The sequence below is a fragment of the Amblyomma maculatum genome, chromosome 3, assembly GCF_055883805.1.
Source record: "Amblyomma maculatum isolate TAMU_Amacu chromosome 3, ASM5588380v1, whole genome shotgun sequence".
Taxonomy (NCBI): domain Eukaryota; kingdom Metazoa; phylum Arthropoda; class Arachnida; order Ixodida; family Ixodidae; genus Amblyomma; species Amblyomma maculatum.
The window spans coordinates 151,841,413-151,985,591 of NC_139346.1; the positions used below are offsets into that span (position 1 = coordinate 151,841,413).

General features: G+C 45.9%; 2 protein-coding genes across 8 annotated transcripts in view; both read right to left on the minus strand.

The window, feature by feature from the left end:
* Nucleotides 1-30,001: 30,001 nt before the first annotated feature.
* Pgd (phosphogluconate dehydrogenase) lies at nucleotides 30,002-96,403 on the minus strand. 2 transcript variants are annotated; one of them, XM_084598215.1, is made up of 12 exons: nucleotides 96,248-96,403; nucleotides 45,405-45,480; nucleotides 44,750-44,894; nucleotides 43,748-43,967; nucleotides 41,242-41,308; nucleotides 40,624-40,758; nucleotides 39,213-39,338; nucleotides 38,787-38,850; nucleotides 38,012-38,139; nucleotides 37,254-37,387; nucleotides 33,550-33,772; nucleotides 30,002-30,277 (listed from the first exon to the last, which is right to left on the minus strand). In XM_084598215.1, the coding sequence occupies exons 1-12, from the start codon at nucleotides 96,265-96,267 to the stop codon at nucleotides 30,158-30,160; spliced, it is 1,458 nt and encodes a 485-aa protein (XP_084454341.1). In that variant the 5' UTR covers nucleotides 96,268-96,403; the 3' UTR covers nucleotides 30,002-30,157. The 2 variants fall into 2 exon arrangements, with proteins under 2 accessions (XP_084454341.1, XP_084454340.1); XM_084598214.1 differs by lacking the exon at nucleotides 96,248-96,403 and adding an exon at nucleotides 64,558-65,147.
* A 1,470-nt stretch (nucleotides 96,404-97,873) lies between these two features.
* The window catches only part of Mi-2 (chromodomain-helicase-DNA-binding protein Mi-2 homolog), a 59,935-nt gene continuing 13,629 nt past the window's right edge, over nucleotides 97,874-144,179 (minus strand). For 2 of the 6 annotated variants that reach the window (XM_084598221.1, XM_084598216.1), the window contains exons 8-31: nucleotides 142,272-142,541; nucleotides 139,567-140,271; nucleotides 138,383-138,583; nucleotides 136,421-136,558; nucleotides 135,745-135,866; nucleotides 134,486-134,603; nucleotides 134,246-134,301; nucleotides 132,694-132,835; nucleotides 130,920-131,051; nucleotides 129,771-129,888; nucleotides 126,605-126,729; nucleotides 125,656-125,890; nucleotides 124,515-124,892; nucleotides 123,462-123,503; nucleotides 122,178-122,278; nucleotides 120,870-120,961; nucleotides 120,073-120,259; nucleotides 119,220-119,402; nucleotides 118,918-119,128; nucleotides 117,542-118,151; nucleotides 115,755-115,849; nucleotides 114,035-114,376; nucleotides 106,867-106,962; nucleotides 97,874-99,457 (exon numbers count right to left, since the gene is read on the minus strand). In XM_084598221.1, coding sequence (XP_084454347.1) covers nucleotides 106,892-106,962; nucleotides 114,035-114,376; nucleotides 115,755-115,849; nucleotides 117,542-118,151; nucleotides 118,918-119,128; nucleotides 119,220-119,402; nucleotides 120,073-120,259; nucleotides 120,870-120,961; nucleotides 122,178-122,278; nucleotides 123,462-123,503; nucleotides 124,515-124,892; nucleotides 125,656-125,890; nucleotides 126,605-126,729; nucleotides 129,771-129,888; nucleotides 130,920-131,051; nucleotides 132,694-132,835; nucleotides 134,246-134,301; nucleotides 134,486-134,603; nucleotides 135,745-135,866; nucleotides 136,421-136,558; nucleotides 138,383-138,583; nucleotides 139,567-140,271; nucleotides 142,272-142,541 — 4,674 coding nt within the window. In that variant the 3' untranslated portion in view covers nucleotides 97,874-99,457; nucleotides 106,867-106,891. Of the gene's footprint in view, nucleotides 99,458-106,866; nucleotides 106,963-114,034; nucleotides 114,377-115,754; nucleotides 115,850-117,541; nucleotides 118,152-118,917; nucleotides 119,129-119,219; nucleotides 119,403-120,072; nucleotides 120,260-120,869; nucleotides 120,962-122,177; nucleotides 122,279-123,461; nucleotides 123,504-124,514; nucleotides 124,893-125,655; nucleotides 125,891-126,604; nucleotides 126,730-129,770; nucleotides 129,889-130,919; nucleotides 131,052-132,689; nucleotides 132,836-134,245; nucleotides 134,302-134,485; nucleotides 134,604-135,744; nucleotides 135,867-136,420; nucleotides 136,559-138,382; nucleotides 138,584-139,566; nucleotides 140,272-142,271; nucleotides 142,542-144,179 lie in introns of all 6 variants that reach the window. The other 4 variants (XM_084598217.1, XM_084598218.1, XM_084598220.1 and 1 more) reach the window with 4 other exon arrangements.

The following is a 144,179-nucleotide window of genomic DNA, read 5'->3' on the forward strand; positions in this document are numbered from 1 at the left end:
CATACAGAGAATGGGAGAGGTTTGGGATCTGTGACAGCTTTTTAGCCATGGGGATGAGTGTGATGTTAAATAAAAAAGGGGAAAGGACTGATCCCTGCGGGGTGCCTCTATTACCGAGGGTAAAAGTGGGGGATTTTAGGGGACCGAACCGAATTTCTGCTGTGCGATCCCGGAGAAAGGCTGAAATGTAAGCATGTGTTCGGTTTCCCACATTCAGAGTGGATAGTGCATCCAATATAGAGGAGTGATAGACATTGTCAAATGCCTTTTGCAAGTCTAGAGCCAGCAATGCTCTTGTGCGTTTGCAGTGTCGGGGATGGAGAATTTCTTCTGATATCTGTAGCATAACATCTTGGGTGCATAGGTGGCTGCGGAAACCCAGCATTGTGTGAGGAAAAAGGTCGCGGGTTTGCATGTGTGTATGTAGCCGATTCAAGACGACGTGTTCAAAAAGTTTACCAAGACATGAAGTTAGCGAAATGGGCCTAAGGTTTGAAAGAGTGAGCGGTTTGCCGGGTTTAGGTATAAAGGTAACCTGAGCGTGCGTCCACTCTGAGGGAAGCGTTCCCTCTTGCCAGTGTTTGTTAAAGAGTTCCGTTATTGCCTGGATGGAGTTTTCATCGAGGTTTCTAAGTGTTTTGTTCGTGACCTGATCGGCTCCTGGAGCAGACGTAGTGCGGAGTTGGAGCATGGCTGCTCTGACTTCATACTTTGTGATGTCTTCGTCTAGCTCATGGTTTTGGGTTCCAAGGTACTGTGGTAAGGGTGTCTTCGGTGTGGTTGTGAGGTATGTATCTTTTAAGGATTGAATAATGTTATCGTTGTCCATGTCTATGCCATGGATAAGACGCGTCACATTTTTCTGCTGTACATTCTTGGTGTGATCGGGTTCAAGAAGGCATCGTAGCAACCGCCACGTGTCCTTAAGTCCTAGGTTTCCAGCAAGGCGGTCGCATACTTGACCCCATTGCTGGTGACTGAGCTGTGCCGCGTGCGTCTCCATTTCCCTTGTGAGAGCGGAGATGCGTAGCTTCAGGGCGCGATTGTGTTTGTTTTTAAGCCATCGCTTCTGTAAGCTCGAGTGAGCTTCCCACATGTGTAGTAATCGGCTGTCAATCACCTCCGAGGTTTGTGTGCACGGCATTTCCGATGTGGCCATGTTCACGTCCTTGTTGAGGTTAGCCAGCCAATTTGTAAGGTGGTCTATCTGCTTCGGGGCCGCGGTACGAAGATCGCGAAAGCGATCCCAGTTGGTGATTTTGAGTTTCCTCTTTACACGGGGGGTTAGGGAGGATAGTGAGAAAGAGGTCTCAATTATATAGTGATCGCTACCAAGAGAGGTTTGCGTGTTTGTCCAGTAGCATTGTGTTATGTTTTTCGTGAGTGTAAGATCGGGGTTGGTGTTGTTCTGTACACTGTTGCCGATGCGCGTGTGCTGTTGTGTATCATTGACAAGGGTTATGCCCTCATTTTGGAGAAGTGTCCAGAGTCGGGCGCCTTTACTGCAAGTCGTTTTGTATCCCCATGTGATATGGCGGGCATTAAAGTCTCCTGCCACTATCAATGGTTGGTTAGCGCTGATCTGAAGGGCTTTTTTCATGGCCGCCATTAGAGGAGCAGTTTTCCCTTTCGGGGGGCTGTAGATATTCAGAATGAATAGACTCGTTCCTTTCCGCTCTTTGGGAAGCAGCTCTATCAAATGGAAGTCGATATCTGCAACGTCCATGTTGTGATCAGTTGCTGTGTAGTTGCGGTGAACCAGCGTCGCCACTCTGTACTGAGGACAGTTTGTTGGTGTATGAGGAGTGTAATTGAGCAGTTTTACAGGGGAGTTTGTTTCCTGCAGTGCGATTACCGCTGGTGTTTCATCGGCCGGAAGGGACTGAATGTAGAGCTGCAGATTACTACGCTTGGAACGAAAGCCTCTGCAGTTCCACTGCCACACCTTAATGTCCTGTCGACGTCCTGCCATTTTGGGGCTGAGATTCGGGTGGGATCATTTGAGATACTGTGGTAGAGAGTAGCTTTTCTAGAGCAGTTTGAATCTGGATCTGTTGCTGCTGCATCTGCTGCTCGAGCATCGCTATCCGCGCGTCTACTCCAGCTGCCCATGCGTTCGTGCTGGTGGTCATAGATTCAAATTTTTCCGCAAGCTTCTCTTCGAGTAAAGCTATGGAGGCGACCAGATCAGGCTTTTGGGAGTCGACCACTGTAGGAATGTCTTGGTGAGGTGCCTTCCGTTTGGCGGGTGTATGAGTTTTAGTTGTAGATTCTGTGTTGTTGCATGTGGGAGGAGGAGGCGGAAGTGGGGTGGAATGACCTGGGAGGGGAGTGGAAGAACTTTCCATTCCATCTGCGGGGGAGAGCCTGTGAATTAGCGTTTGCATTTGCTGAGTGAGCTTTGCAATATGATCATTGAGTTTTTTTATTTGATCATTCTGTTGTTGAATTTGCTTGCCCTGAGTTTCTAGCTTTTCTTTAAGTTGCTTATTTTCTCGGACAAGGGAGGAAGATCGTGGGCCCCAGCTCACCTTATTTTCCGGCGGAGGCTGGTCGGTCAGGGGCGGGAAAGATGGCGAGCGGTTCCTGGCGTTGGTCGAAGCGGCGGACGCGGCGGACCTGGAGCGGACGCGGTTAGTGGAACTCGTCCGGTGCTTGCTTCGGGATTGCCGGGTTGTTTGCTCGGCGTCTGCACCAGCTGTCGAGCGTGTCAGTCTCTTGTTGCCCGGTCTGTTGAATCGCTCCGAGCAATCGCGGGAGCCCGTAAAATGGGGGCCGCCGCATAGAATGCACTGGGGTGGACACGTTGGAGGGTCGGTCGGTACATGGGTCTCCCCACATCGTTGGCATAAGTCCTTTTTGGGTGCCGTGCACACGTCGCTGCGATGTCCCGGACGACGGCAGTTGAAGCAGGCTTCTGCTTTGGCGATGAATGGATGGCAGTGGTAGACCGCTCCATAGAAGCGCAGCTGTTTAGGTACTGATTTGGTATTTATGAAGGTGACCAGAATTGATTTGGTTTGGCCGAGTCGGCGTGCATCGGTGATGAGATAGGAGGGGCTTTGGTTGAACGTTTTTAGCTCTGTAAAAATTTCTTCAGATGTCTGGTCGTAGATAGCATTATAAATGATGCCTCGAATGGCGTTGTCCGGAGGAGCGATATACGTTTTCATTGGGTAGACTTGGTCGATTATCTTTATGGATTCTAGTTGTACATATCTGCGGGCACGGTCTTCGGCTGGCGTGCTGATCGTGAATGAATTGTGCCTGGGGTTGATTCGGATGGCGTCTTGTGTTCGCACTGCGTCTATTGGTAGCTGCAGAGCGCTGGTGACTAGAGACAGCATATAGCCCCCGTTGTGTTTACTTAGGTCGAGGCCTCCACCGGGACGGAACACGATTTTAAGGTCTCGTGTCGGGAGCTTGGGCAACGGTGGCGGACGCTTTAGAACGGTGGAAGACTTGCCTTGCGTAGGCTGCGTTGGTGTGGCTGTGCCGGCCGGGGGCTGATGAGTCGAGCTCGTGGGGGCTTGCTGGGCAGAGAGGACATCGGGGTGAGCCATACGTCGAGCCTCCATGGCTCGGTCCCATCTTGATGCAGTATCAGTAGTCCCATCTTCAGTGCGTACCATGCCGCTGTTGGTGGGCCGTGAAGTCGGGGGAGTGAAGGGTTAGGCCTAGGCCTAATGTGGCGGTGGCCGGCTCCCAGAGCAATCTCAAAGTTTATCCGCAAATTCGGGAAGACGGACCCGAAGAGAGGGTGGACAGGTGCTTAACACCTTCATGCGTCGATTGCGGCTATTCGAAACATGAACAGTCAAGAATTCCGCACTCACGGTCGAAAATTGGAGGAGCTGATGCGAACACCAAGCGTCCGTGTCAAGCTCCAAGCCGTCCGTGTCCCCGAGGCCCCGGGCGAGTTGAAGTCCAATTGCCTGTCTCCACTGCTTAAACCTGAAAATTCACAGTTTGACCTCACATCGTACCGACCTTGCTAGCTGCGCTGGCAAACTGATGGAATGAATGGTGCTTACAAGAAATGAGTGATATCCAGCAGTAATGTGCGAGCTCCGACGTGGACGTTTGTCAGCTGACAGCTTGCTCGACCATATGTCGTCACTTCACTAAAAAAAAAAGCACTTGAAGCGTTTGACCACGGCTTTGTTGCTGGATGTTAGAGGAGCGTACGACAACGTTGCTCACGAGATCATTTTCGACGCGCCGGACTCGGCCGAGCTTGGTGGTCGCGTGTTCTATTGGAGACACCTTTATCTGCCACAAATATCACTCTTCATGAAGGCTGAGGACGTCTTCTCACTTCACTCACCGTAAAGTGCCACAATTAAGGCTACCAGCTTTATTGACTTACTACCACGGTCGGTGCAATTCACAGTCTTCGCGGGCGGCATATGCATCTGGGTATCAGGAGTTACGCGACCACAAGTCCGAGCGAGGCTTCAAAAGGCGCAAGTACTCTTACGTCCCGCCTGCCTCTGTAAGGCATAGAGATATTTATCGAAACTCTCCACCGTTGCCTTTGCCCGAGGGATCACGTCTCATTAATCGTATATATAAATACTTAAGAAGGCATCGTTATACGTACTCAAGAAGGCATCACTACATTGGATTAATCGATAGTTATTTTTCGTGGACCCCGCATCTCGTACACGAAATAGAGACTAGCATCCCCCAACCGTTCTCATTCTCTCCTTTTTCGGAACAAAGTCATGGGGAACGTAAGTGTAGTTTATGAGCCAACCAACGCATTTTTGTGGGATTTCCTTCGGTCGCAGTGCCCCTATACATAGAAACTCGAAAGGAGAGCGAACATGATGTCTACAAAGCATTTGAGCTCAAGCTATATGGATGTATCTAGGGTTGCCAGAATGTGCTTCTACGACCGCAACAGTATTCATCGCTCAGAAATATCCAGTGATTACCTATATAACAGCTGACCCTCTGGAAGCGCATATTCATCCCCTCTCTCAGATTTTCTCTCCCCATCTTGCCAGCTTTCCGAATAGTAGGTCGCGTATACCGTTCGCAAAAACCAGTGATGCAAATCGTGCTCTTCTTTTATCCCCCCCCCCCCCACCCGCCATCATGGCCGTCCTCTCCATTACGGAGTCTACATCGCACTCTTGTGATCATTTCCATATCAGCTCTCTAGAATTTCGATTCCACGCCGTCAGGTTTAAGATGATAATCCTATAGAATATTTACATCAGAAGCACAGACACCGGCTGCACGTCTATACCTACAGCTCAATGATTCCCAACAGTTCTCGCAGCTCCGTGCACATCCCTGCAAAGACCACAGTACCAAGAGTTAATACCTCTCAGAAGGCTTCATCGACGGATGCAAAACTTACCACTAATCGAGCCGTAATTGGCTACATTCATCCTGGAAGTCACCAGCAATGTTCTATTTTCGTAAAATCAAAAGCAGCGCTTACGAAACGCTGTTCGTAGTAGTCTACACGAGAAATTGGTTACGGAAATACATCAGCTAGGTCATTCCGCCATCAGCAAAGGACGCGATATTATGTATCAATGGCTACCTGCATACAGCGACGTCAGAGGCGATCACCGCGCGAATCAGGCCGCGCGAACTGCCGAATACACGGGCGATTGTGTGTCCATCCCCTTCTCGGGAGCCTAAGCGGCGCGTAGGCTCTAACATTGGCTCGGGAGATCACGATTGCCTCGTGAAATTCCGGCCAGTTTCCCAGCCAACGTGTACAGTCCACGGAATCTGACCAAATGTTCCGACTTCACTCGACCTATCACGACGTGAAGGAATTTAGCTGTATCGCCAGTGGGTTTGGCTTTAGAAACCACTACTCGTTTGCTGTCAGCATGGCTGATAACCCTGCGTGCGACGCCCGCGAAAATAAAGAAACTATAACAGATAGCGGGAGAAAGGAAACCGTATCACATTGTGAATGTCCTGAATACTATGCCGAGATCTGATCTCAACTATGTGCACTGGAGATGACCCACGCCTGCTGACGGAGATATAAGATCCTCTGACAGCTGCAGCGACGATCATCTACGGGGAAGGCCTTCCGGGCACTCTTTTGTTTCTTAAGCATCCCGCCTACGCGACAGGCTGTGACTTTCCTGTGCGCTTTTCCGGACTTTGTTTGCCCTCTTACTTTCCTTTACCTTTAGGTCCCTTCATTCCTTTTCTACCAGTGCAAGGCAGATAACTCGTTTCTTTTCCCGGTTAACTTCCCCGCCTTCCCTCCTCCCCATAACCACTGTAGTTGCGGCTTCAGTGTTTGGTGTTCTTCCTCGTTTTATATATAGTTACTGTAATGATACACCTGTTGCCGATTGCATCACTAATGGCCTCGTCGACTTGCTTAATTTCGTCTACGTTCAGTTCGCGCTTAGAATAGAAAGTTCGGCGACTCGGCATAAGTAAATCAGGTATAACTAAACAGAAGCACGCTTCGTCCTGTCTACAAGTGCGCCTTCTGTCTGCGTTGAGAGTGGTAGATCTATACTGAGCACAAAAGGCGCTCACTGGGACGTGTCTGATTTCGCCTTCGTTTAACCATGAGAAGTCCGGCATAGTATTCCCTGACATGGCTCTGGCAGGTGGTAACTGGGAGGTTTATTTTCATATTGTACAGCTGCTCCTGTCTGGGCCTAACAAGGCTGCCAGTACTGAATGAATGAATGAATGAATGAATGAATGAATGAATGAATGAATGAATGAATGAATGAATGAATGAATGAATGAATGAATGAATGAATGAATGAATGAATGAATGAATGAATGCGCAGCCATTCGTCGCTGGGTTGCGGGTGTATCAACAAAATTAGGAAAAGATGCGAAGTCGAGTAGTTCATTTGACGGGTGGTACGATGGGATAGGAATCAAGATTCCAGTTGGATGCCGAATAAGGCACACTACGTCTAGGGCATGAAGGCATGATCGTGCGGCTTCATTAAGACGGGGTTTTATAGTATTGTCACCGGAAGGAAGAGACGAGCCAGCGTGCAGCACCATTTCAGTTCCGAGAATGCGTGTGTCGGCTTCGCCTTTCAAAACGTCGTCGGCTTAATGTGCTACCTGATGACGGCATGTTGCAATCTGTATGTCCGGTGGTCAATTACGACTGGCCACTGACTAGCATGGTCGCTGAGGACTGTATGTATGTAATTATTAGAAGCCCAAGTTAAGGAATTGGTAACTAAGCGAGCCGAAACTACTTGTACGCGAAGTCACGAAAACCTCGTCGCACTAAGTGCACTGTAGTGGCGCTCTCGTATCTGGCTATGCTGTTGAAAGTGACGTTCCTTTGATTGCATCAGAGTGATGATTTGATCCCTTTTGCTAAGTTCTTCTATAACAGACTCAGTAGAGGAAGCAGCATTCTCTTCTTTGCCCATTTGTTCCTGTTGTGAATTTGCGGTTGAAATTCTAAGGCATCAAATTATTGCACAACATTCTCAAAAGTGGCGCTGTAACATCAGTTGTGCATTTTTGAATAAGGCCAGGGTGCAACTATGTTGTCCAATTCATACGCGAGCTAAAAAAACTTCGACTCGTTTTTGTAATAACGACAGATAATTAAATGCCCAGTGCTTGAAAGCAGCAAGCAAGAATGCAAAAATACAAAATAGGAAGTTTGAAAGGACTGCATAATAATAATCAATCAAACAACATTTATTTAACGTGTGCAGGAACAACCATGCGGTCTTAGTACTTCCCCCAAATAAGAATAAAAAAAAATGCACAGAGAAACTTCACATACAGAAACAAAAGACCAAAGAAGACCGAAATAACACAAAAAAAAAAATGGGATTAATTTAGATTGATCGTGTAGACAATGAAAACGATAAGGAACATATCTTACAAAACACATAACAAAGACAATGTAATAATAATAAAGAGTGATAGAGGAACACGCAGAGGAATACGCAGGACACTTGGCAGCGCTTGAACGAAACAAAATTTATTCCTGTGAGCTTACTCTGAAAAGGGGATTATACAGTACAATGCGATTTTTAGCAATAAATTTGTAATATTTTATTTCAATCGGTTCAACATAGTGATTGAGTCACCGATGAATACTTTATTATTAGCAGTTAAAGTGAGAAGGATAACTCAGAAGACCAGGCGCCGTTAAGCCACGGAGGCCTAGGCCCGTCACTATACCGCCGCTTGAACGGCAGGGCTAGAGCAGCTCATCAGTGCCTCCCAGTGTTCCACGACGTTGGCATTGCAGCGTGAGGCTGATATTTGCAGACATGCCCACAGAATGTGGATTTAGCTTGCGGATTCATTGCAAAGCTTGCACGAATTCGAGTAGCGGTCAGGGTAGATGAGGGAGCGCAGAGTGGGGTATCGGTATGTGTTTGTCCGCAGGCAGTACAAGCATGCCCCTAGGCTAGTACACAGTCTTGTGTCCCGCCGGGTACCCAAGCAGACAAATCGCAACTAAACAAAAAATTATCTCGGCCCTATGTCGGATCAACATCGAGAGACACCCTGGCCGACCTTGGCCTCAGGTTAACAAGCGTGGGTCGAGGTTGGGATTAGTTGGATTTAAACCGACCTACCTCAGGCTGCAGACATAGAGTCAAGGCCACAGATCAACTTTGCAGACAATGTCCATCTAAGCAAAGCAAAACGTTGCCTCATTAGTTTCATATATCAGTACGTAAAGTTGCCTAAATGTTGCCAATGTCACTTTGTTTGATCGCCGGGCAATGTACGCACTAAAGTTAGTACGATGTTTCAGTAATGTACGACGTTATTCTGATGTTTAATTGGCAAGAATCGCACAAAACAACGATGCTGCTTAACTTGTGACAGCATTGAGCAAAACACGCATATGCAAAGCGAAAAAAAAATAGGTAGCGCTCGGGGTATTCAGCAAAGCTGAAACTGCAAAGCTGACTTTTTAAGACGACAGATACATCGCAGGAAGCAGATATCTGGCAGTAAACATAAGTAATACAAACATTTCCATCGCGACAAGGTTCGTCATGTCAATCGTACAAGAAATACTGCACCAAAGAAACATTACGAAACAGAAGACACCACCACGCTACGCACATATATCTATCGGCAACTTTCCACATGCACAGCAACTTTCCCCCACATGAGGCCCTGATTTTAGAGCCAGCGACCCTCGCAAGTCGAGAGAAGTTTAATCTTTTTTTTTAACTTGCGACGACAAAAATATAAAATAAAAGAAGTCATGAACATGTGGCTAATATTTATTTAGGTCCGCTCGGCCGCGTTTGTGCATACATTATGCAAATGCGTTCGCTAAGAGCCCACGTGCAAATTCTCAAGAGGGCGCCTTTACGACATCTAGTCACTTACTGCTTTAATACTGCATGCACCAGGTTCACGCAAAACAACAGAATTCAATAGGCCATTAGCAATGCAATATCTTAGCCCTGTCAGATTTCAGTTTGCCTTTTGCACGAGACTTGTGGCTGGTTCAAAGTACTTGGCCAACCTCGTGGGCAGCCAACCACGGCCCTGCCTTGGGCCATGTTTTGCTGCCGAGCACTGGGATGCCGGCTTATTCCCAACCCTTTGCCTATTATTGGCTGAAAATCATTGGCCAACTATTAGCCAAGCCAATACCGGCTTCAATTTCAGTTGGGTTCAAACTTCATCGCTGTCGTCAACTGTTAGCATAACATTATTCCACATTAAAATTACGACAGTACTTCGCCCCGCAGTTATGAAATTTAGCGATGATATTGATAATGATGTCTAATGCATTTGCATTGTACAGAAAATACAGGTGCGTTTGACATATATAACTATAATATGTAAAGCACACACTATCGTTCGTTACAGGAAAACCCATCCACCCGTCAATGAAACTCGGGAGGCAGTCAAGAAAGTCAGAAAATCCAGTTAAAGCACACGCATGGCCCTTCACAGGCGTCGCAACTGACGCAGCGAGTGTCGACGCGCTGCTGCAAATACTGCGGATGGAACACATTCACTGCTGTTCCCGTTGTCGTCGCCTTTCAGGTCAACTCGCATACAATATCCGCGTAGACTCGACTCCTATACCACTGACTACTGACTCCTACTACTGACTCCTACCACTGGCTCCTATACAAAAAGAGCCTACATACAAGAGCAGGAAGGCCGCCCTCCTTCTTGAAATAGGAAATATGTTCAACATAGAGACGCTGACCACAGCGGCGCGCCAATGACCTACTTCTCTTCAGCGGGCGTAGTGCCGAAAACAACATGACCATCTCACTAGAGAGACTTCGGTCCTGTCGCAGTTTTTCCTTCTATTTTTCTCAGGTTTCTTTATCGTTCCCCAGTACTCTGTCGAAGTGCTGAACTCGACATGGTCGGCGTTATACACGGCTCTTCATATTTTTCTCGTTTCCATAACTCATCAACTCAGATATTATTTTCAGTACTAAAGAAAAAGGACTGTTATAAGCCAAATAAGTGTTTTTTACACAGTGGTGGCTCTCACACACAACTGCCGCGTTGCGAAAATGAAGCTTGCAGGAGATATTCGATTTGCACCCTGCTCTGGGTCGCCTTTTTTCTTCTTTGTTCTTGGAGAACAAACTGGGTATCAAGCCTTGCCAATGGATGCGCTGCAAAAAAAAAAAAAGAAAGAAAACGGTTATTGGCGAGGCAAAGGCATGTGTCTTAAGCACAGTAACACTGCTCCAGCAATGGTATAATGCCTCATTGATACTTATTAATGTTACATATATTTTGTCTGCTTAGCGCTGCTGGAGCTGGGAAACAGCCTTCCCGGCTCAATTGTCGAAAAGAAACATAAATACGGTGCGGTGGATCCTGCAACAATAAAGGGGAGGAAAAAAAGAGGGGGAGGGGGAGGGGGGATTCACTTAAGCTCTGCCTTTATGAGTTTGACGCGATGCCTTTGACGGCTCCTGTCTACGACTCAACTATATCGATTTAATTATTTCGGTGAATTTGCAAATTCCTCTAATTTGAATATTTAGCACCTAAAATCAAATAGAGAAAACGGTAAATATTTTGTTGTTTTAAACGTTAGTTCTAAGTTATATCAAAAACTTAGGATTTCAGAAATAAAATAACTAATTGGAAAAATGATTTAACATGATTTTATTTGCTCAGGGCATGCTGTCTCCTCCGGTAAGAATGATATAATTAAGGACATAATGAAGCGAGGTCGGCGTGCTACTGTACAGTCACGCTCGAGTGGCTAGGGCAAAACGGTGTGCCCTATAGCTATGTCGTGCGGTGTTTCACCTGTTGCGATTCCTTATGACTTTATGGTAATGAGTAAGCGTGAGGGAATCATTTAAGGTGCGTATGCGCGAACGAGGATTCGCATTAGGAGCCACCGACGGCCGACATTTAAGATGTCGCAAAGACCCAACGTCAGGGTCCCCTAAAAGACAAAATCATCTTGACTACATTGCTGTAACCACGTGTGACCTTGAATAGAAATCATTCTAACTATGCATAACCAAGATACACCAAGTAAACTCAAAGTAAACAAGGCAACACCTAAGGCATGGCATAGGGGCATAATTCGCCCTTGACCTGACCAAGCTAAATAAGCTGTCATTTTTCTACAAGCTAGCTTCTAGATGTGAGTTTTTATTATGGTAAAGATGTTTGCATTTACGCTTAAGCTCAGAATTACGAAAGTCGTTAACTTCCGGCAGTGATGGTGCCCGCCGCATACTTCAACTCGGAGTCAGAAGCCATGCGGATATGCTCGTATGCGGCTTCGTTTCGGAGGGCTATGTCGGGCGGTACTTCATGTCACGTAGTAGCTTAGTTTTGTATGCTAATTATTATGTGTAAGACAACAGAAGCACAAATGAAGGCGTTAGTAATTAAGCGAGCAGAAGGCTGCGTGTACGCAAAAGAGGATCAGCGATAAAGACGTAGCTTATAAGTGTCTTCCAATTTCGAAGTGCGCTAGCAAAAGGGCTCCCACTCCGCCCATCTTTCCAATAAGTGGTCACTGGGCGTCGCCATATTGTTTCCTGGACTGCTTTTCGCACATGGCGCTTGCCCGGTGAAAGACGCAGCGGAACCGATTTTTCAGCAGTCAAGAGAGGAGGAGTAAACAATGTGCTGATACCCAGTGACCACTTATTGGTGATAGCTTGTAGGTGGCACCGCCAGATGCTGCTTGGTCGGCGGGTTGTATGACGTCACAGGAGCACATGACATTGCCAAATCTGGAGGAGGTGACAGGTCGGGCACCTTTTTTGAGATAGAGATCGAACTCATCGGGATTATTGCAACCCCAAGTCAGGCATGCGCTCGTAGAGGCCACGCGGACGCGTTTGGGCAGCTTGTTTAAAGCGGGGCTTTAGACCAGTCTTGACCCTGCCAACTTGGGCAGCCTATATCATATGATAAGTCAACCTGGTTAAGCTAGGTCAATTCAAGTCGAACCATAAAAAAGTGACGTTAAACTGGACAAAATCAGAAATTACCATGCTAACGCACGATCATTCGTGATTGGCCCCATGCTAAACCATGGGTCATTTTTTTTTTCCTTTAGTATCCTAGTCGCCATTTTAGAAAATGATTACGTAGGAGAAACGCGAAGTGAATACTCCCGAGAAACAAAATCCGGTAATCAATCCAGAATACTAAATAAAAAACGCGATTTGTTCTTTAAGCGGAGCAGGTAGAGTTTAACAAAATACGGTTTTATATTAGTTTTAGTTATATTTGTTAAGTTCTTAGTGATTTACAGTTCCAAAGTCGGAAGGTATGCCTCGTAGGCGTCGTGCACGCCTTCTGTGCAATACACCGACTCAGCTCGCGCGAAGCGCGCACGGCAAAGAACGCCTCAAGCCGATGACCACAAAAAAAAAATAAATAAATAAAAAAAAAAAAGGGAAGGCAGGAAGGCCAAGAAAGTATGTTTTGGATGTGTAAGGAAAGTTCAAGCTCAGAGAAAAGACAAAAAGGCAAATAAAAATCCATCGGAATGCCTTCCCAGATATTGCCCAACATACTTCAACGTAGGGACCTGATTTTTTATCAAAATTATTCCTTTATTCAAATGTGTTTTTTCTGCTGCTAGCCAGTATCGCCCTTGATGCTGAAGCCGGCGTCTGAATTGCTTGCTATAGGCTGTGATGGAACTCACCGAGCCAGCAGTAGTAGAGGGACGAAAAACAGAATTGGAAAATAATTTCTACCAACGTTTTCTTCACACGGCACTCTTTTGACAAAGAGCGTTTTCGAGTGCCCTTCATATATTGACGCTACGCACCTCACCGTCATTGAAGAGTATAGGAGCACGTACACCCTCAGAAACGCTCGGCCGAGCCAATATATCTCCAGTTAGAAGGAATTCGACCTCCATCCTCAGCTCAGCTGCCGCCTATAGTGCGATAAAAACGAGGCCACTCGTCCAGGATAAAAACGTTATAGAAAACTCAAAAGGTTAAAAGTTGAGAAAAGAGCAAGTGCGCGAAAAGTTGAAGTGTCTGTACAATCAGAAAGTGTGGCACGAGCTCACTGGAAGCGATTCGTTTTTTTTTTTCTTTTTTGTCCTTTTTTTTTTGTTTGTTAACGTAAACTGTATTCAACAAAGTTTCAAAAGAGGACTGAAGGAACAGCGGGAATCAATCGCTTTAATTCCCTTTCGCCTCGCGAAATAGAGATAAAGCGGTGAATATCTCCTATACAGGTTTACCCCTAACGTAAGCTTCGCCTGCACGCTATGCCAGATTATTGGCCCTAACATTCATGCTCCGGTTGCATGCCTTACTATCGCGCCTTTAAGCACCCCCATTAAACGCAACAAAGAGTGGATTGCCTGGCAACCAAATACCGACTAGTCCTGGCATACCTATTTTGCACGCTATTTGTCACTTACTTTCCCCGTTCGTATTTACATTAGCTCTTTCATGGGCGCGGGAAAGAACCGGCCCCTTTTTCCCTGGGGATGGGGATTTTTTCCCTGGCTGACCTTTCCGTTTTCTCATTCCACATTCCCCTCTTTCTCTAACGCTCTACACAGACGCTCGAGCAAATAACGTATACGCTCTAATTAGGCACGCGCGTTTCGCAATTCACGGCATTTTTGTAGCATTGATCCCGGCGCGCAAATGTATAGCTATTTTGGGATATCATCACTTACTGCGGATTGGATGGACGGCGTCTTTACGGGGTACTGCAAAAATGGAGTCCATCTAAAACGATGCAGCGTTGCGAAGGCTAGCAGCTAGCAGCCGGCATCGAATAATCAAAATCAGAACGAAGTGCTGCTTCCAGTTAAGTAATCATCCTCTGTGGTTTAATTTACACCGCGACAAGTCAGTCAGCCTAGCCAATGATGAGACGTACCCGACTCGATATAATACGACACAATACAAGATAGTTTGGTTTGGTTTGTGGGGTTCAACGTCTAAAAGTGACTCCGGCTATGAGAGACGCCGTAGAGGAGGACTCCGGAAATTTCAACCACCTGGGGTTTTTTAACGTGCCCTGACATCGCACAGCACACGGACACGGTTCGCCTCCATCTAAACGCAGCCGCCGAGGCCGGGATTCGATCCCGCGCCCTTGAGGCACAGTAGTCGAGCGCCTTAGCCGCAGCGCCACCCCGGCGGGGCACACAATACAAGACACAGCGCAACCAGATAAGATATAATACGATGCCCGAGGCATTGGAAGTCATATTTCGTGCCAAGAGGACTGTGTGCGTTTTAGAGCAGTATGAAAATTTCGTACCAAATGCTTTTCTTTTCTTTTTTTTTTTTGTCACCTTTATTTGCATCCAGCTTAAGAAGGCCGAAGAATCGTGTGCAAGAGGAAGACCCCCCTACGTTTATTTTTTAAACAAAATAAAAAGTACGTTTCCCGCTCACTCTACACAAGACGTAACCGTTGATGTCATGCTGCTGATGTGCGCTGATGTGCCATATATCATATAGCCTCGGCCTGTACATCCGACCACTGATTAGAGTCGGCGTAGAGCGATTCACTGTTATAATTAACAGCACTGCACCTTATTTTAAACCGAGACCGACTGAAATAAAGACCTGCATAGATAGCATTGCTCCAGCGCGCACCTTCTAGTTCATAGCTTTCGCCGCTATAGGGCAAGAACACTACGGGCAGCCTGGCGCTACTGTAAACCTGTTGATAAGAAGGGTCTATTAGTTCTGTCATTTTTCTTCACCTTTATAGTTTAATTATCTGTCCACGCTCTAATGCACAATTCCACCTGTTCTGCGCATGCGCAGCGGGTAACTGCAGTGCCGTCGCACAAAGCGGAATCGCGGTATGTCCTCTGGCAAGAAAAAAACATTATAAAAATAAACACTCCCCGCTAAAATACAAAAAGGAAAACTTTTTGAAGTATAACTCGGACAAAGTTCTTTTTTTTTAAGAATTTAGTTACGGTTTGTTAAAAAAAAAACTTATAATTTAATGATGACAATGGCAGACGAACAGGTCAACCGAGCGCCCTCAACGGCGAGAAAGGTAACGAAAGTTAGCGCACGTGGTCCCATAGGACCCTGTTTTCTGTGCAGGTCTCTACTTCAGTTGGTCTTGTTTTAAACAAACGGTACGTCACCCGAAGGCATCTTTCGCAAGTACACGCAAAATGAGACAGGCGCCCGGTTCCAAAATCCGGCACCATGCCCTCAACCTATACCTGTACTTTCCCCACTGCAATCTTGATTGCTTAAAACGTTTTCCGCTTCGTACGCACTTCGCCATTGGGGGGCGCGTCTCTCTTTCTCTTGTACGCTGTTTATCTCTTTCGTGCTGTTGTCAGCTGTCAGAGCCTGGTCGAAATCGGAATTCTGTTGAGCAAGCAGGGAAATGCACGCGTAACGAATGCGCCGTCGCGAGAAACTGGCGACTCACCGACCGGGCAAAAACGGCACTCGTACGCTCACGCACACACGCGCGCGCGCAGTATTTTGAAACGAAATCCAAAACGCAAAGTACCGTCAGTTTTCAAGCGTCACCTTCAATAAAATGTCTAAGAAACGCAGAGCGGTCTGTTGTATGTTATTGTTAAGTCTTTTACAAAGCCCATCAAAGTAAATGTAATGTTAACCAGAGGTCTTTAGTGCAGCTACTTATATACACTCGTGAGGCCACCAACTATCTATTGTCTGTTTTGAAGTCCAGCACAACAAATCCTGTCTGACTATTCTTGCATTACATATGAAATTGTCATTTTCGACGTGATCGAAACTGTTCCAATATCTGAGACATTCAGGATAGTTTTTCACTAAGAAGCAATTTCCGATTAACGTTCTACCCACACAAGAGTCCGCCCACGTTACCTCCGTTAACAAAACGGCTCCGCACGAAAAAAAAAAATAGTTTCTGAAGAAGTCTGATAGGCTATGGTCACAGCTCCAAATTCGCTTTGCGGTTGGCAATGCCGTTTCCGTATTTAAATCGCAATGTATTTTCGCTTCCGGTGGTAATAAAGGTGGAGCAACAATACGCTTCTAATGCGGCTAAGGGACCGATTGGGAATTCTCTGTGGGGCACCGACTAAGGTATTCTCTGATCTTGCCTTCACTGTTCTTTAAAGTACAGGGTCATCCACTTCTAGCTATAACACTGTCACTGCTTTCAAAACAGCATTGCGTTTGACCTGACTGTGAAATGAAGCTAAGTGGCTTGCCATGCGGGGAGACGCCGATTGGTATGTGCTATTTAAATTAAGGGGTCGAAGTGATGCGAACGTGATGTCCAACCTCCAGGGGTAGACCATGACTTTCTAGTCACGCTTCGGGCCAGCAGCCGACTGTGTCTTGCTACGTCTCCTCTTGTCAGCGGAATCTGTACAATGCAAAGAAATTCGAGAAAACTGAAGGACTTCTCTATGAGATGCATAAGAAGGGGGCCAAAAACCACTGGTAGAAAGGAAAGCACAGGTGATTTTTTTCTTCTTAATCGATGTGAAGAAATAACGTAATCACGGAGATGATTAGAAAGTAGAAGAAATATGAATCGCATTCTGCCAGCGGGATCCAATGTCTGACCTCCGAATTTAGCGTCCAGTGCTCTAGCGGCTGAGCTGCAGACACGGTTGTTTCGTATTCTACTTTTTTTGGGCATTTATTTTGCAGCTAACCTATTCTTCGGGGTGTTCCCTAGCGCCACGCTCGTCCCTAGCGGCGGACGTGGGAATCCTATGGTACCGCATCATGTAGTAACATGACTTAACGTCAAGGCCGGCAGAGTGGAGCCCTCTTTAAGCTAATAGCAAACAAATGCAGGGAAAATAAGGGACTTCGTTATGGGATGCATAAGTAAGCCAACAGCCAGTGACACAATTTTTTAATTGATGAATGTAAAGAAAAATGTAATCATACCCGGTAATTGTTTAGAAAGAAGCAAAAACGACTGCACGCTGCCACTGAGAACCGCATCCCCCACCTCCTTTTCATTTGGCAGCCATTGTCAGCCCAAGATTATAGTAGCCCATCAATATCCGCGAAGAAAAAATTATGGAGCAATCCTTCACAGCACTCACCCGCAGAACATCAAACCGTAGACTGACGGAAAACTATATATATGGACAAAACAGTGATCAGTGCAAAGCACAATGACAGATGTGGTGTTCAAAAGCAGGAATAGAGCTGAGTAGGTGAGGGAACGAAGGGGCATGGACTATATATATCGGGAAGAACTTCGTCCCTTGTGGTAGTAATGGTTTGGTTTCGTTTAGTTCGAAAGGTGTAACGTCCCAAAGCGATTTAGGCTATGAGAGACGCCGTAGTAGAGGTGTCTAGAAATTTCGACCACCTGGGGTTCTTTAACGTGCCCTGACGTCAGACAGCACACGGACGCGACATGGTTTCGCCTCCATCGAAACGCAGCCGTTGACGGTGGCATTCGAAACCGGGTACTGCGGAACATTAGTCGGGGCCATCGCGGTGGGGTTTGTGGTAAAAACGTTCCTTCCAAATAAACACAGCAAACGATATAGCAGATTTCCAGCAATCAAGTTGGTCGAATGTGGTCTAGAACAACTGAGTCCAAACCAAATGGAAGGTATATACGTACTACATGTTGCAGCGGACTTCGTCTAGGCGATCACCTGGTGACGGCAATGATTTGTAATATTGGGAGTAATGATAATGATAACAATATTTTAGCACTGATGATGATTGTGCTGTGATACTGATAGTGTGTAAGAGAGATAAAGAGAGAAAATGGGGGGGGGGGGGGGGATAAATGGATATTCTATAGTACTGCCTGTTTCAATCCGCTCTACTTATTACAAGCTTTGCACAAAGTGCATCGTGTATACGCCTACAAATTAAACAGCTGAATAGGAACCGAACACGGGGCTTGCCCTCCATTTCTTCTCCTCCTTCATCCGGGCGACATCAGTGGATATAACACGGGCGGACGAGAGTAAGTCAACAGCGGGAGTGCGCGGTGACTCAAACATTATAAGATCTCCGTCAAAGCCAATTCGCAGCGGCGGGGGCAGCGACCACTAATCAGATGGACTTTGTCTCTTCATTGTTCTCTCATTTCGTCTTCTCCTTTTTTAGTCATCCCCGTACATTTTTTTTTAATTACTTCCTAACCCAATTCCTCGGCTCCCGTTGTATCAACAAGTGCGTCGCTCTTAGCTGCCGGTCTGTACACGCCTGGCAGTCCCTCTGAGCAAACATTAGGTCGACGTATAGAAAAACCACAATTACCAGCTTTCTGACGGAGTGAATCAACACACGGGCTGTAATGGTGTTCGGCCGTCGTCAGCGGATTCTGCCCGCGTACACACACAAGAACTCATCATAATTTGGGGGTTAGTAGCTAGTCGCAAGGCTGACGGAGACATTCTGCGTAGTGTGATCAGGCAAAGAAACATCCTTTTTTCCATCATGTAAAAACCGCCGAAGATCTATTCTATAGCGTTAGAGAGGGGGTTTAGGGCGAGAAAGAGTATATGAGGAGAGCGTTGGGAAAGAAAAGTAGGTGCAAAAATGAAACAGGGAACGAGGGGGAATATAAAATTTTAACGTTTGTGGGTGAGGTCATTGTGTCCCAAAGTTAAGAATGAAAAAATTCAGCTAGTGCTGCTCTTGCTAAGACTACGGCAAGAAATGAACTGAATATGCTAGGCAGTATTACTGGCACTTCGCTACTCGGAAGCTGTGCATGACATTGTGTGCCCACAACTACCAAAAGTGCTGTCGCAGTGCACCTCGCAGTACAAAATAATAGAGAGGAAGGCGCTATGACTGCTTACAGGAGCCATGGTAGTTTAAAAGGTGATAACTATAAACTGCTCAGCGACGTGTCTTTTTTTTTTTTTTTCTTTCATTTTTATGACGACATCGCTACGCGTGTGTTAATACACCTCACCAAAACCATGCTAACTTCTTTAACATTACCAAATTCACGAACGGTATCTGCATTTGATGCGCAAGGAATTCGACAGACACAATTTTATGAATATGCAATGCCAAAAACCCAATTCAACAAGCTTTCCAATTAGTTTATTGTTTTTTTTTTTCTGACGTTTGATAGTTCGTAAAAGCGGAGCTCTCCTTGGATGTTGACGGCCATCAACTTCGCAATATTCCCCTCAAAATCAAAAGAAAAATTTATTAGTGAATTTCGGGTAATTAATCGTCTAATAATCCAGCTCTATCACATGACATACATGATGTCTGCCTTGCTGCGCAACCCACCTGCACAAAGCGCACAAATGTATATTTCGAGCTTTTAGTGTAAAAGTCTGTGAACGGTTAAAATATCTCCCTTTATCTGCATGTCGCATCTGTTCGAGTACCGCGTCGGAGATGCGCTGAGATGCGCTTTCTAAACTGATAAGTCATGCTAAGAGTCGTAACTGTGCCTATAAGACATATGACCGTGCGTAATATTTGGGCAGATTTTGCAACTTACTGTAAGTTACTCAGTAAAGTGCTGAATACTGAACCATGATATGTGTCATCCCGACTTGTAGTCATGTGCAATGATCATAGTCATGCCTGAAATTGTTTTTACTTAGCAGGGTGTTTAAAAACTGCTTAGTAACATCAGGGCCGCCTCCGCCAGCGGCCCTGATGGTGTACCTACCTTTGTTTTAAAATCATGTGCGAATGAAATTGCTCATTATTTAGTCACCTTGTTCCAAACATCGCTTAACTCGGCATGTTTGCCAAATTACTGGAAAAATGCTAATGTTGTCCCAGTAAATAAAAGCGGTTCGAAAATGTCTGTTGTTAATTACCGACCCATTTCTCTGACTAGCGTGTGTTGTAAAACATTGGAACATATAATTTACAGTGCAGTCATGAAACACCTTGATTCTCATGACTTCTTTACGCCAGTTCAGCATGGCTTTAGAATTGGTTTTTCCTGTACCACCCAGTTACTTGAGTTCAGTAATGATCAGTTTTCCTCTTTTGACCACGGATATCAAATTGATTGTGTATTTCTGGATTTTAAAAAAGCCTTTGATTCTGTACCTCATGTGCTTTTATTCATAAGTTACGTTGTCTTGGTCTGCATCCCAATATCATCGACTGGCTTCACTCATATCTCCAGGACCGCATGCAGCGTGTTGTAATTATTGGTTGTCACTCCGATTCCGTAAACGTCTCCTCAGGTGTGCCCCAGGGGTCTGTCCTTGGACCCCTTCTTTTTCTCATTTTTATTAATGATATTGTTCTTGACCTCACCTGCCAAGTTCGGCTATATGCTGACGACTGTGTGCTTTACCATGTTGTGGAAAGTTCTTCTGACGCATGAAAACTTCAGCGAGACTTAAATTTTATCCATTACTGGTGCTCAAAATGGCAAATGTCTTTGAACATTTCAAAATGCAAACTTGTCTCGTTCACTCGTAAGCGTTCCTCTCTACAGACCTGTTACTAAATAAATAATGTTCCCCTGCAAAAAGTTTCTGAATATAAGTATCTCGGCGTATATCTCACATCTAACCTTACGTGGACGAGACAAGTTGAGCATATTACATCGAAAGCCTGCAGAATGTTTAATTTTTTAAAGCGTAATTTCAACAAAGCGCAGTCAAATGTCAAGCAGCTCCTGTATTTCACTTACATAAGGTCAATTCTTGAATATGCATACCCTGTATGGGATCCCCAGTTTATTTACTTATCTGACATGCTCGAACGCGTCCAAAATAATGCTGCCAGATTTGTGACTAACAATTACAACTTTTCATCTAGTGTCACGTCTATTAAACATCATCTTGGTTGGGAATCATTAGCTCACCGCAGAAAACATTTCAGACTGCAGATCATGTATCGCATTTATTTTGAAAAGCTCAGCATTGATAAAGATCGCTACCTACTTCAACCTCACTTTTTATCTAGACGACTTGATCACCAGTGGAAAATCCGAGAAATAAAATGCCGGACATCATCATCATCATCAGCCTGACTATACCCACTGCAGGGCGAAGGCCTCTCCCATATTTCTCCACTTAACCCGGTTCCGGACAGATGCCGGACAGATGTGTATAAAACCTCGTTCTTTCCACTGACGATCAATGAGTGGAACCGACTGCCAGCTGGCATCACTGAGTGTTGCACTGAAAATTTATTTCGGGCTTTTTTATCGGATGTGTGACGTGGCGCCCAGTTCTCTTGCGTGTGTTTCCTTCATCACTTTGTTTTTGAGTGTTTTCATCACTTTGTACGTCGCGCAGTTGCCCCCTTTAGATGCATGTTTCTCATTCTGCATTATCACTTGTGTCGTGTTATTTTCTTCATTTTTATGTATTTTATTGTACCACTGGCGTTCCCAGCAAGATTATTTGTTATCTCCCCCCCCCCCCCCCCCTGCAACAATGCCTTCGGGCGCTGCAGGAACCTGTAATAATAAATAAATAAATGACTATGAATCGTGACTCTGAAGTGGTACTAAGTTACGTTTCATCATTCATGGATAGACATGTGCTCCTACATGGGTTGTGGCATCGTACACCGACGCAGCAACGACATACGAATTTCATGCCATTGAAGGTCGCCGACAGCGGGTGGGCGGCCTGGTTAATATTGAAAAAAAAAAAAAAAAAAGATTTCGAAGCGCTAGGAAAAATTACTTCTTTGGATTGCCGTAACGCATAAAATGTATGCATGCTACGCTTTGTTTTGTCGTTGTGCGTATAGAGCTAAAGATGTGCATGAATGGTGCTTTAGTATACTTCATCGAGGCTCTCTGTTTTTCTTAACCAGTACGCCTTTCTTCTTCCCCTTCACTTCCTTCCAAGTTCCGCCCGATAACCTTAATGCATTATATAGGCGACTATGCAGGCAGTGTGTAAACGTGGATATGCTAAGCTACTAGTGCGTCTGCAGATGCGTGCACAGGCGAAAATTTTCGGGCCCCGGAAAGTGCCCGTGAGGAAGTTTTAACGCAATTCATGCGTTACCACTACACGTCGGGAGCTCTGGTGGCTGTTCGTTGCCCGTATATTTCAACATCTCTCACAACTGGATTACCATAAACGAAAGACAATCGCACCCGCGCACACTAATTACGTGTTGCGCGAAAAAACAACAACAATTACTTCGTTTCGGAGCAACATCACCCAGCGCGCTTCTTCGAATTGCCAGAGAAACCTGCTGCACTCATTTTCCGCGAGCACTCGACCAGGAAACACTGAAAAGAGCGTTATTTAAGCGGAGAGCGCAGTTCCTGTCGGGACCCCCGTTAGAATACCAAATCAAATCACCTCTCTCTCGCTCTCTCCCCTTTTCTCTTCATCTCCACTGCTAACCTCTGCGAAATATGAACGCTGCCGGGAGGTCTCCAGAGTGCGAAGAGATGGTGTTTATGTGGACGTATATTATTATAAGCGGATGGCCAAGCACAAGTTCTAAATGTGCATGCTCGCTCCTGCAGGGCAAGCGAGAGGTAGTTGAGAAAGGGTTGAGGAGAAGGAGAGAGGGGGGTGTTGATAGAAACGCTCGAGGAAGCAAGACTCCTCTGTTTCCTCGCACATACCAAAGAAGTAGGGATCCTTCCCGTGCGGCGCCGACGAACTCCCCGGTTTGCATACATCCATGTTAAGCAGATGGAAAGCTGCGCCTCTGCAGACAGCGAGAAGGAACCGGGCGAGTGGCGGTGTTCCCTTCCGTTCGCTTCTCGTCGAGTATATAACACTTTTGTTTCGGTTCGTGCGCGCCGGCGTTTGTTGTTTAGTTGTGAATAATCCTGAAAACTCTGTTTTTCTGCCATTCTGCGCATCGAAAGAAGAAAAAAATATGACGATGAGGCACAAATTCTCCGCCCTGTGCGAGCAGTTCTCTGTTTTTCCGTTTCCATTTCTTTAGTAAAATGCAGAAGGATTTTATATGCAGATGCACGATGGCTGGTCAATAAGTTCTGCATCCCGTGGGCTCCAACTTTTTAATATGCACCGAAATAGAAAGACATTGCATTAGAATGAAAGTTTGGAATGTTCTTTTTTTTATCCAGTGCACGGCACTCCTCGATATTGGGCGACGCGCTTCCGCAGCATGTGCTAATGCAGATGTAAAGTTCTAGCCAGCCCGGACCTAGCACAATCAGGCTTCAAGTTTGTTTTCGAAAATGCAGAACCAATATCCCCAATGTGTCCGACGAGGATCCCATTGGTGAAAGGGACCTTCGGTGTCCCCAAAAGCGCCACCGCGGCGGCAGGTGGTGCACCCTCGCATGCAGAGGTGCAAGGTTGGGTTCCCAGTGCCGCCGGCTATCCAGCACAATCGGCTTACAAGACACAGTCTTTGTCTGTAGCACAGACCAGCTGATCAATTCTATAGCAGTAGCCACATTTATAAAACAAGTACAACTTTCATAGCGCGCTCTGGCCTGTCTCGAGATCTCGCCGATATTCGCCTCGATGGCTAATTAAAACCTCTCCCCAACTAGTATTCAGCGCAGGCCGTGGATGCTTTTCTTATTAAGGCGAAAGCCTTACTAGGCTATGTTGTCTCCGCAAAATCTGTCCGCAAGATCAGCCATTAAAATGTCGGTCGCCAGATGTAAACGTGATCACCTGGTGACGTCATATCAAGTCATTGGTCATTAATAGTAGTGATAAATTATAATAAAATATAACGATAAAAATTATTATTACTGGTGATACCAATTAATTACAAAGCTAATTATTTGTAGTTTTTAGTGATAAGAGAATTATTGATAGTGTAATTAGTGATGTATAATTAGTTATTGTAATGTAATGTATTCAGCGATGAGATAATTAGTGATATAATCACCATGGGATAATTAGTGAAATGTATGTGATAGGTAGTTAGTAAAAACGTCGCGACAGCGCTAATGCATGCTACCAAAGCAGTTTGTGCATTCATCTCTAATTCTCTTTTGTATACGTTTCTAAAAATAAACTAAAGTTGCCTTATGAAACCAGGCGATGAAATGTGACTAAACCACCCAACAACAGATCGAATCGGCGAAAGCGGTAAGAGAAAAACGAATTCAATTCGCCCAGTCTAACATCATCTGTGAAGTGAGCTTATGGAGCGGCCGGATATAGATTTCGATGCGATAAATGAGGGCAGATAGAATTTCATTGCTGAAATTCGACAAAAGCGGCCACTGTGCGCAGGCACGATTGCGTTGCATTTGCTGGCAGAATTGGTCGCGCCACAGACGGTGCGACCAAAAAGTAAAGGTGCTGGTCGTTCGCTCACCTAAACTACAATAGTATTTCACCGTGATATAAGCTTTCGCCGCAATCTGCCTTTTTCACAAGGCCACTCTGCGCATGCGCGCCTCTCCCCTGGTTGAAAACAAACCACCAACCCCAGCTGCGCATGCGCAGTTCTTGGCCTCCGCGATCGGCGTAGCCGTAGCTGATCTCGGAGGCTATGTGTAGTTAATATTTGTGACAGGCGTATGAGATAAATGGCGATAGCTGTCAAGAACACACACCGTCATTTCACTGGCGCCAAGGACTTTTTCAACCAGTAGCAGATGAATTTTCAACCACTCCCAGAGGGCGCCACATTTTGTATAAAAGGCGGATTCCGGGGCTCGGCATTACTGGAAGCGGAAAGTTTGGAAAAGTGGCTCTTGACCTATATTCTCGTGCAAACGTAAGCAATGCCCTCAAAGGAGACTTAATTTCCACCCAGTGGCACCTACTGAGCCTCATGACATTGTGGATAATCTCCTTTGAACTGTTAGCTTGGATTTCATCACCATCATCGTCGTCGTCATCATCATCAGCCGGGCTATACCCACTGCAGGAAAAAGGCCTCTCCCGTTTTCCTCCAATTAATCTGGTCCGGTGATAGCTGAATCCACATGACCCCTGCGAAGTTCCCAACCTCATCCACCCACCTAATGTTCTGCCACCTCCTGATACGCTTTCCCTTCATTGGAATCCAATCGGTTACTCTTAAGAGACCATCGGTTATCCTCTCTTCGCACTACATGTCCAGTTCATGCTCATTGCTTCTTAATTTCGACTAGAATGTCAGTAACTTGAGTTATTTCTCTGACCCAATCTACACGCTTCCTCTCTCTTAATATTACACCTACAATTTTCTGTTCCATGGCCATCTACATTGCCCTCAACTTAAGTAGAACCCTTTTCCTTAACTTCCATGTTTCAGCCCGATAGGTCAGTACAGGTAGGATGCAACTGTTATACACTTTCCTCTTAAGTGATACCGATAAAATGCTAGTCATAATGCGTGAGTACCTTCCAAATGCGCTCCACCCCCATCTTAATCTCTTAGTTATTTCCCTTTCGTTGTCCGGATCTGCGGTTGCTATACCTTCAAAGAAAATGAGTTTCTAAGAAAATAATAGGGCTATGTATGCACTCTGTGGCAGCATCATCTCAAATTTTTGCTGGTAAAGAAGTGTTGTTTGAGAAACATGTTTAATAGAAGTTTAAAAGTGCTAGGACTCGGTGCTTGAAATATATTTGTGATGCTGTGTTTATACTCCGTTTCATACATCAGGTGCAACGCAGCGAAAGCTACGCAAATAGTCCGCAAGAAAAAAAAAAAGAGGCGTACCACTACGCGCTTGTTTTGTGGCCGAGTGGTTCCTGCAGAAACGGGCTCTATTCGGAGCATACACGTTTGCAATAACTTGCTTCGCATGCCTAGACATCTTCGCAGTGCGGATCTTATAGAAAAAATGCACACCGAAGAAACAATTTCTCAAAAAGAGATGCGCAGCGCAGAGGGCACAGCCAGCGCCATCTAGTGGCACAGCTGGCAAGGTTGCGGGGAAGCGAAAACGCGACCCGAACGAAAACGACATAAGAAACATACAAATTCACCGAATCCGATCCTTTCTTCCTAAAAAAGGTGCTCTTTATGAAGTTGATGGCAAATGTAAGACAAAATAACTTGCAGACAAAATAACTATTATTTCTTCTCGTCAAGAGCAGGCACTATTTTTCATCGCGGATGCGGAGAACGCAAACAAGAACTGTAGCTTTGGCAGTGTTGCACTCGATGTATGAAACGGAGTATAGTTATGAATGAGACATTTTTGAATGCGTAGAGGATTGTATAAAAACATTTCTTTGCAACATTAAAACAATGTACAAAATGCAACAAACATTATATAGCATTACAGTAACATTCAAAAGTCAACATTATAATGTTTCCTTCGAATGTTAATATGTTTTATGTTGCAGCAATTAGGCAGTATTCAGGCAACCTACATAACACTTTTATAAAATTATTCGAATGTTCGGAGCTACCTGGGTTGTTTTTGAATTCTATTCGTTGAGACATTTCAACAGTATATGACTTGAAGTAGCTTAAAGATAAATTTTAAATCACACTGAAATAATTAGCAATAATTAACCAAGATCTGCAGTTTGTGTAGTGCAACTGCACTCGACATAAGCTATTTAACAATAAATTTCTACTCAGCACTTTCTAACTATTTATCACGTCCATCGCATCCTTAGAACATAATCAAAGTTTTGCCTCTACACACAGCACTGATTTGTGACCGGTTCCACATTTCCGAACCAATTACAATCTACAGTATTTGAAACTCTTCCACAAATTTTCAATGTGATCAATTCAGCAGCCCCAACCTCCACTAAGGCTCACGCATCTTTTATCCCATTAGATTTTAGAGCTTGATATTGCCTGTTATCCCCATGCTATGAAGCTTTTAATGTGAAAATGCCCTTGTTTACTGTATGTTTCAGTTTCAAAAGTATTTGTCTACCTTGCATTGCACCTGTACGATTTTTTTCTCCTCCATTTAATTTTTTAATGATCTCATGTTTTATTGCACATGTGTATCAATGTCCTGTTATAGTTCATTTTTTACATGTACAAATCTTTGCCATGTATTTATGTATTATTTTTTCACTGTACTGCACTATGCATGGTAGGCACCATGCCCTGCCTTATTGCATACCGGGCACCTGGGCCTCGTCAAGCTGACATGACAGCATTTAGCCCAGGTGACCCTTCAGAACTTTTTGAAAAATGAATTGATTTATAACACTAGCGGGAAAGTGCATAACTGTTGCATCCAAGAAAGACATGCGACACCCACTCTATAATGGCACGTTAGTACAGCTTTGTTAAACAGGCCTTTACATCTACGTCAGATGGCCTTTCACATGTGTGATAGCTTACTGCTGCCTGTAGGTTACAATATGTGTGAAGGAGACAACAGCGACTGCACGACTCCCTTCTTATGAATGTCATAATGAAGCCCGTAATTTGCCCTGCACTTGTTCACTTATTAGAGTATGCGAGAGATAACAGAGGCACAAATAAAGGGACAGACTGCAAACTGCATGCACGCGTACAAAGATCCGTCAGGGAGCTGCGGGCGGGGGCCTCATACGCTGTCACCTCATACCCTTTCTCAGACAGTTTAGTTGCTCATTAGCATTACATTGATATATTTAGTAATTTAATGCACTCGATGACATGGGCCTCTTCAAGCTTAATTTGAGGTATTAGGCCCACCCATTCAGTAAACAAGCAGTTTACAGAGTCTGCGAGACGTCAACGCTTATATCGGCAAGCTTTAATCACTAAGTCAACAACGAGCACCAGCTGCAGTGTTGTCATTGCTGTTATGGAAATACAGGGTAAACGCTTACTGAATCTAAGTAATTTCTCTATGAGACTGGCAAAGCCGTTGTGGAGTGCCTGCGACAATGTAGAGTGAGCAGCACAGTCGAACTGCTCCCTTGAACATAGTAATATAGGCAAGTTGGACAAAAGACGACACAGGGAAATTCTTTAATGCAGCTGTGAAGAAGCATGTTCCACGCAACGAATTCTTGCTGACTGACTTGACAGTCACTTTGGCTTTGGGCAGATATTTATTTTCTCCAAGTAGTTTTCTTGACACTTACCTCGGCAAATGACAACCTATAATGTTCTTGCTCAAGTTTATTTGCCTTCTCTGTCACTTGGAAATTCAGTACTGCTGAATCTGCCCGAGATGACTCATCCTGAATACTGCTGTGCATTATGGCAGAATCTTAGTTCATTTCAGTAGTGAAAGTTTTATTGCCCGACGTCAACGTCTCCATTGAGAAAAAAATCTGATGCCTCTCTGCTTTTGAAAAACCTTCATTGGTCCGGCACGGCCGTTTGATCTTTTGTCAGTTGTGAGAGCGTACTACTCCATGAAGAAGCCAGCATCTTTTCCATCATGCCTGTCTTGGTTAACTTCACAAGGACTTAAATGTGCACACCTGTTTTGTACCAACTCCATAGCCAAAACTTTGCTCACTGAAACATTTGCTGCGCACATGAAAATCGCCACTCAATTTTTTGCCCATTCGAAACTTTGTTAAGCAAGCTTCTCGCAACTTATTTTTGGGGCAGAAATGGGAGTTTACGCTGGGTTCTGATGTGTAGGTCTGGCACTGAGGTACAGAACCATAGCAACTGACAGCTTAAGCAGACTGCAGCAACCTCAGAAACGATGCATGTTCAAAATGTGTAATGCTGGAATTTATTAACAAGAAAAACTACAGAGAAAAATGACTTGGCTTTTAAAATGCACAAATTCAATCTAGCGCAAGCTTACGAGATCCCACTTGCTCCTCTAGATTGGCACTAGTGGCATTCACTTCAGTGGTGGATATGGTAACCAGGAACTTGTTAAATTTAGGGTACTCTCCAGACTTTATTCTGCAAAATCATAATTTGTTGGTCTCACAGAACAAATTCTGACCTTAAAGGGACAGTCTGCTAACCTTTCCAACATCTTTCTAGTCACTCAAAAGCCCCATTCCCAAATGAGCTAATTTGGAGCTGAGAAGGACAGCAAAAAAATGAACTGAATTTTTTGATATGGTGGTCTTAATTGCTCAGTGCCATCCAGTGTCTGCAAAACATTACATCGAGGACACGACCTACAGTTATTGCCGTAGCTCTATGCAACTCTATGGACACAACGGACGCACAGCTTCGGTTGTGTGCAGAGCATAACATTAAGATGCACAGACTTCGCTACAACTATAAATTGGAGTACTAGGATAGTTTTAAATAGAACACAAATATGTAAACTAACATAAATCCAATAATATCTCGGACAGATGCCAACAACAGCTTTTGCCTTTAGCAGCGCAGCCGATGCAGCGCTACTACAATATTGTGACGCCTTCAGTTGCAAGATTTCTTTCTTGAAAGCATTTTAAAAGCTAACCAAGGAAGTTTAAAAGTGAAAAAGACTAATTTATTGAAAGAAAAGGAGGTAGCCTTAATGTAATATAATCAAAAATAGCTGTCTGTATGACACTGTGGCATAATCTTGAAATGCAGTATATACTCACTTCAACGCTACATTTCCACACATTTCGCTTTATGTATGAAGATTTGACAGCATTTCAGATCGGTGTAAAGACGTGTATGCAGAAACTAGGGGAGGTACCTTGAAACTGAAGTTTTTTTTTTTCTACAATCCTTACATTGAGTTTCGATGAAATTATCAACAACTATGATTTCTAAACCTTGTTTCCACTCTTGCAGAGTATATTTCTGCACACAAAGCAGATGGAAAAAGCTTTCTCAAAGAAAACTTTAAAAAATTTTTATTTTAACCAGAAAATAATTAAGACAATGCATCTCCCAAAACTGGTGTCAAAAGGTGACAAGCCTTCTGGCCAAGAGGTGCATGTGAGGGGTGAGGGGAAGAAGGAGAGGCGATTCAAGCCAAGTGCACACAGAGATCACGCGTTGTAGGAGGAGGAGGAGACGTTGCCGCCAGTGCCGGTCCAGTTGGTGTGAACGAACTTTCCGGGCTCTGCAAGCCGCTCATATGTGTGCGCACCAAAGTAGTCCCGCTGGGCCTGCAGTGCACAAGGAAAGCTTATTCGGTGTGATCTGGAACAACTCTATACTCCTACTTCGATAAGGCTTGAGACATAAGAAAAAAACAAAACATGTACCTGAATGCGCATTATTTTGCCATTATAATTTTTTGCAATAATTTTACAGATAGACCACAAGGGTTGTACAAGGAAGTATAAAATTTGTGTTCTTAATGAAAATTTTGTCTAAAACCAATTTTTCAAATGTTACATCAACTCCCTCCTTGCTCGATAATTTATTAAAATCAGTATTCTGGAATATTACTAGGCCTCCTGTACAGATTTCTTTTCCAGCCAGAGTGCGAGTGGTTGCCGAATGATTATTCTGCTCTATAAAAGCTCTACGGAAAAGAAATTAGAGACTAACAAAAAATGGTTATTCATACTCTGAAAGCACTACCGACGATTTCTGTTAACAATACAGTGTATCCGCTAGAAGTACTACATTGTTATTGTGAGTGCATTGCGCTTTAGAGGCTGCCTTTGAGCGGTTTTGGATTACTGTTGTAATGCTCATCGCAACTGTTGCAGCTCTCACCAAAAAAACACACACCGGGTAGTCACTGGTGCTGCTTAATTCAACAACAGGTTGATCAAGGAGAGTGCACTATTTCATTACTATTACAAAGTCAGGTCTGACTTCCCTGTAAGGGCACAAAGGATTAAAATATCCACATCTATAAATATATACTCTAAGAAAGTGAAACCACTGCTGTTGCAATCAAAAAAGGAAAGTATCCAGCAACTATCCAACAACATCTTGTAACAAATCCTAAGGCATACTTCAAGCCACACTAGAACACACTAAACACAACAGTCCTATAGAATTTGTTTGTCCTTTGCATCTTCAGATCTTTGGCTTCTGTTGTTTCAGTGATAAATTATTTAGTATCAGCCAAAAAAAAAAAAAGGGCTGGTTTCTTAGTACAGTCAAATCTCGTTACTACGAATACCAGATTAACGAATTTTTCAAACTAATGAATATTTTTAAAATCCCCAACTGATTTTCAATATTTTCAATGTAAAAATATTTCAGTACTACGAATTTCAATATAACGCATATTTCAGATTAACGAACATATTTATTTTTTCCGCTATTATCAAGGAACATCAGTATAACGAATTCGGCTAAAATTAACAGCGCCGCAACTCTCGCGTGAAACAGAAATCGCCGTTTCTGTGTGTACGTCCCATGGGCAGTAGCTATCATCGCCATATTTAGCGCCAACTCCTAGCGCCACCGCAAAGCTGTGGTTTAATATCCAATGGCTTAGCAGGCCTAGTGGCCTAGTCCTTGGCCTGGCTTTTTCTCTTTGTGTTGTGCGACGTTCGTTGGTCGGACGTTCGTGTTCACGTACGCGCGAACAGGTGTTTTTTGTTGCTGGTGGCCTTACTGCGAAAAGTCCTATGATGAATGCAGCCAACGACGGCGCCAAGAAGAAGCGAAAGCAGTTTTCACTGCAGGAAAAAGTGGACATTTTGCGAGAAATCGACGGAGGAAAAAAACAAATCCACTTCTACAGGCAGCGTGGCATTGCCCCATCTACCGTCGCGACCATTTTGAAGGATCGTGACAAGGTTACAAAACTTCACCGGGGATCTCAACTTGCTCCTACGAGGAAACGGCTGCGTCTAGGAAACTTTCAGGATGTAGACCAGGCTGTCCTCACGTGGTTTAAAGACGCCAGACTGCAAAACGTTCCCGTGTCTGGCCCAATGCTGCAAGAAAAGGCACGCGAGTTTGCCGATGCACTTGAAATAACTGGGTTTGAAGCAAGTGCGGGCTGGCTTTTCCGTTTCCGTCAAAGGAACGGAATAACTTGGCAGGTAGTGTCAGGTGAGGAAAAGGCAGCTGACAAAGAAACCGCGGATTCCTGGCGGAATGATTGTTTTCGTGAGGTGGCCGAGTCGTACTGTGAAGACATTTTCAACGCGGACGAAACCGCGTGTTTTTACCAGCTGCTGCCAGATCGGACGATGCACTTCGAAGGACAGCAGTGCAAAGGAGGAAAAAAGTCTCATCTTCGCTTAACAGTTCTGCTCTGTTGCAATGCAAAAGGCACGAAGAAGATTAAACCGCTCGTCATCGGCAAGTATGTGAAGCCTCGCTGCATGAAGGATGTCATGTCCACACCGTACGACTACCGTGCGAACAAACGTGCCTGGATGACCAGAGAATTGTTCTCCGAGTGGCTCATCAAACTCTATGATCAAATGAGGAAGGATGACAGAAAAATTCTTTTGGTTGTCGACAACTCTGCGCACATCGTGAATGTTCGCCTGACACACGTTCGCCTAGAATTTCTGCCGCCAAACAACACATCTTTGCTGCAACCGCTAGATCAAGGCATTATTAAGAGTGTGAAGGTAGAATTCCGTAAGCGCCTTGTACAGCGGCTGATTATCAGTCTGCGCCTGAAGCAGCCAACTGTAATTAACATTCGCCAGGCAGCGGAAATGTTCACGGGATCTTGGTGGAATTTGAAGGCGTCTACCATCAGCAACTGCTGGCGGAAAGCAGGGCTTGTCAAAGCGCCTGTGCATCAAGACGACCTGGAGATGAATGACAACGGCCCGGAAGACCTGTGGACCGAGGTTGAGAAACTGCTGCCCGCCGTCTCTTCTTTCGACGACTACGTGGAAAGCGACAGCGCAGCACTAACGTCGGCGGAGTTGACGACCGAAGACATCATTGACAGCGTTCGCGACGTGTCCAGTGACGATGACGACCCGACGGAAGAGGACTGTGGATCACTGAACACCGATGAAGATGAGACTATAACGCACTCGGACGTTTTGATCCACATGAACAAAGTCCGCACTTTCATCACTCGGTGTAGTGATGTGCCCGATGAGGTGTTGCGCAAAGTTGAAAGTGTAGAGGCATTTCTGATCAGTCGTGCGTGCTGCACGCACCAGCAGAAAATAACAGATTTCTTTAAATAAATCACTTTTGAAGTGAGTGCAACATTTTCATTTGAGCGCTCTCTTGTCTCTACAGGTGTTTACTGGCAAGGTAAGTCATTTTTGTTCCTAGGCTTGACCATAGGCTCATAACCAGAGGTTTTTCATTACAACGGCATTTCAAAATAACGAACGATTTTCGGCGGTCCCGCGTGACTCGTTATATCGAGATTTGACAGTACAAGGAGAAAGGACAGCACATCCACAAGTGCATTGCGTATAGAAAGGAAAGAATACAGACGCCGCAAAATAAGCTAGCGAGATCAAGCCAGGCTGTCGAGACATACCTGGATAAGGTTGGCCGGCAGTGTGTCCGAACGGAATCCATCGTAGAAGGCCAGTGCGGTGCTGAAAGCCGGCGTGGGGATTCCGAGCTGCGCGGCAGTTGCCACCACGTGACGCCACGATGCCTGGCAATCACGGATGGCCTCCACGAAGAAGCTGTCCAGCAGCAGGCAACTCAGCTCGCGGTTCTTGTCAAAAGCTGCCTTGATGTTGCCCAGGAAGGCACTGGTGACAGGGGCCGAAGCAGGAAGACAGAAGGGTGTAAGCAGAGGAAACGAATGCCCTTAGGAACTCCAGCTATCTTTGAATGCTCTCAAAATATATCCCTGCCCAGTGCTTGCTGGAATATTCCGTGCTGTCAGCATTGTGACCAAGAAAAACCACTGGGTACATTCGATTTTCCAGTCCCGGACTGGCTGATGGCGGGAAGTAGCATTATGGGCACATGACCTTCCAAGCTCCCTCCATTGTTTGCTTTTGGCAAACTATGCCGACCATCAGTCCCCCATGCCGCAGTTCTTTCGCAGTGACGCTGCACGCGCGTCTATCTTTAAATGCGCATGTAATACTAAAGATAGATAACAGAGGCACGAATCAATTGGTGCTTTTTGTGAACAAAGCATGATATGCCTGAATTCGAAGCGTTTTACAGAACTCCGTTAGGCAGGCTTTGCTTGCTGTTGCTGCTCGCGAACTTCTTTAAATAAAGGGCCTTGCTCACTGAGCTCGAACGAAAGCAGATGAAAGCGTTCGCAAAATCATTTACAATAAGCGTTAGCTGCTCAAGCACACAGCGGTTCGCTTGCGACGCTTTCAGGCCTGCTCGCTGAAAAGATCGCGAAACAAGTGAAGAACTTCTGGACAGCACGAACAAGCAATCTCTGTCCATTTCCATGTGTAGTGAAATTCAAGACAAGAAAGCAGAGAAGCAAGCTTCAAATATCTTACAGCTCATCTGCTGGATATCATCTGCAGAAACACGAAAAGTACTCAGTATGCACAATGAGTCTAACTCAATATGGCCGCCTGCATGGAGCTATTTTCCCGAGAGCTGTGCTAGCGGGTGGAGCTTTTGGGCTGCCCGAGGAAAATCAAACACCAGACTCCTGTCAGCAAGTAGTCTGGGACTGCCCGGGACTAAACATCGAACGTACCCACTGGCATGGTCGTAGCAACTGACATGCTAAGCACCAATTCGTTGATGAGCAATGAGACTTAATCAGAGACGTGATATCGCAAAGTTGGGAGGACATGCCAACTCTGGTTGCTCATTTAAAGTGGAAGAGTAGGATAGCAATCTACGTTCCAGAGCTCATGGATACCAAGCCAGGCACGCTACTCCTGGGACACTCGGGTATGTTCGTACGCTTGACCAGAGCAGAGCTATATGACTATATGTCAGCTGATCATTCAGGTATCTGGGTAGCATAGAACTACATGCCAACGAATGTGTTTAAGATAATAGAGGCAAAAATTAAGCGATTAGTGACTGAGTGAACAGCAAAACGCATGTATGGGAAGGAGGACCTACGAGAAGGCCCGCAGACAAGAGCCATTAAAGATATCACGTCATACCCTTAAACGCAAAGCTTAAGAGTTCCCCAAACTTTCTGCTCTCGATTTTACCTAGGACAGCTTGAATTGCTTGCATGGCACATCACTGAGGAGAAAGATGAATAGACACTGTTCACTTCTGTAAAAGGTATTTTTGCCTTGGAAAAAAGTGAACAAAGTGCACCAATTAGCTCCTACATGTTTATGGGCACATATGTTACAAACTGAAGCATATATAGGGCTCCAGCGCTAACTTTGCAGTAAGAATTTTATAGCACTGCAGGATACCCGAGTAGCTCTATTAAAGCTGCAAGAACAAAAAAAAATATTGCAAAATCAAGGCTAGTCCCTGCACTTCTAAATAACCGGAAATAAGGTACAAATTTTTTATACCCTCAAGATTTAGTTTCGTAAATCTTTAGTAAATGAGGGGAAAAACGTGGGAGTATGATGCAACTAGCTTTACCAAAAAAAGATAACACAGACCTCCATTATTAGGAGGTGAACATCACATCATTGCCTTTTTTGAGTTTCTGCACTTTCTCATTTAACCCTGCCTGGTTTTTGAAACTGTGGCTATAGCACTGACTAATCATCATGGCATCTTTTGTTTTCACTGCATTCAATATCAGTAGCCACCATTGTTTCTTTATGCCCTCTGAAACACATACAACTGAAGATCACAACATTTTTCACATGCTCGATATGTTTTTCTGAAAAGTGAATGGGGCACAAGGTTCAGCATGTTGCAATTAGTACAATGCACAACAGTAAGACGCAATAAAATGTTCAGGTGGAGCAGACAGACTAGTGCATCACCCCCAAGTCATTACAAGTTCAGTTGGCAAGCCCGTGCTGAGTAGTCATTGCATTCTCTGGCAATGCTTGCCCACCTCCGTTTTACTCACTACTTTTCAGAGATACCTTTACGGGGCAGCATTCCACACATGCACACCACCTCTGTCCGACATTACGCTTCATTTGGTATGCATTATAAAGTCAGATTCTTGATATTTTTTAAGACAGCTCTGCATTAGAAACAAGGCGGTATGCCTGGATATAGAAGTACTTGTAGTTAGGTACTTTTAGTTAGTGCACCATACAAGCTGCCATGCAGTGCTTGAAATATAGCAGGGGTTTTCAATATCTTCAGCCTAAAGGAACCTCAATGACTTAAAAGTGGAGAAATACCTTGCATGCCTTGGCTCCCATTACTTCTGGCATAACTTGATTATGAGGGCACTCGATTACCACTACGCAATGATAATGCATTAGCCTTAGCTCTTCTTGCTTTTGACTCCTTCATTTTAATACCTTTTATTTCATCCTCATGTTTTTCTGTATTACCATGATGCGTTTCTTTGCTCATTAAAAGCTTTGCTAAACTTCGCTGAGCAAGCTGTCGACAAATTTCGCTATGGTCTTTGCAGAATCAGTCCTTTTCATTTTTTGCTGAATGATTCACAGTCATTATCAGCCATTAAGGAGATTTCCCTCTCCCAACTTCGCCACCTGCAAACTGTGGTAGGTGCTAGCTAGCTCTTCTGTAACCAACCACGGCAGGTGGCCAGTCACAACGTGACATAAGCCATAATTTGCTGTTTTGCCCAAAGGAGCTTCCAGTGCCAATGCATTAAAAATATTCATTTCTAATTGGTAACGGCCGGCAATATATTGTGAACTAGTTCGCAGTAGATAACAGTAGGGCAAGTTCAAAAAGAGGGGTAAGGAAAGGTGACAGCTGAAGCATGCACGGATATAGGTATTTAGGGAGCAAACAAACAAAAAAAATCCCTGCAAGAGATTAAGAGGTTTCGAAATAGGATGGACAGTTAGGCGATTTGTTACAATTGCACAGTGGGTGGAACAGCACGAAGACACGAAGCACACAAGAAGAGAAGCACAACAGAAGAACAACAGCGCTCGTCTGTTGTGCTTTTCTTGTGTGCTTCGTGTTTTCACGCTGTTCCGCCCACTATGCAATAGGTTTCATGAAACCCAGTTTGAGAATCCTAGGAATGTGTTTATGCTACCGGAGAAAAAAACCATGCACTATCATGTTGATGCCCTACCATGCGCTATCATGTTGATGCCCTGAAGTCTGCAATACAATAACTACCAGCTCAGCCAAGAGACCAGCGGCTGTACCAACCTTCGGATGATGCAGCCACCTCTCCACATCAGAGCAATAGCACCATAATTGAGGGTCCACTTGTACTCCTTGGCAGCGCTCCGCAGCAGCATGAAGCCCTGGGCGTACGAGACTATCTTGGAAGCGTACAGTGCCTGAAAGAATATGAGTAAAAACGTTTGACACTCCTCCACATTGTTCAAGGCAAGTGTCTAAAATTTGATGACCAATAAGGGGTCTTTTTTTTTTCTTAATTTCAAAGACTGCATGCGGTAAGGATAATTTAATATATAAGAGCTGTAAACAAGTTATTTATGATATTTACTATGTAACTTGTTGAATCTGTTCTCTATTTGGTAGTTGTTGCACTAACTTTGTATTAAAGATTAAGCAATCCTTGAAAGCAGAACTCTAAAAAGAAGAACCAAAGGAACCCGCATGCCGCATCCACTATCCTAGCAGATATTTTCATATGACCAACCTCTCCAGTATGTGCACTGTGTCCTTTCATGCATGCTTCATTAGCTGGTGAATATGGAGCTCTTTAGGACGAGCTCCAAAGATTGCTCAAAACAACAGCGAGGACAAGGCGTGCCTACATTGCTTTAAAAAGCTCAGGGATGTGCAATACAATCTCGCTTTTGTGTTCATTCTCTCCATACTCATCCCAAAACCTCAAACTCCGGTGGCTTTGCAAGTTTAAAGCATTTTGCAATTAATATCTTACATTTCTGAAACGAAAAAATGCAGAGTGCAAGCTCAATACCCTGCCTGCTTACCTTTCGGACGTGCTCCACAAACTCCTTAGTATCCCCAGTAAGCTTTCCAGTTGGGCCAGACAAGATCTTGCTAGCCTCAACCCGTTGGTCCTTGAGGGAAGACAGGCAACGAGCAAATACTGCTTCACCTGTAAATACACAGAAAACATTTGCCATCTTCCTCAAACTCAACACAGTTTGCAATCTTCAAACAATCTCGCTGCTTTAATTTTCTCGCAATTGGAACACTTGCTTTCAAACCTGCAATTAATTTCGGGATGAGAATTCTAAAGTGGAAATTTAAGTCTTGAGCTGGATCAACGGGGAGTGGCAGACTGCAAACAAAAATCTATATTGCAGCTGCCAACTGCCATACAGCAAGTGGACACAATTGGTTCCAGTAGTATAGCAGTAATAGCAGTAAACCAACTGTAACCTAATCTTGCTTCTTTAACAGCTGGAAATTCCATTTGGAAACAAGATGAAAGTTGAACAGTTCCACCTGGCCCACGCAGGAGATCAAGACAGCAAGATTAGACTATGGGCGTACTGCATAGTCCAATACAGAGCTTACTAACACAGTATTGATACAACATTTCCAGTAGGAACCAGCTCTGTTTTTGCACGGAGTAGTTGGGCTCTAACTGAGACCTGCTTTGGGTGCCAGTGTTATAACATACTTCTTTCATGAGTGTTGTAATAAAAGGAAAGCTCAGCAAATTATTATACTAGTACTCAAACGTGCTATTCAACACCACCTACTAATGATAAGAAAAACCATGCAAAATAGACTTGCCTATCAGGGTTACTGGAATTCCATGTTGAAGTGCAGCAATGGCAGTCCATTTTCCGGTTCCTTTCTAGGATTTGAAGAAAGCATCAGTTGAAGAAATCAGGACAGAGTCAGCATTAATAAAGGACACCCCGGCAGAAATTAAAAAAAGAGGTCAATGACAGAAAACAGTAAGAACCCTTTCGGCAATGCGTTTTTCAGCGCTGCACCAAATTCACTGGTCCAAAGAGTGAAGTGGTACAGGATAGCTAAATCAAGGCAACTTTTATGCAAGGAGAACTTAAGAGTGAAATTTGTGACACCATATGCATTTCATAATGTGATTTGATTAAACCTAAACAGGATGTGTGAATTAAAAGAGAATCTGAGAATCAAGAAGGATTAAGCAAAGGGCCAGTGACCGGAAGAACGGACACAGCCAGAACCCACCTGTCCGGCCGAGTCCCTGATCTTTGTCACCAGTGGCTGATTGTCGGTGTCCTTGAACTTGAGGATGTTGCTTGTGATTTCAATAAGGAACGAGTCTAGAACACCCTTGTTCCAGTTGGTGAAAACCTAAGAATTTAAAATGAGAGGGGGGGGGGGGGGAAGCAATAAGGAGGAGAAATGCAGATCACACGGATTCAAAATTAAACCTATGTACTATCATCATTACCCCAGCCAGACTATGCTGACTGGAGGAAGGCCCTCTCCCGCTATCTCCAATTACCCTTGTTCCCTTCCCACAAACTAAGGTCATCTTCCTACCTGCGTAGATGATTAAGAATAGCATGTCTGACTCTGGATCCAAGAGTTCCAGAGGGTTCAATTTCCACCTCCTCCCCAATCTCGAAGGAGCAATCAGTGTTGGCAGCTCCCACTCCTTTGGCCATGTCATGTGGTCTCATGACATCATACAACCCATCAAGCAAACAGTGCCTGGTCTTGTCACCTGCCAACTATCACCTCCAAGAGGCATTTTTCACTCTGAACACTGACGCCAGCTTTTCAAGACTAATGTTATTGCATTAAAAAAAAAAAAAAAGATCCACAAGTTGCATGTGTTTACAAGCGCAACTGGTGCCATTATGTGCCCATTAAAAGTGACAAACTTGGCTCTACAGGAAAAAGGCGCACTTCAAGCTAGGACAAATAGTAGACCACACAGAAAACCTTAGCAACAAACAGTGCAATAGAGAGGATCTTTTTGTAGTTGATCTAATGTACTGTGCAGCTGAGCAAATGCGCACACCGCTCTTCAGTGTGTCATATGCAGTGTGCTCAGTTTCGAGTGCACTAACTTAATGCAGTCTCTGTGTGGACTGTGTACGTGTTTTATTTCCATACTTCTGGATCGTGCAGCGCACGCATCTGCCCTCTCATTACCATCGATCCCAACGTGACTGAAGACCAAGCAGAATTTTATGGTATGTTGTTGTGTAGTGAGCTTTGCCATATTGTGTGTGATGCTTCATATTAAGGGGTTGGCAGCATTTTTAGAGTAACGGAGAGAGTACACTCAGGGAGTGTGTAAATGATGCTGTCTCAGATATTTTCATCTGCTATTTTTTTTACAGCGGTACAGATGGCATAACGCTCAGCGGTGAAAACTGTTGCATGCTGAGGGAGACATATTGCCTTTTCACTTTTGTCCTCTATTACTGCGCATCCGACATGGTCTTCTGTTTTTGATCCATCAGTGTAAAATTTCCATGAAATTGTATATTTCTTGTACTGTGAGATATTCCTGGAGTATTGTTAGGTAAGTAGTGTACAATGAGAATTGCACAATGTAATGAACTACTAATGGTAGCAATAAATTTTAAAGCACTTAAGTTTACAAGCAATGTCTTCTACCCACCTCACTCATCTGGTCGTGGTTCAGACCAGCTGCGTTTTTCATGAGGTGATAGGCTTCACAGATCAGTTGCATGTCACCGTATTCGATGCCATTGTGAACCATCTTGACAAAGTGACCAGAGCCACCATCGCCAACCTGTGCAGGAGAATCATTCGCAATATAAGCAAACATGCCGAAGGGTATCCAGGATGCTTGGGAGATTACTCTGTTGAAAAGGTCGAGGAACATCTAATAGCCTTCACTCACTAAAATTTTATACATGGCCACAGATTGAAAAGTCAAATTTAGCCCATTATAAAAGTGCATACAGCTCAAAAGAGCTGCCAGAAATTCAGCCCTTGTTCAATCCACTAACCATACTGTTAAGCAAGCGCAGAGGAAAGAAAGGAAAATGTGCATGCATCTGGGAATCCACTCTTTCTTTTGAAGAATGTTCTGTTAAAGATAGGCTCCTTAAATAATACTTTACCACTCTTGGGAATCTTATAAAATGAGATGCTGCAAGAAAACTATCACTAACAAAAAAAAAATGTGTCAATGTTCATCTGCAACAATTATTATGACTCCCATCAAGCTCATTCTACTAAAACAGCTATATAGCAAGCCAGCATCACTGACCCAGTCACAGCATGGCTCTCCATCCGCCTTGGCCGAGATGCCCTGGAATATTTCCTTGATGTGAGGCCTGAAAGTTGCGCTTAGGATTAGATACAGCAGTGACATGTACTACAAGGTTCGTGCACCTGAAGAACCACCATGCTCCAACAGCAAAAAGCCCTAGCAATACGACTTCAGTATACCTTTTAAAACCTAGCATTCCCAGAATAAACCGCAATCACAAAGGACTAGTGAAAACGGACTGATTCCAGAATATCACTCACAGCACGGTGGCCCCCATTTTTGTTGCAGCATAGCAGAAGGGCGCACGTGTGTAATCAGTTTATAGACCCTTACTCCAACCTACACTGCTGGTGACACACTGGACAGCAATGCGGCACCCTGGACTTCAAGTGAATAGCCACTGTTTAACAGAACTGACAGTGGAAGCAGGAGAGAAGCTCACAGAGGGCGGCGTTTCCCCATAATCTAGCAGTGAGCCATGCAGCGTTTTTGCTTTCATGAACTTACAATGTTCTACAATTTGCACTCCAAATGTGTCGTGTATTCTGAAGAGCATTATTTCAAGGCCATTGAAGAGGGGTTTATTGGGGGTTATTCGGAGGACTGGAGACTGCAACCGGTGACACACGACGATCGTAGAGTAAGGCACAATCTCGTCCGAACAAGGCCGTCCGAGCTTCGGGGGCACGCGCCAGCTGATCGGCCAGGAACCCAGCCGTCTTCATCGTCGTTTGCGTGGGCGCTGAATCATCTTCCTTACAATTGCCCCGACGGAAAGAGGGAGCCATCCTGGGGACTTAAGGCGAGGGGACGACAAGGGGATCGTAGTATGGTTTAAGTCTACTGACATGAACAACTTCTCACCCGCAGCAATGGTGGTCCGAAGAAGGCGTTGCCGGCTCCACAATGTAGTTAACTGGAGATGTACGCTCTAATACACTATAAAGGCCATTATACTTTGCAGAGAATGCATAAATATTTTCCATGCCTGTGGTGACTGTTACTGCTGGCTTTTCACAAGTGTCATTAAGCAGCTCAAGACATCTGCAAAAGTGAATTCTTCAGACGCTTTGCACTGTTAATAGGTGCACTTCGCCGGCTGTTTTTGTTGTTTTTGCTATTAGTATACCGCTTGGCGTAATATACTAGCAACATTGTGAGCTTCATTTGTACTTATATTCACTGTTTTGTTATCTTTGCCTAAACCCACACCCTTTTGTGATGCACTTGGACCTTGCGATAAAGCACATAGTAAACATAGCTGCAGCCTTTTGGTGGCAAAAACAAATATTAAAAAGTGCAACATTAATTATTTTGCAAATTATAAGACACTAAGGTGCTATCATTCTGACAAACTATCAGCATGGGGATAATTTTGTGCACAGATCCAAAGAATAGCATTTTCTTGAACTCCGCAAACCTATATGAAAAACATGCTGTGAATGTGAAAGCATCCCTCTGAGAGCCTATTGAACTAAAGACCTTCACCCTGAAAGTTTTTACAATAATCATTAATTACTCTCATCATTATTTAGTAATGTCTTTTATCATTCTGATGGTCTTCACATTAAAAGCCTTTCCTCTAAGGCCCTTTAAACTGGAGGCCTTCAACTTAATGTCCTTCAGAATAAAGACCTTTACCAATGTAATCAATGGTCATTATTTAGTAATGCCATTTTTTCATTCTGAAGGCCTTCACCCTAAATGTATTTGATCTAAAGGCCTTTCTCTTAAGACTGTCAACCTAAATGTCTTTGCCCTATCTTTATCCTTGTTATTAATGAACCTCATTATTTCTCAATGTCCTTTATCAATCTATTAATGTCCTTTCTTAGACTACTGTAAATGATGACCCAATAATTGTTTAGAGTACCAATGACAGTGAGTGATATTCACATAATTCAGAATTTCTAGCCCTTGCTTATGCCTTCATGGTTCTGAATGCACTGCCTCTCTTAATAAGTGTGACACATCAGCAATAACCATCACAGCTACTGGAGCCCAGTAGCCCAGTTTGAGTACCACTCACAAACTGCTGATGGAATGACATGTAGGCTTCTATTTCTTAGGTCGCACAAGAAAGCTAATCCCAAGAGTAGCAACTGCGCTGAAGCAAAAGGAATTAAAAATAGATAACTGCAGTAAAAAGACAAAGCAGGACACTTGAAAGGCGAAGCAGCAAACTGTGCAGTCACAGCCCTCATAGACAAACCTAACTTGAACAGGATCACAAATCTACCAGTATTATGTGGAGCTTGAATTGAGGGAAGCGCTTCCAAACACTTGGTGTTGACTACATCAAGCTGTTATTTCAATAAATCAGGTGTTCAAATTAGGTTAGGTTAACCAGAGTACCCTGCACTAGGCAACAGGACTGCAGGGTCAAGATGCGCATGACGTGCAGTTGACACTAGTGGCATTGAAGCTGCACTCTGTGCTGGCCAGAATTTGTACACAGACAGCGATGACTAGGGGTGCATAATGACTAGAATGCAAGACCTACCAGGCTTCACGATTGCCGCCAGGCATGAGGGACGGGCCGTTCCGAGCGCCTTCCTCTCCACCACTCACTCCCGAGCCCACAAAGAGGATGCCCTTGCTCTTCAGCGCCTCGCACCGCCGCTCACTGTCCTGGTACTCAGAGTTGCCCCCATCAATGATGATGTCACCTTTGCTCAGCAGAGGAACCAGCTTGTCAATGAAGCTGTCTACGGCCTCTCCAGCTGCATCACAATGCAAGGGCACAAAATATACCTGTGATCTTGACAATAACGGCTGCATCTTGATGAAGGCGATTTGCAAAAACGTATGGATGTTCCTGTGCAATATCAGTGCCTCTTAACAACCACCTAGGTGGTTGAAATTCATTTGAAGCCCTCCATTACAGAGACTTTTTCCCTCATCAATTACTCATTCAACCATTCCCTCACGTCTTAATTGCCTCAGGTCCAGTGTGTCTCTTACTCGTCGCATGTCTCATGTCTTACTTGTGGTGTTTACTTATAGTAAGACAAAAGACCTGTGTCTTTTTTACTCTGATGAAACACTCAGACAGGGACTAAACTAATTCCCAATTCTTAGCAACACCTAATTATTAAAGAAAATGGAAAATGCATAAAATAATATTGAAAGGAGGTAGCTGATACTTGCTGCTGAGATACAACATCTTGAAGAAGAGGCCGATGGGCTGCCTAGTTGACCCCATAAACATACTTAGTAATTGAAGTGCGGACGCAATTTTAAAAGACCTAGCGATACATCCCATTACCATAACCACCAGAACACAGGACATCAATCTCAAAATAGACAAGAAATGTCTTAACTAGTGTGGCTAATTATCTCCCTGGCAGGACTCTATTACAAAGCAATTAGAAGGGGACAAAAGGCAACCTACTGACCCGATCTTTTTCTGCTGAACACTGCACCCTCAATTGAGTAAATGCTAAATATTCAGAAAAAGGATGCCAAAAGTTGCAGACACATGTATAAAATATATATGCCCAACCTTTCACAAGCAACACTATTCGGCGTGGGGTCTTCAGCTTGGACACAAATTCCTCCAAGGAGTGAGCACCAATAACTTTGGTTCCTTTCGCTTCTTTCTTGAGGAATTCATCGACTTTTTCAGTTGTCCTGTTGAAGGCACACACCTGAAAATTTTAGAGTGAGAGATTAGCACGAAGCAAATCTGTCGATATTCCTCCTACAATTATTATTAACAAGCATATTTGCTTCCAACTCCTGTAACTGCCATCCGAAATTCTTATCTTCCATTGTCTGTTCTCTTCTCAACCTCACTGCTTCTTAACGTCAATGCCTGCCATGTTACCGCTTCTGTTCAAATGCAGTCTTCTATACATTAAAACACGAGACAGCCATCAAGACAAAGGAACTTAGAAAATCTCCGTCTAATAGAGCTGCTCCCTCAAGTTATTTCTCGGTAAGAATACTTAGAAATTTTAGCTACTGGACTTTGAGTTTTCGACGCCTAGTTTGAAATTAAAGAATATGTTACGAGTAGAAATCTTGGATTGCTTCATGCTAAATGGGCACATTAATGAGAGTTGTTAAAGGTAATAAAAGTGAAAAATGACCACATCTCCAAGCATGACCAAGTGAATATCTCATAGCTGACAAATGAAATCTGTGTAAACACGTACCACAAAACCATGGTCATTCATGTTCAGGATGAGATTCTGCCCCATGACAGCCAAGCCGATGAGGCCTATGTCTGCCCTGCACACAAGAAGAACAAAATGACTAAGGTGTATATCCTTATATACTAACACTTTGAATTATGCATAATATACAGCAAGAAAAACTAATGCTGCTCAGATTTCATGCAGTTTAGGTTTAGAGTTTAGATTAGATGAGTAACGCAAATTTATGTTCCAGCAATCGTAACTAAGCCCTATATGAACTATATTAACCAACAAGTCCCAACATCTGCAAGTACACTGCAAGCGCAATGGTGGCTCAGAAATCAGCATTCATAGCCATCACAAACTGTTTATTCAGCACGCTGCGGTAAACATCTAAATTTTAGCAAAAAGCTGAGGCAGTACTATGCTGTGAGCACTGCAAGTAAGAATCAAGCCAAGCTTACAAATTAAAGGTAGCTAATTTCTGCTTAGTAAGTCAACAAAAACAAGAATTGAGTTTGGGAAAAACTGAGACCACTGAGGTCAGCCACATATTAATGCACAAGCACTAATGATTTGTTACTATGTATTAAGTAGTGACGAAGTAAATTATGCAACAGCTACCAACTATCACCCCGCCGGGGTGGCGCAGTGGTTATGGCGCTCGACTACTGTTCCCAAGGACGCGGGATCGAATCCCGGCCTCGGCGGCCGCTTTTCGATGGAGGCGAAAAGCAAGGCGCTCGTGTGCTGTGCGATGTCAGTGCACGTTAAAGAACCCCAGGTGGTCAATATTTCCGGAGTCCTCCACTACAGCGTCTCTCGTAGCCTGAGTTACTTTGGGACGTTAAACCCCACAAACCAACCAGCTACCAACTATCAAACCTTCCAGAAAAAAACAGACAATGAACTTTTTCTTTAAAGGTAATGTCTCAGGCTTTAATGGCTTCATGCGAGTATCATAATAAGCTCTTGTCATTGAAACTTGTGTTCACAAAGGTTCTGTGGGCACTCGTAGCAGCTGTTCGGTCATACTGAGTACTGGGCAAGAGAACTGTGTGTTTAATCTAAACATTATGCACCCAATCTGTAGTTGCTGCTACAATCTTCAAAGGGTGCCCTCTGCACCTCCTTAGCTGCGTGACCTGCAAAGTGCACCCTTGGATATTCGTGGTGGCACATCAACATCGCCAGGCGTAGCAAGGAAATTCAACCTTTACGTGGCATCCGTAGCTTGAAAATTACTCTGGGCATCTGTATCAAAAATGTAGCAGCAGAAAGCCGTGATAGCCGAGTCTGCATTGCACACTACTTTGACTACGCAACAGTAGGAACAAGAGCCGTAATCAAAAGAGGGTGAAAGCATCTCGCTTCCGTTCCGGCGGGGCCGGAAAGACCGCGGGCGACACACGACGCCGGTGCCGTCGCAAGCGCGGCAGAAGCACGACAGCTAGTGTACCGTTTCAGCGCCGACCGACACCAGACACAGCAAGCGAGGAAAGAAAGGAAATGGAGACGCGTGGCGGGCGTACTCGGGCGGCTCGCCTACTTTCTCATCCACTGGTTGAGCTTCATCGCCGCTCAGGCACATCCGGCAAGGACAACCGTCGGGTTTCGGCAGAGACAACGGCCGCAGCGGCGGCGGCAGCGGCGGCGACAGCGTCCGGTCCGCCATCGTGGACTTCGTCCTCGCCGCCACCGGTGGTTCAGCCGGCTCGGCGGCTTCGGCCACACGCGCAACGCGTAGCAAGATTCGGGAGCGATTATGCTAATTGACCGAGCTTCTCTAACAATGAATACCTTCGTCTTCTTATCTATCATTCCATCAAAGTGCCGATGAGAAGCTTTTTAATAAAATTTGAAAACGCCATCTTTTTCGCAAAGGCAAAAATCATTACCTTGTAAATATCGAAAAAATAAAATTCTAGAGCGCACTTTGGGCCATTAAAGTTGTTGCGACTGAAGGAAGACGGAAACGAAAATGCACGGGACCTCTGCTGCCTCGTGCGGACAGAAGAGAAAATAGAGAAGAAAGAAAAAGAAGTGGGAGAGAAAGACGCGCGTCGCAACAGCCGCCGTCCACCACCGAAACGGTAGCGGGTGCAATGACGGCCTACAACAGATAAAAATCCGGTGGCAGGCTAGCCCCCGCTGCAAGCGGCGGTGGCTTACCAGTCACAGCCCCGTAGGGCCAGGAGCAGTCCGGACCACTAAAGTGCGACGAGGTGAAAGCCATTATAGCGCGGTGGATCGCAGCCTTCCACTACGGCACTTCTATCTCCCTCTTCTTTCACTCCCACCTTCCTCCCTTACTTTACGGCGCGGTACACGTGTCCGCGGAGATTTGTGACATACACTGAGTCTTTTCTATCCTGAAAATCAATTTCAAATGCCACTGATGCTAGGGTGCCTCAATGCCTTTCGACTCCGTTGTGTTGTTGTGGCTGTAGGAAGAAGGAAAAGAAAATGCACAGGCCTGCTACTAGCTCTGTAGCTGAGCCAACAACGCTGCCTCGTGCGGACAGAAGAGAGAAAGTAGAGAAGAAAGAAAAAGAAAAGGGGAGAAAGACGCGGCGCCTCCTATTTTTTTTTTTTTAGTCGATATTTATTGCCTCGGGACATCAGCGCCTCCTATACATCTGGGTATGCTTCTATTTGCTGTGTGGTGCGGCGTTCGAGGAAGCGGCAAATGAAAGGCGCCGCACGGGATCGGACGCCCGGCGGCGTCAGCTTCGTATATGCATGAATCATTCATGAATCGCCTGGTGCCGTCATGACCTGTCGTGACGGTACGTCGCACGTCCCTTGTCGAACACAACCAGCATTCCATTAAAGGCATCAAGGTTCAGGAAAGGCGCAGTATCTCGCGGAATCCCCGATATCCTCACGGTAGACAAGCGGAATTACGAAGCGTGTTTCACGATCCGGGGCGTGGCGCAGTTGGTAAAGCACTGAGCTGTGGGGGTCCAAGAGATGGAGGCTCGATTTCCGGTGAAGACAAGGTTTATAATCTATTAAGGCCAAAGCCTTTAATGGCTCATGCTGTCGTGGACAAAGTGTGTCCCGCTTTTGCGGCGTTCTGATTGGCCGAGGCGGGATGCGCCCCTGCCATCTGCAATACCACACTTCAACGCGTGCCAAAGAACGCCACGCGACAGCTAGGAACGATGGTGTACCGTCCAAACTCACATGCACTTGCCGGAGAATACTGCGCCTTTCCTTTACTGTAGACCAATTATAATTATATGTGGCACTGCAACGAATGCAGACAAGAGGCTAACGATGTGAGGCAAATTATAGGATAGGAAGGGTAGGCTTTCGCCATTCTCAATTTCGACCACCTGGGGATCTTTAACGTGCGCTGACATCGCACAGCACACGGAGTGGCGTCCGTGTGCTGTGCGATGTCAGCGCACGTTAAAGGTCCCCAGGTGGTCGAAATTACTCCATAACCATCCACTACGGCTCCCCTTTCTCTCTTTCCACTTTCACTCCCACCTTCCTCCCTTCCCTTACGGCGCGGTTCAGGTGTCCACAGAGCAAGTGTGACAGATACTGCGCATTTCCTTTCCTGTGAACCAACCAACCAACCTCTTAAGAGACATCTAATAGACCCTGTAATTTTTTTGAGCTCTCGCTCTCGAAAGTGTGACACCTCTGCTGACAACCTCCTGTCAACTCTCCGTCGACACGATGCGGCATCGATGAGCGACCGAAAATGATGCTCCTCTCGCTCCTCAACTAAGCCCAATCCGGCGCGCCCGAACCGCCCAAGATGCCCCGTCAAATGAGTGGGCGCGCCCAGCAAGCTCCAATGACGTCATAGGGGAGGTTTGCGATCGGTCGCTAAGAGCAATTTTCTTTTTAATTTTGTGTATTACAAGCTCCACGCAAAGTTCCTAAATTTGACTCAAATACTCACGAAGACCAGCTCTATGAATTTCTTGCATTAGAAAATTACCGCAAGTAGCATTTCATGGTTTAAAAAAAAAACGGGAGGGGGGGGGGGGAGTAAAGTATGCTGGTAAGGTGGGGGAAGTAAGTATGCTGTCGACTGTATGCCACTATGTTACAATAATCACGCGGATGGGATTCCCAGTCTTTCTTCTGCACTTCAGGCTTTTAGTGGAAGTGGAAATTTTAACTTAAGGAATGTTGTGAACAAGATTTTTTTTGTTTCGTAGCAGCGAAGTAGATGCAGCCGTATAAACAAGCTGAATTTTAGTCAACGCTCCCAAGTAGAAGTGCGTCCGATAGTAGGGCCAGCTACGTGGATGGACACAATAGCTTCCCTACATACTCCGAACGTTTGCAAAGGGGGGTGTACACCCAGCCACCATGAGCTGAGCCACACGATCGGCAAGAATACAAAGACGAACACGTGGTCACATTTATAAGCAGAAAATGCAACATGGACGTCCGCCAAACGGTGCAGCACATGCTGTGGGACTGCCCTGGTTACCACATCATAAAAACACACCTTATTCCAGGCCACGTCACCGCATTCAGTGACTGGGACACCACGGAGCAACGACGACGCTCGGGCCCGACGGACACTGCGACGGACTCTGGGAGCTTGCACGTGAGGCAGGCATTGACCCCAAAATGTGGCCTCCCTGACCCTACTACCCCTCTCCATTAAATAAGCCTTCATGTCAGCTCTACTTATTATAAAAGATTCCTCCTCACTCACACCCCCTTGTTTTACACAGGTGCCTATCAGAAAATTACAGAACTGCGCTTGCCTGCTAAGAGCGGAAATGGCGAACGCCACTTTACAGGATTTTTCACTAACTTCATCGTTACTTTCAGCTCTATCATCATCACTATCGCCACCATCATTATCAACCTAATTCACGCTCATTGTCATCGCTGGTACCATTATTATCATTATCCCTGACGCATCGTCGTCGTCATCGCTCAATTATCCGCACGCCAGACGAGAAATACTCTGGGTTTCTCAGATATTTTAAGGCGAAAGCCTGTAATGGCTCATGCTGTCGTGGATAAAATGTGTCCCGCTTTTGCGGTGGCTCGACCAATCACAGAGCACCACACTATGCGCGAATATGCGTGCCTTACATGGTCATATGCCAATCTATGATGAATTGCTAATTAACGGCTAAGTAATTGATTAGGTAATGAATAATAGATCAAGTAATTATTCCCTACTTAACGCCTTACTACTTACATTAATTAACGAATTACTAATTAGTGCCAGTTGCATAGCAGAATGCGGCACTCAGGCTTTCGCCTTTCACTACTTTAGTCGCTAAAGTCTCGTAATTTTTTTTCTTCAGGTTGTCAACTCGTGCAGAAAATTCCTGCGAATGTTTCCGTAGCCCGTGAGTCTAGAAAGGCTTCCGCATCTCTACACTCACGGCCCCCTCACCCCAGCAATTCAGGTATACCTACCTCGCAGAATTTCAATCCCTGGATAGATAGCGAATAAGGAAAGCATGAGTTAGACGCGCATATATATAGAGCCAATATGCAGCCATACCATATATATCGTTTTTAATTAATTTAATGTCTCATTAAACAAGACCAATTATTGCACATATCTACACCTTCACACCTATACAAATATATTTGCAAAAAACGTTGACAGCACAGCGAAAACTCCTTCAATGTTTTAAGCTTTTACAAATTTCTTTCTTCGAAGATTGTGATAACGGGGCAGTAAAGTTGCGACATAAGAACATAGCAGGCAGAAAACTCTCCTGGATATGTATCCAATCGATTAAAAGTTAACGCCGAAATGCCTGTCATTTGTCAGTATACACCTTTCAGCGAGCGAGGTACCCCTTCTGTACACCCCGTTTACACCACTTCGGGCGATAACAAGGGTGTAAACACGGAGTAAACGGCGCACGCCCCGAATTCCACTCGCAGCGCGCAACAACGCGCTCGGCGCTTCTCGGAGAGTCCTCGAGCTCAATCGCTCCTCGGTCCATTCACTTTCACAGCGCAAACAAAAGATGTGTGCCACTCCACCGTAAACACAGCCCATCCCCTTACAGAAGCTTCACGCTTCAAGCCTCAACTCGTTCGCGACACGGGCGTGCACTTAAACGGTAAACGTGGAGCCATTAGGAGCACCGAAAGGAACGGGGCACAGAAAGGACTCGACCGACTTAGTGGGCTGATACAGCGACCCTCTCTACAGAGCTAGCAAACGAGCGAGTAAATCAACGTTTTTCTCCTCGAGCAACAACAGCACTTGTTGGCGGGTGTTCTCTGCGACGCGCGTGCCACGCCAGCGTAGTGCAGCCATTATTTGCCAGAGATGGGGGCCAACGATGCGGCGACGAGGAATACGATGAGGAACGTGCGCCCTGGTGAAGGCAGCCTATTGTGTGCCCGCGCACAGAGCGCAGCCAGACACGAGCAACGCAGTCAGCTGCGCACGCGAACGTTCGCACGCGCAGCTTTGCTAGCAAAACAGGTCCTACGCAGGCTGGGGGAGGAGTGAAACTAGATACAAACATCAGAAGGCGCGCGAATTGTGCAGCTGGCAGCAGCTGGTAGGTACTATCGGAGACAGAAGCCTGTAGACAACGCAAACTGCAAGCAAAGCGCATAACTTTCGTATCGGCCAGTAGGGGTTAGTTGGTTTGTAATAATGGCGTAATTACTCACTGACATCCACCCAAGCACAGCCATACGACTACAAAGGAAAGCTACACAGCTTTCTCAGAAACTTCGTAGTTGAAGAAAGATTCGTCCCGGCCCGGGCATCGAACCCGGGACCAACGCCTTTTTTGGGCAGGCTCTGGAGATTATCGACGAGCAGCTGAGGTAACCACCGACAGCATGAGAAAGGGCGCGTTGTTATGTGACAACATACGAGAGTCCCACTGGGACGAAAAACCGGCCGTGTCGTGTCGCACATATGCCGCATAGCTAGCTGCGACCTGCCACGGTTAGCAGGTGTCAAAATGGGGGGAAACTCCATCTCTTTTGAGAGAGTGAGAGAGAGAGATGAGTAGCTGGCACGGGAGGATAAAAAATTCTAGCCAATTCAAAAGTTGAGCGTGGTACGGCCCATTGATTGCATTCGCAGTCATGCACTGTGTAATTGTGTACGGCATGTCTGAGTCATGAGCAGTGGTGCAAGGCCACTCACAATGAGGTTATACGTTGTCGCATTTGCACAGCTAACTGGTAATTAGGTGTCCTCCAAGCTTTTCTCCTGTTACTCAGGGAACACTGCCTTCAAAGTTACTGAGAGTGTGAATAATCGGGAGTTTAAAATTATCCAAGGCAATTCTTTGTTTCAAACACCAGGAAAGAATGGCAGTGTGGTCACTTATTGTGGATTGAACGGCAAGGCGAATATTAAGCACGCTAAAGACTAATGATCATACAATTAACTAAAATTACCAGCTTTTTAATATTGGTTGGGGCACTGTTATGTTGCAAAACTGAAGGCCGCCAAGATCAAATGTGAGTACTTCCCTTAATCAACATTGTGGGTCGAAATACCTAAAGTCACAAGTACGCATCAGGCAGCTCGGTGGGCGAGTTCGCTCAGTTATAAAATAGCACCGCTCTTCATCATTAAACACACAAATTGAGCCTTTATTCGATGCACAATAAACCCAAGCAACGTCGTTTTATAAATGTGCAAGGCGTAAAAGCCTACTTAACGGCCTTTCTGATGCGGACAATCGATATTGGTTGGTTTGTTAATTTAATTAAGCGTCTGACCATTAGTCTACAGCGTACATAATGTTCACATAGCAGTAAATGCGCCAGAAAACCACACTGGCGTCTTTTATAACTTTTGAAATAAAAATTTGTATTGAATAATATGAAACGCCCTGTATGTTTTGTTTGCGTGGAGTCCAGGTACTGCGAGCGAACGACAACCGCTTCAACTTATGAACAATTGGGTTCGTCCCACTAGAAGGCCAACAGTGCAACAATTAAATTAGTGACGTGCCTACTGTTGTTGGTATCTTGTTTGTCAGAACAAGCAAACAGAACATGCGCACATAAGTATTTCCAATCTTTATGTTCATGAATACACGATGAAAAGGCAACGCATTTCTGAAATACTGAAAACGAAACCAAGCTTTTCAGACGGCGGCGCCTTGAACAGTCGTGACGGAACATATTAACGCTGTTTTCGACAAGTGAGGAGTGCAGCCAAGGCTAAGCGCACGAAGCCTCTCTCTATCAAGATAAGATTAAAACTGCCTACAGCGCAAGCGTGTTCTACACACCCAGGTGGGGGGATAAATAAGCTCACGTCAGCTGCAACACCAAAAAGGAAAATAAAAATAGGGATAAGACTGCACAATCCGTACTCCGAGCTCCCATTAAAGATCAGCCGTCAACTTCAGAAAGCAGCCGGCGTCTCGACGCAGCTATACACTTAATTATCATTCACCGCACGCCCAAGACCAAAAGCGCACAGAACCGCAGAACCGGAGGCTAAAAAGGTAACGACCAGAAATAAGCCGTCAACACGTCGTCAAGGGGCCACACATCGGTGCGGCTGGTTGCGTGCAGTGCAGCAGAAAGTGGCGGGGTGTATATATGCATCTGGGGTACTGGATCTCGATCAGTTCCACCCGGGGGTTTTACGCACCTCGAAGCGAAACGTCCCTGTCCATGCATCCTCAAGTTTGTGGGCTTTGTTGGTGTAATCAGGCATACTAGCAACTATATACAGTGGACAAGAAAGACTAAACATAAATAGCCAACTGAGCTCCTCCACGGGTATGCGTCCGCGTTTCAAAAGAAAGGTGGCACTCTTTCACCTTGTTGGTCCAAGTGGCTATTTTATATAGCGTGGCCGAAGCACCAACTCTTCGGACTGCTGCGAATACGTGCCGAATGCGTGGAGTGCCACCAGTTGCACCGCGCTTTCCATACCTGCACACATCACAGGCGCGGAGAGCGCATTGCGCAAGGCTCCGCAGTCCGCCTGAAGATACAGGTCGCTTTTGAAAACTGATTTTTTTTCACATGACGCAACTAACAAAACTCAATACAAGCGCGCTAAACCTTCGTGAGTCTTTTAAACAATAAGAGTAGGTGACAGTGGTGGGGACTCTGCAAGATGATGACGTGGTAGAAACAAAAAAGTGCGCTCCCGCCTGCTTCTTCAGAGAGAAGACACTTTCGACTGCTTCACATTGGTTCTGAACGCAGAACCCATGACTAAGCTTTCAGAGCGTTTACGCCCCTAACCAAATAGGAAGAAAAAACGCAGAAAACCAGAATCAAACAACGACACTGAGTTTAATCGGCACACAAAAGCACACACACTGCACTCGCACTCTCTATATCAGATATTGGCTTAACCAAGCATCGCACTATCTGCATAGGAGTTTAAAAAAAAAAAAAAAAAAAAAGGAGGCTCTCAATCCTGAGCCCGCTTTAGAGGCGCGCACGTGCGCCCACACTCGAACACTCGCGTGTACAACGGGAAATGGAAGGGTGGGGAAGGATGGCGATACGTAACGGCGATTATCGAGTGTTCCGCTAATCGCGCCGCGGCCATGGCGCCCGCTAAAAGACACGTACACTCGCAGCACTGCACGCGTCGATTGCGCCAGACGGCGACCGACGAAGCGGAGGGTCGCCTTTAGGTCGGTTGGCTGAGCTGCGGGCGCGGTACACATAGCGTGCGTCGAACCCGCGAGAAAGCTGCCGGCGTGTCTGCGGCCACGGCGGCGTTGTGGCCTTGTGCCAGAAAAAGGAGGGAGAAACGGCCGTCCCTCAATTATTGCCGAGGGCCGTTAACGGGCGTTTTCGGCTTCGCGCTGAGCACAGCTGGACGCTTCTTGTCTTTTTTTTTTCCTTCCGCGGTTCTTGTGGCTTGGCTGCTTAATGCCCGCACCCCGGATGTGTGGTTGCGTTCCTATTACACACCCAGAAAGCTAGAACCGAGAAAAGGCCGACCTTCCACCGAAAAGTTTATACGAGAACGCAATCGCGTGCACTGCAGTTGGCGCACGCACTCGGCAGATAAACACATAATGAATAATCGCGCGACTGGAACAGACGAAGCACAATCATACAGGTGCTCGAGAAAATAGAGAACAAGGGGCCAAAACAAGAGACGCCGAGCTTCGCGGAGGTTTCAAACGTTGCACGCCGATCTAAAAACAAGGTTTTGAATGTTGACAAATGCGAGGCAGAAAGAAAAATAAAAAGTTCGCGGTGCAGAATCGCGGACTCGTGCATATTTATATATTGGCACACATATTCTATACCGCTTCTGGCGCATTGTATATAACCAAGTATCACTGCATTGCCACGACGACTATTCGCGCCCTTACACTAGTTTAAAGCCGACTGGAAACGATAAGACAGCGAAGGAGTGGTTAACGCGAGGCGTAGTAACACCTGGTTATCGTTTTCGCCGCTATAACGCTCCACAAACAGCTTGCGCAAGCGATAGAGAAAAAATTAAGAACAAAACTCATTAATCAGTTTCGGGCGGCGTTTTATATGGCCGGCGGGCGCACAATTTCAAAAGAGCCCGTGTCAACAGAGGAGCGGGAAGCAAACTGGTTGGCACGAAAAGATCGAAAGCAGCGCGTGAGAATTAAACGAACAGATAAGGTTCCCCCACCGACAGGTGAAACAAACAGGATATGTGCCTTTGGCAGGTGTCTGGCCGGCCGTTGCACCGCCAAAGCAAACACGGCGCAGTGGCGGCGTCGCTCCAAATTCTGGGCCAGTCCGGAAGAGCACGCCCAGCGGTCGCATCAAAACCAGAGGAGATAAAAACGTGATTTGCCTCCCGGTGAAGCGAAAATGAAAGCCGCTCGGAACGATGACTACGACGGAGGAGGAAGCAGACGTTGCCCCAGTGAAAGATGTGTATTTGAAAGAACGTTTTTGGCACAGCGTTCGGATGAAGCGCGTGTTTTAAGTATTCAGTATGATTACTTCCGAACTATAAAACAACGCCCACCATCGGCGCGTTGTTTTTCCTTCCGCTTTGCATGTAATGCTCTTTATTCCAATAATCACCATAAGACAAAATTCCTGTAAATGTCAGCAGTATAAACGAAAAAAAGAAAAACGAAAGTTTGCCTTGCACTCGTAGACTGTTCGCTCCTTTAAATGCTATATATATATATATATATATATATATATATATATATATATATATATATATATATATATATATATATATATATATATATATATATATATATATATATACCACACTTCTGTGGACGCACGTCTCTCCGAACACGCTTCCAAGTTCGATGTATACATAGAAGTAAAATCAACGTTACTTCTATGGAGTAGGAGCTATACAACGAAAACAGGCTAATTTCTAGGGGCGTAACAGACATCTCTTGCCGGACCACGTTTTGTAGACATAAGTAAAGGTTTCGTGAAAGCTCCATGACAGGTATCAGTTCAGCGCACAGGGTTTTGCATGCCGTTGCCTCCTGTCCTTGTTGGCTATTAGAGCTCGCGTGTTCGCAATTTATATGAACCCGAGACGTACGCAGGTGCGGACATAAGTAAACGGAGCCCGATATTACCTTCCGAACACGCCTTCCATGTAAGAAATGAACACAGCTTGTTCTTATTGAGGGGGCGCACTAGCAAGTACATGTGTGTACATACCGTATACACAGCAGGTAATTTCAACTAGTCCGCGCGCAAACTAATGTTATAACCCAATAACATGCACCGTTCATTTTGTCTGCACAAGTATGTACAGGGGTAGTCAAAAGTTCCTAGGCCACAGGGGCTACTCCTGAGCAGTGTAGTCAGGCAGCTACGATGGCCCCAAATCTCAAAATATCTGTGGAGGGTAGAAGAAGCATTGTTCTAATCTCTGAAATAATTGATAGCTTTAATAGGATCTCAAACGCCAGAATACGCCGACCAGAGGCAAAACCTGTGGCCTCAAAACTTTTGACTACCCCTGTACGTATACTTGCATTCAAAGAGGAGAGAGTTGAGAAATCGTTTTTTTTTTTTTTTCTAGTTTTGTTTTCTCGCCTTATTAGCGGACAAAAAAAGGAAAAATAAAACTGGGGGAAACAAACCAATCCCGGTTCCGACAGTCGCAACGATAGTTTTTTTTTTTTTTTTTTTTAATTATTAAAACGCAGCGAACTATTGAAATTGGTGCAGTTGGTGCATAGGGTACACACACGCCTACGCGTACATTCAAAAAGGAACAGCCGAGTTGAACCCAGGGTAAGAAAGCTGGTAGATAGTACGAATATAAGTGCGCTAATTCGATTGCTGCATATATCAGGTCCACAGGCGCGCCAGAGAAAATGAAGGCTGCCGGCACGATGGAACATTTTGTTCGACAATTGTGCAAAGCACTGTCGGATTTGCCCTCAATGACTATTGTGACACCTTTAGTGGGCGTCATTACGCTATATGATGAGGCTTCACGGTGAACAGAATTTTTCTGGACTGTAACCGGAGGTTGGTCGAAGGTGGCGGAGGGCGGTGGGCATTCAGAGGGCTGAGATGGTGAGGTGAATTGTGCATGGGCAGCGCCGCCCCATGCATGCCATCATTTAGTGAACGAGTTGCGTTACGGCGCACTCCTTTGACAGCGTAAAGTGCTGAAGTGAGAGCTCTACAAGAGTATCCTTTAAGAGTGTCCAGTAGTACGTTGGAGGGACACCTAAGTTCCTCCACTGATAGTAGGCAGTTATAGATAGATAGATGGATTTATTGAAAGGAAAAGGCAGAGAGGTTGGCCCGAATAATTCAAATCTGGCCTGCTACTCTGCACTGGGGAAGGGGAAGGAGAGAAGAAAGAAGGTCATGATGGGTGACGATGTGGGAGAAGGCATATGAATACAGACACAGCAGCTTGCTTTACAAGCGCGAATCAAGTCCGCTGGCGCTCAAATAACGGCGAAGAGCACGCACTGCCTGGACGCCCTTCCCCTTGTCCTGCCAAGCGCCCAGCAGCAGTTCCTCCGACAGAGGCCTCTTGTCTAAACGCTTCAAGGAAGCAGCTAGCACATTTCTTTCGTTCGCATACTCTGGGCACACCAATAATACATGGTCCACAGTCTCTGGGATGCCAGAAGTTGAACATTCCGGTGAGTCCATCTGTCCAATTAAATGTAAGTACTTGCGCGTGAAAGCCACGTTTAGACGAAGTCTATGTATCAAGCATGCCTGATGACGCGGAATATCACGCGGAACAATAAATTTACTGCTGTAGCAATATTCATACAACTCTTTAGAAGACACGTCGTATCCGCTCTTGAAAAAGGCACAGCTGTTTGGAAGCCATTGATGAGTGCGCTTTTATTTTCCACAGCTCCCAACGAGGGCGCATTATGCACAGACTACTTTCCCATCTTGACAGACACCATGCAGGGATCACCGAATGATATGGGCATTAATGGTACGAAGCTAATGGCGGCTACTCTTGTGGATCCTTGTTGGGGTATGTCCACTTTGGTAGTCTCCTCATCACTGATCCCTTAATTTGGGGCTCTCGTCTCGAGAATATTCATAAGTACAACGTACAGTCGCGGGCTATTCCGTATTTGCGAAACATAAACGAGCTCGACAAAAGCATTTGTTGGGCGAGTTGGTGTTTCTGATGATCCATAGCTACAGCACAAACAACAGGACAGAGATGAAGGAAGGACACCACACAGCGCAGCACAAACGACAGGACAGAGATGAAGGAAGGACACCACACAGCGCTGTGTGGTGTCCTTCCTTCATCTCTGTCTTGTCGTTTGCGCTGTAGTTATGGATCAACCAGCCGCCATAGATGTAAAGCCTCGCTTTAACCAAACCGTGCGGACGTGTCTGCGTGGCCTAGGATCAGCTCGTACAACTCTGATTCCAAAGGTCTTGTAATTTTTGGTTTGGAGGGTTTTACGTCCCAAAGCGGCTCAGGCTATGAGAGGCACCGTAGTGGAGGGCTGCGGGAAATTTCGACCACCTGGGGTTCTTTAACGTGCACTGACATCGCACAGCACACGGGCGCCTTGCTTTTAGCCTCCATCGAAAAGCGCGGCCGGGATTCGATCCCGCATCCTTGGACACAGTAGTCGAACGGCCTAACCACTACACAGCGGGGCAAATGTCCTGGAAGGTTCGATACCCATCTCGTCCACCCATTTGAAAGTAGAAGCCCAAGCCTGTAGCTACGGCCATGTCACGTGGTCTCGTGACGTCTTGCCCGACAAATCAGTATACGCGGACAAGTCACTGTGTGAGCACGTGATTTCGTATTAAACTGAGACGTAGCGTTAAGGGTGGTGTCATACCATTTTCACATCCGATTTGCAACCATCTGCGAATAAAAGTTGGAAGCTATAGTCTGCGATAGGGATTCGAACCGGTGACATGCGTACCTCCAATTTTATGCCGTTGTTTGTAAGCGGCGGTGTTCCATCGTAAAGCGACACAAATGCTGCGCACTCATTTCCCCCAAAACAAAACAAGCAAACGATGTTTAACACTTTGCGAAACTATGCGTCAGTCAATGACAAAAAGAAATATTCAGAGAAATCAAAAGGGCGCTATCCCGTCGGAAGATTAAGTGTCCCCCCTAACGTTTCACTTGCACGTTCGACTATTCTACCACGCACACTATACGAGCACGCAAGAGGCGTTCGGCTCTATAGACCACCGTGGGCAATGCCCGCCAGGTTCAGTGCACTGCACAGAGCGAGACACAGCAGGTGTGAAAAAGCTAGGCGGCTCTTCCGGGCCGAGTCAGCATACGGTTTTAAAAGGATCCTTTTTTTTTTTTTTTCGTTCAATCTCGGTCGGTCGCAAAGCGAAATGGTCTTCAGGAACGCGGGCTCTTCTAGCTTCTTCCGCCGTGCCTACGCTGACGTTCCCGGAAGCTAGACACCAGAAGGAAGGATAGGGGGAGAGACGGACAGGACGTTACACCGAGTACGGCGTGCTCTCTCGCCTCGACCTCAATCCCGCTAATGACTGCTGCTAGAAATTGATTCCGCTGTAGATTTTTTTCTTTTCTTTATTTTCTTTCTGTTTCTGTCGCGCCTTACGACCAAGCAACGACAATGTGCGCATGCTGTGCCAGACGACTGTCCCCCGGAGGTCAAGGATAACGGCCATGAAGGCTCCGACGAAAAACCGCATAAACAAACCTTTGCAGTATATAAGAAAGCCTAATTTAGTCTGTTTCCAAGAATAGCTATATATACGATCCCTCACAAAGAATTTAACTTCGCAGTAATTGAAACAGGAATTCAACAAGGCGGGATTACAATAATAGCAATTCCGTCTTACCATCTCTGCTTGAGGATCATCGTTCCTGTGCGCGCACTTCGCCGCTCCCGTAATGACTAACCCCTTATTTTGTGTCTCTAATATATCAACTATACGGCCGTAAGCTGCCGTAATATACGAAGCCCCACACGACAAATAAATACAAAACCACTTTAATCGAGCCGTACAATGTATGTGATCTAAAGGGGGTTGCCTTCCCAACTATGGACACAAGAGCCCCGGGTTCTGTTCAAATATCACCTTAAAATCTTTAAATGCGCTACCCGTTGGCAGCTCCTGCCAACATCTCCGTATTGCGCGGTCACGTGACGTCACACGACTCTACGGCCAATCGGTGACTGACCACCCGCCAGAGACATGCTCGCGATTATCCGCTCACGAAGACAACCGAATTTTTCTGCAAAATCAGACCTTCAGTACAATGAGTTTGAGCGCTCGCTCGACTGCTGGTCGTCAAAATAATTAGGTGGTGCATGCAGGCACCAGACGGAATGGTTCCCTAGTTAGGGGACCCATATGTTCCCAGTAGCTACTGGCCCCTGTCCGTCAGTGCGAGCTGAATCGATAGGGCGGGCTAGAAAGCAAGGTCTCCCATCGCTCAAGGGGTTGGGGATTGGGGGTTGGATCCCAGCCGCTGCGGCCGCGTTTCGATGGAGGCGAAATAAGGGGCGCCCTTGTGCTGTGTGATTTCAGCGTCTCGACGCGCATTCAGCAAACGCAGCTGGCCGAAGTGATACCGCACTCCTTCCTATTCAGCATCTCTCCCATGTCGCTTGGAGGGTTTAAACACCCTACATAACATTTAGGCGCTGATTCAAGCATTGAAACAAGTAGCTCCCGACCATTGGCGCTGCCATTAATTACTTCATGCGCGGCATCGCTCGCATGCCCAGAATTAAGCGCTCAGGCACTATAGGTATAGCTGCTGAGCGTCACCACCTTCCTACGGGCGAACAAAAAAATCGTTGCGCTGTCGATTCCGCAATCATGAGCATACAATATTTCTTCATGAACACTGAACTGTATACATTCATTGACTGCGGGCTGTCTCGCGACAAACGTTATACCTCGGGCAGGATACGGTCACCGGGGGATGTAAGCTATGAATGCAGCTTGTATGCAACATCGATATGCATTTCCTCCCCAAACGTCAGTCGACATCGACAATAGGGAGCAAGAATTTTGATCTCGTTGCGGGGGCAAATGAAGAGACCCATTATACATGCTATAAAAGAGACACTAACCAAATCGCTAGGTGATCGCTAAATGGTTAAAAACTTTCTAGAAGGAAAAAAAAAAAAAAGACGTTCAGAATTTATGCCGCCATCTGCGTCTGCCCTCACACCTACGTGTGTTGTACCTGCCGCAGTTCCTTCCCATTCGATAACAAATATATGCCGATTTCAGAAGACAATGGCACATGGGGAATACTGTCTGCTGAGGAATCAGGTTTCACCTGAAGCATGGAAATGAGCTCGTCGTACGCGATATGTACAAATTAACAGCTGGCAAACTTTACGTGCACGACGGGAAACTGAGAAAAGAGAAATAGTTTACGAAGGTTCCTCCAATATGCCGGGTTATTTCGCATTGCTTGAAAAAGCATAGCTTTTTATTTACTAATGGATCAGTATACAGCTTGCCCCAGGGGAACATATCACCCGCCTAGCCCCCCCCCCCCCCCCCCCCCCCCCAAGGTGGAAGATATCTTCAGTGGTGAAAGTTTGTGGTGGAAGTGTGTGATGGGAACATTACACCCTTAGTTCGGCTGTGACCAACTATAGGTCCAACTAGGTGCGCCAACATGGAATATTTCATTTCACCCGAGCCAGATGTTAATTAGCAACTGCTTCCTCCAAGGCGAAAAGCAAGGCGCCCGTGTGCTGTGCGATGTCAGTGCACGTTAAAGAACCCCAGGTGGTCGAAATTACCAGAGTCCTCCACTACGGCGTCTCTCATAGCCTGAGTTACTTTGGGACGTTAAACCCCACAAACCAAACCAAATCAAACCAAGCTATTCTCTTTATGTCCGACAATTCCTCTGATGAACATTTTCTATGCTTGCATAAAGGCGCCACACGTGGCTGGTTTGTGACCGAAATTCCACGCCTTGAATGGGCAGCTAAAGAGCACTGCACCGTGTCCACACTCTTTTTTCTTTTCTCATCACTGCATTATACTTAACGCGGTCAAATAAAGCCACGAATCTTGCGTGAAGCCTGTACCAAGCACGAGGGGCGGGGGATTTAGCTATCGGAGTGAAGCGGATTCGAACCCAATAAATTTTATCGCAGAAAGCGCGTACGGAATACCGTATTAGTAGTTACCCTCCTACAAACGGCGCATTTGCTATAAACATGCTAAATACGCCGCAACTACGGCATTGCGCGGCCAGGTACGCGGCGCAGCATGATTCCGTTTCCACAATGGCACCGTCTCAGAGCTTCCTTGCCCCGCCGCAGTGGTGCAGTGGTAAAACGCCCGACTACTGTGCCGTACCCGGGTTCGATCCCAACCGCCGGCGGCTGCGTTTCGATGGAAGCGAAACGAAGTGGCGTCCGTGTGCAGTGTGATGTCAGTGCACGTTAAAGATCCACAGGTGGTCGAAATTACTCCGGAGCCCTCCACTAAGGCGTGTCCCATAGCCTGAATCCCTTTTGGGACAATAAAGCCCGTAAAGCAAAACGATTTACTGCTTTCCAGAGGAGCCCAATGTCACCTCATTCGCGTCAGATACGAGTCCTGCTTCAAAAAAGCGCGCCTAACTTTTAAATTGCCTTTGCAAAATAACAGAACTGAGAATTCATAAAGTGTAAATTGCCGCCGAAAAATCCATTCAAACGCACGTTTTCTTTTGCGATGACTTCGGTTTCCCGCTATGCTACGCGGTCTGCTACGCCGGCTGCGCCGGAGGAATATATCCTGCAGTACTCTCTCCGCTGCTCGCAGGGTGGCGCTAGCTTGCTAGGCGATCGCGGCGACTCCTGGCGAATGCCCGTTGCCTATAATAAGCACCATTTCGATTGACTACGTTCTGATTGCGCTTTTCCCTCTTGAGGTGACGCCACACCATCGCTCTCCCTGCAGTTTCAGACAATGGCGAACGGCAAAATAAAGACAGCAGAATGAAAGTAGACTGTTTGGTTATTTGGGTCTAACGTCCCAAAAAGACAGGCTACCTCTCGGTTTTAAACTCAAGACAACTGACGAGGTGACAACGGTCGCCAATAGACGTCTCGAAAGCGTGGTGTCGGCATGCGACACGTCACTGAGCCCGCGATAATGACGCCCACATAGATCATCATGGCGGCGAAAAAGTTGCCAGAAAGAAACGAAGTTGAAGAACGCAAAGACAAAGAGCTCTGGTTCCGTGCTATGCGAGGCGCAAATGTGCAGTAGCCGAAATACCAAATTAAATACACCACAAGTATTTTTACGCAGGTAAAATGCTTACGCGGTCCAATCTCAGCGTTTTTGCTCCAGTAAAGAAAACTATTCACGTGGCTTCAGTTCCATACAGTTCTAATAAAAGAACAACTTCAAGCTCTTGTTTTCTTAAATTTCCACCTTAGGATCGAGTACGTGTTGCGCAAAGGTATCGACGTTCAAAGAACAGGTAACTGCATTTTCACTTTGATGTGCTGCAGAGACGAACCACTACTACGATTTTTATGCGCATATTTAAGTATATGATAAAGTGGGTTGATTCTACTCTGATAGCGGCATGAGCCGGCCGTTCGTATGCGACAGGTTAGAGTGGTAGTTTTAAAGACGGGAAACACTGCCGCAGCACAAAACCAATGCCTGCAATAAACGTGTCCATAACCACGTCAATATACCAGGTGCGATTGAGTGTATACCAACGCAAAAAGAGGAGCGGATAATGCTTGAACGGCAGCGGTGATTCGTCGCCACTTACTCCTTGCCAGGCTGCCACTTGGCTGAGCGGCTGCAAAGACCGGCGCCCATGACTGACCGGAGGCTGTCGTGCACCGAGGCAGGTAGGTGTCGGATGTGAGCAACGCGCGTCCGGTGCGACAGCAACCGTGGAAGGGTCGCACAGCACGCCCTGAAGGTCCGGTAGGCGAGAATTTTCCCCGAGACGACGAGTCAGACGAGGGCTGCCGCCAGACGGTCAACAACGGAAGGCAACACGCTTCTGGTCGTAAAGTACAACCAAAAAAATACGCACGTCAGGCCGTCTACGTCCTCCAACTTGCACAGACGAATGAACGTGTAAGCAGACTCGGGCTTACGTAACCAGAAAACAGCGTTGCCGGCGAGCGCCTACTGCAAAATCGACGCAGTCTTTTTAGTGACGGATGTGGTCCAATGTGGGTCTCGAAGATGGCGGGACTTCACAGGGATCTTGCAGACTGAATGACGTTCCTCTAAACGAAAAGCAACGGGTCACGCCGTCGCTCGCAGAAGGACGGTGTAGGTTTTGGGGGGCAGTTTCGCTTGGACTGCAGGTTAACCGGAACCGTCGGCAAGACCGGCACCCCTCCACTCACCTCTTCACGCTTCCCAACAGCCAAGAACTGCAGGGGGCGTAAACCTTTTCCGCCGATAAATGACGGTGCAATCGTTGACAGGTAGGCGCTGATTGGTCACGAGCTTCTTCACTGATTTTCACACTTGACCACGAGGAAACACTGCTGGAACGACTGCCAGAGCTCTAGATACGGCAGGCCAGGTACACAGAGGCAAGTCAACGACTGCCGCCTTTTCCGGAGATGGACATGCGCACTAGCTCCTCTTCGGTGACGGCGTTAAACCACACAAGCGGGCTTTAGATACCAAGAGCACAGAGACAGTCGCCAATGACTGCGTCGTCCAGGACAGAGCGAGGGTCACACTGACGCACTGAGAGCACACTGGCGCGGACGGAGCGCGACGAGTACCAGCCGACTCCGCAGCCACCTCCAGAGGCGAATAAGCAAGCGTGCGGAGCAGCAGCGGTCCGCAAAGCAAAATTAAACGCGCCGCCGCCGTGGCCGCCGCTATACCTGCGCCGCCACGGGCAAACGCGGCGAGAGAAAGAAAGAGTTGACAAAGGCAAAACGCGGAACCCGTTTTCTAGGTGCTGGTGGCTGTGGTTGCTACAGTGAGAGCGCGTGAAACGCGCGGAAGTGATGTTGCCTTCCCTCCTCTTGCTTGGCCCTCAAAGTGAGCTGCTTCTGTTGCTGCTGGTCGGTCTCACTCGCTCGCGGACCACGCCGGCTTTTGGCTCAGATTGAGGAGAACCGAGGAGGCAAGGCAGAAGATTAGCGAAAGTTAAGAAAGCACGCCGCGCATACCGGGGCCGAGAGCGTGTGCGCGGTGCCGTGATACCGTGATGCACCTCCTCTGTCTATGCCTCTCTCTCTGCCGGGATGAGGGATAACGGAAGACTCGAGCAAGATGGTGAGATCAGAGGGAGAGGTGCCGCTGTGCCTCGTCGAGGTGAGGAAGGAGGGAGGGAGGAACAACACAGTTACACGAGGAGGCGTGACGAATCAATCTGACCGACGGCAGCAACCACTATGGGGCATCCCCCAGCAGCCTCTTTTTCATTTTCCTGGCGGAAAAGGAAGACAAAAAAAAAAAAAAAAAAAAAAAAAAAACAGAAAGAATCTCGGGGGGGAAAAGAGAAAGAAGATGGCTGTTGCCTCTTATTCTCCCAGGCTGGCTGACTGACTGCCCTCATCTTCTCGGTCAGCGGCGCTTCCCTCGTCACGCACGGAACGAACGCCGGTGCACGCTGACAGCCGCCGAGCGTAGCCGCCGGCAGCTGCTAACGGTGCATGCGAGAAGCGAGGAATGCCGGCACCGTGCTACCGGTGTGAGAGAGCTGCGCCGAAGAGCAAAAGGTGGAAGAAGCGAGAAGAAACAAAACAGTAAGGGGAAGAAAGCAGCGAGCGAAACGGTTCATCAACAGCGTTTCCGCACTTTAGAAAACCCGTGTCGGGGACGGTGCGAAAGCGCAAGAACCCAAAGAAGACGGCCCGTGTTGGCACGTGGCTCATGCACTACATCCTCTGTTTCTGGCCTGGGACAGGTCCGCGGCGTATATACCGTCCTTTCGAGGACTGCTTCGTCTTAGCGAGGCGTCACATAAAGCACGGAATGAAAGCTTCGCAAGTCCTGCGTGTCTTGGTTCTGTCGATACGGCACCGGCCTGATTGTGACTCAAGAGATGGCATAGAGAAGTGACAACGATAAGCCGAGCTATTTGATCTCACGACTTTCGAAACTCAATCAAAGCCCGAGCATGACTTCCCGCAACTGTTTCGGGCCGCCCACAATTACCATTTTTCCATTTCGCTAAGACTCTATAGTAGCTCCCGACGTTTGTTCACTGCGATAACAGTGCTACTTTAACCATCTCCAACCCAGCCCCGAGAGTCTGACGTCTGTCGAACCTCCATCCAAAGCGAGAACCCCGAATGCCCCAGGAGTATCATCTGCCAGCTATACCTTCCCAATGCCCACCAAGCCAGGAACTCACCCATTCACTCTAGATCCACCGCCTCACCCTATCCGCGCTCACCTCCGACCTCCAGAAGAGACCTCGACCAACGCACCTACCCTGACCCTTCGCAAGGCTTCCACCCACAAGAAGCCCCCGTTGAAGCGGATCGAAACAGTGACGGCGAATTCGGGATCAAAGGTGCAGAGGCAAAGCCAGCTGCCCTCTACAAGCGTGAAGCTCAACAAAAGCCTGAATGGATGTATACAGTCCGTGGTTTTGCAGCACTAAGTGCCCGCTCTCAAGCTTTGAGAGCAACGGGGCCAAATAAAGTGCACGGCACAGTAGAGCAGGCAGTAAGAGAATTTGGCGCCATAGTCCCTGCAACACGTCATCAATGCAGGACGTGGTGGCGGCTCTGCACCGTGCTTCCTGCGCACGTACTGCGTCAGTGTCGGGGGGGGGGGGGGGGGGGGGGGGGAGATGCGGATTGGCATCGTCTTAACCACAGCTTCTAACTCCTCCCTGGCAGACACTAATCACCGAATTGCGTTAATCAGAAAATAACTCATATTTAGGTTAATTCACCGTACAATTAGGATAATTTTGCAGCGAACTGTGTCCTTTGCGACTGGGAGTTCGTTCTCCAAATATCTTTTTTTTTCTACTTTTGAGCTGCCGTCCGCGGCGCCCCTTGCGGATTCTCGTCAGCGTATACATGTGCTTCGCTAATCGCCTAACCACTAATCCCGAAATTTGTGTCCCTACATCTCACCCTCACTCATTTGCATGTAGTCTTAAGGTATGGTACATATGCAAATTTCCGGAAATATCTAAGTTTGCCTAGTGTTCAGAACCATCCGCGGGCATGCGGGGGAATGGTCTGTAGCGGTATAGAAATCATCGCGCAGGAGTAAGGAGTGAATTTAGTTGTATGCGTCTAAGTATGCGTATCTGCGTGGTAGTGATGGATTTGTCGGGAGGAGGAAGTGTACGAAGGGTTTCCCTAATGTTGTCGTAATGAATGTTGATTTCTTTTTTTGTAGTGAAAAGTAGCGTCCTACGTGGGTGGATAGGCCAAGGAACCTCAGGCGCCCGGTGCTGAAGTTCCCGGTGCTGAAGTTCGCGGGCGAGGCGATGCACTACCTCACTGCCTGGGATTTTCGCGTGAACAGGAATCAAACTCAGTGTGACAGTGTGGGGACGTAGTTTGGTAAGAGCTCTGTGTAGATCATCCTGCAGTTCTTCAGGAATGCGACCCGTATGAATGGCGCGTATAGCCTGCATTGAATCAGTGTATATTCATGTTTTCCTGCCCTGTTGCAATGCAGTCACCTCACTTTTCACGCCCCACTCCCCACTCCCCCAACGTGGCGGGCTTGGTTAGCGTCTGACCAGCTGAAACACCGGTTGGCCATAGTGGCCCTGGCCCAGGACATTTTCGACGGTTAACAGTGCGTTAAATAAAGTTGTTTCCACCTCATTTTCAATGGCTAGTAAACAAAGACGGTTATTTTTTCTAAGCTTTCCTTAAAAAAAAGGAGGGGGGGGGGGGGTTGTGGTAAAAAAGTAAAACCTGGCAAATAACGTGCCGATTTATTTGCTAAAACGCAAAAATACCGATATTGGATTTACCTTTATCGGATAATTATATAAACAAGCTTAGGCCGTCAGCCACATATCCAATGATGTGACACGTGCAAATTGCTTGCAGTGGCAAAGGCTGCTTGCATCGCTGTTCGTGACAAACACCACAATCTTATCGCTTCGAGTGCTTCAGTCACTTTTCGCATCTCGGGAAAAAAGAGAAAGAAGATGGCTGTTGCCTCTTATTCTCCCAGGCTGCCTGACTGACTGCCCTGTCGGTGACCAGTAGAAAAATGGTTTTTGCGCAGCCGAGACTATCTCGTGAGTGCCTCGCCGCTAACGTCAGTCCACTCGTCTGTCAAAACTGCCAGACGCGAAGCATTTTTGAAGGCCTCCACATGATGTTTCAATGCGTGTAATTAGACTCGAGCAGTGCTCCACTCAGAAGTCATCGAGAATCTTGAGCAGTGCTCCACTCAGTGTCAGTTTGGCTCTGCTGCTCTGAAGTGATACGGTGTAGAAGGTACACACACCCTTACACTTAATTTTTTCTTTTTTTTTTTTTCGCTAACGAATGCTGTTTTTTGCGTCTACAAAGCACCGACTCTTTTACTCGATGACTACACTGATAAACAATCCTGATGTTTAACCTTTCTTTCATTGAGATGAACTAATTTGACGTCTAGCCTATAAAAACCTACGCGACAGCAAATGATTCGTTAAACGCGTCCTATCAGAGAATACATGCTCAAAGTTAGAGACAGCACTTGCATATACTGTGGCACATACCCCACTATGGATATGTGCCATATTTACTGAAGGAGAAGAAGAAGAAGAAGCGCTGTCAACCATGGTCCAACAACCAACTAGCTGTGCCATTTTGTCTGAGGTCATCATCATCATCAACCAACTAGCCCGACAGCTTGTCCTATTCGACTTCTGAGCAGGGGAACCCACTTCCGGTCACAGCCACGTTTCGATAGAGGCGAGATGCAAGACGCCAGTGCAGAGATCTCAGTGCATGTTAAAGAATTCGACGTAACCGAAATCATTCGGAGCCATCCACTATACGAGGTAAACCCAATATAAATCTACGAAGCAGGCGATGACACTTGTTCTTTCGTCGGGGCACGCGTTGCCGAATACCCGGCATTAGGGGCATGGCTGTGGTAGGTGGTAGCTGACGGGTGACATGACCGAGCACTGATTCATCAATGGGCTGTGCGGCGTGACGAGACCACGTGATATCGCAGCGTCGATAGGAGCTACCAACTTGGGTTGCTCACATATGATGTGGGAAAGAGGGATAGGAACCAACCTTCTAGGGATCTTGCATGCCCGAGTCAATCACTACGTCGAGTAGTCGCTCACGAACGGTAGCTGCATGTATAGTGGCAGAGTAGGGCTGTATGCTAATAAGAATACGTGAGATAATAGAGGTACAATTTAAGATACTGGTAATTAATCGAGCAGAAACTACACGTACGCGAAGTGTCCCCCATAATTATTACGACAATATGCTAATGACTACACCCGTGGGTTTATTAATAGAGCCACGCATTAAGAGATCAGTGATTAAGTTAGTAACTAAATACACGTACGTGAACGAGGACCATCAAGGGAAGCCGGCAAATGGGAGCGATTAGAGCTGTCGTGTAGCTCCTCCTTAAGGGACACTTCAGCTCCCTTAAGGAGAAGCTGAAGTGTCCCTCCAATAGCTCCTGGGTACAATGACAGTCAGGGGGACCAAAACCTCGGATTATTCCCTCGTTAGAAGCATTTTCTCCACGAAGCGTTTCCCTGACAACGCTATAGGAACAAGCATGCGACAAGTTCCAATTTTAGCAAGGCAAAACATGAAAGCACCGGGAGCTCTGCGATGCGCTCTACGAAGCAGAAAGCCTTGAAAGCAGCCCGAGCGTGAAGCGTGGCCACGCTCAGACCCATCGTAAGTGTGCATCTTCTTGTGCACGACGCAGCCCACTCGCTTACGCCGCTGAAGCCGCGTTCAGTGGCCAGAACGGGCCAAGGTCATCAATCACGTTGGGTTATACGCCGCTTCGAGGAGCTGTGCGCGACGCGTGCACAACGTGTTCGCCGCACACATCGACCGTTTTAGAGTTCCGGTCGGAGAGTACACGTGTCATTCTGAGTGCGTAAGGAGGAATTAAGTCACCGTGCCCCCATGCACCGAACTCCGGCAATGCATGCGTGCAGACCTGAACGAATCATGTCACAAGTACGGCTTCGAAATTTAAGCGCGAAATTTTAGATAACTGCGCTTAAACGTTTGTGTCGTATTGTCCTTGTAAATCCCAAGCGTCGCATGTACGTTTGTCTAAAATGTTCCAACTATCTAACAATCACAATCACTAATCGCGAAACGTCCGAACCCATCGACACGGAGGTGCTCCATGGATATTGGCAGGCTTCTTTCGCCCACGCGCACCTGGTGACCTCAGGGAAAGCTGTTCGCCCTTCGATATGTCCAAGTTCGCTGGCGACACGCCAGCTTGCAGCTCGGACATGGGCGTGGCTGCAGCTACCGTTGCGATAAATTCGCGGCACTATACGCTGGGTTGAAAGAACACAATGAGCAAAAAAAAAAAAAAAAAACTTTCACCCTCGTCACGGCTGTTTTTAGAGGACCATACTATTTTGTGACGCCGAAAGCCCAACACCAGCCGCACCATATAGCTGCTACACACGTTTCGTCAGCTGTCGAACCTGACGTCCGCGTTTCTACAACACTTGAAGTTATCAACCTTGGAGCTTCGCCAGTGACTTCGCTGCGCTCCAGTGGAGCTGAAGGTTCCTCCTTCTAAAGGTGGGGTGTCTTGAGGCCGTTATTTCAGAAAACTAAGTCCCTGCGAGCTGTCCCAATCTCCGGTGGTTACGCTTCTCCGCCTGTGGGCCATCGCTACAGGCCGCACTGTCCTTCGCGGGAAAGGTTGCAGTGTACACTGATTCTGTCCTTAGCCGCTTCCCTGAAAAACTGATGTGCATACATCCAATTAGGAGGTGGTCCAAGGATACCGTCAAATTCACCAAGACAACCGCAACAAGAGCGCGTAGTTCTCTAGTATGTCTCTACAGTTGATCTGATTTCTTCACATTGACTATCGGTTCCAAAAACCAATTGGCTGACTGCGTGCTCATTGGTATTTGGATGTATACTTTTGTCTATCAAACCACGTTTACCTTCCCTGCACTCATCCAGCAGGCTACACAAATATCGCCTCCCTTCCCCTCTCATTCTTACTTCATGCTATGCTGTCTCGTCCTAAGCCAACCTGATATGTCCTAAAAAAGAAGGGTGCTTCATCCTGAAATATGGTACAACTTTCTCCTTCCCGGCTTTTCTATTTCAGGTAAAAAAGATGGGGAGCTGTCCTGACGCCTCAGTCGCACGCGGTGAGAGCAGTTTTCGGCGAAATCCTCGAATACAACTCCTCGCATCGCTAACGCTTTATTCGACATCATCACCAAACTCCAGATGAAGTAGCCCGTGCAATGCCTGGAACGTAGCATGGCACCCGATGCTTTCGCAAGATAAACGACATGAAAGTGTGTATCCTTGAATAACTAGCGACCATCAACCTGTCGCGTGAGTTGACAAACCAGCAGCTGAGCTCGAAAGCATCGACATTATACCACACCAGAGTTGCTATAGTGGCGGTAAACGGCGTCAATAGAAGGCGCTTGGCCAAACGCCATCTCCAGCGAAGCCCACAAGAATTTGCTGCTGTAGACAGGCTGGCTGTTTGTCGCGCCAACGGCCCTGAAGTAGTCCCCCTTACGGACACTGAAAGAGAATACGCCACCCACGTAGCAAACTCGCGACATTAGAGACTTTCAGTTTAGCGCTGCCGCTTACCGCGGCCACCTACCGCTACCGCGCGAGCGTCAGTACGCATGTGCGGATCACCCTGATGGCGACAGATGGCGCCACGTTCCCGAGGCGCCTCGGTGTGATCTGCAAATGCGTACTGACGCTTGCGCGGTAGCGGTAAGCAATAGTGGTAAGCAGTAGCGCTAAAGGTCTCTATTTATTAAGCTCGAGCGGCGTACAGCTACTATTCCCAATGTGACGAAGAGTTTCGCGTTTGCTTTCCCTGTACCGTTCATCATCCACGCAATGCGGAGGAACAGTATCCATCGTATAATTTGGTACATGAACTCATTAGTTCTCACCTTATATGGGCTTTGTTTGTTTCTCTTGCGTAGACGTACCTTAAAAACATTGTTCGCGCACCTAGAACAAGTAGCTTTGTGAGGCGTTTCCTATTCATTAAAAAAAAAAGGAAACAAAGGCACGTCTATGAGCCGTTTGCAACAGAATGCGCCACCCATCCGCACAGCGGGTAATAGATCTTCGTGCTGCCGTTTGCGAGTAGGCGCTGTCTCGCCCTGCTACACGAGAAGAGCATTTTCCCCTGTAAAAAGCGAGTTTCTAGATAATTAGCAGAAGCTAAGCACAACTCGTAACAGCCATATACACTGCGCTCGGTGACTGACTTCTTCGCCAGAGACGACCAGTTCATCGCTTTCTCAAGCACAGCTATATACGCATTTTCGCCGTCAACGGGCAGAGCACCCGTCGAAGCATGAGGAAAGCAGCAGGGAAACCGCAGCCAATGCGGAGTTTTGTTCATCGTGAAAGTTAAAAAAAAAAATAAAAAACACGGACAACAGAAAAAGACAGACGCACGAGCCGCTTACTTCCAACTGACTATTTCATGCGAGAGGTGAAATTTTATAGCCTTGAATTCACGTGCGCATGCTTGCAAGAGTGAAGGAAAACCTTATCGAGCTGCTCAAGTAAATGGTGCAAGATATGCCATCTCTTTCTCTAATCGACGGATCACTTAAGCAATCATCGCCAGTTTGTTCGTGCTATCTCTAAAGGCCTCAACAATTTCTCGCACGATTTTACATTTGCTCCAATAAAAATTTACATTCATCAAATAGAGAACCGCAATCCTTCTTGCTTAATTTTTATGCACTTGAGACAATGAATAATCATGTGACCCCTTTTTTTGTCGTCCACAAGGCAATTATGTTCACCCAGTCTCTCATTTAGGGGACTACCAGTTTGACCTATATAATATTTACCACAAGTCAAAGGCACCTCATACACAACACCTTCTGTGCACTTTACAAACGGCACTTGATGCTTGATCCTCCAGCCAGCCTTTCTCCCGTTTTCTGAAATGTTTTGGTTAAATAATGCACTCGGCTTACTTGGGTCAGATAACAAAACATTAACGTTTACATTGTTACCAATTTTTCTAAGATTGAGCGAAAACCTATGCTTATAGGGAACGGCTGCATTTTTTTTTTCTTTAATCTTTTGTCTTTCCGGCTCATGCTGCGACTTCGTTTCCAGCGTGTTCTTTTTTTTTTTTTTATTGTGCTTTCACGATCAGCATGGCTAACCAACTCGCCCAAACGCAGCCATTACTGAGCGAAGGGTTTCATAATTGAAGCAGCTTAAACCAGACGGCGGAAAGAAATGCGGAAGACAACAAGTTACGAACGTGAGTGACAAGTCTTCCGCACTTCGCATTCTGTGCGCACAGCCTGCGTGCAGTCGTCGTGCACAAAAATAAATGACCACAAGCTCTCAACGGCATCCACGCTGCGTGGGCACCTCTTACCGGCCGGACAGCTCGGGCTAACAAATGGTAATAAAAGAGCATTCCACGGGTTCGGGCGCCCGTGAACATGGGAAACTACGCCGGACGTGTCATTTGCGATTTTCTCAGCATCGCCGCTATAGCTTTCCGTGCGGGAAAAAGAAAGAGAAAAAAAAATGGAAACGCGGGAAAATAGCGAACCCGAGAAATAATCTATATGTCTAGCATAGCGTAGCAAATAATGTGTTGCTTTACTTCACTGTCGTAAGCGGAAAAGGTAGGAAAAAGTGGATTTCAGCGACCAGTAGATGAAGCAATTCACTGCCCAAAGGACGCAACAGCAATTTTAGATTGCATGAATTGACTGCACCGTCGCAAACAGCTTCGACATTAGCGCCTGCATGAAAATCGACAACCAAGAGACGTGCACCAGGTCTGAGCAGGACAAAGGTCATGACGCTCCTATGTCTGTGTGCAAAACAAATAAAAAAAGTTACTGATGCGGAACCTAACGGAACGTTTGCCAGCCAGCGGTGGACGCGCGAGCAGACGAACTTCCATCTCGCCTCAGAGGCTCCAAGGCCCATGCACACGGCTATGTGACGTCAGCAGGCGAAGCTGGGCAGACGCTGGCTGAAACTAAAATCGACTAGAAAAACAGTTCGCAATTAATTAGTCGCGCTGCCCTTTTGGTTTTCTGGGTTCGCTTGCGTGATTACGGCGCCTGCAGAGATCTTTTTAAATTGAAAACACTGTCCCCGTACGTATATCTTCCTTCAATACAGTGGTCCGAAAATTCGGTAGTGAACTTCCTGATCCAGACTTAGAACGCAGTTTTTCAAGCAGCCGGGCAGATGACATGATCAAAAAAAAAAAAAAAAAAAAAAAAAAGGAACCTCTACGCCTCTGCGACACACAAAGCAAATTATTTAATATGCATCGAATCCGCAGCGGAGTTTGTCCATTTTTAGCCGGCAACAGGTTCTTTAGCAGCGAGGTGAGCGAGCCGACATTTGTTAACGTTTTCACCTCCCGTTCTCTCTCCATTTTTTCTGGTTCCATCGCTCTTTTACAGCGCTACATTTAACGTGTCCTCGACGAAATAAAAGGCCCGTTTTCAATCACCAGCGGTATTTTGGCGCGATCTCCTCCATTATTATGCCTTACAAATTAGTTGCACGAACCGGCCCCAATCACACGGTTTTATGTCCACTGAGTATAGTCCCTATAATATATGCACTCCGCGATTGGAGGCCGAACACATTAACCCACGCCATATGTATACGTCGTTCGGACTTACGAGCACATTAACTAGGCAAACTTCGCGTTTCTGAGTTTGCTTTTTTTTTTTTTTTAATGTGACGTGGCACACTGTTGCCAGAGGACTACCAAACCAGTGTTGACGTAGCATCTCCCGTCATTCCATTAGCGTCGACGTGCGACAGATTCAGTGCGGTATTCAGTCGATCTTCTTCGTACTGACCCGGCCGGTCCGAGCCACACATTTAAAGGGGGAACACGACGCAGTTCTCAAGAATAATTGACTCCTTTTAGGCTCATATTTCGCTCTGTCAGTAAAAAACAGAGCGCGAATAATACATCTTTTTTTAAGTGAATGGAATATTGTGAACGGTGTGTAGATGTATGTATGTATGTATGTATGTATGTATGTATGTATGTATGTATGTATGTATGTATGTATGTATGTATGTATGTATGTATGTATGTATGTATGTATGTATGTATGTATGTATGTATGTATGTATGTATGTATGTATGTATGTATGTATGTATGTATGTATGTATGTATGTATGTATGTATGTATGTATGTATGTATGTATGTATGTATGTATGTATGTATGTATGTATGTATGTATGTATGTATGTATGTATGTATGTATGTATGTATGTATGTATGTATGTATGTATGTATGTATGTATGTATGTATGTATGTATGTATGTATGTATGTATGTATGTATGTATGTATGTATGTATGTATGTATGTATGTATGTATGTATGTATAACTTTACTGAGATGCCGGCAAGCGACGGTTTAATGCGTCGTGACGCTGGCCAAGCGTCGACTCGAGGTTACGCCCTACTCTGCATTAATTACCTCATTTTGAGCCCGTTTGTGGTGGGCCGTGAGGCTTGTGCTTTTCGAGCGCACCCCGGGCCTGCTGGACGGCCCATAGTTGACTGTCCTTCTCTGTACTTTACACAGCACTTTGAAGTTCGGGCGGGTGTGTCTTGGATGTAGGTTCGGTCGGGAATCTGGCACAGTCCCATGATGTGTCATTGGTCCGCCGGACTCACTTGACATACATTGCACATATCACTCGTGTAGACGTCTGGGTGGAGGACGTGTAGCACTGCCAGGGCGAGGAGTGACCCGGTTTGTACTTGCCTTAGGATGACCGCCTCCTCCCGACAGTTTCCCAATGTAATACCAATAGCGCAAGATGCGAACCTAACAAGGATTGGGTGCGAATCGAACATTCGTGCCAATACTCGCCAGTTGAGGTGCACATTCCTTATCTGAGTGGAAACGACGAAATGCTTGCGCTGGCACTGCAGTACGCCGCTATAATTCGCTACAACTCACACAATATGCGGCATTGATCCCGTTAGGAGGTCACGTGACACGCATAGTAAAACTAACTAGTCGATGATTATGACAACGAATAAGGTATAGCTGCACATCACGATAGATGATCGGGCACCGCGGCAGGGCTCGCCAAATCCAGCTAAACCCAGCTGTTTCGTCCAACCTTGGAAGGCAAGTATAAGCCTTATGACACGAGTGGTCGCGCCACCGACCAGTCTGTCACGCAAACCCATTAGAGCGTGCTGTGACGCGTGTCCAACTGGGCGATGTTTTCGAAACAGCCTTTGAACAAAGCGGCGTTTCTCCGTACCAACTGCTGTAAATGTACGCGAAAGCTTAAACATACATGAGCAATTTAGCATAATTTTCAGCGTGTAACGATTGATCGTTTCAGTGAATCGAAAAGGAGGACACGTATTCGAAACTTCGAACATCCTTACAATTCTAAACAACAGCGCGGTCGAGAATATGCGAAGACTAGACTAAGGCGACAGTCACTAAAAAGCGGAATATTCGTTACACGCTGCATCCATGTTTGGTTCGAGTACCTGTATATCGGTAGGTTATGTCGCTCGGATAGACACTCGCATCCCGTTTGGTTCGAGTACCTGTATATCAGTCGCTCGGATAGAGATTCACTATCACGTCTGCTGTCTCTCGGTTACAAGCCCGCGACATGTTGGCGCTCAAACACCGCAAAGGTTTTTTGGTATTGCTTGTTGTTTTACTATACAGCGACCTTGCAGCTGAAATATAGGTGAGCAGAATGAAAGACGATAACAAAAAATCATTGATGGAAAGTGAGCAAACATCAACGGGCACGTGGAGTTGAGGAAGAGAACACGTATATAAACAAATAAAGATGTAAAATGATGCATATAAATACAGCTGAAGTATAGAAAGTAGGCACAATCAAGATGCATTATCTGTAGATGATTTGTAGCTGCCATTCACAGTTCAGCAACAGCATTTAGACGTAGAACTGAGTCAAAACAGAAATCAATGTTATAAGACGCGGAAGAAAAAAAATCGAAGTTCGAAACTGAAAAGGAGAAGCTTGAAGAAGAATGAAAGATAATGACAGTATATTGATACGTGGCAGAAGGCTAGTACCGCAACAGGGGAAACCACAACAGGTGATGAGAGACGTAGGTGTTGAGGCAAGCACCAACCGTTTCTTCAGCTTCGTCGTCTATCACTGTGTTGTCCATCGTCGTCCTCTTTAGTGGCATATACGTAACAATAGAGAGATTTAGCACACCGTGATCCGCGATCCGCTACCGTGATCCGCCACCGCGCGTTCCATTGCGCATGCCCAGATCACTTTGATGCAGATAGATGGCGCCACATACTTGATGTTGGCACACTGACCTGCCGCATCGGAACCAATCAGCTTGTCGGCCCCGCCCACGAGAGGTAGAGGGTCGCGGTGGCGGATCGCGGATCACGGTATGCTAAATCTCTCTAATATGAACCTATAAAACCGCTTGACTTTCGAGCATAAAGGAGAGGCACGTGCAAAATAGACGGAGGTAAAGACTACATGGCCCAGCACAAGCATCGGTGGCCTGATTACTTAGAAACTTTCCGGGGTGTACACAACACAAGTCTGCTTAGGAAAGCACGCGCCACTACTAAGCCAAACGTTGCGCGCTCCAGGCGAATGATAACACGACGTTTTCACGGTTTCCGCGTGGCGAATACGACTTTTTGCAGACGGTGATGTAGTCCGTTCGATTTAAAAAAAAAAAAAAAAAAAAAAGAAGTACGCTCTATGGAATGTTAATTATGTAATGAGAAGTGATGTTCGCCGACATTAAAGATGCCTGCTGCATTAATGCGTAAGCTGAGTAGCCCGAAATCATGAACTTCCGTAAGCACATGCAAAGCAGCTCGGGAATTTCGAAGTAACTCCGCGATTTCCCAGCAGTCACAGCAGAGTCTGTTCGAAAGGCGCGGCCGCTACTGCAAGGTTGCCTGTGAGTACACTAAACTTCACAGCTACTGTTAAGCAGCCCGTCAATTTAATAACACTTGGACTACACACTTGTTACGTCCAGCTGCGGCAACATAACATTTCGCCCCAGATCCTATTGATTCTCGCAAACGGCGTTCATATTCTAGCGAATCGCTTCAGTCCAACAACCAGCGATTGCGGTGCTTTACAAGACTGTAAAAAAAAAGTGTCCGCGCTTCACTTTGCCCAAAGCAGCCCATAATCATTGCCTCCTTAGGAGGCTATGCCAACGGCCTAATGCACCCTCTCCCTTGGACAGGATTGGAGTGGAATGAATTTGGTAGCCTCACCCTTTGTAACGGGCGAACATCGCAGTGAGAACTGCGACAATGGCTCGGCCTTGACAGGTAATACACAAACAGAAACTATATGCACACGTAAACGCAATGACCGTGTCAGAACTAGTGCGGCCACCGTCGGTGAACTCACGAACCTTTTTCAATCAACCGCGACCGCGTGAAACGGAAGTCGCGCGTTTTTGTTACTTTTGCGCCACGAGACACAACAGACACAAGGCGAGTGGCGTAAGCCTTCCATAGCGAGATGTCCACCCCATACCCCCTCCCCCTCACGCAAACACCGTGCATTTGCTGGGCCCGTCTGCAACGAACTGATCCACTACTTGTGTCGGTGGCGCATCATATGTAGGCACATGTCAGTGATTATTATAACATGCCAGTCTTTAAAAGCGTCAGTGATAATAACATCAAGGATTCCGGAAAAGTGAGTAGAGGCAGGGGCCCCGCCTTTAAGAAGAAAAAAAAAAGAAAGAAAACGTCGTCAGACGGCTTCTTTTTTTTTTGATTGTTTGCACTTGTTGCATATGATTGTTTGCACTTGTTCTGATCAGGTTTCTGAAAAACGCTTCAATTCAAGTATGTTATAAAATGGAACTTCAGAACGTTATCAATGAAACGCACAGTGAAGCGTGACCCAGTTCGCTTCACAGCGAGCCGTAATACACTTCGTCTGAGAAACAGACCCATCACGTCCAAACAGAAGCCATTGATTAAGCGGCCTTCTTTCAAATCCGTGCTTAGAAAAACAAACGGCTGCATTCTATGCACGAACTTTTTCATTGCAATCCATTACTCATCATGCGACCATCGTTATAAAGATGTCCATTTCAATTTAGGTTTTATATTATTGTACTATTAGAAATGCACCCCTGAAAATAAAAAATAAAAATATAAAAAAAGTATTCAATACTTAAATAAAGCAATCAATAAAGTTGCATGAAATATCCTCCCATTTCATTAAAGAATGACACGACATCACAGCCGAGTATCTTAAATATTAATGTAATCACAATGACAAGGATGCAAAAAATCAAACCACATCTAATCAAACATCGAACAGATCACACTTTAAACCTAACACTGTTAATCTCTCAAACGCAAGTTTTACCCCGGAGGAAAATGAAGTCCAATCGCGTGGATTGAAATTCTGCCCAGACACGACACGGTGTGATAAATACAAACTGTTGAAGAATCTCAGCACTTTTTCGCGAACCCTGAGACTTCGGTGCCCTTTTGACAAACTAAGCATTAATTGTGACTCACATCCCCCACTCAGGAACACTGTCCGCCCAAACTTGATAGGGATAAAAGCTATAAAGCAAGACGACATCTTTCATGCGTTCGAGACGTATAAATCCGGGCCCTCTAACATTTTTTTTTTCAAAGGGAGAATGTAAGACTTCGTAACTCCAATTTCTACCGATTACTTCGATCAGATTCCACCAGCGAACACCACGACAAGCTCTAAAGCAACTCACCCATAGAAAGGAAATGCTACCGCGAATAGGTAAATGAGGAGATCGCTTCCACATTCTCCCGAAAATACACCAAGAAAATCAACCCGGTCGACCGATCGCATATGGCAGTGGCACACTCGCAGAATGTCTAACTGCATCGATTCCATCATCAAGCATGTTCCCCTAAAATATATATATATCCTACATGCGTCACAATTATCACTTCCTAAAGGAAATATCCAAATTTACAGTTCTCAAAGGCGAATTTTCGGTGACCTTTTACGTGGTGTCCCTAGTCGCTATAGATGCATTAACATTCTTCATCGTGGCGGGATCCAAGTTCTGGCAATATCGTATGAAAAACATGAAAGCCCAGACTTTCCTAAACCCCATCGCGGCACTAAGCTTATTCTGAAAAGCCATTCCCTCGAGTCCAAAAACTCGGATTATCCACAAACAGTTGCAATGATTAAGTCACGGGAACGAAAATGGCACGAAACTATGCCAACATATTCGCGGATAGCAATAAATCAAATTTTCTTCGATGGTACTGAAAAAGAAAAACGGCTTCATACAAATGCACCCTGTACGACGTGTTCATATGGACGGGAAAAAGAGGACTATCTCATCCAATGCACTACATCATTTAACAACAAACATCCAAACATGTACGTGTACTGCTACTTCCATTGAGTGAGTGAGTGAAAACTTTGTTGGATATTTCAAGGGTTTCGCGGTTGTGAAGTCTCCGTCGTCTTCTCTGGCGCTGGCGACTTGAGGCTTCTCGTCAGCAAGGGTGGGCCCTCATTCCAAGGCTCCACTGAGTCGTGCTGCATCAGTCGCGTGCTGCACTAAGGCCCTTTGGGTCGCGAGCTCGCCGCTGGTGAGCCGACTCTCCCATTGCTCCGCACTCGGGTCTTCGTGTTGGTGGAATGCTTTGTTGCGTTCGCATTCCCAAGTGATATGATAAAGTGTAGGTGTGGCATCGCACCAAGGGCAGGTGGCTCTGTATTGTGTCGGGAACATTATATTAAGTATGTGTAGGTTAGGAAAGGAGTTGGTCTGTAATCTGCGCCAGCCGGTCGCTTCCTCCTTTGTTAGGGCTTTGTGTGGTGGTGGATATCTAATTCTAGCTCCCCTATGCAAGTGCGAGATCTCTGCGTATCCCCCCTCGCAAGCCTGTAGGTGGAGCTCCGGAGCATTTGACTGCCCTGCTCGGAATGCGTTACCTCGAGCTAGGCTGTCTGCCCTTTCGTTCCCCCCTATGCCCGTGTGGCCCGGGATCCAGATTAGGTTATGCCTGGGTTTCTCCTCGGCGGAGGTTGCCATTAAACAAAATTTTGGACGTCCTAATCTTATCTAAAGAGGGTACTTTAATCACCAGTAGAGAGATTTAGAATAAGGGGACCCTATCGGTTAGAGAAATATGGTAATAGATATAGGGCGCGCGAGTGCACATGCATGCTCAGAGTGATTGTCGCACCTCTCGTCTATTCATCGCAGCGCTTCGCATCACCTCGCTATCACCATATCCCCCTAACCGATTGAGTCCCCCTATTCTAAAACTCCCTAATGTCTACAAGAAACCCATGGACCGGCAAACATTACTTTCGTTTAAAAAGCTGCGAACCACGCCACTGCAAAATTCTATACTCCCAGGCCCCAAATGTCCAACGAATCTGCTCAAGATTTTGAAGATAATTCTATAGCCGTATGCGGGATGTGCGCGAACAGCAGCGCTATTCGCTCTTTATTATTGATGATGTCATTAGCAAAGAGGAAGCATAGTATAGCAATGAAACCTTCGGGACATGTCACCTGGCCATGTGCCACCTGCCCACTACCACCTACTAGAGGCATGTTTGTGATCTTACGCCGACAACGCCAACGCCAAATTTTCTGGGAGGAAACGCCCCCTTCCCACTCAAAAATAGTTGCACAGTACCCAACAAACAGCTCTCGTTACCGACGAACCTCTTCATAACGGAGGGGCCCCGCGACCTCTTCGTCACCAATCCCGATCTCACAACCAGCATTCCTGTCCCAGCGACTTACGGCGCGCGACTTAAGTACCTATACGAGAACAACGTAGGATTTATCCCCCTCCACACAAGGGACTAAATGCACAAGAAACGCGGGAATGGAGACAGCTCCAAACCAACATTTACCCCAACCTACATCAATACAACATAATGTTCCCATAACACTACACAGACATATGCCCTTGGTGCAACGACCAGCCCACCGCCTACCACGTCACATGGGGATGCACAGGCCCCAAGCTTCCACACATAAACATGCACCATTCGGAGGCGCAGTGGGAGGCCACTCTGCTATGCTAAGGTCTAGAGACCCAGCGTAGGCTGGTAACTCAGGCAAGAGCGGCAGCCCAGGCCACTGGGGTCTTGAAATGAAGACTCCACTCACTGCCCCCCCCCCCCTTTTTTTTTTCTTTTTCTTTTTGAAATAAAGTTTTCTCTCTCTCTCTTCGTTCTAGCGGTTACTTCGTTACATTCGTATATTACCTTGAACGAGACTGCTGCATCAGAATGGGTTTTCGTGTCATCGTGCGCTCCAAGGACAGCCTATTGTTGCAAGCCGCCTGAGCGCCCTAGACGAGGCGGAATATAAGTACGCTAGCCGAATATGTCGTCATGTCGTCTCTTTATCCGTGTGCCGTCGTTGTTGCGCCTGAATTATTAGAAGCAATGCACACACATGCCCCGCAAAATGTTTTACCGAATATGTCAACCTCGCCAACATGCCGCTTCTTTGTCCGCGGCCTCCACTGGCTTCACCGCATAGTGGTGACGTCCTGGAGACGTTGTGCCATAGGTGAGAGAGAAAACCCTATGCCGGACATTAGGCCCGTAGGAGCTGAGGTCGACGTCACTAGGCGCCGCACGGTGGCGGTTTCTTCACCGTAAGATCCAGGAGTACATTGGGCGCGACATTTCATCGCACGACAGCAGTGTCTTGCGGAGAATGGACACGCCATAGGTCGGAGGGAGGAGGACGGCAGCCGGGGTGGAGCGGAGTAGGGAGGTGGTTGCTGCTTCTGGAAGACAGATGGCTTCCTGCTGGGCTGCCCGTAGGCACGGTACTTCCACTGCGATCCCTTGCAGACGCTGGGTGTGTTTTAAAGCGGGTAAACTGAATTATCCGGCGAAAGCGGTTTGTCTTCGTTTGGCTGTTTTGAGACAGTGCCCCTATGCCAACAAATCCATCCTCGTGACAACCGGTTGTCCAATATGTTCGAAACCTATTTGCGCCATCTATGCAGCACTGATGAAACTACATGGTTCAAGTTTCCACCAAAAGGTTGGATGCCTAAGCTTCGCCTTTAAGAGTTCAACGCGATATCGTTTAAACCCCATGCTTAAACTGATTGATTTATAGGAAGGAAAAGGCGCGGTAACTGTCTCACTTGTTTTCTGTGGGCACCGCAACCGCGCCGTAAGGGAAGGGAGGAAGGTGGGAGTGAAAGGGGAAAGAGAGATAGAGGAGCCGTAGTGAAGGGCTACGGAGTAATTTCGACCACCTGGGGATCTTTAACGTGCGCTGACATCGCACAGCACATGAACACCTCTTCGTTTCGCCTCCATCGAAACGCAGCCGCCGAGGTCGGGTTCGAACCCGGGTACTCCGGCACAGTAGTCGGGCGTCTTACCATTGCACCACCCCGGCGGGGCAAAACCCCATGCTTTGAAGACGATGGATGGGTGTATAAGGCTTTTAATCGGGCGGCGGCTCGCGCCATTTATTGCGGCAGCGTCGTACGATCGAAGGAATCTTCCAGTGGGCGCCGTATCTATATATTATATATTATATTATATTATATTATATTATATATTAATATTATTAATATATTATATTATTATTATATTATATATATTATATATTATATTATCGTATATATTAAAGCGGAAATGTTCTTTGCTATTCGCTCAACTATTATTTCCGCAATTATTTTCTTTCTAATGACGCACCTAAGAATTAGCTCGCAGTCATATAAGGCAATGCAAACATTAGATCCACCTTTATTCGGAGACAAGCAACGCGGTTCTGTGGCGGAGTGGTTGCGTGTTCGCCTCTCACTGCGAAGGAACCGTGGACTCCGCGGTTTTCCGCAAAACCTTCACCGTTTCTTTACTTCCTTCTGATTTTCGCGTTACAACCACAACGCCTACACCGGCTTTTCTGCGATATGGAGCCCTTAATGCTATCGCGTTAAAAAATAAGTAGGGATACCATACATGCACTTTTAACACACGTTGCTGCTACGCTATAGGCTCATAAGTTTAAACGAAGCCACGCTTCGGGGACAGTCCCGCTTTTGCAGACTTGGTCGTAAAGAAGGTCTTTCGCTTTTAAATATATGCGAAAGTGGCATGAAATCAAACAAATAGAAAAAAATAAAAGGTCACAACAGAAACCGCATTGGGAGAATGTGAACACATTAACGTTGTCGCGACGTTTTTGTAATTTTTACCTTTTTACTTTTTAATGTGCTTACTTTATGACTTATTCATTTTATTGTTACCATTTAACTACTATAAATAATTAATAGCATCAATATTTATTATTTTATTATTACTAATTGCCATTGAGAATGTTAATAATTTATTTTACACAGCATACTAATGCTTTAGCATTATTCACTGGTTTACAAGGAAGGAAAAGCTCAATATCTGTCACACGCGTTCTCTGTTGACACCTAAACCGCGCTGTAATGGAAATTAAATGTAAAGTGGTTCACAGGAAGGGAAAGGTGCAGTATCTGTCGCATTTGCTCTGTGGACACCTAACCGCGCGGTAAGGTAAATATACTACTACTATACCGCGCTAAGCGTCGCGGCTTCTCATCTTGCGTCCACGGTTTGGCCTCGTCAACATAGCCGTTAAGGCTTTTGTTCCGCCTTTTTCACAAGATGTTGTTGTTGTGGCTGTAGGAAGAAGGAAAAGAAAATGCACGGGCCTGCTACTGGCTCTGTAGCTGAGCCACCTCCGCTGCCTCGTGCAGATAGAAGAGAATATAGACCAACACCGATCTGTGACGTAAGCACGATGCGGTGGCGCTTCTGTCGCTAGCGTGGTCCGACTGGGGGTGAAAAGTAGGGTTAACACCCATAGGAATACATGGAACTGAAAGATTTCAAAACAGTTTTCTCATTTCACAGGGCACATACGATGTCGTTATTTAGCACAGAGCAACCATGAACATCCTAAAACAGATCGTGAAAGTATGAAATCTCATTACCGAGGCGAAGTATTTTTAAAACACCGCGAAACGTATGGGGGTGCGAGTTGAGAGGGCGACCCATAGAAATACATGTAGACAACCCTTACCGCAACATTATGCTCCGTTCAGCAGCGTTGAACCCTTCTCATTTTTTGGTGAACGTCTTGTACGACGCCCCGATGTCATGTTGCATGACACACTAGATTCTCTTGCAACTAATGGAAGTTTGACGACTTGCGGGACCGCTCACAGCACGATAAACTGACTGCGCACAGTTGCAGACGACCATGCATCACCGGCGCTGTCGCCAGCAGACGCTCCAGAGCTGGAGGCGGCCGCGGTGGGTATCGCTAGCTGCGCTATGGCGCGAATCTCGTCCGGTCTATATTGTCGTATGGCGTCTGTCAACTGCTTTTTAAAGGTAATTCTGTCTAGGAAGTATCACTGGAGCGAGAGTATTATCAAGCGTATTTACCCTATGCGGCAGCATATCAGACTGTAAGCAAAACTGCGCGATTCGCTACACCTTGCAGCTTGCCTTTTGGCGGCGTCTGGATTCATAACACAGATTATTCGGGGAGTTTTTAAAGTAGACTGCCTCCGTAATGGCGTACCATACTTTATCACACACTTCTTCAAAGCGCCGGTCAACGGCCACCACTTCTGATGCTCTGCGGAATGAGAAAAATGCTCCGGTAAGTTGTGTTTACATGTATTTCTACGGGTCGCCCTCCCAACTTGCACCCCCACATGTTTCGCTGCATTTTAAAAATACTTCGCCTCAGTAATGAGATTTCATATTTTGACGATCTGTTCTAGATGTTCATAGTTGCTTTTTACCGAAAAACGAAATCACATGTGCCCCGTGAAATGAGAAAACTACTTTGGAATATTTCGATTCCATGTATTCCTGTGGACGCTAAGCCTATTTTTCACCCCCAGCCATAGAGTTTCTTCTCTATTAGTGTAAGGAACTCTATGCCCCCAGCCGGCTGCGGCGCCGCGAGCGCCCCCTTTGTTTGTAAACGGTGTTGGTCTATAGAGAAGAAAGAAAAGGAAGAGGGAAAGAAAGACGCGCGCCGCAACAACGGCCGTCGTCCACCACCGAAGCGGTGGCAGGTGCAATGACGGCCTACAACAAACAAAAATTCGGTGGCTGGCTAGCCCCCGCCGCGAGCGGCGTTGGCCCACCGTCCCAACCCCGTAGGGACAGGAACTGCCACCAGGACCTGCTCGCCTCCGAAAAAGGAAAATGCACGGGCCTGCTACTGGCTCTGTAGCTGAGCCACCTCCGCTGCCTGATTGATTGATTTATAAAACTGATTTGATTTATAGGAAGGGAAAGGCGCGGTAACTGTCTCACTTGTGGACACCTCAACCGTGCCGTAAGGGAAGGGAGGGAAGTGGGAGTGAAAGTGGAAAGAGAAAGAGGAGCCGTACTGGAGGGCTGCGGAGTAATTTCGACCACCTGGGGATCTTTAACGTGCGCTGACATCGCACAGCACACGGACGCCTCTTCGTTTCGCCTCCATCGAAACTCAGCCGCCGAAGGCGGGTTCGAACCCGGGTACTCCGGCACAGTAGTCAGGCGTCTTACCACTGCAACAACCCGATCGAAACCTCAAGCGGACAGAAGTGGAGAAGAAAGCAAAAGAAAATGGAGAGAGAGACGCGCGCCGCAACAGCCGTCGTCCACCACCTAAGCGGTGGCGGGTGCAATGACGGCCTACTACAGATAAAAATTCGGTGGCAGGCTAGCCCCCGCCGCAAGCGGCAGTGAACTACCAACCAGTCCCAGCCCCGTATGGCGAGGATGCCAGGCCATGTTTAGATCCCCAGAATCATTTCCACTACCTGGGGATCTAACATGGCCTGCTGTGGAAGGCTGCGGAATCCGCGATGCCAGGCCATGTTTAGATCCCCAGGTGATGGAAATGATTCCGCAGCCTTCCACTGCGGCTACCTTTCCCCTTTCATTCCTCCATTCCGCCATTCCTTCCCTTACGGCGCAGTTGAAGTTTCCCCCGAGATGTGCTAGAGATACTGCGCCTTTCCTATAAACCATTTTACAATTTACAAATATGAGTTTGCATGGTGTAGCAAGGTTGCATACGGTTTAGCTGGTTTAATGGCTTTAATTGGGGGAACACTCAAGCTTTACCAGTAGACGCAATAGCATCTTTTCATTATTTATTATATTTTCTGTGTAAGTTGTTTTTGGAGACAGAAATACATTATAGGGCCACTTTTGGGTGGACACCTACGCTTAAATTAGGTCAAGGTCACATCGCCTTTTCATTCCGCGATTTTTTTTTTAGATTTTTTTGTTTACGTTGGGTTCGGGAGAAATCAAGGCACTCAAGGTCATTCGGACTGAGCTCAGGGTTGCTCGGACACAGCTCAAAGTCATTCGCACCCAGCGAGGCGAAATCCGAAGTTGCACCTCGAGTAGCGGAGACACTCAAAAGATAAACACATGAAAGCACAGAACCCGTCCCGGAGACCATTGATCCATTTGTTCTCGTTGGTCTCCGTGCCTGAGAAACGATGCGATCGATGGCGGCCGGTCCTCACCGTTGACTGCATATCGCAACTAATAGGTCTGTTCAATTCAGAACTGGTTCTCGGCACCAATTCTGAAAAAGTTCCGCTGGTGCCAGTCAGATGCCGGCGAGGTGCAGTTCCAGTTCTTTGGTTCAGGTGCAGCGCGTCAGCAGCGCCACACATTACTGGTGCGACATTTTCGATTGAGCCTTGTCGTCTGCTCGCTTGTTTCCGTTGGCCGCGAGCTGTTAGTTCGCGCGGTGCGGTAATTTTTGTGCCTCGCGAAGCCATGGACGATGTTTGAAAGCGTAACAAAAGCGCTTCTAGTGAATGCGGTGTTGCCTTAGAAACATGCCGTAGAACGTTATACTGCAGTGTATATCGGTAATTATGAGCATGTTACTTACAGAAGTCGCAGTTACACGAGTAGCGAAGTACGTTTCCGCTACATTTCTTCTGCGCTCTGCGCACATGCAAAGCCATCTTGCGGCAAACACAGAAGAACCCCTCCTCGCAATGTGCGGCGCTGCCCCGACACGTGGCGCGCCACTCGCCCCTGACGTAGGGTGCCTAGGGTGCCTCGATACCAGCGCCGCCGTACAGGGTGGTGACACCCTTTGGCATGCCTCGCGCTGCCGCTTTCGCCGCGCTCGCCATCTTGGGGCAAGTCGCTTCGGGCCGTTGCTGCGGGGTGTCCGAAGCGGTTGCGCTGTGCGATGGGTGCTGGGCGATTGAACTATGTTCAGTCGCGAAAACTAGCATGCCAGGTTGTTGTGTTCCATTGTGTGCTGGCTCAGCAAAAAAAAAAAAAAAGGAGCCAGATGTTTTCGTTCTCTATGGGATAAGAGACGTATGGGACAAGAGAATGTATGGGACGCGAAAGTGCAGCGTGAAGACTGCGAAGTAAGCCACAATATATGTGCTTCTTTTATGCATTCATAAATACTTTTTTGAGTGAATAGATGCATTTCAATCATTTAAAAAGGTCTAGCGCTGACACAGACCACTAGAAAGATGACACACACAAGCGCTTGAATATGTGCGCGTGTCGACTTTCTTGCGGTCTGTATCTGTTTATACGAAAGCGTTTTAAAAGATATTTTTGTACTCGTCTAACGCAGTTACGCACTTCTGTTTGGAATTACATTATCTCACGCCGCTTCACCCATCTGCTTGTAATCACGAGCTTTGTGCGGTTTTTGGCCTCCCCATCTAGCATTGTGCGCAACAGATTTTGGTCTGCCTTCTTCAACGTTGAGCAGTCGAAGCATCGCATTTCCTGGCATCGGGAGCAGCGCACTGTGTCTTTTAAGTGTAAATTGAATTTTCAGCGTACGTGAGGGCTTATAAACTAAATATATGGACAATTGCGTCTGCTATGTTGTAGTCACTCTTGGAAATTTAGTGTAACTTTCAGCGAGTGAAACTCGACTTTAGTATCATTCGCGTAGTGTCACACAATAATATCTGTTGTTGAGGATCTGCCTTTCATGTGTTCATAGCCACACCAAGAACATGTGGAGAAGGTCGAGCCTGGTATTTGTCAAATGAATGCACCATTGTGCCCTTTCGATCGCTCCCCTTTACACTCGATCTTGAAAGCTGGTGGCAACCGCCGAGGCTACAGATTCACGCAGATTACATTCCCTCTGTCCTTCTCGGGAAATAATACAATGGAGAGCGACGGATGGCATGTCATCTCGCGACAGAGTAGGAAGTGAAACGCAGGTTGTAACAATTATTTTGGTCGCAAAAAAAAAAAGAAAACACCCCGTGAGTTGGCCGTGCTGGAATTTGGCAAATGGGCTTATCGCTAGTACAACATTTCGCGAAACAGATAACAGGTGCTCTGAAGCTGATCTTTTTTAATTATACACAGGAGCAGTTTTACGCGAAGTTTTTGAGATTCGCAATAATATAAAAAATTGGGCTCTCATGAAAATTAAGTCGTTTTAAGCATATGATTGGCAGCTCGACAAGTCTCAAAGAAACTGTTCTCGTGAGCTGGAAGGTGTAGCGGCATTATCTTGTGAAAGCGGTCGTGAGGAAGCAAGGTTCTTGCGCAGTACAAAAGTTCATCCCGAATGCAGCTTTTCCTTTCCTGTATAATAATTACGCATCGCGAGGCGATGTTTACACCCTGTTGTCCCCGCAAGTACTCGTCTGAGGTTAAATCAAATTTAGGTGAAGCTAAATTTGACCGCCTGACACCCGAATATAGTGCTGTCGCTTGTTTGGCATCCATGGAAAAATTTTGCGATCGTACATGTAAATATCGCATTGCTTCCATAATGTTTTTATTATTTCATTCATTTGCATGCACACTAAAAAATATGCAAAATGACTGTTTCGTCGCCTACCTCATTTCAGCGCCAGTTCGAGGGCAGTGTATGGACGGTGGTTCCTCAAGTCAACAGCTGTCCCGACATTGTTTGATTGCGTGTAAAAATTTATCTGAACAAAACGACATCTGCCATTTCAAGAGTCGAGTAAAATCCTATAAATGCCTTATCGAACAAATCGTTCCGATTCCAGTGGTTGATTGCGCGGAATACCAAAAGCTTATGAACAGACTGTTAGAGCGGTTTGGGACGATGCGCTTGCGCATTTACTTCAGTTGGCTAAGTCAGCCAGAAAAATCGAATGATGGGTACGGCAGTAAAACTGTGGCTGGCGCCAACTTTTATTAAAAAGATGTCTCCTAAGCGCGCATCCAAAATCAGCTTCAAAGTCTTAATGAGGATTGTTTTGGAATAAAATTCCGTGTGCATCAGCATGCGACACGTATCAAAGGTTGATTTACGCATCGTTTTTTGCTATGTCTTTTCTACGGTTTACGATGGGCCATTGCGATACAAATTATTTTCGATATACGGCTCCCTGAAACGTACACATGGTTGTTGATCTATAGCAATAGACGCAACTGAATGATATGCACCTCATAAACTCATTCATGTCCGGCAGTGCAAAATGCATTGCTTTATAAAACAGCCAGTCGTCAAAATAACCGCATTTGAACATCCGAGACGGCGAAAGAGTAAATGCTTACCATCTGCAATTTGATCATTTCCTCTTAAACTACGCATGCTAGCAAGCAGTAGTTGCTTTCATATTTTTTTTTTCGAGCAGAAAAGCGCTCAGGATTGCGAGTATGTGTGTAAAAACGGTACACAACCGAGCCTGCTAGCGCAAGCGCGTACTGAATAAGAAATCGGGCCGCGGCTCCATAGCCCGCCGTATCTGAGTTTGCCCCAACATGGCGCCGTCGAAGGCGGTGTCTCCACCCTGTACGGCGGCGCGCGCTACATCGAGGCACCCTACCCTGACGTTTCGCCGTGCACTCTCACAGGTTGTAGAATCAAGCGTCTTTCCTTTCTTTAGATCACTATCTTCGCTCACCCGCTTCTCCCCTTCGGGCCGCGCGGGTACCGGTGCGAGGATGCCCCAATACCCTTGCGTTTAGTAAGTTTTCTCGACGAGGTGCAATAACGCTATCGCGTTTCACTCTTGAAGGCGAAGCTTAAGCGTCCTCCAAATTTTTTAAGGAATTTCTGGAGTCCTCCGACAGTGAGGATGGGGAACCCGACGCCGTGCTTTCCTTCACGGCAACACAGTTATTATACATCGTCGTTCAGACCGAGACCGATCGACAGACCGCAATTCACCAAGTTCCCGTACAACTGAAGCGCTGTTGCTAGATATTTCAGCTTCGAACTTAGGAGGCTATTCAGGTTGCCACAAAAGACCTTAGAAGAACTCGCCATTTTCCCGGATAATAACGCCTGACCCGCCGACGACGAGAAAAAAATGTCCCTAATTAGATCATAGATGTTTACAAGCATCTCATCGGCAGCGCGCGTCGTCTGCTAGCGCCGTCAACACGTGCACCACATTTCTGTACCTCCTCCTCCTCGGAGGGTGCCGCGGTTCTTTGCACCAGAGCGGCACCACGAGTGCACCAAAATCAATCGCGGACGAAGGTGCAGGGACCGCTGTGAATCGAGCGCTTTGGTGCAGCGCACCGTGAACCTGTTCCGGCGGTGCAGAGAACCACGGCTGAATCGAACGCAGCTAATGTCAGCCAGTGTTGTTGCACCTTTTATTAACCCGGTCCTGTGCCCGCTGCATCCATCTGATTCCTGCAATTTTTCGTCACCTCATTCGCCACCTAACTTTCTGCCGCCCCATGCATGCTATGCTTGCCTTCGCCTGGAATCTACTCCGTATCGCTTAGGGACCACCGATTATCTGGTCTTCGTATTACATGACCTTTTCTCCGACCACAATGTTTACTTAATTACAATCAAAGACTGGGAAAATAGTGTAACTTGGACGAGTATGTGTGGAAAATAAAATGTGCTTTGTAACATCACCTATATGAATCTCTAAAATTGTCTGCATGAATAGTGCAATATCAAAACACGTAAGTAAAGAGCTGTAGCTCAAATATCGCCTTACAGAGCATCGTAATCGCCGGATATTGTTTCCATTGTTATTTTTTTCCTAATTTCCGCCTCCTCGCCTACGAGGGTCTCCCCCTGTCCTTTCTTCCTATCGCTCCCCTCTCTACTTCCCCTCGCTATCCTCTCCCTATCCCCTTTTCCTTCCCGCCGGCCGCAGCTCAAGTGCTTCAGTTTTTTAGATAGCAGTTGCCGCGGCCGGCAATACTCTTTTCCTTCTCTTTGATTATTTAAAAAAAAAATAAATCAACCACTACCACCACCACCACCTACGAGAGGTGAAATTTGCTCAATGCGGCTCGCACAGCAGTAAAAGTTTGAGGCCCCTGCTTTGCGTCCGCTTTTTAGTGTACCGAAAACAATGGAGAATATACACACTTCCCAGAGCTAATTGGCTTTTGTCACATCGTGGTCTCTGCAATGTGGACCGTGGGGGGTCACATCTAGCTCTGACCTCCACGTACAACGCGAGGAAAAAATGCTCCATAGTAGCGGCGTGCACAGAAACAATGGAATAAGCTCGAGTCCAAGAGAAGAAAATTCTGTTCCTGAACGACGCGCTTCCTTGCCAGTCACTACCTCCCTCTACGTATCCCGCCTCAATTATATGCTTTTGTCCAAGGCTGAATGCAAGGGTGAGTGAGAGAAAGTGGGAGAGGCAGAAGCGGGAAAAACCAGCAGACGAAAAAGATTGCAGACGACGTCAATTCCCGGCGCGCAGCCCATACACGGAAGTTTTACATCCTGCATGGGAGAGAGGCTCCGGGAAGGTAGCTGGCTGCTCCTTTTGTGATACCTTCTGCCAAGATTGTCGCCACGCTGCTCAAGCTAAAAAGCCAGGACCCGCTCTATCAGTTCTGCAGAGGTGTAGCCGACAAATAGCCAAGGTCTGCGGCCTGAGTATATGGCTGAAATATATGCCGATAACATCCCCCTCCCCTCTCAGCACATGCCAACACACACTGAATGTGGATTTTTCCACAAAAACAGCACATTCCTGAGGCATGTGCGACTCCTCGCCTTCAGGTTTGAATGCATCTCAGCTCGTGACCATATGCAGAGCGAACACAACCAATACACGCATGAAACAACACTGTTTATGAAAACTATCTTAGTCGGTCAATTAAGAGTTATTCTGGTGTGCCGAGCATCTAAAAATACTTGGCTATACAGTAGACTGCGACAATGCACACTCAGTTTCGTCTGAGAGGCAGATAGCAGAACAGGCTGTTGGGCTATTTGGTGCATTGTATGAAGTTAGATTTCGTGTAAACACAAGCCTCTATTTCAGATATTTCAAGAACTCTGGGTCTTAACTGTATCAGAGAAACCGCGTCTTTATGCATATCATTAAGTCATTATAGTCGAATACAACTCGAAAAAAAAAAAAAAAAGAGCGGTATAAGGTAGCGTACAATATATTGCGCTGACCGAGTGTAATGTCATCATAGCTAATTCCCTTACTTGCTAGTGCGACACCGCAGGTGCATAGTTGACAGTTGTTTCATGGCGCAACCGAAAACTAATTTGGTTAGACCCAAAATTTATCTTACCTCAGCAGATTTAAACTTGCCCCGTAAAAAGTAAACTCCGACAATTTGGAAAAAGTCAGAAAATTTCGGTTCATAAAATTCCTTTTGCCAATGTTCGTTTCTTGCAATCGCTAAAAAAAGATGAAATTTCCCGAATGGAACGGCAACGCAAGGGTGTGCAAGAGGTTCGACCGCGACGTCATTGAAAATCGACCAATGCCACTGGCTGTAGGACCTCCTACAAGGGGAAATCGGCCTATTCGTTCCTGAGCGTTATCCGACTATGCGTTTATCTATGGCATCGGATAAACAAACGTTTAAAAGGAGGAACAAGTCGCTCAAAAGCCGGTTTTCCACACACACACACCAATTTCTCGCCTGTGTTTTCCAGCTACATCTTTTGCGTCAGAAAAAGGCGACAAGGAACTCCGGTTAAAATAAAATATACATATACTCTCACAACAAAACAGTGGCTAAATCGGTACTGGAGACTGGTTTTTAACTACAAAGAAAGAAGACGTAAGGTGTAGCTTAGGTGCAGTCGCAAGCTTTGAAAGGTAACAAGCTTTTACGACAAAGTGAAACACACCTGTCACGGCCATTCAACCGAACTACGGGAAAGTCGATACAATACAGAACTAAGTTCCCATTTCCCACAATTTTTCTTGCTCCGTCGCAGTTCACAGCTTTTTATCAACGCACGTATGCATGCGATGTACATCAACACATCAATTTAGGAATTAGAGTAATTAACATGCCGTTACTGATCCATATAAACGCTACCACGGAATTATGAACGAAGCACTTGATCACATTTTATCTCAATCAGTCGATCCCGATAGGCACTGAACCGCGGTTATGGATAGTTTACTTCTGTGAACACGGCAAAGCAAAACTAAGACCGGAAAACTAGATACAGGGACACGCTTGTTGTAAGCGCCGCCAAAAATAAACACCGCATTATGCACAACATGGTGGAATTTTGATCAGAAAGTAGAAAGGTAGCAAGTTAAGGACAATTCGAACAATCCCCAATCAAGAACCAGCTCATAATTAACATAAACTCTACCAAACTCGGCCGAACGCACGTTGTTGCAAACTTAGCCGCGACCAGTTCGATTGCAACGATCGATGTAGGAACTATGCAGCAACAGCGCACATGCAGCGCCTGTATCCATGCAACGTTCGAAGTAACTGACTGCGAGCCGTCTGGTACGTGCGACATGTAGCACGCATCACGCTAGAGATCGAATCATTTGTAATACAACAAAAATGTCGCAGCACTGCATACTGCGTCTCGTTTTATTTTCTCTGCACAAACGAGCGTCCGTGGGCAAAAAATAAATCAAATAAAATAATTCCGCTGTTACAGTACGAACTCCCTTTCGCCGTATCTTCCTCATAAGGCGCTTCAATTGTCAGCAACCAGTTAATAGTTGCTTGCAGAGTTACTGGGGGGGTTGTCTCAGTTTTCATTGAGATCCTCGCCGAGCCGGGCTAAGATGGTCGCACTTATTGGGTATCGTGTCGCATACGAACTGACAAATTCGCGCACAGCGAGAAGACCGAAGACATTAAACTTGAAATCCGCGGCGTTCTGGCGACAAAATTACTGGCACACGCAATCAGACGAGTGCAACACCACTATCACGCCACCGTCGATCGCCTACCATACACCAAAGCGTGGACCGGCACGCCGTTCCGAGCTCACGCTGTATATGAAACTCGCGCGTGTGCAGTGCACACACAGTTTACGGGCTGAGCACTTACTTTGTTTGTTGGCGGCTCATTTTAGGTCCTGGGAGGAAGGAGTTTGCAGACGACCAAAGAAAACAAGACTTCGCACGGTTGGTTCCTGCGTGACCACTGAGAGGAGAGAAGCAGAGAAGTGTTTGTGCAGATGTGCAGGAAGTTTCATTCAAGTGGATATGACGTCACGCCAGCAAAAGTTGGCGCACGCGCACTTGCGTTTAGCAACCGAAACCGAAACTGCTTGACTATGGTCCCTGTTTTCCAGCGACCATAACTTGGCTGCGTGTGCTCGTTGGAAATAAATTTCAAATCATGAGACTAACGTTAATCAGCCCTCTGCCACTTGAGAAGCGCATCGTTCAACTAGCAAACCATCTCCAACATCTTAATGCCGCTCGTACTCGAGCAATGTAGAAGCAGCACTGTGATCCAACACTTTCTTAGAGCGCTTGTTAGCCACCGTAGGACCATAGTTCTGCAGTAACCGACACCGGAGTCTGCAGTAGCCAACACATCACTTCTCCGCGAAAATATTATGTTAAGGTTTTTCTGGTTATCTACATAAATAGCTAACGGTCAGAAGAAATTAAAAACGGAAGAATTCCGAGGCGAGCTCCTAGAAGTAGTTTGTCAAAGTAAGACATTTTCGCTGAACTCTTGTGGACAGCTACAAGCGCTCTCCCTTATTTTGAAAATGAGTCCTCTACTGGCATACCTGGCTGGCTTCTCTTTACGAAGAGGACCAGCTCGGCCTGGTGTGGCAGGCAAACTTCATTTTGAGCAGTTGATTTGTGCTCTAAAATGAAGTGCTTTTACTACTATTTGCGTCAGGAACTTGCTTCAGGATTTCCCCAACCAAACAGCTGCCCAGTTCCTACGAAAATGATCACCATATTTTGAGAAAAAAAAAAAAAAGAAAACAGCAGCTTACTAATTTACACTGAATGTAATCGAGTCCAATGTTTTAGAGGAATCTCCCAAGGTTGAGTAAATTTGCAATACTGAAGTAGTTGCTCATTAGCATCAATATTGCTTTGCACCTGTACGATTCCACGAGCAATTATTCCCCTATTACACATTTTATCTGACACTACTGCAAGAACGTGCAATGGACTGCACATGCATGCAAATGAAAGGAAGTAGAGAAGGGTGGCCAAACAGGCATATACCAAGACTCTAAAAAAAAAAAAAAAAAAAAAAAAAAAAATCTTTATTCAAAAGCCACGGTAAAAAGGAAGACGTGGCTGGCCAGTTTCAAAATGTCCAACAAAGCTGGTGGTCACAGCAAATGCCACTTATACTCCAATAACTCATTGTACCTGCGCAATGTGCTTTTTTACTCTTCAAGCATCTAAGTTTGGCTCGAATGACAAAGTTGCAGTCCGGAGCAACTTTGAATTTGACACGGCATAGGTGCCAGAAAGTCTCGAAACGCACTCGGAGTAGCATGCGACTCACAAGCTGCATCTAGGCCAGCCCTGTTTAGAGATAAACAGCTTGCCACTCGACCTTCATGCACATGCCATACATCCTACAACCATGTAAAAAGCACAAGGTTGAAAATGCAGCTGCTTGCCGTGCTCCACAGCTGACAAAACCACAACCACTTGAACCTTGATGAATGGACACAGCAGCCAAGATATATCATAGAAATGATGATCTTTATTTTTGACAACTATACACGAAAAAAATGGCCGCTACAGTATCAAACAAAATTTTTGCACATGAACACCTGCACACTTATAATAAAGAAGTTTCTTACCTATGCTCGCACAGCAAAAGTTACAAACCAATGACAAGCAAAACGTACCAATGAAGCCAGGATGAACACGGCAAGATAAAGACAGTGCACAGTTATGCTTTTTTGCTTCATCAGATTGACAGAAGTTTTGCACAGGTAGAAAAAAAAAAGCCTTTCACTGCAGTATCTCAACGGCGATGAGTACTAAATACCATTGCTGGAATTGTTCACAGCAACGCTTTGAAATAGCATTAAAATTCACGAGTGTCCGCATAGACTCATCATGTGCAGTTCTACATCAAATGCCTTCCCCAGTTTGAAGGAAACAAGAATTTCCCTCCCACAATACAATCACAACATGAGAAGGCAAGATGCAACAAAGAAATGACCGAAATTACAATAAACTATTATAACCCCTGATGGTTTGGTCTGCCACTTGAATGCAGCAAGGACATGATGCGAATGCTCCAGGCCACAATCAGCTGTGGTGAATGACGGGTTGAAAAACATGCTGATTGTGCTAAAAGAAGGAAGAAAAAAATGCCACCATTCTGAGCCAGCCATAGCGACTTATTTATTGTACAAGAAAAACCATGAGACAACACGACTGTGATGAAAGCTGGTGACACGCGTCTGCCGGCTTTCCATAGGAAGCAGGGCACGGGAAACGATGAGGAAAAGCACGAACCGGCGCACAACTCGCGCCCGACAAGAAGACACAGGGAGCACAGAAGATAAACAGAACAAATAAAGGTGGGGGAGCTAGGACAACAAGGGCATTTCAGGAAGCAAAAGACAGCAGCCCCCTTCCACCCACATTCCCACCCAAAATATAAAAATACTTCTCGTCGATCTTTGACACAGCCACGGTTGGTAGCTGTGCCTATGTCGCGATAACTCCCACCCACAATCCCCACACCCTTTCACCAGTGCACAATACAAAAAAAAGAGGCAACAGGACCAAAAGCGAGGAAATGGGATTTTTTTTCTTTTCTTTTAGATTCTGTGGACAGATGAGAGCAACACACTTTGGTTCAGCCAACACCTTCCCCAAGTGAAACGTCTTTTCATGCATTTATTTTTCTCAGTTTCCGTTACCTCTTGACGAGGCCGTAAATGGCGAGATTGGCACACTTGCCACTGCCAGAGTGAAACAAAATGATTTTTTCACCATGTTTTGTCATCCTGCTTACCCACTGCCAAGGTCATAAACAGGAAGGGAAGGCAATCAACATTCCCAAAACGAAACAAAACGTCTTTGCAAACGTTTTTTTTCTCCATCCCCTTTATCCTCGATCAAAACACAATGGAGAAGGGATGGCACACACACCATAATAAAAGAAAATAATTTTTTTAAATATCGACTGACGTGTGGTTGATCTGGATGCTGGAGGTTTGGGAATCCGTCGGTCACTGAAGGAGAAGAAGACTTGTTTGATTCTTGTTGTCCAAGCTGTACAAGGTCCTCTCAGTTGTTGCTCACTTCTCTGCAACCACACACACACAAAAAAAAAAAAAACAGCACACAGTTGAGCTCGGTATGCAGAGGCTTCCAGAACATTCACATGCAAGCAAATACCATCCAAATCCCAAGCAAGGGGAGAAAAAAAGTAGGGGTGCGCAAACATTGAAATATTTTTAACTGTCATCAGGTATTGTAACTGCCTGACAGCGAATTTGCTGAAATGGAAATAGCTGGTCATACCAGATGATAGCGATAAATGCCCCCTTTCCATGTTAAATGCAGTCAGCTCCGGTTAGCAACCAAACACTTTCATTAAAACTTCCTTAATTGAACATAGTTACATTATGCTACGAACTGGATCTGTGATACACAACAGCTCCTCCCTGCTTGTGTAGTATGAAGCTTGCAAGAAATTTCGATTACCTGCGGTTCTTTAACACGCACTGACATTGCACAGTATACGGGCACTTTGCGTTCTGCCCCCATCGAGCTGCGATCGAGATTGAACCCATGTCCTTATGATCAGCAGTCAAGCACCTAATCACATGGCCACCATGGCGGGGCCAGATAATTTAGGGAAAAACTTGTGCTGTATTTGTACAAACCCATAACATAGCTTTTGACAGGTACCGGGACCGTGACTTTTCCCTTAAAAGTGTGCGAGCCCATAGCTGCCAAAGCCACAAAGTTTGGCATGCTACCTTGTTCTTAGGCGGATGGGGGAACAGACATGTCAAGACGTCGGCAGAACCTTCGTCACCGGATTATGTTTCTAAGATATTCTTGCTCACATCATTTTTGTCATTTGTGCTGATGTCCTCAAACACAATGCCATAAAAAAAAGAGAAGCTAACCGCTGATGCACAATTCTGTGAAAAATGTTAAGTTTACACACAACTGGGTGAGGAGAAGAAGGGGGGGGGGTACTAAGGGACTATCCCATGAGTGTGACAGGCATCACACTCTGAACACCCCCCCATAGCAGCTGAAACTAAACCACAAACCGCAATATGTGCCGCTATCACTTAAAGGAAAAGTTTCCGCCGCACCATCAAACTCTGTACATGAAAGGCAGCGATATCAGTCTGATGGCCATGTATATTCCTGTCTCAAGCGCTCCATATTTAAAGGAAGGAATTAGGGAATCGGAACAAACATTCTTATTTTTCGACTCAGACCAATGAAAGTTAGCACACTGCTTGTGACATCATCAAACTATCAGATATAGAGTTTCACAGTGACATCTTCAGTAGCTTTATCATTGTTTACATGTTGTTCACATGCTGCTAGCTCGTGGAAAGCCGAGCACGAGAACAAAATGGACTATGGATCAGTAACTGCTTTAATATTTACTAAGAAGGGGGGCGTAAATCAAGGCATTCACAATTTCTGCTTAATTTGCCTGCTCTTCTCTTAACATTAGGAAGTATCATGGTCCAATTATTGGTCAAAAAAAAGAAAAAGAGCTTAAACAGTAAATCTGAAACTACCTTGATACAAAGACAATTCCAGTAATTAAGGAAAAACTACGGATTCAAAACCACACATGCATTGCAGTGCTACGCTTACCACGAGCAAGGTGATAAGGCTCAAAACTAACTTTCAAGAAAACTAGCCTGAAAGTTCTAAACTAGCGGACACTGTCTATGTCCATTCCACTGTGTAGCATTTACATTTGTAGCAGTTAAAATTTGTTTTTGGATGAAATATTTCGACACAACATAGAATGGGTGCTGCAGATGCTGAAAAGCTGTTAATTTTTTTTTTAACTCAATGGTTGCTCGCAATTTTCGCAACCCAATCCCCATTTCCCCTTTATTATTTTGGGTTCTTCCCCAAAAAACATAACTAGTAGGAACCTTCAACCATCAATGGAAGTCAACTGTATCTACGAAGGTACTACACACTCTTAACTACACTGATGAAGTCTTTATTTGCATATACCACGTGTTGAGCGATTACTCTATGCATCCTGTAGAATGCTCTGCTCATCTAAGCCATTGAATCCTTAGAGCTCAAATGCTGCATGTAAATAGCATTTGATGGCAGTATTGCTTTTAATCACACATGTTTATGTCACATTACATTCCGAACAAGTTTGGAACAAAACAATACTGCTGACCAAATGTCATTTCTGTGCGAAATTTGGGCTATAAGGATTTTGTGCAACATGTGGTATTAAAAACGCCTACTTTTAGTTAGAGCAGCATACTTGTAGCAGGTGTCTCACATAGATAAACAAGTTTTCCAAAATAAACTGAGTGTCTTTAGGAAATTGAAGCCAACTCAGTGCAGCTAAGTGTCATGTGCCTTCACCTGCGCAGTACTTTGTTTGTAGTTAACAAAGCAAAGGTTAAAACGTTACCGTATTTACTCGCGTAATGATCGCACCCCTGAATTTTGAGGTCAAAATTCCATTTTTTAAATTTCCCGCGTAATGATCGCACCCCGAACATGGAGCCGCCTGGTGGTTGATATGCAGTCATCCCGCAGCGAATGCATTCCGACGAGTTCCCAACCTAGTCTAGTAACGTTGGAGTTCCCATGATTCCATGCTTTGCGGCGTTCGCCATTTTGCAATTCGGCAGCGTCGTAGCGTGCTTTGTGTTTTTGTGCGAGTTTACGCCATTTCACCATGGGGCGGTATGCCGGTTACACCGCCGCGTTCAAGCTCAAGGCTGTCGACTATGCACTGGAACATGGCAACCGCGCTGCTGGTAGGCATTTCGGCGTGGACGAAATGAGGATACGCTATTGGAAGAAGCAGCGCGAGAAGCTGATGGCTACGAACAAGACACGGCGGGCTTTCCGTGGACCCAAAACGGGCAAGTTCCCTCGTGTTGAGGAGGCGGTCCTAGAATACGTGAGGGACCTGCGCAAGGATGGTTGTGCAGTGTCATTAGAAATGATACAGACGCAGGCGCGCACAACTGCCAGGAAGCTGGGAATCGCCGCAAAGGATTTCCGCGCTAGCTCCGGTTGGATGACTCGCTTTATGCGACGGAATGGACTTTCCCTGAGGCGGCGGACGTCGTTGTGCCAGCGGCTCCCAGCCGCGTATGAAAGCAAAGTGATAGACTTCCATCACTTCGTCACTAGGCTTCGAGAAAAATGCGGTTACCTCATGTCGCAAATTGGAAACGCCGATCAAACTCCACTGACGTTCGACATGCCCCGGAATACAACTGTGAACGAGAAGGGTGCTCGGAGCGTCTTCGTGAAGACGTCTGGCGCTAAGAGTGGCTAAGAGTTTTAAGAAGACAGGCATATCTAACGCTTTGGATGGAACGAAAGATGACTTCCTGTGGGACTGTGAAGATGCTCCCAGCGACGACACTGCCGTTTCCGATGAGTCGTGCAGCAGTGAAAGCGAGGATGGCGAGGATTCAGACTTTGATTAATAGAGTACTGACGAAAAAAAATAAATGGGCATTGTGCACTCCATGTGATGCTTAATGTGCGTGTTTATTGCGAAGGTAAGCCTTACTCAGCTTTTATTTTTGGTTGTAATCGAGATATATGTTCTAAGACGTCTGACCTGCAACTTGTTTGCGTTTTCAGTGCTCAAAAACTTTTTGTAGAAAATTTACCCCGCGTAATGATCGCACCCGAAATTTGCGTCAGTATTTAAAAAAAAAAAGTGCGATCATTATGCGAGTAAATACGGTATATACAGTTTTTGTTCCACAACTTGCTGCAGAAAGGTAGGCACACTACAATGTGTACATCGTAATTCTGTACTTTCTCCTCTCTTTTCAATGCACTTGATCCATCTGACCAGACCATGAGCTTGCGCATTGCTTCCAAAAAGGTAGGCTGGTCATGAAGCCACTTTTGCACTATACTTCCTGTAAACGGTACCAGACTTCAAAACATGCAAGCTGGCTATTATTAACTTCTGAAATGACACTTTCATCATAGCAACAGTGTTGCCAAAGTTGGCTAGTTTAGCACATTAATTAAGTCTGGAGAAAAAAGAAATACTGCAGAGAAAGCCACAGCATTCTACACAGTACTGTCTTTCACTCATGAAGGACACATATATTTTAAAACTTGATTACATTTAACGAGGTACACCTGCAGAGAGGCACTACCAACAACCATAACAAAATTAACCAAGGAGATGGAAAGAGAAAAAACGTGTGTGCACAGGGCAATGATGGACCAATACCAGTGCATGTCTTACATCGCTGCTGCACTCTGCAAGCTTTCAGCTAACATAGGGTGACAAAGAAAAAGTTTCATGTTCCGGCCTTTGGCCAGACACGTAACGTGCAAAACAGACGAGTGACTATCTGCAGATATTCATTGATTTTTCACACTTGAAGCAGACAGGGAAGGAAAAGGTCAAGTAATCAAGCGCATAAAAATTAAAGAGGAGTGCTTCAAAAACCTACAGCATGATATGGTGAATGCTACTATCTGAATAAATGAGATGTTTCAATTTCCAGCACCTGGAACACTGGTTGGCGACTGCATGCAGTGTACCAAGCCAGACCTCGGTCTGCCATGTGCAAAACAGGTTGCAGGAGGAGCACAGTAATCATCATCATATGGCAAGGATCATAAGCGTTAGTGCAACCAGTTCATTCCAATTCAATTCAAATGGCTTATACAGTAGTGCCCTGATGCCAACCAGTCCAGGAGCCTCCATTAAAATGCAGTTGCTGTGGCTAGGATTGAACCCACAACCTTAGGCTAGCCAGCTGAACTGGGGATAGATATTTCAGGAGCTGTCCTCTCGAGCAACAACAAAGTGAGTGCTGCCGTGAAAGGCTAAAACTCGCAACAAATGAAGCAATGAGTGCCAGTGCTGTGTTGCAAACTGTATCTCGTATGTACCTGTCTGCATAATGGTGCCCACACGCCTTAGAGAACACGAAAATTTTGGCATTACTGTTAAAAAAACGTTTGACAAGCAAGGCACGTTTAAGAGGACCTGTCACATTTGTCTCAAGGTAAGCCTCCTGTAAAATGTCAGACCTCCTGCAAACACTCCTTGCTGCTGCAGCCGCTGCCAATGGTGGGGAACGGCAACCACAGCTGAAACCCATAGATTTGCCAAGAGAAAGACTCTCCACTGTTTTCTCTTAAGAAATGCCACCACTTCACCATTGGTACGAGAGCTCTCCATCCACAAAAAGAATGGTTTGTGCGTGCCTTGGCTAGCACTTCGCCAAAAGACATGAACTCTGCAATGGAATCGTAACCCAGTCGCAACGTTACCCAGAGTGCACAAAGTAGTAGCGCATTTAGTAGTGGTCAAAGTAGTGGTCAAAGTAGTAGTTAAAGTAGTTGTCCCTTCAGTAGTGCATTTTTAACTTATAAATTACACATAATTGCAAGTCGGACACAAATAAAAAAGTCAGGTAATGCTCTCACAATAAAATTTACACTTACGGTCATTCACTTACCTAACCAAGAACAAAGCTAGCCTTTCCCGATACGCTTGCGGAGGATAAAAAAACTCCAGCATTCATTTTTCTTCTAGGTAATACAGTCGACGACCGATTTTTCGGACATGCTTGATAATTCGGACTTTTTCCCGGCCCCAGAACATACCTTATAAAGTCAATGTATTACGCTGCTCAAAATTTCGGACACTCTAAGGAGGGCTATTCGATTTTTCGGACATTCCAAGCATCACCCAGGCCAACTGCCACACATTTTGAGCGGTGTCGCCGCCATCTTGCTTTTTTACTTTTTCCTTCGATAGCCTCGGAACTGGTGCCGGCCTTGCGTGCCGCTCCTCAGCTCAACTGACGCTAAATCGAGGCTATATTATTTGCCTAGCAGCTTCCGTTTCAGAGACAACCTCGCTGCCGCCGCTGCTCGCCTCCGGAGTGCTTTTTTTTTTTCTTTTAGCGTGATCACTTCGACTGCCTGTTCCTCTGTGTTTTTGCCGTGCGTTTCAAGTGCGTTGCCGAGCGTAGCGAGTAGACCTAGCCGTGGTCGTGCTGATGCGAGAACTACGTTCTGTCGCTACTGTGGCTTTCATTTAATTGAATCGGCTTCAGTTCTTCAAGAAGCTGTTTCCGGATTTTGAGTTTTTTTTTTTTTTTCCCATGCAACGAGGCAGCAAGAAGGCACTCAACTAAGTCGGTGTTGTGATCCAGTGGTTGGTAGTTGGGGGTTGTAGTTCTTCAAGAAGCTGTTTCCGGATTTTATAAGGATTTCTTTTTTTGCGTGCAACGCGGCAGCGAGAAGGCACTCAACGGAGTCGGTGTTGTGATCCAGTGGTTGGTGGCTGTGGTGTGCCTCGACAGTGGGAAAACCTACTCTGTCGATTTGCTTGGAGCACTTAGCATGCTCGCCGATGCTTGGAAGTCTGTAGCATCCACAACACTGCGCAACTGCTTCCACCACGCGGGATTTGTGCTGAATTCCGAGTCGACTGCCTTGGACGGGGAGAGAGAGTCGTCGAGCAGCTGTCAGGCAGTGAGCAGCTCATTCACGACCTTCGCACTGCTGGTGTCGAAATTCCATCATTCCATTGGCTGTCTCGTTTTCAGAGTTCACAGACGTGCACCACGAGTTGGAACTGTGTGCTGGGCTTCACAGATGTAGAAATTATTTGCCAAGTGCTTGTGGAGTCTGAGAGCGATGACGATGATGACTCACCTGCAGCAGCGCAGCCGACGCAAGCTGAGCTGATGAAAGCGAAATTCAGGTGGACCTATTAGCATGGTGCAGAAAAGCATTCATGACTTTTTCCGGCCTCCAAGTGAATAATAGGCAGTAAATTGAGACTTTTTTTTTTGTGCACATTTGTTTTTTCAGACATTTTCGTGGTCCGTTGAGAGTCCGAAAAATCAGTCGTCGACTGTATTGAGAAAACCTATGCTGCTTCTTGCCAGCTCTTGCATGCATTCCTTCCGACTAACTATCTCGTGTGCGGCATCAGCCTGGACGCATGAGAATGGAATGCTGCTCCTATTTCTTCCACACAGAAGAGACAGGGAGAGAGAGAACAATGCACTGGTGTGTGAACCAGAAAAACAAATTACCATTAAGGAAAGCAAGCACAGTGTTCTACCATAGGCAGGAGACACAGTAGCGAGGCATGAGTCACAACAATGAATGTACCCTAAGCTTGAGCACACTAGAATACGGAGAAGACAAAGAGCTACACAGACAAAGAAACAACAGTGTGCCATCATGCTCAGTATGGCCTACACTGCACGAGAGCCCAGGGAAGCGCTATCATGGTGCAACTCATATTGAGCGTGACGGCACAAGAAGTGGTTCAACACGCATCTACACAAAAGAAATGCTAAAAATGCACAAAAACAATGATACTGGTCCATCATTGATCCCATGAGACACCAGACGCAGAGCAGTAACACGAACTTGAACAGACATGACAAAAAAAGAAAGAAAAAAAGCACTTAGCATGCAGAACAAAAAGGGAATGAGCAAAGCATTTCTTACATTCCTGATTTAGCCGTGAATACGACTAGTACTGACCCCTGAATGGGTGTGGGAAATTGCCTGCCATCAACGATGCAGCTGCCCCACCAGGAAATCCTGCAGGGTAGACAAAACACAAGGCTTCAATGCACCGTTGCATGTCTAATATGAATGCAAAGAAAGGATTTGAAAGAAATCGTGTTCGACACGAGTTAAAACCAACTTCACCCGCCTTTCCTTGAGCATTATGTTACATAATTATCTTTTGTAATCTTAACAGAGGTGCTAATGCAACTATTGTTCAAGGTTACTGTTAACACGCCGATAAGATGCTGCTCAGGATATTGTGAAGACTTGTTTGGGATTAAAGGGATCCTGAAAAGATATTTGTGGCCATTACTGTAAAGCAACAAATCTGTACAGATGGTCACCGAGTAGTCAAGTCAAATATAAAATTCTTTGAAATTGTTTCTTTCAACCATCTGCAACCGATTACGGCAAAACCTCACTTCACATTTCCGTTGAGGGGAATGGGCAGGGCGACCTGGGTGAGCCCTCTCAATGGTGCACACAAGTGACATGGGTGGTAGGTGGGACAGAATTCAATTAGTATATTTTCATAAAATACATTGAGGAGGCTAAGAAAAAAAGCTGCACGGAAGGAGCTTGAGAGGCTCTTGACCCCTTAACATAAACATCATTTCTGAATATGCATATCTTTAGTGCTAGTGAAACTAGCTTTAGAATTTTTGGATTGAGGAGGTGAGTGATGGGATACCAGCTGTTCGTGCACATTTTCCAGCAAATAGTAATTTTTTTTTGGTCCCTTTACTACACCTCTCATTCGACAAATTGGCAAATTTGCAGCAAATTATGCTCACTAGTTTCAAGCATGCTTCACTTTCGCATATAAAGTCGATCCTGGATACAGCGGACGCAGACATATCGAGAGATATCAAACTAATGCTTATATCAAACCTCCTTGAATGTCCCATGCGAAAGTACAGCTGTTCGTGTTAATAAAACTCTCATCAGCATAGCGTTTGGTATATTGAACTGTACGCTGAACCTTTATTAGGGGCACTTCTCCTATTGGTGCTCCCACAGTCAATTTTCGCATCCACAGCCAGAGCTACTGCCTGGCTGTGGATGCACCTCTGGCACCTACTGCCAGTGCTACACTCTAGCACTCTAAAACCACTCGACATGAGAATAAGGTTTGCTCGAGGGCGGCTTCAGTCTAGCACACTGCATTTTAATATAACACCACTGCCATGTGGTGTTCGGTGCACCAGCTATAATGCAGTGAAGCCAGCCTTGTTTGTTTGCTCCACTGCTGCCGACAATGCAGAAATCAAATGCATACCTGCCAACCTGAAGATTTCAAAATTCGTAAAACCTCCGCGACAAGGAAAAAGAGAGGGGGGGAAGGGGCTGTTATTTTTTTTTTTTTTTTTTTTTTTTTTACTTTCCGAAAATTTATCTTTAGCGACACCCTTGCTCACTCACCCACAAGCAAAATCCGTGTCCAGTAAAGTAATGAGCGAAAACTCCATTGTGTCACGATTTATTTTTGCAACGCTTTTGCAGTTGCTGACTTCGCCTGCTTCAAAAACTTTTCTGTGTAGGCTTGTTCAAAGCAGGTGCCACTCTGGTCTCCTTTCACCATCAGCAGACTTTCTAGAGTTTTCTCGGAAACAGATGAGCGAAACTCCGAGTTTTGTTGACAGAGCTGAATATTCTCTCACATCACAGGCACACGTGGTGCAAAATCCGAACTTCTCTCCTTTCTTAGACGGCACAAAGCACGGAAATTCTGCCGCGTACGACTTCAAAAATACTTGGAAGTACTGTCGCAGCTTTGAGCCCGCCATTGCACTGCGAAACCGCTACTACTAAAACTTCAGAGTCACACTGAGTCGGACGCGGCCGCAGATCACGCAAAAACAGAGGCCAACACCAAAGTTGTCCAAACACGTGAACAAAGGAACAGCCACTAGCCTGGCGGAGGCGGTATCGAGTTTTGGATATGGATTCGTGTTCCCCCGAGTAGACGATAGAAGTCACTACAACGTTTGCAGCTGCTGATGATGATATCACAAATATATGTTGCCCTCTCGTGGCCGCCAAAGGTACCATAATAGTGTTAACATGGCCTCCGAGATTACCCTTCCGCGCGTGTGGTGTTATCTCGGAGGCCATGATGTTAATAGATGTCCGCACTTCTTTTTTCTTTTTTTTTCAAAAATAAAACATTTTTCGCAAAATTTCTCGCAAGATTCGTAAAATCGTAAGACTGGTCAAAATTCGTACATTTTACGGAAAATTCGGAAGAGTTGGCAGGTATGCAAATGTACCCCAATTTTAATTGAGACATTGCGTCCATAGTGTACTGCTAACAGAATCAGGTCTCTTATGATCGACCATGGTTTCTGGTTAGGCCTAGCTACACTGCAGGCAGTGTGTTGCCAGTACGGTGGCAAGCAGCAAGTCGCTGCAGGAATCATGCTGCTAAGGTGGGGGCAAGGTATTCCCACGTACGGGTTACAGGTAAGCTTATCTATTGCTGCATTTTATATGTTGAATTATAATACATCAAACTATTTCACGATCCCAGCGTTCACTGGGATCGATAGCGTACAGTGTTCTGAGGCTTTAACTGAACCTTTTTGAATAATTCTGGTGAAACCATGCAGAAAGCTTGCGGGTTGTCAATATTTTTTTACCGTAGCAAATTTGACAGTGGTACTTAATTGGTTTGGCCGCGTATGATTCAAAACCAGAACCATTTGCGACGAGATTTGGGGAGCGAAAGACGTCACCGCCAATTAGCCAGCAAAGGATTCTACAGTAACACCACTATGAAAACATGCCACACATGCCTCGGCACTTCAGAGTCGCAATACTTTACTCTAGCGATGACAGATGGAGCCATCAGTGCCTCTTGCCTTGGCGTTGGCGCTCTTTCCTTCCTTAATCTCGTCGCAGCAGACTGTTCCAGTTTTACATTATATGTGCAGCCAAACTAGGCAAGCAGCATTGCCACACTTACAATGCAACAAAAGGGCCAACAACACTCAAACTTTCCGCACAGACTCACCACAAACGAGCCTCTGGTTGAAGCGAAAGAATTTTTCAAAACGGTTCAGATAAAGCTGCAGAACACTGTATGCACTGCTATGAATAAAGTGCAGGGCTAAGACCAGACTGCTTTTTAATAGCCTCTCTGGCCAAGAAGGTTTTCCGAAATGCTATCACAAAGCTTCATATGCTAGTCTCGGCTGACGTGTTGTGATGCCACCGTCTGCAAGAGGGCATCATATGAGGAGCTTGGAGCTTTTCCATTTCACTGGGAACTTGAAGATTCAATTTGACTTTCACCCTGCTTTTGTGTTCAGGGAATACAATTTGTGAGCATGGGACAGCGTCGAGCATTGCTTTTGCCGACATGCCATTCAGGCTACTAAGGTGTGATCGAGATCTTGGTGCCCTGCCCAGCTACAATGAGCTAGCGCAGATATGGCCTTTCCAGGTAGCAATATTTTTTTGTTCCCATTGCTACTCGTCGTAAGCATCTCATTTGAAGCTGACATTTTTATAGTGTTGTCCTCTATAATAACACACCACCATTAAGGTCAAGGGTCAGATCTGGCCTCACTGAATGCATTTGAATGGAGTACAAATGCAAAAAAAAGGTTACAAAGTAGCCATGACGTCCGATTTTCTGAAGAATAGGGCCTTTAACGCCGTCACATTAGTATGTGCACGATCAAAAAAAAAAAAACGCTCGGCAACGGGCGGGCCTTTGTGCCGGCTCCGAGTACTTTCCGGGCAGCCCACGCTGCCAGGCCGTAATACTTCTAGCGTATGCCATTGCCAGATGGGAGGGGGATTGGCGACGGCTCCATTCCCCAAAGTCTCACACAGCGCATACGTCGTCACGCGCCCGCTAGGGTGCTTCTGCGCTGATTCTGCATTGTCTCCAGGTGGCCTCAGCCCGTGCCGCGCTTCCGTAAAACGCAGGAGGGGCTCTCTACAGCAGCTTCCACGAGGGACCCTCCTGTACGCATGCGCGGCCGTCGCCCGGAGTAGCGTGAGCAGCCTTTAAAATCCGCTCCATCGGCCAGCCTCTCTTTGCAGCGCTCCCATTCGGCAGCTGCCTACCATGTGATCAAAGACGTGCGAGCAGCTCCGGACCTATTGCGCTTCAAGAAAGAAGAAACACCGGCCAGAACTGGTTTCAAGTTTGGGCGAAGGGAAGGGGAGAATCTTCGAAGGGAAGGCAGCCTCCGAACAACGAACGCGTCAGTGGCGCACTTTCCCGCATCCTCTGAGCTTTCTTTGTTCGCGTTTGCAAGTCGTGCTGCTGCTATCCTCACGATTCCGGACGTGCCTACGTTGCTGCTGACTTGCATTCCAGCGCTACATCCTGCAAGATGACGACGAAGCAGCGGCATGCCTTACCGCTTTCCGACAAGCTAGAGATAATTCGCCGCGTTGGCCGCGGCGAAAAAGAATGACGTAGCCACGCATTTTAAAATTCCGCGGAGCACGTTAAGCACCATTTTGAAAAACCAGTCAGCCATCAGAGGCAATGCACAGGAACGACCAAATGGTGACGGCTTTCGCCACCGTAAGCCAGCTTACGACCAAGTACAGAAAGCACTGTACCAATGGTTCTTGGACGTTCGCGCGAAATCTGCCTGTCTCTGGCCCCATGCTGCAACAGAAGGCAAAAGATTTTGCCTTCGTCCTGGGCGTCGAGGGGCTTACGGTGGGCAGTGGTTGGCTCCAACGATTTAAAGACCGCTACTCCATCATCGGAAAGGTGGTTGCAGGTGAAATGAAAGCCAAGCAGTGGACACTGAGAGTGCTGAGAAGTGGGTGCAAGACGTGTGGCGTGCTGTCACGGAGAGATACGAACCGTGCAATATTTTTAACACCGACGAGACTGCCTTGTTTTGGCAACTGCTGCCGAGCAGAACCTTGGCGGTAAAAAATGAGTAGTGCCATGGCGGTAAACTGAATAAGGCCAGAGTCACCGTTCTTCTCACGACAAACATGGACGGTTCATCAAAGCTGCGGCCGCTTCTCATAGGCAAGTTCAAGTCACCTATGTGCCTGCGAGGATGCACTTCACTCCCAGTCACATACAACTCAAATTCTAAGGCCTGGATGACCAGAACGTTGTTCGAAGCGTGGCTGCGTGGCTGGGACGAGGAACTTGCAACGAGCGGGCGCAAGATTTGCCTCCTCCCCGATAACTGTTCTGGGCACCACTGGGACGTCACGCTCAAGAACATCAAGCTTTGTTTCCTGCCACCGAACGCAACAGTGGTTTTGCAGCCCCTCGATCAGGGAATCATCCGCGCTTTCAAGCTGGGCTACAGGAAACGCGTCGTTGAGCGGCTGTTGGTGAAATTGCGGGTTAACGATGAGCTCAGGATTAATTTGCTGGCCGCAATAGAAATGATTAACCGTGCCTGGCAAGACGTGACGCAATCCACAATCCGCAACTGCTTCCACCATGCTAGACTATGTCGAGAGGATGCAGAAGCTGCTAGTGAAGCGCGCACTGTGCAAGATGACAGCGATGTTGCCACGCTGTGGGAAGAACTCGCTGATGTTCTGGACGCTGTGCCCGAAGAAGTTGCCCTGGAGGATTTTCTCACCGTTGACAACAATGTAGCCGTGACAGCGAGCCCGTTGGACTCTGAAATTGTTGCCGACATGCTGGCATCTGGTGCGAACGAGGAGACCGAGGAGCCGCCGCCGCCGGAAGACGATCGCCCTCGCCAGACGTTGCACAAAGCCCTCACTGCTACCGATCTGCAGCACCGATACTGCTCCGGAATACAGGGAAGCGGACTGGAGTTTGTGCAAATGATGTCGCGTGTGGAAAGTGCGATTCTCGCTGATGGAGTTAAACGCAGTGTTCAGGTGAAGATCACTGCCTACTGCAAATAAGTGAGCATTTATCTGCAATAAATTTCTTTTGTAGATTCATGGTGAGCAGCACGGTTTTTCTTTAGTTAGTGCGTTTTCGCTGCGCTGTTCTGGACATTGTGTATAATGAATTTGGTACTGAAGTTCGTTATAAACGGGTTCGGTTATAGCGATATACTTTATATAGCGGACAAATCACGTTGAATTACGCAGTTCGTTATAACCGGGTTTGACTGTACAGAAGGCGGGATAGTAATTAGAACACTAAAGTGTGCTCCGTAAGATGCTCCTGTGCATGAAAAGAGCAGTGGTAAAGGAAAGTGGTCAGAATGACAGGATACGACAGTGGTGCCACATTGCAACAGGTCCCACGATAATTTATAAAAATAAAATAAAAAATGGCTGTGCCAATTCATCTGCGAGGTTTAGGAAAGTGAAGAAGAAGCAGATATTAAGCCCACAGATGGCATGTGCACAGAAACATCATGCATAATTCCAGTATAAAGGGGGAAAAGAAAACCGCAAAGCAAGCAAAACAGACAGCTTGTACCCAGACCACCACAAACGAACATTTTATTAATGTTACATGCAAACAAAACAAACCTACAAGAAAATTACTTCAAGCAAAACAGAAAGTCATTAGCTCGCAATTTTGCAAGCTGAGCACATACAGACTAGGCACTATAAGTGGTTACAGGTCGGAGAGGATGGGGAACACACGAGAACGGCTGAAATGAGCACACGAGAAGAGTCAAACAGTACAAAAGTGGTGTTGAAGCCAGTAGCCAAATAAAAAATATCCCAAGCTGGACATCTACACACAGCGCAGCTAAAGTGAAAGTTTCACATGAAGCTTGCAAGTTGACAGACGCTCGAGACAGATCCACGAGGTGGCAGGCAATTCGAGGAACCAGGCAGCTTGGGAAAAGCAGACAGGTGACAGGCCGATAGCAATACCAGAAAAAAAGCAAAGGGGACTTCAGGCAGCTTGAGCAAGAGTCACGAGCTTGACAGATTCGGGAGCAGGAGCTGTACACCTTGCAGAGAACATGCATGTGGTTCACATGCCGTAGTTGCACAAAGCAGGCGGAGGATGGCTTTGAATGCAGCAGCAAGCAATCAACTTCAGGGGTGGCCAGGGATGGAGAGAAGACGAAGAGGGAAGAGGAAGGACAGCGCGCTTGTCACGACTCTGAAGAGGAAGGTGACGAGAAGTTGGAGGACGAAGAGCTGTCAGCCTGACCTGAGGCCTGGGCGAGGGCCGACGAGCTCGAGTAAGCGGCAGCGGCCGCCGCTGCGGCGGCCGCAGCCGCGGCAGCGGCGGAGGAGGGTCCTGCAGCGCCCGGAGGAGGTGCAGCAGCGGCGGCGGCAGCGGCAGCAGCAGCCTGTGGGGCCAGCACAGCGGGGTGAGGGCCCATGGCCGCCATGGGCGGGGCGGCCCCCGGCTGGCTGGCCAGCCGCGACAGGATGCCCCGCTCGGACATCTGCAGCCGCTGAGCCACTGGCGGAATGCGGGCCAGCGTGGCAGGCAGCCGGCTCACATCCGACTTCATGTCGCTCAGCAGCTCCTCCAGCTGGTTCAGCACTGGCAGTGGTCAAAAAAGGAAAAAGTGGGGAAGAGCAGAAAAAAAAAATAAAGAGGGCACATTAAAACAACTGCATCAATGTGCGACTGGAATCTTTTAAACACGCTGGTTATAAAAACATTTCGCATCTATGCATTGCCTCCGGATGCTCTTCAGACTTTCTATATGAAGTCTGCCATGTCAGCAAATGGCCACACACTACAACCCTTGATTAACCTCAGCGCTTAATCTGGTTGACACAAGTGGCCCTAACAGCATGTCAAGTTTTAAAACATGTAGGTTATTTGTGTGTTGCCGTGGCTTGCAGATAACAGAGCCATTCGATGCCAAGATTCTTGCTTCAGCAGGTATGAATTTTTCGCTTTTAAAAAGAACTGCCAATGTCTTCCACCCGCCATCTACATAAATCCGTATGTCTTCATACACTTCACTCCAACCAATTCACATACTATACAGGATGAAGAACTCGGCACAGACGACTTTCGCAACGTTTGACTAGGGCTCAAGTTCTGTCAGCGGACATCGACCAAGAATGGTATGACCTTGCAACTGCGTCTGGAGTGCGCGGTGAACGAACTCGAGAAAAATATTAGCCCTGATGCTAAGAGGCTCCTTTATAGCTTGAATTTTGCTGTATTTCATAAATTTTTTTACTGTCTTGAAGTCTGAAATAAAAGTGTTCCACTATGCACATTATATGGTGGCTTGTATACAGGCAACAGCGCCATGGCAAGTGCAAATAAGGTTGAGGATTAAGGTTGAAAAATCTAGCACTCAGTTGCGACAAGATTTTCAGGCTCTCTTGCACATTAATCCTATATACAGCATGTCTCGGTGCCACTAAAAAGTTAGAGTAACCAAGCATGTCCGAAAAATTGGGGGTCATAATTTTTGGTCACAGCCCATATATAGTACAAGACTTCTCAAAAGCATAGCGAAACAGCCACTAAGGGAGGATTAACTCCAACTGTTGCCTCAGGAGTGCACCTTTCCTTTAGAGTTGCCACTAAATGCGGCGAAAGATGGCACTGTGATTTGACAGTCACCAATTCAATTCAAGTGTCCAGGGCTCTTTGCAATGATTCATGTTGTTCGATCCACAATTGCTGGTAAGTAGACCCGCCAAAATGCAAAGGAAAATATGTGCTTATTTTTCACTTTCTTTTTCCGCCGGCCCAGATATAACGATAATTGGTTATAACGATCGGATTTTCTGGTTTTCTCAATAGCGTTACAAGTGGACTGCACTGTGCAGTTTGAGGTTTCGAAGAAAGCTGCAGTTCTCTCAATTTAGTGATCAGTTTCCTTTCGACCTCTTAAAATGAACTGCTTCCTAGGAGGCAAGAGAATCAGCCAAACAGCAGGCAAGAAACTTACCCTTATGGAGGACAGCATTTGCCGGCTTGTTCCCTGCAAGGGACTCTTTCGACAAGTGCTGGTGCGATTCCGCAAGGCACTCGAGCTCCGCAAACCTGAAACCACCAGTGGTAAGGAATCGGCACGGCAAAAGGAGGCCCGAGCACACCGCATCGGCTAAAGCATTCTCAGAATCTGTTGTTATGAACCATTCTAATCACTTGTCCACGGTATTATGAATATGCTCATTTGCAAGCGTCTGAAAACATCACAACACGAACTGATGACAATAACTATAATGAAAATAGTGAAGTCCTGAATATGAAAAATAAACTGTGTAAATATCAACATAAAAGAAAAATTAAAATATGATCAATCAATACCTGGCCATGCCAACCACTAACCAGATACAGTAAAACTTCGTTACAAGAGACACTCAAGGGACTCGAAAAAGCTGTCTCTTGTAGCCAAAAATCCTTCCCAACTCTCATATGTGCGGCAGTTTAGATTTCCTTATCTAAATTCTGTTCCATATCAGTGTTTTTTTGTTGCACGATGTCAGTAACCGAGAAGGAGTGCCTCCTCTCAAATGGGAAGTCAAAATGTGCCCTTTGTTTCAGCCACTGTCATCACGTTCCCGTGTGGCAAACAACCAGGACATTTTTACTTCCCAGTCAAGACGAGGACTCCTTCTCGGTTCCCAACATATTGCAACAACAAGAACACTCATATGGAACAGAATTTAGATAAGAAAATCTAAACTGCTGCACATACGAGTTGGCATGACTCAAGTTGGTACGAGTCAGCTGCATTGCATGAGCGTACCTGGGTTGTCTCTTCTAAATAGTGAAGAATTTACTTTAGGGACTTGCAAAAGTTGCCCTCTCTTGTAATCATGTCTCTTGTCTGCAATATTGGTAACGTGGCAAACATAGCAAAACCAGCCAAACCATTTTCAAGTGTCTCTAATAACAGAGTGTCTCTAGTAACGAGGTTTTACTGCCACAGCCACGCCCGTGTTTTTGCGCTCAAAACACTGACACGCCAACACCATCGATGGCAGATTTTCTGGAAAACAAGGCCTTTAACGCTGTCGCATTAAAATGAGTCGACTCTGAAACCTCCCAGCTTCTGCAAGGCCCTCTTTCCCCCGGCTAGTTTAGTGCAACCCAGGCCCATATTCTAGAAGATTAAACAGAAGATAAATGAAAACAAGAAGCTAGCTAGACTAAGAGATTACCTGGTGGGAAAACTACTAGTACTTTTTTTTCCCAACAACCTTCACTTCTTTTATTTATTTTTTGCACTCTACAAAGCACTGTTTCCAGCGAACACATAGGCTTTTCGGCAATATTTGTCAACATAAAGCCCACCCACAGGGCTTGTCCCAAAGCCCAGTTTATCATCCGTACTAATATTGTGCACATCATTCATTCGTATGAAGTTAAACAACCCAGACAGCTTGTTCCCAGGTAAGACTTCTGAAGTCAGTGCACAGGACTGCTTCACACACAGTTTGAAGGGATGGGCATCATGCAAAGTGCCATTATGTCACGTTGCTCTTGAGAACAGTGTTGCACATGAAAGCAATGGGCTAATCATAACTGAAGAAGAATGGACAACATGTAGTTACTGGAATTTTTACAAAATTTTTTAGAATTCGTCCTGCCGCCATGTTCTGCGGGAAGCTGAGCTTATTTCCTTTTAGCGTTCCTTTAACAACCAGCAGAATGGTGCCTACTGAAGAACACTTGCTTCTTACACTGCTGCCGTAAGCAAAAAGGAAGCATCCACACGCATGCACATACCTGGTGTTGAGCGCCATGGCCGGATGGTTTGGGTCCTGCGTGAGGTTGAGGTAGGCCGCCCTGCGCAGCTGCTCCTCAATCACAAGGGCCTGCTCCAGCAGCTTGAACCTCCTGGCCAGGAACTTGTTCTTGATCTCGAGAAAGTTTCCCTTGCCCACGTCCATCTTGAAGGGCTCGTTGATGATGCTGAAGGCCACGTCATTCTGGATGTCCTGCCACCGGCCATAGCCGTGCTTCACTATGCCGGCCAGCAGCCAATAGTCATGCCGCCGGTGCCAGATCTCGTACTCCCGGCCCGGTACGGCCGCCCGCTCCTCGTTCTGCCAGAGCGTGTGCAGCTCCGTAAAACCACCGTCCGCTATGTTGAACATGAACTTGCGCTTGGACAGTGGCACAATGGGCGTCGTCGCCGCTGCTGCTGCACTGGATGCGGCCGCTGTGGAGCTGCCCTCGCCGCCTTCCTTCTTTTTTTCCTCAGCAGCGGGCTTCTTGTCTTCCTCGGCCGCCTTGGCAGACTGCTTTCCATTGTCACCCTCTTCGGGCTTCGATGTACTGGCAGCGGTGGCCTTGGCCTCTTGCGTGGCTTCTTCCAAGGGCTCTTTTTTCACCACTGGAGATGCATAAAAAAGCCATGTTACTCCAAGAACCCGTTTGGTCCACACAAGAGGTTAGAAAAAAGAAAAAAAAAAAAAAAACAGTGAATAAATAATAATAAGCTAGAGACAGGAATTCTACACTTTCTACACAATTATACACTTCTGTGCAACTCTAGGTTAATTTTATATGCAATTTTCACATGAATTCTGAATTCTGCTATTTTTCATTTTCCAGTTTGTTTTTTTACTATAAAATAATCAATTCAATATTCGAAGGAGATTCTTTTGCCATATTCATATTCGATTCATATTAGAAAACTTCATTATTCATGCCCCCCCCCCCCCCCACCCCACCCCATGAATTTCACATATGTTCTTTACTGAATACCACAGTTGTGAACCACAACAGTGCACATTGTGGTTCACTGTTCATTATTATATGCACTAGCATGCATACAATAATTACAAACTATTAAAGCTCAATATATACCAAAGTTACAATAATGTTGGGTAGCGAATTTTACCAACTCATGAATTTCTATGCTTTCAGGATTTTAAATGTTTCTATGCTTCAGAATTTTTAAAGACACTCTTGGTGAAATTTATCTTCGCATTAAGGATTAAAAAAAAATCGCAAATGAAACTGCTGCGACAACTGCACGATCAAGAGCCCCACCTGTCATTTTGGGTGTGGGAGCACTGCAAGGGGAACACTACCCCTATGAAAGGTGGCACTAAGATGCCACCACAACATAGCACTGATAGCTACCACCAACTTACCAACATCCTTGTCTTCTTTCGCTGTGGCTGCTGCTGTCGCTGCTTCCTCAGCTTTCTCGGTCTCATTCTCAGGTTTCTTGTCTGCTGGCTTCGACTCTGAGGACTCTGAACCTTCAGTGTCTGACTTAACCTCAGCTGTCGAGGATGGAGACTCTTTGTCACCCTCCTTGGCCTTGTCTCCAGCTTCTGTTGGGGCAGCAGATGTTGCAGCCTGCAGAATGAGGGGGTGAGGGGGAGTGGAAGAAGTTCTTATACAATCCCCGACAAACCTTGTTTCCTTTAAAGCACTGTTGAAAGCTTACCTCAGGGTTCTCTTTGTCCTTGGCCGCTGCGTCCTTGTCCTTGCTTTCTTCAAGGCCTGGCTTCTTGTCTTTGTCCTCAGAGGCAGCCGCCCCGTCAGCCGTTGCTTCTGCATTCTTCTTGTCCAGGCCAAGTTCCTCAGGAGAGATGCTGTAGCTGCCATTGATGTGCTCAAACTCTTGCACCTGCATAAAGGAAAACAGCAATTGCCACAAAAGAATGGTAAATAGCCTGACAGAAGCAATACACAATGGGCTGAAAGTCCACATGTGATAGAGTGCAAACGAAGACAGATCACCAAAAGTGCCATCACAAAGAATGAGAAAAACTATACTGACAATTTTTTTTCTTTGCGAGAGAATTTTGACATTTTAAAGAGCCCACGAATTTGCACACTCCTTTTTGCATCCATGTTAGGTGGGAAGGAAGGAAATTCACAAGACATGAAGATCAGTCTTAAAATTCTTATTTGGCGCAAAAAGACAGGAAAACAGTAAGAAAACATGTACAACACAAGCGCTTGTGTTGTATATGTTTCTTATTGCTTGTCCTGTCCTTTTGCGTTAAATAAGATGAATTTTAAATCTCATCACCAACTAGCCCAACAGTTAACGCTTTTAAGACACAGGGATTCTCGGCAGCTTCAGAAACCCAATGCACGCAGCATTCCAGCCAACGCACCACGACCAATTTGAGTATCTGTAGCAACGTTTACATGAACTCTACAGAAATTGAGTAAATACTGACATACATTGTTTTTTTTTTCTTCTCACAACTCTCTTGAAAAATTTGCGCAACCCACATACTGTCAAGTTCGTGTATACATAGTGTAGGTCCCTTTAGGCTAACATTTACCTTTTTGCGGATAAGGCTCATTACGCCGATCCGCGTCAGCACGTGCTGCCGACTCAGCCCTTCCCGGGGGACGCCATCGGCAAACGTCTCCGCGTTGTCGACACCAGGTTCACACAGGTGCCTCATGAAGAGCGACACGTACGCCTTGAAGTTCTTCTCCGACTTTCCACGCAGATCCCTCACAAGCCTGAAAAGCCGAGCAGAAAAAGAGAAAGACGGCAAAATTTTATAACGCACTGTTAGTGCCTTGCCTCTACCATCAGATGTAAACCACACACTTTGCATCCTATCACATAAAGAATCAAGAATGCTGAATCCATGTCCAACAAGGGCAGTATGGGTAGATGCAAAAATGCCATCCCATCAAGCATTATAGGGAACAGTGGTGACGGATCAATCTTTTGTTTTTGGTAAAAATGAATTGTTTGGTTGTTATTTTGGAAGGACATGAAACTAAATTACAAAAATCTCACAAAAAAAAAAAAAGTGAATTGCAGAAAACAACAGACTTGAAATCTAGAAGCCCTTTTCAGTCCCGCTCCAAAAAATGTCACGACTGTAGGTAGCAAAAGCTGGTTGAAACCTATGAAGTTGCACATCTGTGCGAAATCTGATAACCTTTCATGCATACACATTTAATACAATCGTAACGGCTATGCTCTCCCTCTTAAGAAGCGCACTTGCTAACAAATGTCAATCTTATGTATACTAACACCCCTTATCCCTCCACAAGCTGAATTGATTCGGCTGAACAGGGCTTCAGCTTCATCAGCCCAACCAGCCATAATTATGCTCACCATTGAGAGTTGAAAGCATCCTGGGGAGGCATGCCATATCTCATGATAGCATTTAAGAATGCCTTCCTCTGCCGGGCATTGAACCCAAGGACCTGAAAGAGAGAAGCACAGCCCAATGCTTGAAAGGTACCTACGAAGACATCACCCCTGCACCTAACTTGGCCAAAAGCAAGGTAAGAGAAATCCCCAACCACCAGCACGCACTTCCCTTTACATTGCAAAGTGAACTGCCAATGTGGACAAGATGGCAAAATTATTGCCAAGCAATAAAACGCATAACTCAACACTATAAAGTCTATTGTTCAATGCAGGAACCTGCCTCGCATTGTGTGATAGCGTTATCACTGCTTCGCACTAAAACATGAACTGTACACGTTCACAGCATTGTCGTCAAAGAACAAGCAAATTGTGTGGGCATCAGACATCAGTGGTTCTCGTCACAAAATGATATATGTACCAGACCGCCTTTAGGACCAAAGGAAACACACTCGTTCCAAGTCCCCATTCAGTCTGGGCTGTCCCGCCATGCAAGGACGGCACAACAGCCATTTCATGTTGTCCACATTACAGCAGCATCGCCCTTGGCTCTGAGGGAAATGCTGAAAAGGTTTCTGGTCACAACCAGCAGTGCATGGACTGACTGCAGTCAGATGAGTAAGACGTCATCATCTGCCTTCCGCGATGTGAACACTTCACAGGGTGAATGAATGCCACGTCCTGCCAAATCTAACCTGACGCAGCGAATTTGTCTTTTCAATGTCAGATAAATCAACACCACGGTGCTAGCAAGGCCATCTATCCTTAACAGGCACCGAGCCTGTGAGTCTGGAATGGAGTATGACACCAGCAGAGAATTTACAGGCTGTTCTATCTGCAATGTCAGTAAAAACTGGCTGCACTAAGTACTTGCTAAGATTAATTTCTAGAAGGCTGCTACACTTGAAAAAAAAAAAAAGAGTCAGCACTTCAAATGGCTCACTGAATCATCTATAGGTGCCTCAGAATCATACAGTCTTTCTCTAGACTTACCAAATGCAATTGAGGCTTACCTGAACGAATGAACATACCTAATTAAGGTTTTCTGCACAAAAGCAGGAAGCTGGCCTATAATATAGTCCTATAATAGTGCACATATATGCAACTTATATGGTATTGCACTACAGTCTCATGAGTTGAGTACTTTTACAGAAACAGATGAACAAAGCACCTCACAGCTGCTGCAACTCTCCTATTCTGCCCATCTTCTGCTCGGCTATAGCAATTCAGGGAATTGCAAAAGCACTCAATGGTGACAGCAGTGGCGCTCACCTCAATGTTTCCACCGACTCGAGCAAGCAGTGGAGGCAGTGGCCGGTCCTTCTCACTGCCGCCCCGACTCTTACGGTTGCGTGACTTCTCTCCTGCACCTCCTGTACTCCCACAGGACAAGCGCGGGAACATGAACGGTGCAAAGATAATTATAGCATGCGCAGCGCAACCTCATTCCAAAGCAATGAAGTTCTGCTTAGAGTAGGCATAGGCAGACAAGAGCATGCAAGCATTTGCAGAAGTTCCGACACAAATACACACCTCATTGGGCTAACTACCGACTTCAGCATCTTACACACACGCACACGTCAAGATAACAAACTGTGCTTTCATAATTTTAAAGCAACATAGTATTCATGCTTGTTACTGCCCAACACATGAAACGCACAATCACACAAGCATGGTAGTATTAAGGCTCTGCAACACAGAGAGAGTCTAGACATATCTGGAGTATAAAGTCCGTTTTAGACAAACTAAATGTGTTGAGTTACCAGAGTAAGATTAAAAATGTCTCCGACAGACTCAACATTAAAAAGATCCCACTAAAGTGACCGCCAACACCTGCACATTGCTTGACATGAACTACAGCAATGCTACCTAGATTACCCAGTGCTAGTAGCCAGTAAGTGATTGCATTACCTTGCATAAACAGTGCAATGCACAAACAATACACACACACACACAAAAAAAAGCAAAGCACAGTTGAGCACAAATATGCATGCAGACAACCTGACTGGCAGAAGCAATGGTGAACTGCATTAAACCTCGCAAGAGAAACCTGATCCTACACATTCTGCTATCTTGATAAAGGAGGACCATGAAGAACAGAGGAATTTCAGAAGCACAAAGGTTTTTTTTTTTTTTTTTTTTATAAAGTATCTCATATTTCAAGACTTGAAAAAAATGCGGAGGTCACCGATAAGACTAACCCACAACTGAATGACTGACTGCAAATGGTGGGCAGGATTTCCGAAAATGTTCCTTGGAATGCTAAATGAACCCCTCCTGAATTACCTTTATCTCAGCAGTTAACTATTATTACCATTAGGTTTATTTACAATTTAATATTCAGTCCCTTCTGCTGAGCTAAACTGCTGAAAAGAGTCTACTCTCCACAAAATAAAAATTCTCAAAAGACTAAAAACCTCTGCTAGCATAAAAATGGGACTATGCTTATGCTGAAATATGAACAATTTTCTAAACTAGTTTGAAAGCAAGCACACTAAATGCAAAACTGCACATGCAATCAAAGCATAGAAAGTAGTGTTGGGAGCATACACTTACCGTCATTCTTCTCCTCGAAGTCATCATCGTCTTCTTTGTCATCTATCGAAAGTAAGAATCAGGGTTCAAAAGAACAGGTTTTGGCACACCACCAGGAGAAGTTGGCAGGCGCAGGTGCCGAGAAAGCACAACAGGCACAGAGGTTCAACGTCACCGTGTCTCGCTGAGAGACAGAGAGAGAGTGCAGGCCCAGTCTCTAGGGCCAGGTTGAGGAGAAGGCTGCGTACCAAACACAGCACACAGATCTGCGCAGCGCGGTTGGCCGCGGCTGCGAGCAGCGACCCTCTTTTGTTGTTCTACAACACTGTTCCTCTGTGCCCACTGCTGTGCTCTCAGCTCCACTGCGGGTGCCACCAGCTGCTTGCGTGTGCGTGCTGCTGCTTTTGTATGCGCACCCCTAGCAGCACTTGTGCTGAGGAGACTCCGAGGGGGGGAACAAAAGAAAAGAAAAGAAGAGGTTTAAAAAAATGTTTCATTAGAGACAACCGAGGTAAAGGCCCCCACATCAACACGCATGCAGCAAGTCTACCTCAGTGTACTTTAACAGTTTAACTTTAACAGATACTATCACACCTTTTCACACCATTCTTACATGGCTCTCCTAAAAAAAGTTCCTCCTCATGAAACAGTAGTTACATGGGACAACAAACACTGGCAGTAGAAAAGGTTCAATACTGAAGCTATGGCTGAACCTCCAGCACAAATTACCCAGAAGCTCGTATAGAAGTGCGGTTTGCTTATTTTCATTGTCAACAAGAGCATCTGCTGCCTAACGCACACCACAAGACTGCAACGTTAGGTGGTTAATTTTACACAACAGGCCTAGTTCGTTATTATCACTTGCAGCGCAAAGAAGAAAGGAGAAAAGTGCCAGCAAGACTAAAGCACTGACTGCAAGCTGCTTGCAACAGCCTCACACGACAGTGCCTTCCAATGAACAACTGTCAGCTCGAGCACTTGTCTTCTTCCTCGTCTTGTGTACTGGCACAGCCAGGCGACCAGCAAAGTTGTGCTCTCAAGGATGATCAAAACGTCATGAGAGACGCTACGCACCGGAGGGCACCGAGAAGTCCGAGTTGTAATCGGAGAGGTTGTCCTGCCAGGTGGCATCGTCCTGGGCGCCCATGGCATCCGTGTAGTTGACCTGTTTGCGGACCCGCTTGCCCTTTCCCAGCGAGCGTGCCATGTCTTCCTGCTGCTGCTCGTAGTGGTGGCGCAGCAGCTTCTCCCAGTAGGCAGGGTCGGCCGACTCGGCCTCCTGCTTGAGCACCTCCGTCTCGGGCTCCTCCTGCTCTGCCTCCTTGGTGACATAGGCGGCCACCTTGAACGAGCCCAGGTACTCGTTGGCCCACAACTCCTTCTGCTCGATCCCTTCCTTGGTCCGGTCCAGCAGTTCCTCAACTGCCTTGTCGTCGTAGTGGATTGTGTCCTCTGCATGCCGGTGCCACATGGGGGGGGGGGTCAAAAAAAAAAAAGGCTCGCATTTTGCCAAACAAGTGTGCAAGTGCTGTGTAGTGTGCCAAGTTGGGTTAGCTGGTTTGCCGTGACTAAACCGAGAAGAGCACAGAAAACAAAGAGGGCAACCGCACAAAATTACGCTTGTGGTCACCATCTCTGTCTCCTGTACTGGTTCAGCCTAGAAAGCACAGAGAGTACAACCTTTTTTTTTTTCGACAGCTTCGATACAACTGCACAGATGAATATTTAACTGCAACGACTATCAGGTGTTGGCACTGCACTGCCGGTACACAGCATCCTACTCCAGACTTCTGTGATTCCTCCTCGCTGAGAAAAACACATAGTGCACGTTTTCGCAGCACCAACTGTCCCCTTATCCACGATGCACCCTTTCCCCTCTCTCGTGAAAATGCAAATATTTCCTGAACATTTGTGATCCACTGATATGAAGTGATGTGGCAACAAGCCAATACGTCTCTGGCAGTAGTAGGACCACACAATGGCATCCTTCGCTGTTCCCAAAACCATCAATCAACAACATCTACAAGGGTTGCTTAAAGGCCTACTGAGGATAGATTTAAGTTCACCTATATTGAGAGAATACCATTTAAAAAGAGGCTAATGTTATTGAAGCATTCCTCCAAGCTGCCACACAAGATGCATTTATGGCAATTTAGGCACCGCTCACAAACAGGCTACCCAAAAAAAAAGCACAACAAGGTTCCCAGATGCCCACCTTTGCCCTCGTCATCCTTGAAGAGCTGCTCAGTGCCAAAGCGCAGAATGTCATCCAGCTCTTGCTTGGACATTGTGTTTGAGCGACTGCCCATGCCCGGTCGCACTACCAGATGAGTCAACATCATCTTTTTCTTAGCCACTTGCGTGATGCGTTCCTCCACCGAGGCACGCGTCACGAACCGGTAGATCATCACTTTGTTGGCCTGGCCTATGCGGTGGGCACGGCTGAACGCCTGCATTGGACAAAGCACGGAAGCACAGCTAATTTATATCTCCAGCACACATCTGCAAGGTGCCCCACCATAAAACCTTGAACAACATGTGCAAGATGGCAAATGTAGTCTTTCGGCCATTACTGACACATCCCGTAGAGAGGCTTCGGGACATACGCAGAAAAGGTGAAAGTTATGGCTACAACAGCTCATGCCCCACATCACGTGAAAGCTCCAAGATTTCGAATTCTGAGAGCATAACATCAAGTTTTCGCAAAAGATACAGTGCGAACCGAGGGTGCCTTAGGAGTGCCAACTACCAACTTGACCAGAGCACCTAACGATGGGCTTCCTTCATTAATTTTTAAAATTTATTCTGCTCAGCAAAAAGATAACGATGCTTTCTTCTTTCTAGCAGTACAATAGATTTCTTTACAGCTTTACAGGGATACAAGGCAATTTCGTTTGGTTTAGTCTATGGGGCTTCCATGTTCCAAAGCGACTCAGGCTATGAGAGAAGCAGTAGTGTAAAGCTCAGAAATTTCAACCACCTGGAGTTCTTTAAAGTGCACCGACACCGAACAGCACACAGCTGCCTTGCTTTTCACCTTCGTCGAAAAGCGGACGCTACGGCCAGGATTCGATCCCACATCCTTGGGCACAGCATTCGAGCGCCCCAACCACTGAACCACAAGGGGCACAAGGTGAAGAAATGAGTAAACGCGCCATTCCTACCTGAATGTCATTATGCGGGTTCCAGTCAGAGTCGTAAATGATGACAGTGTCTGCGGTGGCCAAGTTAATACCCAGGCCACCTGCCCTCGTAGACAGCAGAAAGCAGAACTGTGGAGCACCAGGGGCTGTGTCAAAACGAGAAGTGGCCATAAGCAAACACCACTCCGAACAACACTTAAAGGGACACTAAAGACAGCCAAAGATGGTATGAAAATCTAATAAACTACATTTGGTGACACTGTCACCGCATATCCGGCAGCAAAAAATCGAATAATTGCTGAGATATTGCGATAAGAAGTTGAGGTTTTTTCTTGTTCCCGCCGGTGGAATTCAAACTGTGGCCTCCAACTACGTAGTTGGAGTTGAGTGACGCACACTATGACGTAAGCGGAGACTCCGTGATAGCTAGCGAGCCGGCGCGGCCTGCGGCGTCGCATCCCTCAAGGGCCAACTTGGCAACAGCGTACTCGCAATGACGGCCTCAGCCGAAATAAATAAAACGATGAAGAGAGTAATTTACCGAGCGATGGGCCCATAAAGGAAGAAAAAAAAAAACATAGAGGGCTTGTAATGCACAATACTTTACATGTTTCTCAAGCTTTTGCACTCCTTCTTGCACTGTGTATAAACAAACCGAGCCCTCGGTCATCGCAACGCTTTCTGACATGTTTACATACAAATAAGATTTAGTTACCAGCAAAATAGTGTCCTCGCTGCTGCGCTTGTCAGTTTTGAAGCTTCGTCGCACTTTTTTCCTTCAAGATTTGTGCTACAGCTCCGTGTTCAGCGAAAATTACGTCCACGGTAGCAGAACATGACCGAAGTGCCGGCGCCACTACATTTGCCAGCGCTGTGAAATTCCACATGTTAAAATGGATCCAGTGCACAATATAGTGCGCATAGGCATCCAGAACATTAGTTGCAAGACGTGAGAGCAGGCAGCATGCGCCGATGATCAAGAAGTTGTAATCTTTAGACCGGCAGCAGAAACACTTTATTGTAAATGGGGCCATGACATAAAGACTAGAAATATTTCCAAGGTTTCCGTGGCGCGGCGTAGTCGAGCGGTTAGCGCCGAACATTACGGAGCAAGTAGTAGCGAGTTCGTGTCTCACCGCTTCTGGCGTTTTTTTTTTTTTTTTTTTTTAACAAATCGATTTTTTTTTAACCTTTTGTAATATATTTCTGGTGCTTCGTTATTTTTAGTTTTTACTTTTTACCTGAGGCCCTTTTTTTCGCCAGGCGACGAGCGCAATATATCGACGCTCTCCTTGGTATGAGCGGCAAGTATGCCCCTTTTGTTTACGACGCCTGCAAATAGCACGTTGAAGGTCTTGTTGACGCAGTATATGTTGGTCAGATGTGCCATGATTTAGTTAACAATTGAATGATAATGCGTTTTTCCTTCGGTACTTAGCATATGTATGCTTTTCGTGGCGTACGTAGCTGCAGTCAAGCGGTCAGGTCGCAGTCGAAGCGGCAACGGCGGCGATATGTTGGCGCAGAAGTGTGAACGAAGGAGTGTGTCGGCGGTAGCGGATTTCGCTCGCTCGTGCCTCCGAATGCTCAAATGGGAACCATCAAGGCGCATCTGCTGCTCCAAGTTCGTAATTCAGGCGCTGCAGGTTCAAACAAACTATCCGAGTGCGCACGAAATGCCTGAGCTGAAACATAACCAAAACTGAAGTGGGCGCCTGTGGCGCCTCCAAGTATATTTTTGTATTTGCCTTGCAACATTTACGTTGTCTTTTCGCCGTCGTTTACGTATGATAAAAGCGTGTTATTATGTTTGAGAAAAAACGTACTACCGCATTCAAACATTCAGCGTAATTCGCATTTGTCAGCCTCCGGGATCCCTAGCGCGTCACGTGATTTGTAGTTGCGAGCCTCGGCCGTTTGGCTGTGGTGGCGATACCTGTATTTCTGTTATTCTTCTTTACTACCTTATAACAGCTCTGCTTTCAGTAAGAGTGGTCTTTTTGTAACCAGGAACTGGCATTCTATCGATGCAAACCCACTTCCTTTCTCTCTTTAGTGTCCCTTTAACCATCACACAGAAAGCTAGTGACTGTTATTCTATCCTGCACAGCTGCAAAACAAAATGAAAAAGTTTCATTATCGGCACTGATCATATAATGCCCTCTAACTTTGTTTAAAGCTGTTTAGTATTCAATTTAGGAAACAGCATGGCCCATACTAGCAACAAACAGAACACTACCAGGTTATCAATCTCTTTCTTTACTACTGCACTTACTTGAACCAGAGCCAATGCTTTTTATTAAAATTCCCAAAACAAAACTAGGGTGTCAGTTATATTCGAAGATTTAGCTTCCCCATCATTACTGACACCTGTGCTACTGCGCATGCAGTGCCTCTAGCGCCTCCCTGAGGCATGTTCTGTCAGATCAGCGGCTGGTCTATTAAGCCTGTGGCTAGTGTAGCTAAGCTGTATCTCAGGGTGGTTCGTTTGGGTGCCTAGCGTGTTTTCGGCGTGCTTGGTTTCACGAAGCGATAGCCCAAACTACTAAGCAGCGTCATTGCACTGCTGCTTTCAAGCAAAAAGTTGTGCATGCAGTGGAAAGCTCATCAAATCTTCAGGCACAGAATGAATACAGCGTGGAAGAAGCAACTATTCATTGCTGGCAAAAACAACAGGACTAGCTGTTCAAGTACGTCGAAACATGAATGACGTTTTCCAAATCCCGCAAAAGCTGTGACCATGTTGTGAAAGAGGAAGCTTGTCAATTCATGAGGATGCAGATGGCCGGAGCACTTCCAGTTACTAGAGAGATAATTCAAGCAAGGCCAGAGACATTGTGAAAGCACGAGATGCCCCCACCCACCTCGCACAGAGTTAAATAGATGTATGAAGCGGTTTGGATTCAGCCTACAGTGACAAACGTAGCTGTGCCATCCTGCCGATCTTCAAGAAAAAGTTATTGCTTTCCGACGGTACCTGGTAAAGAAAAGGCCTGGGAAGGGCTACAAACTTGAACAGATTGGAAATGCCAACCAGACCCCCTTTACTTTGATATGCCCACGGTGTACAGTGACAAAGAAGGGCGCAAAAGAAGTGAAGCTGCGTACCACGGGCTAAGCCACGCCCCAACAGGGTCTCAGCAGCCACTGTACCATTCAGCCTTCATTGTGCCCTGCTCCATCTTACCATTAAAGCGATCAATAGCCTCCTGACGCTGGCTGCCGGTGATTCCGCCGTCAATGCGTTCATATTTGTAGCCCTCAGCTTCAAGGAAATCCTCCATGATGTCCAACATCTTGGTCATCTGCAAAATAAAAAAATGTTAGCATCACTGCAATACTCAATTGCACTGTAATGTTAACGTAAGGAAGAGACTGCACTCAAAACACACATACAAGAAAAGTGGATACAGTCTTACTACCAGCTCCTTCAACGTCACTCTGGCACATGTAGAATTATTTTGATGCAGGGCTGGGCAGGCTCGGCCTTCGACACTATGTACCCGAACATCTTTGAGGCATATGCACTATTGTGAGATGCACTGACGGCACAATGGCGTGCTGCTCACCCACCTTGGAAAAAATATGACGCTGATGCCTTCATCGGTCTACAATTGGTCTAAGCAAGGACATGCCGAAAATCGCAGTTACTGTGCCCTCTGATTTGTATTGGGCCATGGCATGCATTGCGTGCCTCTTCCTGCGTGTGCACAGTGCCTTCGTCAATATCTCTCGACTCGCAAAATAGACTAGTCATAATAGAGCAGTCATAACAGACCAGTCATAACGTAACAGACAGGGAGAGAGCACTAGCTGACGCAGGTCAGGGTTAATTGGAGATTAGTGGGAGATTTTGCCAGGGTGGCTCTGAAGCCTCCTTTGGGCACCGACTTGAAAAAGGAAAACTCGCCGCCAATAAGTTTCAAACCCTCACCTCAGCCCAGCTTCACTAGCCACTGCTTAGACCACTGCGGCATCTCAGTAGCCAGTTTTCTTACGTGCTAACACGTGATTGTTGTTTCTGACCTTACAACAGATGGCAGATAAGCTGACAGCCATGCTGCACTTCAGATATCCCTGTCTTTATCGGCTTCATCTCCTCTGACAAAGTTGCAATGAGGACCTTAATTAGGCCTCCTTCATCTTAATAAGCCTAAAGCACCCGTTAAATATGGAGCTAAACATGAAAAGATGGGATGTGGCAGAGAAAAGCTTACTCAAATGATGCAAAATTCATTTTAACAAGTGTTAGTGCCTCCTCCCCCTCCCAAGAGTGTGAGCACAACAATAACCACAAAAACAGTTTACACCACGAAACAGAGGATGATAAACATACCTGTGAGAAAATGAGGACCCGATGGCCTGTGTTTTTGAGGTGTCGCAACATCTTGTGCAGCAGGATCAGCTTTCCGCACGCCTTTGTGAGAGCAGTACCTTCATAGGCGCCGTTGGGCATACGCGGCGCTTCCTGCATTGCACAGCAGGTATACCAAGTCAAGACCAGTCCAAAAGAAGAATGCGTTTATAGCAGGCTGCCATCAGGAACGTATAACTCACACTTTCACACCGAAAGTGCACCTTATCTTAAAACTGTTTAATTCACCTGTCCCCATCATCCCTCTGCAACCCGAAACCCCCGAGGGTGAAATAAATGAAGGAATGACTCATTTTCAGTTTACAGAACACAAGACTCAAGCTTCCCCTAATGCAAAATTATACGTAAGAAAAGAAGACTGCAATAAGCAGTCAGCATCAACAAGACATGGCACTGAGCTTGTGTATACAGCAGCAGGTCACAATGCATGTGAAAATGTCCTGCCAACCTTAGTACAGTAGAACCCCTTTATAATAAACTCACTCGGATTGGCAAAAATCTTTACTATGTATCAGGCGTTGGGGTTGGCATGGCCCCTAAGATGGTGTCCGGTAACTAAATGGCTACCTACTAAATGTGTCTTGTTGCTTTATGAAGAAAAAGAACACTCTAAAATACCTTCTAAACTTCTTTTGTTGTCTCTCTGTGCAATTTTCCTTTTTTCAGTTATAATATGTCTTTGTTCGCATCTTGTGACAGTACTGCTCAAGCATGAAGGCAGCGTGGCTACGAATACAATTAAACTTGATTTCATGTGAAAAACCAAAACTTTGCATGAACACTGCATCATCTCCTGCTTTTCTGATTTTTATGAGATGGTAGATGAAAAATGTGGCGACAGTCAAGCCCCGCAAAACCACACATGCCAAGCCTCCACTTGCCACCCCGTCTCGTGCTGCGAACGGTCAGCCATTTCTTCCCTTCCCTGTTTCTCGCTGCACTTGTACTCTTTTACTTTATTAACGGACCACGCCGCCTTCTTTCCATATTTGTAGTCGGCTCTACATTTTTTTTTTCCCCACGAGCTGTATGCTTTCCCTCACGACTCCAAGGACTATGTAAAGTTGGCTTCTCTTCAGTGCACGTGAGCACGATCAAAAAGCCATTAAAAAAAAAAAAAAGCCCTCGGTGTTAATTTTTTTTTTTTTCAATAAAGAGAAATTTGCCTTTCGATCCGAGATAACACATCTACAGAAATGTCAATTTGTGGAAACACTTTACTACAGATAACCGATTTTTTACTAAAAATGTCTTTACTATAAAGGGGGAAAAATGTACAGTCTTCTATTGAAGATAGACTGGGACTTCAGTTTCACTTTACTATACCCGAGTATTTACTATATCCGGGTTTACTATAGCGGGGTTCTACTGCACTAAGTTCAAGCGTCACCGTGGTACCGGATGTTAATGTCGATAAAAATAATAATTTAGTTTTTAATGGTGTGAGCGCAACAGAGGAAAATGGCACCAACGAGAATGTGCAACGTAACTCCACAAAGAAGCAAAGGTCTGGCAGTGGTGGTATATTTTGGCTGCCTACCAGTTCAACACAATTGTAGTCGTGTCAAATGTCAATAGATTTGTCCAAGGGGCGTCAACAGGCTTTCCTTCCCTTCTTCTCAGACTACAAACTGCACACTTTCAGGTATGCACATGAACATCAAAATAAATTCTGGCTGCAAAAGTGGGAAAGTAATCCAGCAGGACTGCGAACTGTAACAAGAAATGCACGTGCCTGTGAGGCAGCCGGGAACAGGTAGGGGTGGTTGCAGCACTTCTTCAGGTCCATCATGATGTTGAGCAAGGACACAGAGTGGCTGCCTCCCTTGGCATTCAGTGCCTCGTAGTTCCGAGTCAGGATGTACTTGTAATACTTCCTGAAAGTGAACGCGCATCACAGAGTCTCCTCAGCTTGGAAGCAGCCCCCTCGAAAGAGAAAAGCACCTACAATATGCGTGTCAAATACTAGAGGTGTACGAATATTAAATTCTAGGGTGCAAAGCATATGTGCACATAAAAGATGGGTGACAACTGAATATCTTCGAGCCAGTTCGAATATAAGCGCAGGTAGTTCAAAATAAGGACAAACACTTCCCACAAAACACAGCTATAGAAAGAAACAAACATATTGCAAATATTTTTTTACGCACCATCAGCATAATTTACTATGCCCATGAGGTCAATAAGGCATCAAATAAATGTAGGTGAATCATGCCCAGTTGATTCATTTCGCTTATAGAAGTTTGGTAGGTGCGTTCCACAGTGCTATACTTTTGACTGGGATTTTAAACAGTATTCGTCGAATCTTCGATACAAGCAATAATATGATATATCTGTGACGGACTGTAGCAGTAATACAATAAAATCTTTATTAACTTGACTCCTGTTGATCAGAAATCTGGATAATTCAAACTAGAAGTGTGGACCGAGCCAACTTCCATGTAAGCCACTGGACACTGTTTAATTCGAACATGGACGGGCTCGCTCCCGTTAACTCGGACTGCAGTTCGTGCTAAGGCACGACCCGTGCTTTAGGCAGCGATCGCTAAAATAGATCTCCTCAAACCTGAATTTCAAAGAACAGCAATTCATGCGCACTTTGTTCGTGTTACGGCAAGCATAGGGAAGATCAGAAGTTTCCCCATTTTCTAAATAAAGCTCCGTTGCATAGTTTCGGTTTTTGCTTAATCTAATTTCATGCCATCCCACGGCTGCAATCAGGGGAGCTCATCGGCTAGTCGTGCTGGCTTGTATGCTGCTTCGCAAGCCAGTTTTTTCGTCTTTTTTTAATTTTGGGATGGCGTAACTATGTTCAAATGCCTACGCATATATTTCTTGCATGCATCCGCATGCCTCCAATACTGAAGCTGGGCGCGCGCAGTTTCACCGTAATGCATGCTTCACAGCAATGCTTGACTGCATGTACAGTGCGCTGAAGCATTCTCAAAACATGACGGAGCCGTTTTGTGCTCTTCAGCGTTCCAGTGCTTTTTGCCCCAATTTTGTACACCACTGCAGGTTCATTCATAAAAGCCATCATTTACAGCTCTGTGCTCACACTATGTCCGCCCGACACATTATGGGGGAGAGCCATTTCCAAAACCCTTGAGTGAAGTCTGTAGTGACATCCACACTGCCTGTGCATGGCTCTACTGGAATACTCTTTCAATGAGCTCCGAAATTGGCCGGGCCCGTGCCAAGAGTACAGGCCGCCATGGCTCTCGCTGCGTATGCTATTTAAAAAAGCAAGCGAAGAAAAAAAAACTAAAGAAAGAAGGGTCACTCACTTTTGAAGGGGGGTCAGGTCGACACGGATGATGAACTCACTTTTAGAGGGCATTCCCTGTGCGATAAAAAAAGAAACATAATATAAGGTCACCGCAAAGCATATAAAAGATAGGCAAAAACAGACCAGCAGGATCTCCTCTCTCCCTTCCCCTCTATGTGGAAAAAAAAAAAAAAAAAAAAAAGAGGACTAGAAGAGCGAAAAAAATCAACCCCATGTCCCACACAAATATGTGACACACCTTGAGCACATCTGCTTTGAGCCTCCGCAAAAGATGGCATCCCAGCAGATCGTGAAGCTTCTTCACCTGCTCCTCTTTGGCCAGGTCAGCAAACTCATTCAGGAATCCCTGGAGGTCACTACACACATGAAAGCAGAAATATCGGATAGTTATGTGAAAGACTCATCTTTAACTGATGTTACATCAATAGGCGTCCATAACACACGACTAAAAGTAATGCTCTAAAGCTTATGCAGAATTTGAGGACGAGACATCTTAGACATTGCACAGCAACTCTGCACTACTCATATATGTTCTGGCATTCATCCTTCATTCCCAAGACACACCACATCGCTGTAGTTAAGCCAATCGGCTCTGAGCAAATGCAGCCCCATAAAATGTCAAAGCACAGAATACTAAATTTCAAATTAAAAATGTTAAATAAGTTGCACAAAATTTGGCAACTGTACACAATTGGAAAAAGTCGATCCTGACACAAAGCATGAAATGCTTAAAACCTAGAATTTTCCTGTCATGGGGGAGATCCTTTAGCTTCACACTTGTAACCACGGTTTGAACCAGGAAGGTCAAAGCAAGACCTTAGATTATGGAAAAAGACTAAAGTAGTACAGCAACAAAACAAAATTTGTGCACCAAAGTAAGGCCGCTCAATCATGTTAGCTAGGGCTGCTGTAAAGTAAGCAGAAAAAAAAAAGATAAAAAAAAGTAACAAGGTAGGACTATTCAAGTTTAGCACATGCCAAGTCTGGGGAGTAGAACAACAGACAGTGCCGATAAGAAAACGAACTCAAGAACATTTGAGCCGAAATTAAAAGGCAGAAGCAAACAATGACAAGTCATGTGACACACAAGGCTGACAACTGGCAGCCTATTATTAGAGCTTATCAGAGTGAAGAGATGGACACCACTAAGGGAAAGAACACGTGATCTAATAAGGAGCAGTAGCTAGATGTAGCGGAAGGCAAAGGAAATTAGGAGAGAGAGAGCATTGCCACAGCTCTCATACACCTGGAGCAAACTGAAGTCTCAAGTAGAGGCCTTTTTTGTAGCAGTGTACTTGTACAGCCCGTGACGATGGGAAACCGACTGCGAACGTTCAGTGTAACCACCAAGGACTTTACTGCTTTGAAAATGCAGGCAGGTTGGCTTAGCAAGTCAAAGCACAGGAAAGCACGCAATCTTTCTCAGAGTGAAAGCATGCATCAGGAATAATGGCAGGAGTCATCTAAGAAAGAAGGCAGGGTTCTGGCAAACCTTACTTGAAATTTTGGGGGCTCAGGAAGTTGAGGAGATGGAAAAGTTCCTCTAGGTTGTTCTGGAGCGGTGTGCCCGTCAGCAGAAGCTTGTAGTTGATCTTATAGTTGTTCAGCACTTTGAAAAACTGTGAAGAAAAAAAGGAAAAAGAAAATCCAGGGAAAAAGTGAGCCAAAAAAGTGAGCCAAACACATAAACTCGCAACAATAAGAGGTACAATACGACAAAAGCAAGGGCAAGCCTTGCAGAAGCTCAAATTTGCCCCGCAGTTGGTCGGAAGTTATTCAGAAGTTATGCATCCTAACAAAGCCTTACAGCCATTTTATAGGAGAAATTTCAAAATGTACTTTTTTTGCAGTGCCACGTAACCCAGTGAGTTTCCTAAAATCAAGGTCAAAGGAGATTCAGGAAGAACAAAGAATAAATTCCGATTCTTCCCAGTAGCATACATTAGATCAATTTTCACTTCAGTAAAGAGCAAGACCTCACCCCATGCACTTGAAAGGCTTATAAAACATCCAAAAGTTCACTAGACCGCAATGCGTGTTGCATGTTCCACAAAGTAGAGCAAAACGTTCGGCTAGGCTAGCCCTTTGAAGAGCAACAGGCACGATCGAAGGCCCAGAAACACTTCCACCGGTAAAGAAGCATGGAAAATGGAAGAACCTGCTCCCCACCCACCTTTGATTGGTTGTTTTTGAGCCGATGGGCCTCGTCAACGACCAGCACTTGCCAGTCCACCGAGCCAAGAATGGTGGCATCGATGCACACCAACTCGTACGACGTCAGCAGCACGTGGAACTTCACTGCCGAGTCTTTCTGCAAATAAAACGAAGCACCTTGGGTGTAAAATATTTTGACAGCACTGTGGAATCTACACTGCAGAAATGTGAAAGCCTGAGCACTGCTGGTGCACACGGTGCGTCACGTTTGCTCTCATTATCAACTAAGTGCACCATCTTTATCATCTCCACTGTCATCATTGTCATTATCTCTAATTGCAGCATCATTGTCATGGCTAATATCACCCTCACAGTAGACAACGTGAATTATGATGTGCGTTTCATGGTCCCAGGCGTGGCGCAGTTGGTTTAACCGCTCGGCTGGGGTTCAGAGGGATGGAGGTTCGGTTCCTGGTAAAGAAGGGATCTTTATTTTTCTGATCATTCGTATTTTTGTTTCTCTGATAATGTCTCGTATGGGTGGTATGCCGACCAGCTTAAGCAGCTCTTCATTCATCGAGTGCTCTGGAAGCCCAGTAATGGTGCGAAGAGTGGCCCTGTGTAGCTTGTCGATGTCCTTCAGGTTGCGATCAGAAAACTCATACATGAGTGCCCCGTACAGAATACTGCCAACGTGAAAGAGCTCACTCGACCCCAAGAGATATTTATCAACAACAAACGCAGCCTACACACCATACATACTTGACAAGTTGTTTCTCGGTAGACACGAAACACTTAAACACAACATATGCATCCACTGTCGGGAACAGTGTACAGCAGACATAAAACATCTTATATGGAAATGCGCATCGTCTTCAGGAGGAAGAAACACAATTCCGCATATTCCGCATGACGACATGCCCACCCTAGCAGATCAGATTCTATTAAGCTCTGCAATACAACATTCCATTGCTACATACAGCAGTGAGAGCGGCCTGCTTTGAGTAGTGTGAGAAAGGTCGAATTAAAGCACGAAGATTGGCCGCATGCCAAGGAACAAGCAACAGCTTGAAGAATCGTGATGACGAAGCTGCACTCCCATCCCTCCTAACTCTCTAATTACCCAAATAGCGGCCGAGAGCCATCCATCCCTTCATTCAAATAAAAGCTTCATTTATTCATTTTTCTGATGTCGTTTGACCGACATCTATAGTGTCACCGGATGAACGAGGGCCGACAGTATGAGTCATTAAAGGCTTTCACTTTGAAACACAGCAGTCTCATTTACAACTTGGGACACTAACTAAAGCAGTGATGTAAAAAAAAAAAAACAGAATCTTAGGTAAGTGCCAGACTTGGTGTATGTGCAATAATTTCAGCCCTATGAACCCTGCCACAACGGATCAAATTACCCTTGGTTGATAAAACAAGTGCCACACAACACAAGTAGCCCAGTGAGGGGGGGCTATGATAAAGCCAAGCAAGAAAAGCTATTCACGACACTATTTCAACACTCAACAGTGAGCAATGAGGGGCTAGTTGGTACGATACAATCACAAAACATAAAAGTTCAATGGGCTGCTGAATGGGCTGCTAAAAGCTCATTTTGAAAACTGCTTTCAACAATGCACTCTGTGCATTTAGCTGATACCCACATACTAAAAAGTTTCCAACACAAAATTATTTTTTTCTGTTGTCTGAGCTGGGCAGCCAAGAGGGTATTAAATCTTGGGAACTGGCTTGTAAGTAAAATATTTGCACATTTGAAATCAGGAGAAAAAGAATTGAACAACTGTTTGCAATTTCTTTAAATGTCGTCGATAATTGTTAATAAAAGGTCCAATGGGACCATTTTATATGGCATGAGAACAATTTTTTAGGGAGGAAGAGGGGGGGGCAGAGACTTGGAGAGAAACTTATGCAAGAACCTCGTAATGACTCCGTCCCTTTTGCTAAATACCAAACATTAAACAGCACTCGCCTTCATGCGGCAGGCCTTGTTGGGGTTGCGAACTGCCTTTTCGTCGAAAGAGAATTCGTGCTCTCGAATGACAGCCCGGCTGTCTTTGTCCCCAATATAGGTCACCACGTAAAAGTCTGGTGCCCACACTTCAAATTCACGCTCCCAGTTGATGATGGTTGAGAGCGGAGCGCTCACTAGGAAAGGACCACGGCAGTGACCCTAAAAAACAAAAGAGAAGATGAAAATTTAGTGGCCACTATGGAAAATGTTGGCAGTGCACAAAACCAGTAACTGAAGACAGTGCGCAAAGAAGGCAATGAATTTTGAATAAGCTGCGAAAGAGTGCACCCAAGTTCAGTGCAATCTTTGCCAGGAGCGATACAACTAAAAACCACGCTCTGTCTTTCCTTGGCAGCTCAGTGAGAAAAAACAGAGCAAAAGAGCACAATATTCGTGCAAATATTCAAAATTTTAAATATAATTCAAATATGTTTGCTATTCGATTCAAATTCGAAAAACGAATATTCGGAACTTTCGAAAATTACCGAATGCACTGAAAATGTTCAAGTTCACCAAAGTTTCACCACACTGCATTCTTCACAGCAAAGCTTGACAGTGTGAACTTGCAGTGCAGGGAAGGCCTTCTTCACAACACGGGTGCATTGCGCTTTGAAGAGCGACCTTCGCTTTTGTGAAAAATGCCTTCCCAACAGTGCGCGCAAAGCAAAGCACTTAAGAAACTGGAAAAAAAACCCGGCGTTCTCACTTCGGTTTCATTTCAAATGCAGACAGACAACCATCTAGCAGGTCTACGCACACCCCTAGTGATGACGCATCCTTCTAAACCATACTGTAATATCAGGTTGAAATTATACAAGTACTAAGGAAATGGCCCACAAGTACGCTATAGATGTCATTACCAGACACCACGACAAAACACGTGTGCAGGACATTCATAACACAGCACGCTTCAAAGGCCACATGTAAATAGCACGCATCACTTACATGCATGTTCGCAACACCTATCTTCATGCAAATTCTTCACAATATAAGCAACTTGGCAGAGTGCTTTAACTGCTGATGGTAGACATGTAGGACAGAAGAGCCTGAACTCAAGAGTTGCAGAAATGGCAACCTTCATTTTTATGAGATTTCCCTTCAAACTGAGAATGTGTACAACACAAAAAGGATCAAGCACTGACCTCCTTGTACAGGGAGTAGAGAAAGACAATGGTCTGGATGGTTTTGCCTAGACCCATCTCGTCGGCGAGGATGGTGTCCGTGTGGTTGGCCCAGGAGAAGCGGAGCCAGTTGACCCCTTCCAACTGGTACGGGTGCAGCTCGTTGTCATTTTCAAGCACAAAGGGTGGCTGCGACTCGTATTTGCGCTTGGGGTCCACGGGAGCAGGTTGGCCTGTTGGGGTGCCTCGGCCGCCCCGAGAGTCGTCGTCCCGAAGATCTCTAGACTTCTTGCTCTTGGACTTACTCTTCCCGCCCGAGGACTTTTTGCTCGTGGCGGGCGCTTGGTCGGCGTTCTCGACCGAGGCCCTCAGGTCCCAGTAGTCCTGAATGGCCTTCTGGAGATCGGGGATCTCGAACTCGCCGGGGTCATCGTGCTCCCAGGAGGACTGGTCATAGGAGAGCTCGCGCCACTTCACCAGGTATAAGTTCGAGCCGTCACGCAGGGCCCGGTGGTTGATGACGCGATGCACCTGGAGCCATTCAGGCCGGATGCCATAGCGATAGTATTTCTCTTCCAGGTTCTGGTAGTTCTTGTTCCTGGCGTGCTTCTCCTCCCGGCTGCTCTTGTCGCTGGTCCCGTTGGAGCCGTCGTCCGGTAAAGGGGGGTCATCCATGTCGTTCTTGCGACAGTAGTTGCGGAACAACCCCGGATGGTAGACATCCAACTGCACAAGAGGTCAGTCCCAAATAAACAAGCCATCAAGTACTCTTGAAGGCAGTACATAACTACAGTTCTAACCAATACTGACAAGACAGCCGAAAGACCTTGTTAACATGCAAATTTGCAAGTGTACTGGTATAACGTCAACGAAAAAATAAAGTACCCTAAATGCAAAAACTTAGTGCAGGAGACTTAACTCCCGAGCCCTTCATAGCACTCATAGCCGCCTCACCGTAACTACCACATATCATATTTTACGTGCATATAATGCAACCGTAAATATATTGTGAGGTGGAGAGTTTGAGACCTCACGCAAATCAAAGAATAAAACCTTACGACTACAAAGCCACCTCTGCCTTTTGAAGCCAGCTACATAACCGAAGGCTAAAAAAAAAAAAATAATAATTAAGATGGCAAGTAAAAATACAGAAACAATGAACACATCAGTATAATCTGGGAGGCAACACTTCGCAAATGTGCGCATCACCATCAAGCTCAGCAAAGCTTTCGATGCGTCAATGCACAAAGTTCCCCATACAGCTCCAGCCACAATCCCTGTGAGCTTCCACAACTTCTTATACAGTGTTCTGTGCTGCCAGACCTGTATCCGTTTATCCTTTTTTTTTTTTTCCTTTCCCCACTTCCCACAACTCTTTTAGCACCATTTCTTCTCTTCCTCAACCGAGCGCACCATGCCACCTTCTTTCTCAATCACAGTAAGCTTTTCATTTAGCCATGCATGCAGTGCGGCTTGAAGTCAGTCAAAAAGATGGCTCCTCCTAGCAGCTTACTAGCACAGTGGTGAAGCTTGTTACAACTTCACGACACAAACCATCATGGTCATCATTCTAGCTGTATGCGGGCAGAGGAGGTGACATCCCCACTCTACAATCGAATGCTCTGGATAGGCTGACAGAACAAGGGCAGAGAGCATGCGTGTGAGTGCGGTCGACGTGTGATGCTTTGAATAAATGCACACATTATTAGAGCTAGTCTCGATTCCGTCGATAACAAACAACTTTAACTATTGAACTCCAGCTTGCGAAGCATCTCTCAACATGTGACCAGAGTGTTGCGTGCCGACGAATGAGCCTTGTGCATGGATTCTAGCGTGCGGCCATACCGGTGCTGTAGGATGCAATTTAAAGACTCCAGAGGTTATGGCAGCCTTTAGGATGATGTTTGAAGACATGACCGCACTGCAGCCAAATGAATTGTGCGTGTAGTCTACGATCTGTACCATTAGTAAAGAGCTCGTCGTGTCTCTCTGAACAGCTCTTATTTTGCTGTGCGCAGAAAGGTAAGTCGTTTCATGTGGCGTGTAAAATGCCATCCAATGCGTTTTGATCGCTTCTTGCTGCAACCTGTGCAGTGATCACAATCAGTGTTGAGTGTTTGCAGTAGTGAGCGGCTAGCAGTCCTCGGCCAGGCGCAGACGACCTATGACAGCACGTCATGGGGGCCTTTGTAGCAGTAACCATCATATTTGCTTGCAGCAGAAAATTATGAGCAAAGTCTACGAGGTAGTGGCAAGCCATTCTAAAACTTTTTTCATGCTTTTAGTTTTCAACCACGTAACGCTATGGCAGCTGCCACAACAGAGTTGCCAAGCCTATCACTCGCTACATCTGATAGTGAATAGTGTCTATAAAGCAAAAAGTCACATTATATTCAGACCTTGATTCCAAATATAATGTGAGGTGCACTCTGGAACCGATGATAAGAGGAAAAGATTCTCGTTGCATTCGTGTAAATACGGTAATGACAAAAAGCAAACTCCTCGACAATGGTCTAACTGCTACCACTGTTCTGTTTCGAGATGAAAGTACAGCGAAAAATAGAAAAGAGTGAAGAAGGCTACCTCTAAGTGCCAACAAAAGAGCACGGGGGAGACATGTTCCGTTGCACTGTAAGTAACTTGGGCTCTTTTCAGTCCCACTAAGAAAAAATTAAGTTAAGTACACAACTCCTAAATACCAGACATTCACTAGAATGAGAGCCCACCTGGTTCTCAGAGATCCAGGAGCAGTGCCAGTAGGACATGTCGTGCCACTTGACAAAGAACTCCCTCAGTGGCTTTGGCTGCGGTTTCTTGCTGGTGGACGGCTGGGGTGCCGTCGACGTGGACGGCACTGCGGCCACCTGGCCATTGTTGCTTGAGCTATCCTCGGCCTTGCCGCCTTCCTCCTTCTTGGCGTCGCCGCTTGCGTCTCCTTTCACCTCGGCCCAGCGCCAGAACAGGATCCTCTGAACCTTACCCTTGAGCGGCTCCACCTGATGATGGCACCAGAGGGAAGGAGGGAACGGGAAAATAGGAAAATGTGGAAGTCAAAGAGGGAACAGAAGTTGAGGGGGGAAGAAAGGCAAAAAGGAAAAGCTTGTAAGACTTCTTTTTTTGGTCTTCTTTTTCTTACTCTTGAATCTCTTAACTGCCTACCTTCACTCTAAACAGCACTATGTGCAATGATGCAAGTAAGCGAAACAAAACTTGTTTTAAGTTAACAAATCTTAACAAAAAAAGGGCTCAACTGTCTGCCATTTCCAGACCATAAGTGCAAACTCTGAAGTGAAGATGTCAAACAATTTCAAACATTAAAAAATTAAAAGCAAATAGACAAAACAAAAACAAGAGGAAAACAGACCATAAAATATCCTCATTTATCCTGCACATCTGCCACATTACGTGCAGCAAAGCAAGGTTTGATTCCTGTACAAAAAGCCCTCGAGATCCCCCACATCAGTAAAGTTAATGCTGCCACCATATAAACATGTCCACAGAATTTCAGGAGAAAGCGACCCTAAAAATGTAAAACCACCACCTCGACCACGACAGAGCAAGCACGTGAACTGTACAATAAAGGAGGCATCACAGAACAGATACGCCAAACGAGGAACAGTGACGACTTCTCACGGAACGAATTACTTCAACAGCAGCTTCACTCCAGTTTCATTTTGCCCACCCATTTCCCAACCACTACCATGACACTGAAAGAAAATTCTGCAAGAAACATTGCAAGGGGGGGCAGACCTGCAAAACAAAAGGAGACAAGCAGCGTGAGAACAATGCACTAATGTGCATCAAAGGAAAGGACTCTCAACAGTCGGAAAAACAAAGGATAAACACAAGAGAATAGCCCACATTCAGATGCACACAAGGACAACAAACATTTGAGATGCACCTGGCAGCAGCCAAGTCTTCGGTGGTCCGTGAACATGGTCACAAAGCAGGCAACTATGCGAACAAAATCCAACGTACGAATTAGACCAAAAGCCTTTAAACCGCCATCTAGAGTTTCGAAGAAAACGGGGTTTTTCAGTTTCAAAACGAGAACAGGAATATAAGGGGAACCTAAACAACGATTCGGGGATTTGCATCCTAACAGTTACACCACCAGTGCTACGAAAGCTAAAGTGGAAGTGCGTATCCGGAATGGTGCAAAGCAGATGCAGAGGAGGGAGCAAGAGATAAATGCAAATGTAACACAAAGAGGGCAGGCAGAAAGGCAGCCAGTCTGGAATCAAGCCACGTGCAGAGTGAGAAGGGTCAAACTCTGAACTTACAACTGCAACTTCACATAAAAAAAGAGAAGGAACGACTGCCCCATTCAATAAATAAAGAAGCCCACATCCAGTGCCCTAAAGCACACGCACTGTGGTGCAAGTATAACAATTACAATCCTTTATGATCACAACAGGCTCCCTACATACACTGCTACTACATGGCCCAATTACAATTAAACCAAGACTGTAAATTAAAACTGATCAGCACCTCCCATTACAAACCACCAAAACTTTGCCACCCACATAATGCCACTTCTTGCTCAGCTGCTTCACACGTTACTTGTGCGACCCCTTTACTTTTTATCTTTTCCCTTCCTTACTCCTCAAAAAGCGCTTCATTGTATTCGCTTT

Excerpts from the sequence above, each read along its gene's own strand:
- Pgd (XM_084598214.1), bottom strand. The coding sequence starts at position 64,607 with ATGGGCGCCGGTCTTTGCAGCCGCTCAGCCAAGTGGCAGCCTGGCAAG. Across the intron at positions 40,759-41,241 it reads GAGAGCCATGCTGTGACTGG|GTTGGCGATGGTGGCTCTGG; the intron begins GTCAGTGATGCT and ends TCTCCTGCACAG. Across the intron at positions 30,278-33,549 it reads TGCCGGCCAACCTTATCCAG|GCCCAGCGGGACTACTTTGG; the intron begins GTATGTCTCGAC and ends TGTGCACTGCAG.